Source organism: Bos taurus, chromosome 15, assembly GCF_002263795.3.
Source record: "Bos taurus isolate L1 Dominette 01449 registration number 42190680 breed Hereford chromosome 15, ARS-UCD2.0, whole genome shotgun sequence".
NCBI classification, from domain to species: Eukaryota; Metazoa; Chordata; class Mammalia; order Artiodactyla; family Bovidae; genus Bos; species Bos taurus.
Window position 1 is genome coordinate 18,013,856 of NC_037342.1, and position 129,068 is coordinate 18,142,923.

At 39.7% G+C, this 129,068-nt stretch overlaps 2 protein-coding genes across 4 annotated transcripts; one reads left to right on the forward strand and one right to left on the reverse strand.

Annotated features, from left to right (window-relative positions):
- Positions 1–280: 280 nt before the first annotated feature.
- On the reverse strand, positions 281–120,389 carry C15H11orf65 (chromosome 15 C11orf65 homolog). Of its 3 annotated transcripts, XM_059875076.1 has the most exons (10): positions 118,228–120,389; positions 89,060–89,139; positions 75,191–75,280; positions 51,453–51,545; positions 34,544–34,597; positions 34,211–34,411; positions 32,388–32,518; positions 13,988–14,158; positions 3,723–3,778; positions 281–730 (listed from the first exon to the last, which is right to left on the reverse strand). In XM_059875076.1, the coding sequence occupies exons 2-10, from the start codon at positions 89,063–89,065 to the stop codon at positions 579–581; spliced, it is 954 nt and encodes a 317-aa protein (XP_059731059.1). In that variant the 5' UTR covers positions 89,066–89,139; positions 118,228–120,389; the 3' UTR covers positions 281–578. The 3 variants fall into 3 exon arrangements, with proteins under 3 accessions (XP_059731059.1, XP_015330093.1, XP_059731060.1); XM_015474607.3 differs by lacking the exon at positions 89,060–89,139; XM_059875077.1 differs by lacking the exons at positions 89,060–89,139; positions 118,228–120,389 and adding an exon at positions 115,119–115,186.
- On the forward strand, positions 59,226–61,718 carry LOC101902366 (axin interactor, dorsalization-associated protein-like). The gene has a single exon (XM_059875075.1). It carries the CDS (start codon positions 59,402–59,404, stop codon positions 59,807–59,809), a length of 408 nt encoding a protein of 135 aa, XP_059731058.1. The 5' UTR covers positions 59,226–59,401; the 3' UTR covers positions 59,810–61,718.
- Positions 120,390–129,068: the final 8,679 nt, after the last annotated feature.

Below are 129,068 nucleotides of genomic sequence, written 5' to 3' on the forward strand. Positions count from 1 at the left end.
TGCAGTCCATGAGGCTGAAAAGAGTCGGACACACCGGGTGACTAATCATAGCCATTCCCTTCTCCAGGGGATCTTCCTGATCCAGGCATCGAACCTGGGTCTCCTGCATTGCAGGCTGATTCTTTACCATCTGAGCCACCAGGGAAGCTGGCTTTCAGATTCTAATAAAAGGAGAACTTGCTACACTGCCCTTTTTCCTTTTTTAATGAAAAAAGGGCTCTGCTCGATAGAAATGCACAAATAATGAATGCTTTACATGAAGAAGAAAAACAGTCTGACTGAGGGGTTTTTTTTTGCACCTAAATATATTTTTATTTAAGTGTAATTGTTAGACTACAGTTTCTCAGTTTCTCAGGATAACAGGATTAATTTCTACATTTTCCATGACTACTGTATTCAGTCTGGTGTTCTATTTCTGTTTAATCTTCCTTACTTAATTGGATTAGAGTCTGTGTCAAGAATATAGAAGTCATTCCAGCCAGAATAAACTATCTCTTGACTGTAACTGATGGAATCAGAGCTGAAGGGTTATAGCTCAGAAAGGAAATTATAGTTTATAATTACATACTTTTATATAATTATATTCTATAAGTGGAATCAGGCTTTAGTCTAGTAAAATGAGGCTCTTCATAAATAGTTTCAAATGAAGTATCTTTTTGTGTTTCCTTTGCCTCTTCCAATGTATCTTCATAGTCATGTATTTTTTCTTGTGCTTTCTCAAACCTGAAACCTAGAGAGGAATGACAAACATTTAGAAAGATGCCAGACGTGACAGGATATAGCTCATTCAATATGCTACTGTGTGCCAGGTAAGGTCTATTCCACATTCCTTCTCACCACTCTTAGAGCAGATATCTTTGTATCCTGTATTTCTGAGATCATTCTACATTTCATGACCATGTTTCATTGTCCATCTTTAAAAGTCTCTGTAGGATCTGTGTTTGAGGTTTGATCTACTACTAGATAGCCATATATATATATATATATATATATATATATTTTTTTTTTTTTGCTAGCTCTGTAATTTAAAGCAAGTTACTTAACCTCTGTCTCAATGTCCTCATCTATAAGATAGGAATAATAATAGCACATGCCTCGGCTTATCTTTGTGAGAACTAAGTGTGATGGTGAAGGTAAGGCATTTAGTTAGTGCTCCACAATCAACCATTAGCTAACAATTCTTTATTTACAAAGAAAAACCTTTTCTGTCCCTAGAGCTAAAGTTTTTTCAAATTCTGAATTTTGATTTCCTCTTGCTTCTTGCAGAAGTGGCACATGCTCTCTCCCCTTTTTACTGCCAGCATCTGCAATGTATTACCTGCCTTCTGTTCTGATGCAGATCTCCATTACTTAAAACTGCTTTCACATGCTCTTATGCTCCTTCCAATTAGTGTTATATCTTTTCTCTTTTTCCCACAATAATCTTTTAGCCCAGTAAATAATATTCTCTGCTTCCATTTTGTACTTGTCACTCTTTTATATTTTTTTATTTGCCTTTGAGACTCTACTGTGTTCTACACACTGGGAATTCAGTAGCAAACAAAACAGATAACTTGCCTTCAAGTAAAGATAGTTGCCTACACCTGTTCTCCAGAAGGCCATCAACTGCATGAAGCCCCTGAAGTGAAGCCACAAAGTGTGCTTGAGGACCAGGCAAGATTGCAGTGATGCTAAGTTGTTGTGAGTGAGGGGGAGAGAGTGGGACGTGTTAAGGATGAAAAGCTAAACCAGAGCCGGAGTGCCATGATAAAGTTAGGGTTTTATTCCAAGTGCAGTGGAAAACTAAATGGCAGCAGGGGTAGTCATCATTAAGACTATGGTGTCTAGAGAGTATGGTTTCTAGAGCTACCCAGTCTCAGTTCAAATCCTGGCCCTCACAGGGACTGTGTGACCTTGAGCAAGTAACTTGGCATCTCTTTAAAATGTGGATAATAGAACCTGTCTCATTGGGTTGTTCTGAAGATCAAATGAATCAATTTTATAAAGCACTTTACGTTATGACCAACCTAGATAGCATATTCAAAAGCAGAGGCATTACTCTGCCAACAAAGGTTCGTCTAGTCAAGGCTATGGTTTTTCCTGTGGTCATGTATGGATGTGAGAGTTGGACTGTGAAGAAAGCTGAGCGCTGAAGAATTGATGCTTTTGAACTGTGGTGTTGGAGAAGACTCTTGAGAGTCCCTTGGACTGCAAGGAGATCCAACCAGTCCATTCTGAAGGAGATCAGCCCTGAGTGTTCATTGGAAGGAATGATGCTGAAGCTGAAACTCCAGTACTTTGGCCACCTCATGCGAAGAGTTGACTCATTGGAAAAGACTCTGATGCTGGGAGGGATTGGGGGCAGGAGGAGAAGGGGACAACAGAGGATGAGATGGCTGGATGGCATCACTGACTCGATGGATGTGAGTCTGGGTGAACTCCAGGAGTTGGTGATGGACAGGGAGGCCTGGCGTGCTGCGATTCATGGGGTCGCAAAGAGTCGGACACGACTGAGTGAACTGAACTGAACTGAAGACAGTACTTAAACATGGTAGTTGCTAAAGAAAAGTTCGTTAAATAAGAGTTTTGTTTTAATTATGCTGGTTTAAATTTGTAGATCACTATCTGTTGCATGGGGAATGGATTGGAGGAGAATAAATTTGGAGATGTTGCAGAAGCCCACAGAAAACGATGGCAACTTGGACTGTGGTGGTGCCAGCGAGCTGGAAATAAGTAGATAGGTTAAGGGCCTCCCTAGTGGCTCAGTGGTAAAGAATCCACGTGCAATGCAGGAGACTTGGGATCGATTCCTGGGTCAGGAAGATCCCCTGGAGAAGGCAATGGCAACCCACTCCAGTATTCTTGCCTGGGAAATCCCAAGGACAGAGGAACCTGGCGGGCTACAGTCCATGGAGTCACAAGAGCTGGACACAACCTAGCGACTACTCCACCACCACCACCGAGTGCACACTATGCACCAGGCACTATAATAAGCTCTTTACACGTGTTATCTCATGACCTCACAGCAATCCATGAGTTAAGTGCTATTGGTATTTTCATTTTATAGATGAGGAAACTAAGCTAGTAACTTGCCCGAGATTATACAGCCAGGAAACAACAGAGCAAAAAATCAAAACCAGGAAGTCATGAATTCCACAATTAAAGCCTCTTTGTTTTACTGCCAGTCACAGCTGACAGAGGGACAGAACTCATGCACTCAAATTATATAAAAACTATAACTAGGCTTTGGCTATGTTAGAAGTACTCATACTTCTGGAATAGCATGTATTTTGCCAGGTCAAATTTGCTCATTAAAAATTATTACTGAAACATGAGATATGCAACATTTTTAAAAGAGGATTCATTTTTTTAGAAAATAAAAATTTTATCCAACTCTAAACAAAATGTAAAATTTCCTTCTATTTCCAAATAACAGTTATATATATAAAGGCAAAAATGACTTGGTAAATTTATTTATCTGTATAGTGTGCTGAGTACAGAAGTGTTTGTAAGGTACTTCGAAATATGTACATGTGTGGAATGTATTGTTTTGGTTTATAAGAATTTCCCATTGGAGAAGGAAATGGCAACCCACTCCAGTAGTCTTCCCTGAGAAATCCCATGGACAGAGGAGCCTGATGGGCCTGGGGTCACAAAGATTCATACTTGACAGAGCAACAAACCACGCACACACACACACACACACACACACAATTTCCCATTATTGCTAAAAAATCACCTACTTTTGAAGTTAGCTGAAGAGTTGCTTGTAGCAATTTCCTTCCAGTTGGCAATGTACCTAAGCACATTATATAGGCATTCATTAAATTAAGTCAACTTATTAGTAAATAATAAAGTGGTTCATTAGTACATACTTAGACTACTTCTAAAATTCTACTTTCTCTATGAAACCATAGATTAATGATTATAAATTCACTAGTCCAAATGCTTAATTTCTTGACTTCTCATCTCAAAGTAGCTCTCATGCACCTGAGGCAACCCCTAGGACAAGGAATTGTAAGAGGTATGAAAATGGTGCCCACCATCTACCATATTGGTGCCCTTTGGCCTCCCTCCAGCACACATCTCCTCATGTTATACTGTTCCATTCTGCTAGATCATGTCCTCAACTGAGTGACAGCTAAGATGTTGGTTAACTTCTAAATTCAAAGTATGAAGGGAAAATTTTTGAAAGTCATGGGAAAACTTCAACAACAAAACTTTATCCTTGGTTCTGGATTGCCAGACCTACTGTCTCTGACATGTAAATTTAAATCATTTGGTTTATGATCTTCTTAGAGCAATGATGCTGTCTTTGCTGTGTCCAGTAAACACGAGATCATATTCAAGCAGGGTATGTGCAGCTGCCACTTGAGTTCCTTAAACAGAGACTGACATATGGAGACCAGAGTAGCCTGAGAAGAGGTGGACAGGGAAGGACAAGTATGGTGAGCTGAGGGAAAGCTCCAAGGGCCAGGTTTCCTGTGACTTATTCCATCTCATTTTAGGCTCTGTATCCCCCTTTCCCAAACTTCCTTTCTTATGACTATGCCCAAGAAATCAGGTAAGAAGTTGATCACAGCAGGTGCTAAAAAGAAGTGTTTGAGAAAGGAGGAGGAGGACTGAAATTGTCATGTAATTCAGAAAAGGCTGATTTTTACTTGAATTACTTTTACTCTTGTTAACATTGTATTCCTGAATATTTTGTTATGTGAAGGTATAAATTATGCAACAGTGTTTAATTGTAATTAAGTACTGTGTCTAAGGGCTTCCGGGTGGTACTAGTGGTAAATAACCCACCTGCCAATGCAGGAGATGAAAGAGACTCGGGTTTGATCTCTGGGTTGGGAAGATCCCGTGGAGGGAGGGCATGGCAACCCACTCCAGCATTCTTGCCTGGAGTATCCCAGGGACAGAGGAGCCTGGTGGGCTACAGTCCACGGGGTCACAAGAGTCAGACATGACTAAAGTGACTCAGCACACATGCAGTGTGTCTAATGTCATCCTCTTCTTGTTACTACTGCCTCTTTTTGCTCCAAGAATTCTATGGTGGCAAGTGGAATACTCTGCTGCTGCTGTTGCTGCTGTTGCTGCTGCTGCTGCTAAGTCGCTTCAGTCGTGTCCGACTCTGTGCGACCCCATAGACGGCAGCCCACCAGGTTCCCCCGCCCCTGGGATTCTCCAGGCAAGAACACTGGAATGGGTTGCCATTTCCTTCTCCAATACTCTGGGTCACTGTTAAATGAAAAGATGCAAGATAATAGCAGGTGGTATAAACCCCTTCCAGGATCTTCAGCAGTATGTGAACTGAGAATTTCCAGATATATAAACTGGATTTAGAAAAGGCAGAGGAACCAGAGATCAAATTGCAAACATTCATTGGATTATGAATGTTTGCAAAAACATTCATGTTTTTTCAAAAAAAAAGTAAGGAAATTCCAAAAAACAGCTGCTTCATTGACTACGCTAAAGCCTTTGACTGTGTGGATCACAGCAAACTGTGGAAAATTCTTAAAGAGATGAGAATACTAGACCACTTTACTTGTCTCCTGAGAAACCTCTATGTAGGTCAAGAAGCAATAGTTAGAACTGACAGAACAACAGACTGGTTCAAAATTGGGAAAGGAGTACATATATCAAGGCTGTATATTGTCACTCTGCTTATGCAGTGCACATCATGCAACGTGCCAGGCTAGAATCATTTCCAGGAGAAATATAAGAAACTTCAGATATGTAGATGATACCACCTAACGGTAGAAAGTAGAGGAACTAAAGAGCGTCTTGATGAGGGTGAAAGAGGAGAGTGAAAAAGTTGCCTTAAAACTTAAGATTCAAAAACTAAAATCATGGAATCCTTCATAGCAAATAGATGGGGAAAAGTGGAAACAGTGACAGACTTTATTTTCTTGGGCTCCAAAATCACTGCAGATGGTGACTGCAGCCATGAAATTAAAAGATGCTTGCTCTTTGGAAGAAAAACCATGACAAACCTATAACAGCATATTAAAAAGCAGAGGCATCACTTTGCTAATAAAAGTCTGTATTGTCAAAGCTATGGTTTTTTTCCGGTAGTCATGTACCAATGTGAGAGTTGGACCGTAAAGAATGCTGAGCGCCAAAGAATTGATGCTTTCAAACGGTGGAGAAGACTCTTGAGAGTCATTTGGACTGCAAGGAGATCAAGTCAGTCAATCCTAAAGGAAATCATCTTAAATACTCATTGGAAGGACTGACCCTGAACCTGAAGCTCTAATACTCTGGCCACCTGAAGCAAACAGCCAACTCATTGGAAAAGACCCTCATGCTGGGAAAGACTGAGGGCAGAAGGAGAAGAGGGTGACAGAGGATGAGACGGTTGGATGGCATCACCAAATTAATAGAAATGAATCTGAGCAGACTCTGGGAGATGGTGAAGGACAGGAAAGCCTGGTATGCTGCAGTCCATGGGGTTGCAGAGTCAGACACGACTTAGCGACTGAACAGCAACAACAGGATCTCTTAGTTGATGGTTCAATCTGGCTTAACCTTAAATTTAGGCAGACTTTGTGCTTTCAGTGGCTGCTCAGGAGCACTAAGAGAAGGGGGTATCCATCACCATACTTTCTTAGATTTGTATACTGAAAGATCTTTATTTCATCTTCAAGGAGCCAAGATAAAGGACCTTTGATTAACTATATGCTAAACCCTGGCAGTGGAGAAGGCAATGGCACCCCACTCCAGTACTCTTGCCTGGAAAGTCCCATGGACGGAGGAGCCTGGTGGGCTGCCATCTACGGGGTTGCACAGAGTCAGACACGACTAAGCGACTTCACTTTCGCTTTTCACTTTCATGCATTGGAGAAGGAAATGGCAACCCACTCCAGTGTTCTTGCCTGGAGAATCCCAGGGACGGGGGAGCCTGGTGGGCTGCTGTCTATGGGGTTGTACAGAGTCGGACACGACTGAAGCGACTTAGCTTCAGCAGCAGCAGCAAACCCTGGCAGTGTGGGGCACGAACATATGCTATATTTAAGGGTGATTACTGACCCTACTTTACCTGAGATCAAGATATGAATTTATTCAATTCTTTAAAAAGAACTTCTCATAAGGAATATGATAGTAGTAACCAATAAGAAATCAAATCTTTACAAATAGAAGCAACAACTTGATTGTATCATTTTCATGCTGTTTATATCATAAAGTTGATCTCTCTTTCTAAGAAATTTTTGGATTTTTTTTTTAAGATATTAGCAAAGTATAGACTGGTTGGATCTCTTTGCTGTCCAAGGGACTCTCAAGAGTCTTCTCCAACACCACAGTTCAAAAGCTTCAATTCTTTGGCAATCAGCTTTCTTTATGGTCCAATTCTCACATCTATACATGACTACTGGAAAAACCATAACTTTGACTAGATGGACCTTTGTTGGTAAAGTAATGTCTCTGCTTTTTAATATGCTGTCTAGGTTGGTCATAACTTTTCTACCAAGGAGCAAGCATCTTTTATTTTTTTATTTTTTATTTAAATTTATTTATTTTAATTAGAGGCTAATTATTTTACAATATTGTATTGGTTTTGCCATACATTAACATGAATCCGCCACAGGTGTACATGTGTTCCCAATCCTGAACCCCCCTCCCTCCTCCCTCCCCGTACCCTCCCTCTGGGTCATCACAGTGCACCAGCCCCAAGCTTCCTGTATCCTGCATCGAACCTGGACTGGCAATTTGTTTCTTATATGATATTATACATGTTTCAATGCCATTCTCCCAAATCATCCCCACTCTCCCTCTCCCACAGAGTCCAAAAGATGTTCTATACATCTGTGTCTCTTTTGCTGTCTCGCATACAGGGTTATCGTTACCATCTTTCTAAATTCCATATATATGCGTTAGTATATTGTATTGGTATTTTTCTTTCTGGCTTACTTCACTCTGTATAATAGGCTCCAGTTTCATTCACCTCATTAGAACTGATTCAAATGTATTCTTTTTAATGGCTGAGTAATATTCCATTGTGTATATGTACCACAGCTTTCTTATCCATTCATCTGCTGATAGACATCTAGGTTGCTTCCATGTCCTGGCTATTATAAACAGTGCTGCGATGAACACTGGGGTACACATGTCTCTTTCAATTCTGGTTTCCTTGGTGTGTATGCCCAGCAGTGGGATTGCTGGGTCGTATGGCAGTTCTATTTCCAGTTTTTTAAGGAATCTCCACACTGTTCTCCATTGTGGCTGTACTAGTTTGCATTCCCACCAACAGTGTAAGAGGGTTCCCTTTTCTCCACACCCTCTCCAGAGTTTATCGCTTGTAGACTTTTGGATCACAGCCATTCTGACTGGCGTGAAATGGTACCTCATTGTGGTTTTGATTTGCATTTCTCTGATAATGAGTGATGTTGAGCATCTTTTCATGTGTTTGCTAGCCATCTGTATGTCTTCTTTGGAGAAATGTCTATCCTAAAGGAAATCAGTCCTGAATATTGGAAGAACTGATGCTGAAGCTGAAGCTTCAATACTTTGGCCACATGATGCAAAGAACTGACTCATTGGAAAAGACTCTGATGCTAGGAAAGATTGAAGGAGGGAGGAGAAGGCGATGACAGAGGATAAGATGGTTGGATGGCATCACCGACTCAGTGGACATAAGTTTGAGTAAGCTCTGGGAGTTGGTGATGGACAGGGAAGCCTGGCGTACTGCAGTCCATGGAGTTGCAAAGAGTCAGATATGACTGAGCAACTGAACTGAACTGAACAAGGGTTGGTGAGACTGTGGAGAAATTTGAACACTCCTATATTGCTGATTACTCAGCCACTTTGGAAAGCATTCTGGCACTTCCTCAAAAAGTGCCATGTGACCCAGCAATTCCACTCCTAGATATATACCCAAAAGAATTGAAAACAAGTGTTCAAATACTTGGACACAAACATTCATAACAGCCCCATTCACAAGAGCCAAAAGGTGGGGAAAAAACAAATCTCCATCATCTGATGAGTGGATAAACAAAATGTGGTCTTTCCATACAATGTTAACTCTAATAGATACAGTGCTAAATGTTATACAGCCATAAAAAGAATTGAAATCCTGATACATGCTGCAACCTTGAAAACTTTATGCTCAGTGAAAGAAGCCAGACACAAAAGACCACATATTGAATTAATCCATTTATATGAAATGCCCAGAATAGGCAGATCGAGAGAGACAGAAAATCTCTAAAGCAGGGAGGATTGAAGGGAAATAGGCAGTGACAGCTAATGGGTATAGGATGTCTTTCGGCGGTGATGAAAATGTTCTCAAATTGATTGTGGCAACAGTTACACAACTCTGTAGATATACTAAAACCATTGAACTGTTTGCTTTGAATGGGTGAACTGGATGCTAGGTGAGTTGTATCTCAATAAGAAAGCTGTTATTAAAAACACACCTAGCTAAATTGCACACTATGACCAGAGAAAAGTACATGCGTAGAGAAAAAAAAATTCAAATTTTAAAATGCTTTGTAATGTGATCATATAATTATAATGACAGAAGTTTTTAATGAACCCAATTAATGGAGAGCAATTAGCACAGGAATTTCCAAGTTAATTTTGTGAGCATTCCATATGGTCTTCAGTAAAGATTCATTTTATCAGTTTCAAGCCAGACTTAGAACATCTGGAGACGAGGACTGAAGAAGTAGGATACAACGTTCCCTAAAAGTCCAGTGTAGAAAACAGATTAGGAAGGTGACTGGCAAGCACACAGTAGGTCTGCATTCATATTAGCCAAGCAGAGATTTCTCGTGTTACATCTGAGCCCCTTCTCTCTTCTCCCTGGCAGTTTCATTCTCTCCTGTAACTTTGACTTCTTCTGAAGTCATGATCCCAAGGCTGTTTTCAGCATGAAGCTCTTTCCTGGCTTTCAGACTCCTGTAGCTATCTGCCTCTTGTAAATAATAAAGCTTATTAATAAACTGTGTTCGTTGCTATTAAAAAAAAAAAGATATTAGCAAAGTAAAGTGTATGTGGGATCTATCACAGAATTTAACATCTTAATGGCCTGGGGAAAGTCCCTAGCCGAGAGGTAATATAACCACTTGTCTTAGAAGTCAAAGGGGCAAGTTCAGACATAGACATTACCCATTGAGAGCTCTCGCCAAATAGAACATCAGAAAATTATTTAAGAAAGCCTAGCTGCTGATGACTTAATGTGTTATGTTAAACTTCACTTGCAGTTTGAAAACTATGAAGATTCTGGAAGAGAAACATCTATCTCATTAGAAAATATGCCCCTGAAAATCCAGCGGGATGAATGCCATGAGAAGCAGAGTGGCCACTGTGTGATATTGTAGGTGACTCAATATCGGCAGTGCAGGCATTGCTTTTTATTCTAAGTGCCTGCAGCAATGTGCCTCTGGATACTACAGAATTTATGAGGGTACTCGTCACTGTCCTTGATTCCAAGAGTGAAGTTGGCCTTTCCGTTCTTCAAAATTATAATAGTATTTCACTCGATCGCTCTTGTTGCCCCCGCTCGTCTGGAGATGTACACAGTCTCTTTCCAGGAGAGATCCATCTGCCGTAAAAAGGGTCTAGCACAAAAGCCTTTGGGAAGAAACTGGTTTGTATGGCTCAGTATCAGTGTTCAACACATTTATGTCATTCTAATGGTCCAACTATCAAAAACTGTCTAGAGATTTTGAAAGATTCTCTCCAAGGAATTAGTGGCTGCCAATTCAGAGAAAATTCAGTCTTTGAAATTCTCTTCAAATAAGGTTTTATCAAGCCAGTTACAAATATCTAGAGAACTACAAAGATCTAAGAGGAAAGTAGACTGTGGAGACCATAAATACACCGGGAAGAAGGTATTTATACCTAATGTCTGCTCTTGGCTAGGGGAAAGTCTTTGCAAATTTTGATCTTACTTGAGCTAATCAGTAAGTTGTGGTCTGTGAGAGTGTTAATCACCGTCATGTCCAACTCTTAACAACCCCATGGGCTATAGCTCAACAGGCTCCTTTGTCCAGGGAATTCTCCAGGCAAGAATACTGGAGTGGGTAGCCATTTCCTCCTCCAGGGGTCTTCCCGACCCAGGGATCGAACCCAGGTCTCCTGCACTGCAGACAGTTACCATCTGAGCCATCAGGGAAGCCCCTGTGGTCTGTAATACTACTGAAATATTCCCAAATAATCATGCTGGATTCCATTTGAAATTTCTGTTGTCCGGAGCTCATTAGAAAAACTTGCTTTCTAACAGTTCCAAGTTGGTCCCAAATTATGCTCAAGTCATAGACTGAACTGATAGACGTATATAATTTGGAAACATCAGTAATCTACATTTTTTACAATGGAAAATTAGAGTAGTGTCACCATATCAAAACTAGATGTGATTGTCCTACTCCATATACAGTACGTGATACCAGAAAACCACTTCAGGTCTTCCTGGTTTGGTCTGTTTTTATTCTTTTCTCCACAGTGGGAAGCCATTAGGAAACTTCTTCACCTACCAGTGAAGGGTGTTAAGGGATAACAGTGGGGAAAGTCTTGTGTAGCCTGAGATGTCTCTTTCTGTCTTTCCTTTGAACTCAATGGTTTTATTCTTTTTTTTTTTCAAACTTTAAACCTTTTATTTTATATTGGGATATAGCTGATTAACAATGTTGTGGTAGTTTCTGGTGAACGGTGTAGGGACTCAGCCACACATACACATGTATCCGTTCTTTTCAATATAGGATAGTAGATATGGATTATTTGTAATCTTTCACTGAAGCTTGCTGGCTCTTTGCTGAATTAGTCAACTGTATAAAGGAAAAGCAGAACAGGACTTCAAAAGTTTACCTGAGAGAATTCTCTATCCTGCCCTTATAAATTCAATCAAAATGGACCTCTCCTACCTCTCTCTCTACCTTCGTAGGAAAGCAAAAAGCACAGCATCACATCTCATTCTTGGATGTCATTTCTTGCCTCATTATTACCACTTGTATTTATTCAGTGCTCCAGAAACCACAAATGTGCTGTCTGTAAGGAATCTCAGTACTATGTCTGGATGAGATAATGGGGTTATTGAGTCATAAAACCTTTGTACTACTTATTAAAAAGTACTTTAGCACATCCGTTATGGATAATTAGCTCTTTATTCCTTCTCATGTTTTCTTTTTATTTTTCAAGGTATCTTTCCCATAATTATCATTTTTTCTGTGTTTGCATGTGTGTTAGTTGCTCAGTTGTGTCCGACTCTTTGAGACTCCATGGACTGTAGTCTACCAGAGATCCATGGGATTCTCTGCGAAAGAATATTGTAGTGGGTTGCCATTTCCTTCTCGTATATTCTTATTTTCTCATTTTCTTTTTTTGTTAGTCATTCTTCCCCTTTTTTCTTCTTTCCTCTTGGCTTTTCTCGTTGTTTTCTTTTCTGCTTCTTCTGGCCTCTTTTTCTCTGGTTTATGTTCAATAGTGTGAGTGCATGCTCAGTTGCTCAGTCATGTCTGACTCTTTGCAACCCCATGGACTGTAGTCTGCCAGGCTCCTTTGTCTACGGGATTGATTTTCCAGGCAAGAATACTGGGTTGGGAGCCATTTCCTCCTCCCTCCAGACCCAGGGATAGAACTGGTGTCTCCTGCATCTTCTGCATTGGCAGATGGATTCTTTACCACTGAGCCACCTGGGAATTCCCTGTTCAATGGCAGTCAACCTAGTTTTTCCTATTTCATGTTTTTATCTCCCTCTTCCGACTTTCTTCCTTTGTCTTACATTTCTTTACTTACACTATCTTTATTTTTTCTGATTCTTCATCCATACAGTATTCACATCATTATTGTAGCTGAGTAAATACTGAATATTTTTAAAGCTTTATTGAGATATAATTCACATACCATAAAATGTGCCCATTTAAAGTGTACAATTCAATGGCTTTTTAGTGTATTCAGAGAGTTGTGCATCCATCACCATGATTGATTTTAGAACATTTCATTACTCCAAAAAGAAACTTCACACCCCTTAGCCACCACTTCCCAATCCCCACAAATCTCTAAGCCCTAGGCAACCACTAATCTACTTTCTATCTCCATAAATTTGCCTGTTCTGAACATTTCAATACAAATGGAGCCATACAATCTGTGTTCCTTTGTGACTGACTTCTTTCACTCAGCAGGCTCATCAAAGTTGTAGCATTTCTTTTTATTGCCAAATAATATTTCATTATTTGGATATGTCACATTTTAATCATCAGTTCATGAACAGATTGTTTCTAATTCTTGGCTATTATGAATAACAATGTTATGAACATTCATGTAAAGTTTTTATGGACATGTGTTTTCATTTCTCTTGTGTATATATTGAGGAGTAGAAATGCTGGATTATATGGCAACTCAAGTTTGAACCATTTGAGGAACTTCCTGATTGTTTTCCAAAATGGCTACACCATTGTACATTCCTACAAAGATATAAGGACTTCAATTTCTCCAAATTCTTGCTAATACTGATTACCATGTCTTTTTAATTATAGTTATAATTTTGATTTGCTTTGCCCTAATGGCTACATGAAGTATTTTTTAATTTCCATCACACAAAAAAATCCTAAAAATGTTTTTCAAGGGCCAAAATATGTCACTAAAAAATAACTTTTTTTTTTTTTAAGGTTTTTTTTTTTTTTTTTTTTTTAAACTTTACAATATTTTAATGTCCCACACAGGAAGATTAGGGAATACAGATTAAGGAAATTCTTTATATTATTAATTTCATGTTCTTGGCTTGGTTTCTGTATCCCAAAGTAAGAGTAAGACAGAGTTAAACTAAGGCATAAGAATAAAGTCTGATAATAAAGAACACCTAAATCTATTTTTCTTTTTTCTATTTTCAGATCATACCTTTTTATATTTCTCTCTCATTTCCTCTTCTTTTCTTTCTATACAGATAATAAATATGCAAGGGGTTTTTAAGAGTATGTTAGTGGCCCCCAAGATCCAAGTGAGAAATATTAGAAAAATATTGACTGCCCCGACACCTGATGTATGCCCTTGCTCCCCAAGAATAGCAACATATATTTACTCATCAAAGTTGAGTGTGTTTGTCCAGTTCAGCACTTCATCCACTTCCCATTCCATCACAGAATCTATTCCACCATCTTCAATAGTTCTTAATAGGCCTTTTGTTGCTGTTTGAATTAAACCTACAGTTTCATAATTTGTTGACTTAGCCTCCAGGTTTCCTGCGTAGTACCTACATATAGGAAAGGAAGAGTGATGTAAATCCTTTGAATTAGGTGACTGCAAGTGGATGCAATTAATATACATTATTGCTGTCAAACTATTTATATTGTAAACAAAGTTTTCATCCTATTTAATTTAAATACATTTAAGCCAAGTTGTATGTGATGGGATCATCTGGGAAAAAACAAAGCAGCTTAATCAACCACACTAACTAGAGAAGCCTCATTTCAAAATCACCTCTCAGTAAGTATAGAATTACAGAGTCAAAGGATCTTGGAGACCAAATAACTATCCCATTTGTTTCACAGGCAATGCAATAAACCCCGGAAGAGTAACTTTTACAAAGTTACATGGCTAATCTAAAAACTAAAACAAATTAAATATATGTAGTAAAACAAAAACAGACCCACAGATGTAGAGAACAAACTAGCAGGTTACCACTGGTGAGAGAGAAGGAGGAGGGAGTTCATACTACCATGTACAAAATAGATAAGCAACAAGGATAGATATATTGTACAGCACAAGAAAATATAGCCAGTGTTTTATAATAATATTAAGTGGAGTATAATCTTTAAAAATATTGAATCATTATGTTGTACACTTGAAACTAATACAGTATTGTAAATCAACTATACTTCAAAAAAAACCCCACTACTTCCTCCTATCTTTCTTGAGAGGTTTAGAAGTGTAAATCCCTGTAAAACATTTAGGACAATGACTAGCACATAGTAAGCATTCAATAAAAGAAAGCTTACATAATCCTGTGCCAAGAGATAAGACAATGACAAGACACGCCCCTGCACTCAGGAAGCTTCCACTTTGTCAGCCTTTAAATGGATAATAATTAATGAGAAAGAAAGAAAGTGAAGTCGCTCAGTCATGTCCAACTCTTTGCGGACCCCGTGGACGTAGCCTAGCAGGCTCCTCCATCCATGGGATTTTCCAGGCAAGAGTACTGGAATGGGTTGCCATTTCCTTCTCCAGGGGATCTTCCTGAACCAGGGGTTGAACCCAGATCTCCTGCACTGCAGGTAGATGATTTACATTCTGAACCACCAGGGAAGCCCCAATAATCCACAAGAACTAATGTATTTTATTTTATTTTTAAAGAACTAATGTATTTTATAGAAGCAGGAACATACCTCTTGATTTATATTGTTTAGTAAGAGTACAAGTTATAATAAACTATGATTTCACAATTTTTCTATAGGTCTTTGTTCAGTTATTCATTTAATATTCATTTAATATTGAGTGCCAACTGTTTGCAAAGCATCATGTACAGAGGTGAAATTCCTTCATAAAACTTGCAATCTTCTACTCTATCCTCTATTCCCTGAACAAATAGGCACGTATTTTAAATGAATGAATGAATGATGGTATCCACTGGCCCAGATTTATTAACTAATTCTCATGTCATAACAAAAATACATTTAGAAATTTAAAAATGCTGGAAGACTGGGGGTGAATGTATTTTTTATCAATTACTCCATGTTTTACCTTTCCACATATACAAACACTTAAGATCAGATCTGGAAACTTGGATAATATTCCTTTTTTAAAATATAATAGACAATTCAGATATCTATTTTTGCTCTCATACTTTGTTTTACAGAGAATTAAGAAATTTATTCCAATAATAAAATTCTGTTTTGAACTCTTTAAATATTAGTCACTATTAGGTGGGCTCTAACAATCATAAAAACAAGCTAGCCAGTACAAACAGAATTGCAAATATAATAGTGATCAGAAATAAAGACTGCTTTATAATAATCATAACTTGTTTTATAGGGTGGTGTTTTAAAAGAAAACAAAAAATATAAAATTTGACTTTATAAGTGGTATTGCAATATATTCCCTTAAAATGTCCTCCTTTCTAAACTAAAAAATTTCATGTTTAAATTTTTTAATTAAACTTTGTCTAAATATCATGATGGGAGAAGGCGATGGCACCCCACTCCAGTGCTCTTGCCTGGAGAATCCCATGGATGGAGGAGCCTGATAGGCTGCGGTCCATGGGGTCTCTAGGAGTCAGACACGACTGAGCGACTTCACTTTCACTTTTCTCTTTCATGCACTGGAGAAGGAAATGGCAACCCACTCCAGTGATCTTGCCTGGAGAGTCCCAGGGGCGGGGATCCTGGTGGGCTGCCATCTATGGGGTTGCACAGAGTCGGACACGACTGAAGCGACTTAGCAGCAGCAGCAGCAGCAGCAGGGATAAGGAATAGCATGTGGGATGTAAGTGATGCGAAGCCCCAAATAGGTTTCAGGTAAGGAAGTGATTTAATCAGTTTTAGAAATATCACCTCAAGATTTATATAGAGAGGAGCCCAGCGGGCTACAGTCCATGAGGTCGCAAAGAGTTGGACACAACTGAAGTAACTAAACAAATAAACAGAGGAGCTATTAGCGACAAAGGGACCAACTAGAAGGACTTGCCAGGTAGAGTAGAGTTGAGGATGATGAAATGCTCCAGTTGGCAGTGGGAGAAGTGCCAGATTCGGGAGATATTTTGGAAGCACAATTAATAAGACCTAACGATGGGTTACCTACAGGAGTTTATGAAAGGTAAGAAATGTAGGGCAACATCCGCATTTCTGGCTTGGATGACTAAGTAAATGATAGTGTCATAAACTGAGGCCGGGGGTACTACTGAAAAGAATCCCCTTTTATGATGGGAAACATAAGAAACTGAGCTTTGGACTTGTTGAATTTGAGATGGAAACGACCTTATAATTAGAAATACAGAGCTCAGTTATGGATGAGGACTGTTTTGAGAATAAATAAACAAAAAAAAGAATAAATAAAATAGGAAATTATTATTCATGTGTATTAGCTTATTACTAGATGGCTCCTAGCTGGTGCTATAGCTGACTGTCAGCAAGTCTTACTGCCATTCTGTCAAAGTCAGCTGTTTCTAGGTAATGATGAGTGTATTTTGTTGTTCTGAGCCCATGACCACAGTTCCTTGGCTGTACATGGGTCGCCTGGTTGTAGATTGTGTTGTATGGAATAAAATGATGATGGATAGGCATAACATAATGAATGGTATGGCTGACAGAGTGATGGAGCAGAGAAATAAAATATAATACATGTTATGTTTATAAATACATGAATGTTATACATGAATGTTTATCATTCTGAAGACAGAAGGGTTCCTCCTGTATTATGGGAAGGGCCCAGTATAATTAGCCCGCCACTGGGTAGCCAGCATATCCCATTATGGAGGGCAAAGCTATAACTTTTGCTATACAGTCAGCTGTGACTATAGAGCCAGAATGGCCATAGTGAAGAAAAGATTACTCCTTGGAAGGAAAGTTATGACCAACCTAGGTAGCATATTCAAAAGCAGAGACATTACTTTGCCAACAAAGGTTCATCTAGTCAAGGCTATGGTTCTTCCTGTGGTCATGTATGGATGTGAGAGTTGGACTGTGAAGAAGGCTGAACACTGAAGAACTGATGCTTTTGAACTGTGGTGTTGGACAAGACTCTTGAGAGTCCCTTGGACTGCAAGGAGATCCAACCAGTCCATTCTGAAGGAGATCAGCCCTGGGATTTCTTTGGAAGGAATGATGCTAAAGCTGAAACTCCAGTACTTTGGCCACCTCATGCGAAGAGTTGACTCATTGGTAAAGACTGATGCTGGGAGGGATTGGGGACAGGAGGAGAAGGGGACGACAGAGGATGAGATGGCTGGATGGCATCACTGACTCGATGGACGTGAGTCTGAGTGAACTCCGGGAGTTGGTGATGGACAGGGAGGCCTGGTGTGCTGCGATTTGTGGAGTCGCAAAGAGTCGGACACAACTGAGCGACTGATCTGATATGATCTGATCTGATGAGTCTAAGTATAGCTTCCATCCCTGTAGCCTGAACAATTTGAGCAGTCATTGAGTTGTTTCTGTTGTTCAGTCGCTAAGTTATGTCTGACTCTTTGCAACCCCACAAACAGCAGTATGCCAGATTTCCCTGTCCTTCACTATCTCCCAGAGTTTGATTAGACTCATGTCCATTGAGCAAATGATGCCATCCAACCATCTCATCCTCTTCTGCCCCCTTCTCCTCTTGTCCTCAATCTTTCCCAGCAACAATGTCTTTTCCAACGAGCTGGCTCTTTGCATTATCTGGCCAAGGCATTGGAGCTTCAGCATCAGTTCTTCCAATGAATATTCAGGATTGATTTCCTTTAGGATTGACTGGCTTGATCTCCTTGTAGTCCAAAGGACTCTCAAGAGTCTTCTCCAGCACCACAATTCAGAAGCATCAATTCTTTAGTGCTCAGCCTTCTTTAAGGTCCAACTGTCACATTCATATATGACTACTGGAAAAACCATAGTTTTGGCTATACTGACTTTGTTGGCAAAGTAATGTCTCTGCTTTTTAATATGCTGTCTAGGTTGGTCATAGCTTTTCTTCCAAAGAGCAAGCATTTTTAAATTTCATGGCTGCAGTCACCATCTGCCATGATTTTGGAGCACAAGAAAATAAAATCTGCCACTGTTTCCACTTTTTCCCATTTATTTACCATGAAGTGATGGGACCAGATGCCGTGATCTTAGTTTTTGAATGTTGAGTTTTAAGCCACCTTTTCATTCTCTTTCACTCTCATCAAGAGGCTGTTTAGTCCCTCTTTGCTTTCTGCCATTAGAGTGATATCATCAGCATATCTGAGATTGCTGATATTTCTCCTGGCAATCTTAATACAACTTGTGATTCATCCAGCCTGGCATTTCACATCATGTACTCTGCACAGAAGTTAAATAAGCAGAGTAACAATATACAGCTTTGACGTACATACTGCTTTTTCCATTTTTAATCGGTACATTGTTCCATGTCAGGTTCTAACTGCTATTTCTTGTTTTGCATACAGGTTTCTCAGGAGACAGGTAAGGTGGTCTGGTATTCCTAGCTCTTTTAAGAATTTTCCACTTTGTTGTGATCCATACAGTAAAAGGCTTTAGTGTAGTCAATGAAGCAGATGTTTTTCTGGAATTCCCTTGTTTTTTCTATAATCCAATAGATGTTGGCAATTTGCTCTCATTTCTCTGCCTTTTGTAAATCCAGCTAGTACACCTGGAAGTTCTTGGTTCATGTACTTCTAAAGCCTAGCTTGAAGGATTTTGAGCACTAGCTTGCTAGCATGTGAAATGAGCACAATTATGTGGTACTTTGAACATTCTTTGGCATTGCCTTTCTTTTGGAATGGAATGAAAACTGAACTTTTTCAGTCCTGAGGCCATTGTTGAGTTTTCCAAATTTGCTGGCATATTGAGTGTAGCACTTTAACAGCATCATGTTTTAGGATTTGAAATAGCTCAGCTGGAATTCCATCACCTCCACTAGTTTTGTTTGTAGTTCAGTTCAGTCGCTCAGTCGTGTCCGACTCTTTGCGACTCCATGAACCGCAGCACACCAGGCCTCAATGTCCATCACCAGCTCCTGGAGTCCACCCAAACCCATGCCTCATCTAGGCCCTTTGGAGGACAGTCACAAGGACATGAATATATTCAGTGCCCATTCTTAGCATCTGTCTCTGCAGACCTAATTAGACCTAATCACTGTTTTCCAACTTAATTATTTTCAAGGCCCCAATCAACTGAGAAACTTTTAGTTACTGCTCATAGTCAATAAGATTCTACCCCCTACTCATATATGAAGAGTAGCTTCATTCAGTTGTGCTCATTGGGTGAATATCCTTTGACCACTTTCTGGGCTAACTGAGGGATTGTAATCTAGTGGCTGTCTATTTTTGGATGTTCCTAACATCCTGTGCAGATTCATGGTGAATTAGACCAAATATACTCTCCCTCTGGTAACACGTCACAACTGACTCCCGGTGAAGCCAAAAGTATGGCGATGAAGAGGAGCCAATGTAGCATAAGTAGGTGTTGAAGAAGTCTGAGCCACCTACTTATATATCTTCCTTTGGGCTTCTGGACCTTTCAGACCCATTCTCATATATACTGGATCTACTTTATACTGAAATGATGCTGTATACTCTGTTTCACAGTTCAGTGGATTAGATAAAATCCACGTCGGTTCTTAAACATAGCATTTGGTATCCTACTGACAAGCTTCCAGTCTCTACTAGGGCCCAGTAGCTAGCCCAGAACAATTTTTCAAGTAGTTTTTGACAGAGAAAGGCACTACCTTACTCCTAAACCCTAGAAGTCTGTGCTATGATCCTCCCATTAGGATGCTTTAGAGACCCCACACAGTCTTTCACAGTCAGAGATATTTCCAACACTGTTGGGACTGCTGGGCTATGAAGCCCAAGGGGTAGGGCAGTTTGCCCCACATTATGAACCCGCTACTGTGTTCTTTCTTACACCATGTCTCACTGGTGCCTGCTAGCCTTATTAGTTATCTAGTATATGCATTGGAGCCGCATGCCCAAATGTGACATATTTTATCTCCCAAATCTAGAGAGTGTTTGTCTTCAAGGTGGATGGTGCAAGGTATAGCATCTTGTCTCTTACTTTAGAAAGGATATCCCAAAATGTCTGTGAGCTTCAGCTATGTGGCAGACCCTTAACTTTTGGCCAAGTTTATCTCCCACCCTGTAGTGTGTATTTGTCCTATTAAGTCATCCAGGACAGCGGTCCCCAGACTTTTTGGCACCACCTCAGCTCTTCCTCAGATGATCAGGCATTAGAGTTTCATAAGTAGTGTGCAACCTAGATCCCTTGCGTGTGCAGTTCACAGGAGGGTTCGTGCTCCTCTGAGAATTTAATGCTGCCACTGCTCTGACAGGAGCTCGCCCTCCACTCACCTCCTGCTGTGGGACCTGGTTCCTAACAGGCTGGGGACCACTGGCAATCTATGGTCCGGGGGGGGATGGGGACCCCTAATCTAGGGAGTTGTTAGTTTCTCCTAACCGTGGTCAATTAGTATAAGGTCACCAGTGTAAAGGACAGGCATGATGTTCTTTGAGCACTGAGGTAGCATGCTCCTGGGGATAAGAGCAAGAAAGCGCACAGAGCTCTGAGAGTAAGAGGTAAAGACACACTGTTCTTTCCATTTAAATGCAAACTCCTCTCTTTGCTTACTGATCGGGATGGGAAAGAACACACTTGCTAAGTCAACAGCAGCCTAACATATGCCAGGGACAGTGTTGATTTGTTCCATTAAAGAAACCACATCTGGAGGAAGCTTAGCTGCAATTTATGTCACTTCCACCACTTCAAAGTTCCATTATTCCCAGTGAACTACAGGAACCAATTCCAGGGGAGCTTTCCCCACTGTCACCCACACTCTATAAAGAAATGGCCACCACAAGTTCATTAAGAATTCTGCTGCTCCCCTCATTTCCTAATGATTTGATGAAAAGCATTTCCTCTGGGACCCCCTGGGTTGCAGCTAGTGGGTGGTTGAGCAGATTGCATATAAAAGGAACAAACATATGCTTTACCCAAGCCTCTTTTCGAAGTCCTTTTCTACAGAGTACTCGAGAAGTTCGGGCATTTTCTAACTGTAGAGCTTTGACTGAGTTCAGGCTTTGTTATGCCAATGTAAACACTATTTCTGGTTATTTTTTTTATGTGTTTGTTTGTTTTGGCTGCACCCTATGGTTTGTGGGATCTTAGTTCCCCAACCAAGGATCCAACCTGTGCCCCCTGAGGTTAAAGTGTGGAATCCTAACCACTGGACAGCCAGGGAATTTCCTGAACACCATTTCTGGATACTCAAGCCAACACATTAAATCGCTAATCTCAAGTGAGTGTGGTCATATCAATAAGTTCAGCCCAATCAACTCTTGAACACCATAGAATCCGCTTTCACACATCCTTCTGAGCTCCTGTCAACACAGATTGGTAAATCCTCAGAACTCTTTTGGTTAATAAATAAGTTAGCTCCTCTTGGAGTCGACCTTATACCTCTCTGTACTGTCCTGAGATATAAGTCTCATTGTGGGCTGGAGGCAATGAGGAATTGGTTCTGGGGGAATCCTAAGGAGAATCAGCACAAGTGTGTGAGGCAACTGAGCCAGGTACAGTCATTGAAAGGCCTTTATGCAGAAAAGGGCTTGTTCCCTCAAAACACGGAGGAAGAGTTTCCTTCACCAACAGGAGAGTTTGAAGGCTCAAGCTTCTCAAGCCTTATCTATGTCTGCCCAAATAAGAGGAGAGTTAAAAAGTTGGCTTAAAGCTCAACATTCAGAAAACTAAGATCATGGCATCTTAGTTTATTCCCATCACTTCATGGGAAATAGACAGGGAAACAGTGGAAACAGTGTCAGACTTTATTTTTCTGGGCTCCAAAATCACTGCAGATGGTGATTGCAGCCATGAAATTAAAAGACGCTTACTCCTTGGAAGGAAAGTTATGACCAACCTAGATAGCATATTCAAAAGCAGAGATGTTACTTTGCCAACAAAGGTCCGTCTAGTCAAGGCTATGGTTTTTCCAGTGGTCATGTATGGATGTGAGAGTTGGACTGTGAAGAAGGCTGAGTGCCAAAGAATTGATGCTTTTGAACTATGGTGTTGGAGAAGACTCTTGAGAGTCCCTTGGACTGCAGGGAGATCCAACCAGTCCATTCTAAAGGAGATCAGTCCTGGGTGTTCTTTAAAGGAATGATGCTAAAGCTGAAACTCCAATACTTTGGCCACCTCACATGAAGAGTTGACTCTTTGGAAAAGACTCTAATGCTGGGAGGGATTGGGGGCAGGAGGAGAAGGGGACGACAGAGGATGAGATGACTGGATGGCATCACTGACTCGATGGACATGAGTTGAATGAACTCTGGGAGTTGGTGATGGACAGGAAGGCCTGGCGTGCTGCAATTCATGGGATCACAGAGTCAGACACGGCTGAGCAACTGAACTAAACTGAATTGAGGTCTCATGGTCCCGCTTCTCCAATAATGCCCTTAGCTTAGTGCACAAGACCTGTTTAGTTTTTTCATTACATTGCAAGCACTGTTTGTGACCCTTTCAATCACACCTGGATTGCCTCCAGCTCACCCTGCAACCACAGGAGATGAAGGAGTACTCCATGGAGATCTTCTGATTGCCTGAACATGTTCTTTTAACATTTTTTACAGCTTATTGAGCATAAGTGATAAATAATAAATTGTGTTTAAGCTCTACAATTTGAAGAGTTTTGAAAAGTATGTACTTGTGAATCCATCACTATAATAAAAGAAATGAATATATCCATCACCCCCAAAGTTCTTGAAGTACTTGGTATCCTTCCTGCCCCCTTTCCCCAACTCTCATCTCCAGATAACTACTGATCTGCTTTGTGCCATTCTAGATTTGTTTGTATTTTCTATGCTGCTGCTGCTGCTAAGTTGCTCCAGTCGTGTCCAACTCTGTGCAACCCCATAGACGGAAGCCCACCAGGCTCCCCCATCCCTGGGATTCTCCAGGCAAGAACACTGGAGTGGGTTGCCATTTCCTTCTATAATTTGATATAAATGAAATCATTTATGTACTCTCTCTCAACTGATTGCTTTCATTCAGCATCACCATTTTGAAATTCATCCATGTTTTTATGTATTAATAGTTCATTCCTTGTACTGCCAAGTAGTATTCCTTTGTGTAGATACATCATAATTTGTTTATCCATTGACATTTGGGTTGATGGGTTGTTTCTGGTTTGGGGCTATTACAAATAAAGCTGCTATGAACTTGTATTACCATCTTTCTGTAGACATATGTTTTATTTCTAGTGGGTAAATAACTGAGTAGAATGGTTGGATGAAATGGTAGATGTGTGTTTAACTTGTAAAATTAAAAAAAACAACAACTGTCAAACTGTTATCCAAAGTAGGTGTACTAATTTGCATTTGTTCTGTATCCATGCCAAAAATTGCTAGGACAGAATATTTTAGCCATTCTAGTGGTTGTATAATGTTTTCTCACTACAGCTTTGGTTTGCACTTTCCTAATGACTAATGATGATTGTCATTAGTCACTTGTACTTACTTTCTATCTGCATATTCATTGGTAGTGTTCAGATCATTTGCCCATTTTAAAATTAGGTTGTCTTCTTATCACTAAATTTTGAGTTTTTTTTTACATATTCTAGTTACAAGACTTTTATCATGTACATATTTTGCAAATGTTCTCTTCCTGTCTGTGACTTGCATTCGTATTTTTGCAAAAATGTCTTTAGCAGAGCAAAAGCTTTTAACATTGATGAAATGCAATTTAACACTCTTTTCTAATTCATGCCTTCTATGTCCTACTTATGAAATCTTTGCTAGAACCATAGACACTAAGGTTTCCTTGTTTGCTTACTTTTGGATAAGTACTTACTTGGTGTTAACACTCACTTTTTAAGGTCTCATAAAGTGCTTTTTTTTTTTTTTTTCCAGAAAAATACATACTTTTCAGATTATTTTGCATTATAGATTATTATAAGATATTGAATATGTTCCCCTATGTTATACAGTAAATTCTTGTTACTTATCTATTTAATATATAATATTGGATGCTGGGGCTGAAACTCCAACACTTTGACCACCTCATGCAGAGTCGACTCATTGGAAAAGACCTTGATGCTGGGAAGGACTGGGGGCAGGAGGAGAAGGGGATGACAGAGGATGAGATGGCTGGATGGCATCACCGAACTCGATGCACATGAGTTTGGGTGAACTCTGGGAGTTGGTGATGGACAGGGAGGCCTGGCATGCTGTGATTCATAGGGTCGCAAAGAGTTGGATACGACTGAGCGACTGAACTGAACTGAATGTATCTATATGAATAGTTTGTATCTGTTAATCCCATTATCCTAAGTTATCCCTCCCCACATTTTCTCCTTTGGTAATTGTAAGATTGTTTTCTATGTCTGTGAGTCTGATTCTGTTTTGTATGTAGTTTTATTTGTATTATTATTAGATTCCACATATAAGTGATATCATGTAATATTTGTCTTTTCTTTATCTGACTTACTTCACTCAGTATGGTATTCTTCAGGTCTATCCATGTTGCTGCAAATAGCATTATTTTGTTCTTTCTTATGGCTAATATTCCATTATATATATATATATATATATATATATATATGTATACACATGTATATATACATATACCATACAAATCAGTGGCACAGTGGTAAAGAATCTGTCAGTGCAGGAGACGCAAGAGACATGGGTTTAATCCTTGGGTTGGGAAGATCCACTGGAGTAGGAAATGGCAACCCACTCCAGTATTCTTGCCTGAAAAATTCCATGGACAGAAGAGCCTGGCAGTCTACTGTCCATGGGGTCACAAAGTGTAGGACACAACTGAGGGACTGAGCCCACACACACACATATAAATGTATACCACATCTTCTTAAACCAATTATTTACTGATGGGGACTTGGGTTGCTTCCATGTCTTGGCTATTGTAAATAGTGGTGCTATGATCATTGGGGTACACGTATTCTTTCAAATTAGCATCTCTGTCTTTGCTGCATACATGGCCAGGAATTATGGGATTGCTGGATCATATGGTAGCTCTATTTTTAGTTTTTTAGGGAACCTTCTTACTGTTTACCATAGTAGCAGCACCAATTTACATTCCCACTAACAGTGTTAGGAGGATTCCCTTTTCAACACACTCTCTCCAGTATTGACTATTTGTAGACTTTTTGATGATTGCCATCCTGATATGTGTGAAATGATACCTCACTGTGGTTTTGATTTGCATTTCTCTAATATTTAGCAATGTTGAGCATATTTTCATGTGCCCATAGGCCCTCTGCATGGCTTTGGAGAAATGCCTATATAGATCTTCTCATTTTGTGATTGGATTGTTTGTTCTTTAGATATTGAGTTGTATGCACTATAGAGTTCATTCTTATATTTAGATCTATGACATTTTTCAAATTAAGTTACATATGATGAAATGGCTCCAGGTGGTACAGTAGTAAATAATCCACCTGCCAGGCAGGAGATGCAAGTTCGATCTCTTGGTAGGGAAGATCCCCTGGAGAAGGAAATGGCAACCCATTCCAGCATCCCATGGACAGAGGAAGCACTCCAGGCTTCCCTGTCCACCACCAACTCCCCAAGCTTGCTCAGACTCATGTCCATTGAGTTGGTGATGCCATCCAACCATCTCATCCACTGGCATCCCCTTCTCCTGCTTTCAATCTTTCCAAGCATCAGGGTCGTTTCCAATAAGTCAGTTCATTGTATCATGTGGCCACATTATTTGGAGCTTCAGCCTCAGCATCAGTCCTTCCAGTGAATATTCAGGGCTGATTTCCTTTAGGATGGACTGGTTGGATCTCCTTATAGTCCAAGGGGCTCTCAAGAGTCTTCTCCAACACCACAGTTCAAAAAGCATCAATTCTTCTGTGCTCAGGTTTCTTTACCTTCCAACTCTCAAATCCATATACGACTACTGGAAAAACCATAGTGTTGACTAGATGACCTTTGCTGGCAAAGCAGTGCTTCTTCTTTTTAATATGCTGTCTAGGTTGGTCATAGATTTTCTTCCAAGGAGCAAGCATCTTTTAATTTCATGGCTGCAGTCACCACCTGCAGTGATTTTGGAGCCCAAGAAAAATAAAGTCTGTCACTGTTCCCATTGTTTCCCCATCTATTTGCCATGAAGTGAGGAGACCAGATACCATGATCTTCGTTTTCTGAATGTTGAGTTTTAAGCCAGCTTTTTCACTCTCCTCTTTCACTTTCCTCAAGAGGCTCTTCAGTTTTTCTTAACTTTAAGCCACAAGGGTGGTATCATCTGCATATCTGAGGTCATTGATATTTCTCCCAGCAATCTTGATTCCAGCTAGTGCTTCATCCAGCCCAGTATTTCAAATTGCCAACATCCATTGGATCATAGAAAAAGCAAGAAAATTCCAGAAAAACATCTACTTCTGCTTCATTGACTATGCTAAAGCATTTGACTGTGTGGATCACAGTCAAACTGTGGAAAATCCTTAAAGAGTTGAGAATACCAGATCACCTTACCTGCCTCCTGAGAAACCTGTATGCATGTTAGGAAGCAAAAGTTAGAACTGGACATGGAACAACAGACTGGTTCCAAATTGGGAAAGGAGTACGTCAAGTCCATATATTGTCACTCTGCTTGTTTAAGTTATATGCAGAGTACATCATACGAAATGCCAGGCTGGATGAAGCATAAGTTGGAATCAAGACTGCCATGAGAAATATCACTAACCTCGGATGATCATGTCAATTGTAAATAAAGATTATTTTAGTTCTTCTTTTCCAATCTCAGTGTCTCTCCCACCACTTCACCCTGCCACCCTTATTGCACTAACGAGGACATCCAGTGCAATGTTGTGAAGAAGTAGTGAGTGCAGACATCTTTGTTTCTGATCTTAGAGAGAAAGCATTCAGCCACTCACCATTAAGTATCATGTTGGCTGCAGGCTTTTCATAGATGATCTTCATCAAGTTGAGGAGGCTCTCATCTATTCTTAATTTGCCAAGAATTTTAATTACAAATGTTAGCTAGACTTTTGTAAATACTTTTTCTGCATCTTTTTGAGATCATCATATCCAGTTTTCTTTTTTAGTCTGCAAATTTGGTGAATTGCATTGATTGATTTCCAAATGTCAAACCAATCTTGTATTCCAAGGATAAACTCCATTTGTTTATAATATTACTTATTATCATGTTCATGAGAGAATATTGGTTGTTATTTTTTGTAGTTTATCCCCCTCATAAACCTTGAGTAGTTTTTTATCAGATAACACTAGTCTCATAGAAAATGATATAAATTTTCCTGTAAGTACTTCTTTAGCTGCATTCCCCCAGTTTTAGTATGTTGTCTTTTCATTTTTTGTTAAACCAAAAATATTTTCAAGTTTCTTTTGTGACTTCTTTGACTTATGGATTATTTGAAGATATGCTGTTTAATATCCAAGTATCTGGAGGTTTTCCAGATCAAGAAATGTTTCTGTTATTTTACTCTGTTTTAAATAATTTTTAATTTCATCATGATTAGAAAACTTCCTTTGTATGATTTTAATTCTTTTAAATTTGTAGGTATTTATTTCATGGCCCAGATATGGTGTATTTTGGTGAAGGCTTTTCATGTGCACTTGAAAAGAATTTGTTTTCTTTGGTTGAGTTCAGTGCTCTATAAATGCCAATTATGTCAAGTTGGTTGGTCGTGTTACTCCAACCTTCTATGCTGCTGCTGCTAAGTCGCTTCAGTAGTGTCCGACTCTGTGCAACCCCAGAGACGGCAGCCCACCAGGCTTCCCCGTCCCTGGGATTCTCCAGGCAAGAACACTGGAGTGGGTTGCAATTTCCTTCTCCAATGCATGAAAGTGAAAAGTGAAAATGAAGTCGCTCAGTCGTGTCCTACTCTTAGCGACCCCAGGGACTGCAGCCTACCAGGCTCCTCCGTCCATGGGATTTACTGTCCACTTTAGGCAGACTTTCTCTGGTTGTGGCCAGCAGGGGCTACTCTTTGTTGCAGTGTGTGGGCTTCTCATTGCTGTGGCTTTGCTTGTTGTGGAGCACAGGTTCTGGGTACACAGGCTTCAGTAGTTGCAGCTCACAGGCTCAACAGTTGTGACCTGCATGCTCTAGAACGCAGACTCAGTAGTTATGGCACATGGGCTTAGTTGCACCATGGCATGTGGAATCTTTCTGGACGAGGGATTGAACTTGTGTCTCTTGCATTGGTAGGCATTTCTTATCCACTACACCACCAGGGAAGTCCAGTAATTATGTAATGTTTGATGAAGTTTTTCAATATAAGAGAAAAGGAGTATAATTGTGGAATCAGATACTTAAGTATAACTTGATTGGCAACATCAATATTAGCTCATTACTTTGCAGTATAAAAATGTTCAGTTCAGTTCAGTTCAGTCGCTCAGTCGTGTCCGACTCTTTGAGACCCCATGAACCACAGCACGCCAGGCCTCCCTGTCCATCACCAACTCCCGGAGTTCACTCAAACTCACATCCATCAAGTCAGTGATGCCATCCAGCCATCTCATCCTCTGTCGTCCCCTTTTCCTCCTGCCCCCAATCCCTCCCAGCATCAGAGTCTTTTCCAATGAGTCAACTCTTTGCGTGAGGTGGCCAAAGTACTGGAGTTTCAGCTTTAGCATCATTCCTTCCAAAGAACACCCAGGGCTGATCTCCTTCAGAATGGACTGGTTGGATCTCCTTGCAGTCCAAGGGACTCTCAAGAGTCTTCTCCAACACCACAGTTCAAAAGCATCAATTCCTCGGTGCTCAGCTTTCTTCACAGTCCAACTCTCGCATCCATACATGACCACTGGAAAAACCATAGCCTTGACTAGATGGACCTTTGTTGGCAAAGTAATGTCTCTGCTTTTGAATATGCTATCTAGGTTGGTCATAACTTTCCTTCCAAGGAGTAAGCGTCTTTTAATTTCATGGCTGCAGTCACCATCTGCAGTGATTTTGGAGCCCAAAAAGATAAAATCTGACACTGTTTCCACTGGTTCCCCATCTATTTCCCATGAAGTGATGGGACCAGATGCCATGATCTTTGTTTTCTGAATGTTGAGCTTTAAGCCAACTTTTTCACTCTTCTCTTTCACTTTCATCAAGAGGCTTTTTAGTTCCTCTTCACTTTCTGCCATAAGGGTGGTGTCATCTGCATATCTGAGGTTATTGATATTTCTCCTGGCAATCTTGATTCCAGCTTGTGCTTCTTCCAGCCCAATGTTTCTCATGATGTACTCTGCATATAAGTTAAACAAGCAGGGTGACAATATACAGCCTTGACGTACTCCTGTTCCTATTTGGAACCAGTCTGTTGTTCCATGTCCAGTTCTAACTGTTGCTTCTTGACCTGCATTCTCAAGAGGCAGGTCAGGTGGTCTGGTATTTCCATCTCTTTCAGAATTTTCCACAGTTTATTGTGATCCACACAGTCAAAGGCTTTGGCATAGTCAATAAAGCAGAAATAGATGTCTTTCTGGAACTCTCTTGCTTTTTCCATGATCCAGCAGATGTTGGCAGTTTGATCTCTGGTTCCTCTGCCTTTTCTAAAACCAGCTTGAACATCAGGAAGTTCACAGTTCACATATTGCTGAAGCCTGGCTTGGAGAATTTTGAGCATTACTTTTACTAACATGTGAGATGAGTGCAATTGAACGGTAGTTTAAGCATTCTTTGGCATTGCCCTTTGGGGTTGGAATGAAAACTGACCTTTTCCAGTCCTGTGGCCACTGCTGAGTTTTCCAAATTTGCTGACATATTGAGTGCAGCACTTTCACAGCATCATCTTTCAGGATTTGAAATAGCTCAACTGGGATGCCATCACCTCCACTGCCTTTGTTTGTAGTGATGCTTTCTAAGGCCCACTTGACTTCACATTCCAGGATGTCTGGCTCTAGGTGAGTGATCACACCATCATGATCATCTTGGTCGTGAAGATTTTTTTTGTACAGTTCTTCTGTGTATTCTTGCCATCTCTTCTTAATATCTTCTGCTTCTGTTAGGTCCATACCATTTCTGTCCTTTATCGAGCCCATCTTTGCATGAAATGTTCCCTTGGTATCTCTAATTTTTTTGAAAAGATCTCTAGTCTTTCCCATTCTGTTGTTTTCCTCTATTTCTTTGCATTGATCGCTGAGGATGGCTTTCTTATCTCTCCTTGTTATTCTTTGGAACTCTGCATTCAGATGCTTATATCTTTCCCTTTCTCCTTTGCTTTTTGCTTCTCTTCTTTTCACAGCTATTCGTAAGGCCTCCCCAGACAGCCATTTTGCTTTTTTGCATTTCTTTTCCATGGAGATGGTCTTGATCCCTGTCTCCTGTACAATGTCATGAACCTCAGTCCATACATAGTTCATCAGGCACTCTATCTATCAGATCTAGTTGCTTAAATCTATTTCTCACCTTCACTGTATAATCATAAGGGATTTGATTTAGGTCATACCTGAATGGTCTAGTGGTTTTCCCTACTTTCTTCAATGTTAGTCTGAATAAAAATGTAATATCTATCATTTAAAAAATTGTGGTATGACCAACATAAAATTTATCATCTTAACTATTTATCTTGACTGTTTTCAAGTGTGTAGTTCAGTAGTTAGTTAATTACTTTTTAAAGAGGTTTAAGTAGTAAGAAGAAAATTCTGTACATTTACTTAACACAGTTACCATTTTAGTGTTCTTCATTCCTGTATGTATCTAGATTTTTACTTAGAATCACTTTTCTTCTTCAGCTTTTATCTATCTGAAAAGTTTTCCTACCTTTTAATTTTTTAAAATTAATTAATTTATTTTATTTGAAGGCTAGTTACTTTACAATATTGTAGTGGTTTTTGCCCTACATTTGACATGAATCAGCCATGGGTGTTTTGCTGAGTTGACTGATATTATTTTTTCTTCTCAGGGGTCTGTTTTCCTGCTTCTTTGAATGTGTGGCAATTGATTACTACATGGTAGACATTGTTAATTTATATGATTCTGAGTACCGAAATTTTTTTTTTATTCCTTTAAATATCTTGGGAGTTTGTTCTTGTATGTATGTGGTGTGTGCTCAGTTGCTCAGTCATGTTTGACTCTCTGCATCTCCCCGGACTGTAGCCCACCAAGCTCCTCTGTCTGTGGGATGTCCCAGGCAAGAATACTGGAGTGGGTTGCCATTCCCTTTTCCACTGTTCTTATATACTGTCAAGTAAACTTGGATATGATTTGATTCCTTTGAGACTTGCTTTTAATATTTGTTAGATAGGTCCAGAATGCCTTTTAGTGTAATCCTTACATGTCAGTTTCTTTAGGGGACAAAAAAAGGTTGAGAATGGTATAGAGTAAGTCTAGAAGATACGGAAGTCACTTCAGTCGTGTCCAACTATTTGTGACCCCAAGGACTCTAGTCTGCCAGGCTCTTCCGTCCAAGGATTTTCTGGAAGAATACTAGAGTGGGTTGCCATTTGCTTCTCCAGGGGATCTTCCTAACCCAGGGACTGAACCTGGTTCTCCCTCATTGCAGGCAGACTCTTTACCATCTGAGCCACCAGGGAATGCCTATGCCTGGCGAATAGGTCATATTAATCTCACATATGAAAGTAAATGCTGATTTTCATCTCATGTGGCAAAGACTGTGATTTCCTTGAGGTCAAAGAGAATTTGTCTTTTTCCACTTATATCTTAGATATTAACAGTCTCTAGCAAGCATTTATTAAATATTTGCTTTCATTGTATTTTTTAAAAATAACTGTAACCTTTCATCTTATTTTTAAAATAACATGTGATTATTTTTACTAGTGATAGCAATTTTTGAAAATATATACTTCTTTAATAATTCTAAGTATTTCATCAACCTACATTTGCTGCATCCATTGTATTTTTCTAATTTTTCTTTTCTTTTCCATATCTTGCCTTCTCTTCAGTTTGGAGAAATGGAATTCACTTTCCTTTTTGTCTCCCATCATCACATTTTCAGTAGGCCTCCAAAACTATTGAGAAATAAAAAATGAATACACAAAATATTAAATTACTGATTGTGAGGTTATCTGACTATAAACAAGAACTTCTGTGTGTTCAGTAGGAATATACCAAGGTAGAAATAGAGGAGAGGATAGACCCTTTTAAGATATTTCTAATTAAGTGAATAGCACATTGAGCCTTAAGAGACACATGCCATAGAAAAACTAAAGAGAATTAGTGTACTGAGGTAGTATTTAATAAGTATTTGTTGAATGAATAAGTGAATAGATATATTCTAGGAGTGTTTTAGTTTCTCATAAGAACAGAGCTGACCAGTAGGTGCTACTGACTTTTGAAGACTCTAATCCTCAGTACTTTGGCCACCTGATGGGAAGAGCCAACTCACTGGAAAAGAAAAGACCCTGATGCTGGGAAAGATTGAGGGCAAGAGGAGAAGAGAATGACAGAGGATGAGATGGTCAGGTGGCATCACTGACTCAATGGACATGAGTTTGAGCAAACTCAGGGAGACAGTGAAGGACAGGGAAGCCTAGTGTGCTGCAGTTCATGGGGTCACAAAGAGTCAGACACAACTTAGCAACTGAACAGTAACAACAAATCCTCAAGGAATATGGGCACCCTCCAAGAATACAGAAGTCTCACCATTGTATCTTAAGACTTCGTGATTTCCCCATATGATGCTTATACTAGCTGGTTGCTTGTTTTCTTATTTCCAGTTCATTCCTCCTCCCTCACCACATACACATTAAATAACAAAGAGGAGAGTTTATCCCCCACAACACTCTGAATTTGCCTATTAAAGCACTGTACTGAAATATCCTGTTTACTTGACTCTCTCCTTAATTAAAAGGCAAACTACTTCAGTGGAGGAATATTTTTATTTACCATTGCTTATTAAGCATCTAGTAAAATGCCATATATCTGACTGGTATGCAACAAACTTTGTTGACTGAATGAATTCACACTTTGATCATTTTTCATACTTAGTATATCCAATATACCACATTCTACAATTTGTATATCAGAGATTGAGGGATTTGAATGAAGATACTTGAGCCATATAAACAAACATCCAGAACTATACAACCAGATAATGTTAACTTTTAAAATATAAGTTAACAAATATCCTTGGATAAAAAATATTTCCACAAAAAGGAGATTAAACAAACATGTCTATAGAAAAATTCTCAAATCATATATATGCATTAGAAACCATGTATATTTTAAATCATTCTGTTTAGTTCATATAAATACATGTTATATTTTTCAACACCATGAAAACCCAAGTGATTTCCCACTAGGGTCTGCTGTTACAAGCTCTGTACAAAAAATGGGATATTACTCTCAAGAACACCCACTTCTTGTCCAGGGATTAATTACAGTCAGTAACATCTTCAGATTTGCTTTATTATAAAGATGGGTAATTGCTGAGTGCCAGAGAGTATCTAAAGATGGTCTAGACTCAAAGCTGATTATTAAAAGCAGAAGTAGATGTTAAAAAAAAAAAAGATATATTAAAAAAAAAGATATATTGCTGAATCTTGAAGTATACTAGTTGCCCCAGAGTAGTTAAGCAAATTTTATCAGTTAAATTAGTAGAATTTATTATTTTTTAAAAAATCTGAAAATTAACTTTCAGAAAGACAGATAGGTTTCTAAGCATATAACATAAAAAATTATTAATATTTATCTGTTCTTACTGTCTCACAAACAGGCCTCCAGCCATTGTTCTCTATACGACGATACCAGCCACTGTAATCCTCTTCCTGAAGATCATCACTTTTAATATGAGATCTATGTTTTGCTGGAAGTTTTGTGTAGTCTCTAGGGCTATTAGCACACAGATCTTCAATATGTCTGTGAGTGAAAATTTTATAGTATATTTCAGGTGGAAATTTAACCTGTAGATGGAAAAGTTAAAAGAACCATATCGATTTAATTAGGAAAATGGTCTATGTTTTTTAAAATTACATCTTTTAAATTTTATATAAATGTGCTTTAATACTACTAAATAAGAATGTATTCATACTTACACCACCTAATCTGAATCGTACATTAATACCAGCAGCAGCATCTAGAAGTTCTGCCTATAAAAAAAAATTAGTTTTCAACATTCTATATATATCAGTTCATAATTTCTCTATTATATTAAATAGCTACTGAATATTGATTACTTATGAAATAGATGAAGTGAATAAACCTCAAATAGTTAATTTTAAATTAGAAAGTATCCTGAAGTCAGGTAGGTTGATTCCTCCAGTTCCATTCTTCTTTCTCAAGATCGCTTGTCATTACTATTCAACATAGTTTTGGAAGTTTTGGCCACAGCAATCAGAGCAGAAAAAGAAATCAAAGGAATCCAAATTGGAAAAGAAGAAGTAAAACTCTCACTATTTGCAGATGACATGATCCTCTACATAGAAAACCCTAAAGAGTCCACCAGAAAATTACTAGAAATAATCAATGACTACAGTAAAGTTGCAGGATATAAAATCAACACACAGAAATCCCTTGCATTCCTATACACTAATAATGAGAAAACAGAAAGAGAAATTAAGGAAACAATTCCATTCACCATTGCAACGGAAAGAATAAAATACTTAGGAATATATCTACCTAAAGAAACTAAAGACCTATATATAGAAAACTATAAAACACTGGTGAAAGAAATCAAAGAGGACACTAATAGATGGAGAAATATACCATGTTCATGGATTGGAAGAATCAATATAGTGAAAATGAGTATACTACCCAAAGCAATTTATAGATTCAACGCAATCCCTATCAAGCTACCAACAGTATTCTTCACAGAGCTAGAACAAATAATTTCACAATTTGTATGGAAATACAAAAAACCTCGAAACTAGTACAGCCACTATGGAGAACAGTGTGGAGATTCCTTAAAAAACTGGAAATAGAACTGCCTTATGATCCAGCAACCCCACTGCTGGGCATACACACTGAGGAAACCAGAAGGGAAAGAGACACGTGTACCCCAATGTTCATCGCAGCACTGTTTATAATAGCCAAGACATGGAAGCAACCTAGATGTCCATCAGCAGATGAATGGATAAGCAAGCTGTGGTACATATACACAATGGAGTATTACTCAGCCATTAAAAAGAATACATTTGAATCAGTTCTAATGAGGTGGATGAAACTGGAGCCTATTATACAGAGTGAAGTAAGCCAGAAGGAAAAACATAAATACAGTATTCTAACGCATATATATGGAATTTAGAAAGATGGTAACAGTAACCCTGTGTATGTGACAGCAAAAGAGACACTGATGTATAGAACAGTCTTATGGACTCTGTGGGAGAGGGAGAGGGTGGGAAGATTTGGGAGAATGACATTGTAACATGTAAAATATCATGTAAGAAACGAGTTGCCAGTCCAGGTTCGATCCACGATACTGGATGCTTGGGGCTGGTGCACTGGGACGACCCAGAGGGATGGTATGGGGAGGGAGGAGGGAGGAGGGTTCAGGATGGGGAACACATGTATACCTGTGGTGGATTCATTTTGATATTTGTCAAAACTAATACAATTATGTAAAGTTTAAAAATAAAATAAAATTTAAAAAAAAAAAAAAAAAGAAAGAAAGTATCCGAATTTATTTTTTTATAGATACTCAATAAGTAAAACAATTTACATGATAACTGGGAAAATGATACCAAATTATGTTTCCTTTCTATGTAATGTAAAAGTTTAAGTGCCAGGTGATTTATAGTCATAAAATGGATGAGTTTTTTTTTACACGCCTCAAATATATTTTCATATTAAATATTATCTTCTAGGTTGGGAAGATCCGCTGGAGAAGGAAAAGGCTACCATTCCAGTATTCTGGCCTGGAGAATTCCATGGACGGTACAGGCCATGGGGTCACAAAGAGTCAGACTCAATTGAGCGACTTTCACTTTCACTCTAGGTAGATTCAGAGAAAAAAATGTGACTAGTGAATCTGAGTTTAATACCAGCTGACCTTTCCTAGCTAGCTTTTGATTTTAAATCAAAAATCCATGTTTAAATTTTGTAAGAATTGTATATAATTGGTCTTCTAAAATTTAGTGCCCCACATCAAATGGAAAATAGAGAAAAAAAATCTTGGTCCCCAACCTGTCTCCTGATTATATTAAGTTAGATGAGAAAACAGATGTTATCTTAAATTGTTCAACCTGAAATACAACATTAGTTTTGCATAATTTTCTAACTAAAAAATTAAATACATGCACACACACATGTTCCCTGATTTATGACTGGTTTGACTTACAATTTTTCATCTTTATGATGGGTGTAAAAGTGATACACATGCAGTAGAAACCATACTACTAATTTTGAATTTTGATCTTTTTCCAGGTTAGTGATACACTGTATGATACTCACTCTGTCCTGTGATGCTGGACAGCAGCAGTGAGAGAGATAGAGTATACGAAATACTAATATCAGAAATGAAAGACGGGCCATTACTACTGATTCCATGGACACTAAAAGGATAATGAACAAATATGAACAACTTTATGCCTCAAAATTTGATAACCTAAACTAAATGGATTGATTCCTTGAAAGACACAACCTATCAAAACTCACATAAGGAGAAATAGACAATCTGAATAGATCAATATCTATTAAAGATATTGAATCAATAATTAACCTTTCAAAGTAGAAAACACCATGCCTATATGAGTTCATGGGTGAATTCAACCAAAAATTTAAGGAAGACAGGGTAGTGGAAATCACCAAGCTGAACAGAGAAAACAGAAAAAAAATTTAAATAAGGATAGCTTAGGAGACCTCTGGGACAACATGAAGCATACTCACATTTGCATTATAGGGATCCCAGAAGGAGATGAAGGAGAGAAATTGGCAGAGAATTTATTTAAAGAAGTAATAGGTAAAAAATTTCCCTAACCTGGGGAAAGAAACAGACATCAAGTTTCAGGAAGCATGGACAGTCCAAAATAAGATAAACTCTAAGAGGTCCACTACAAGACACATTTTAATTAAAATAGCAAAAATTAAGGATAAAAGGGAACCTTAAAAGCAGAAAGGGAAAAATAACTAGTTACATGAAAGGAATTGCCCATAAAACTACCAGCTGACTGTTCAGCAGAAACTCTGTAGGCCAGAAGGGTGTGGCACAATGTATTCAAAGTGATAAAAGGAAAAAATCTATAACCAAGATTACTCCACCTGGCAATGCTATCATTCAAATTTGAAGTAGATACAGAGGTTTACAGGCAAGCAAAAGCTAAAGGGGTTTGGCATCACGAAACCAACTTTACAATAAACGTTAGAAAGACTCCTCTAAGGAAAAACTAGAAACATAAAAACTATGAAAGAAATATAAAAATTATGAAAGGAAAAATCTAATTCTTAAAGACAAACACATAGTAAAGGTAGTAGATCAACTACTACTAGGTAGTAGGGAGGATAAAAGACAAAAGTGGCAAAATATCTAAATTAACAATAAGGAGTTAAGGGATGTTAAAAAAAAAAAAAAAAGCTGTAAAATATATCAAAAACATTAAACATAAGGGAGTAACAAGTACAAATTCAGGGTTGTTAAAATGCTTTCAAACTTAAGAGATCTTTAAATTTATGTGTGTGTGTGTGTGTGTGCGTGTGTAGACACACATGCACATCTCATGGTAATCACAAGCCAAAAACTTATAATAGATACACAAACAAAAAAGGAGAAAGGAACCCAAAATAACATAAAGATAGCCATTAAATCACAAGGGATTAGAGCAAAAGAAGAAAGGAACAAAAAAGAACTATAAAAACAATCAGAAAATAATTAACGAATGGTAATAACAACATGCTGCTGCTGCTGCTAAGTCGCTTCAGTCGTGTCCGACTCTGTGCGACCCCAGAGACGGCAGCCCACCAGGCTCCCCCGTCCCTGGGATTCTCCAGGCAAGAACACTGGAGTGGGTTGCCATTCCCTTCTCCAATGCATGAAAGGGAAAAGTGAAAGTGAAGTCACTCAGTCGTGTCCAACTCTTCACGACCCCATGGTCTGCAGCCTACCAGGCTCCTCTGTCCATGGGATTTTCCAGGCAAGAGTACTGGAGTGGGGTGCCATTGCCTTCTCCAATTAACAACATACTTATGAGTAATTACTTTAAATGCAAATAGACTAAATGCTTCAATCAAAAGACATAGGATGGCAGATACAAAATGGATACAAAACAGGACTCTACAATAGATCTACTTAAGATCTAGAGACACATCCAGACTGAAAGAGAGGGGATGGAAAAAGGTATTCTGTGCAATGGAAATCAAAAGAAAGTCAGGTAGGAATACTTGTATCAGACTCAGTTCAGTTCAGTTCAGTCGCTCAGTCGTGTCCGACTCTTTACTAAATAGACCTTAAAACAAAGACTGCATCAAGAGACAAAGAAGGACAATGCATAAGGATAAAAAGGATCCATCCAAAAAGAATATAAAACAATTTTAAATATAAATGCACTCAAAACAGGAACACCTAAGTATATAAAGCAAACATTAATGGATATAAAGAGAGACATGGACTTTAACACTCCATTTTCAAGAATGGACAGATCATTCAGACAGAAGATCAGTTAAAAAACACTGACCTTAAAGAGCTCTCTTTTTCTCTCGATGTGTCTGGATAATGTGTCATCAGTTTAGTGTTTTTCAAAGTACCACCTCTTAGTTTCATTAATCTTTCCTGTTTTTATTTTTGGTTTCTATTTCACTAATTTCTGCTCTGATCTTCATGATTTCATTCCTTCTATTAATTTTGGGTTTTTTTCTTTTTCTAGCTCTTTTAGATGTAAAAGAAAAGGTGCTCAACATTGCTAATCATTAGAGAAATGCAAGTCAAATCCACAGTGAGATATCCCACACTATCAGAATGGTAGTTCTTCTTCAAAAAAAAAGGGACAAGGTAAAATCAACAAAATTAGAAATAAAAAAGGAGAAACTACAAGTGAATCCTTTGCAGAAATACAAAGGATCATAAGAGACTACTACAACTATATGCCAATAAAATTGACAGCCTGGAAGAAATGAACAAATTCTTGGAAAGGTACAATTTTCAAAGACTGAACCAGGAAGAATTAGAAAAGATTAACAGACCAATCACAAGTAATGAAATTAAAACTGTAATTAAAACTCTTCCAACAAACAAAAGTCTAGGACCAAATAGCTTCACAGGAAAATTCTATCAAACATTTAGAGAAAAGCTAACACCTATCCTTCTCAAAGTCTTCCAAAAAACTACAGAGGGAGAAAAATTCCCAAACTCACTCCATAAGGCTGTTATCACTATCACCCTCATAACAAAAGCAGACAAACATATCACAAAAAAGGAAAATTATAGGCCAATAATACTAACTAATATAGATGCAAAACCCCCCAACATAATACTAGTAAACAGAATCCCACAGCATATTAAAAACATAGTATACCAAGATCAAGTGGGATTTATCCAAGGGATGTAAAGATTCTTCAATATATGCAAATCAATCAATGTGATATACCATATTAAAAAGTAAAGATTAAAAACAATATGATCATCTCAAGAGATGCAGATGATACTTTTGACAAAATTTAACACCTAAGACTTCCCTGGTGGCTCAGACGGTAAAGCGTCTGTCTACAATGTGGAAGACCCGGGTTCAATCCCTGGGTTGGGAAGATCCCCTGGAGAAGGAAATGGCAATCCACTCCAGTACTATTGCCTGGCAAATCCCGTGGACAGAGAAGCCTGGTAGGATACAGTCCATGGGGTCGCAAAGAGTTGGACACGACTGAGCAACTTCACTTTCACTTTCACTTTCAACACCTATTTATCATAAAAATTCTCCAGAAAATGGGCATAGAGGGAAACTACCTCAATATAATAAAGGCCATATACAACAAACCCACAACTAACAACATTCTAACTGGTGAAAACTGAAAGCATTTCCTTTAGGATCAGGAACAAGAAAAGGATATAGACCTTTGAACTTTTTTTTGAAATAATTTTAGAAGTCCTAACCATGGCAATTGGAGAAGAAAAGAAATAAAAGTAATCCAAATTGGAGAAGAAGTAATTGTCGCTGTTGCAGATGACATGATGTGACACCTGGAAAATCCTAAAGATACCACCAGAAAACTACTCAGCTCAGTTCAGTTCAGTTGCTCAGTCACGTCCAAATCTTTACGACCCCAGAGACAGCAGCACATCAGGCTTCCCTGTCCATCACCAACTCCCGGAGTTTGCTCAGACTCATGTCCATCCAGTTGGTGATGCCATCCAACCATCTCATCCTCTGTCGTCCCCTTCTCCTTCTGCCTTCCATCTTTCCCAGCATCAGGGTCTTTTCCAATGAGTCAGTCTTCACATCAGGTGGCCAAAGTATTGTAGCTTCAGCTTCAGCATCAGTCCTTCCAATGAATATTCAGGACTGATTTCCTTTGGCATTGACTGGTTGGATCTCCTTGCAATCCAAGGAACTCTCAAGAGTTCTCTCCAACATCGCAGCTCAAAAGCATCAATTCTTGAGTGCTCAGCTTTCTTCATGGTCCAACTCTCACATCCATACAAGACTACTGGAAACAACAGCTTTGACTAGATGAACCTTTCTTGGCAAAATAATGTCTCTGCTTTTTAATATGCTGTCTAGGTTAGTCATAGCTTTTCTTCCAAGGAGCAAGTGTCTTTTAATTTCATGGTCTCACTAACTATCTGCAGTGATTTTGGAGCCAAGAAAAATAAAGTCTGTCACTGCTTCCATTGTTTCCCCCATCTATTTGCCATGAAGTGATGGGACCAGATGCCATGATCTTAGTTTTCTGAATATTGAGTTTAGAGCCAGCTTTTTCACTCTCCTCTTTCACTTGGCTCTTTAGTTCCTCTTCACTTTCTGCCATAAGGGTGGTGTCATCTGCATATCTGCAGTTATTGATATTTCTCCCGGCAATCTTGATTCCAGCATGTGCTTCATCCAGCCTGGCATTTTGCATGATGTAGTCTGCATATAAGTTAAATAAGCAGGGCGACAATATACAGCCTTGACATACTCCTTTCACAATTTGGATCAAGTCCTGGTTCTAACTGTTGTTTCTTGACCTGCATACAGATTTTTCAGGAGGCAGGTAAGGTGATCTGGTATTTCCATCTCTTGAAGTATTTTCCACAGATTGTTGTGATTCATACAGTCAAAGTCTTTGGCATAGTCAATAAAACAGAAATAGATGTTTTTCTGGAACTCTCTTGCTTTTTCTATGATTCAATGGATGTTGACAATTTGATCACTGGTTCCTCTGCCTCTTCTAAATCCAGCTTGAACATCTGGAAGTTCTCAGTTCACATACTGTTGAAGCCTAGCTTGGAGAATTTTGAGCATTATTTTGTTAGTGTGTGAGATGAGTGCAATTGTGCAGTAGTTTGAATACTCTTTGGCATTGCCTTTCTTTGGGATTGAAATGAAAACTGACTTTTCCAGTCCTGTGACCACGGATGAGTTTTCCAAATTTGCTGGCATATTGAGTGCAGCACTTTCACAGCATCATCTTCTAGGATTTGAATAGCCCAACTGGAATTCCATCACCTCCACTAGCTTTGTTTGTAGTGATGCTTCCTAAGGCCCACTTGACTTCACACTCCAGGACATCTGGCTCTAGGTGGGTATTCACACCATCGTGGTTATCTGGAAATATCATGAAGATATTTTTTGCATAGTTCTTCTATGTATTCTTGCCACCTCTTCTTAATATCTTCTGCTTCTGTTAGGTCTGTACCATTTCTGTCCTTTATGTGTCCCTTTGCATAAAATATTCCCTTGGTATCTTTAATTTTCATGAAAAGAACTCTAGTCTTTTCCATTCTATTGTTTTCCTCTATTTCTTTTTATTGATTACTGAAGAAGGCTTTCCCATCTCTCCTTGCTGTTCTTTGGAACTCTGCATTCAAATGGATTTATCTTTCCTTTTATCCTTTACCTTTAGCTTCTCTTCTTTTTTAGCTATTTGTAAGACCTCCTCAGAAAACCATTTTGCCTTTTTTCATTTCTTTTTCTTGGGGATGGTTTTGATCACTGCCTCCTATACAATGTCATGAACCTCTGCCCATAGATCTTCAGGCATCTGTCTATAATATCTAATCCCTTGAATCTATTTGTCACTTCCACTGTATAATCATATGGGATTTGATTTAGGTCATACCTGAATAGTCTATTGGTTTTCCCTACTTTCTGCAATTTAAGCCTGAATTTGGCAATAAGGAGTTCATGATCTGAGCCACAGTAAGCTCCTGGTCTTGTTTTTGCTGACTGTATAGAGTTTCTCCATCTCTGACTGCAAAGAATATAATCAATCTGACTTCAGTATTGACCATCTGGTGATGTCCATGTGTAGAGTGTTCTCTTGTGTTGTTGGAAGAGGGTGTTTGCTATGACCAGTGCATTCTCTTAGCAAAACTCTTGTTAGCCTTTGCCCTGCTTCATTTTTACTCCAAGGCCAAACTTGTCTGTTACTCCAGGTATCTCTTGACTTCCTACTTTTGCATTCCAGTCCCCTAAGATGAAAGGACATTTTTTTTTTTTTTTTGGTGTTAGTTCTAGAAGGTCTTGTAGGTCATTATAGAACCATTCAACTTCAGCTTCTTCAGCATTCGTGGTTGCTGAATCCAAGTGGCATAGACTTGGATTACTGTGATACTGAATGGTTTGCCGTGGAAATTAACAGAGATCATTCTGTCTTTTTTGAGATTGCAACAAAGTACTGCAATTCGGACTCTTTTGTTGACTATGAGGGTTATTCCATTTCTTCTAAGGCATTCTTGACCACAGTAGTAGAAGTAATGGTCATCTGAATTAAATTCATCCATTCCAGTCCATTTTAGTTCACTAATTCCTAAAATGTCAATGTTTACTCTTGCCATCTCCTATTTGACCACTTCCAATTTGCCTTGATTCATGGACCTAATATTCCAGCTTCCTATGCAATATTCTTCTTTACAGCATCGGACTTTACTTCCATCACCAGTCACATCCACAACTGGGTGTTGTTTTCTCTTTGGTCCTGTCTCTTCATTCTTTCCAGAGTTATTTCTCCACTTTTCTCCAGTAGCATATTGGGCACCTACCAACCTGGGTAGTTCATCTTTCAGTGTTCTATCTTTTTGCCTTTTCATACTATTAATGGGGTTCTCAAGGCAAGAATACTGAAGTGGTTTGCTATTCCCATTCTCCTTCCAGTGGACCACATTTTGTCAAAATTCTCCATCATGACCCATCCGTCTTGGGTGGCCCTACATGGCATGGCTCATGATTTCATTGAGTTAGACAAGGCTGTGGTCCATGTAACCAGTTTGGTTAATTTTATGTGACTGTGGTTTTCTTTCTGTCTGCCCTCTCCTGAATAATGGTAAGAGGCTTATGGAAGCTTCCTGATGGGAGAGACTGTGGGTAAAACTGGGATTTGTTCTGATGGGACCATGCTCAGTAAATCTTTAATCTAATTTTCTACTGATTTTTCTCTTGATGGGTGGGGCTGTTTTCCCTCCCTGTTGTTTGGCCTGAGGCCAAACTGTTGACCAAGCCTCCACTGGAAACTCCTGGACACTCACAGGCAAGTATGACTCAGTCTCTTGTGTGGACACTGCTCCTTTCTCCTGGTGCACACTAGGTTTTGTTTGTGCCCTCCAAGAGTAGGTTCCCCCAGTTCTGTGGAAGTTCTGTAATCAAATCCCACTGGCCTCTGAAGTCAAATTCCCTGGGGGTTCTCAGTCCCTTTGCCAGATCTCCAGGTTGGGAAATCTGTTGTGGGTCCTACAGCTTTCTTAAAAGTGTGAAATTTTCTTTGGTATAATAGTTCTGCAGATTGTGGATCATCTTCTCAGAGGCTCCATGGTGGGTAACACTGCATGACCCAGGTCTTCCACAGCCAGTGACTCTGTCCCTGAGGCAGGCCACTGCTCACCTGTTCCTCCACAGGAGACACTCAAAGACTCAAAGGTAGATCTGACTCAGTCTTTATGGGACCTCTGGGTCCTGGTGCACATAAAGTTTTGTTTGAGCCCTCCAAGCGTTTCTGGCGGGTATGGGGTTTGATTCTAAATGGGATTTCACCCCTCCTACCGTCTTGTTGGGGCTTCTCCTTTGCCCTTGCACGTGGAGTATCCTTTTATGGTGGTGTCCTACATTTTTCTGTCAATGGTTGTTCAGTAGCGAGTTGTAATTTTGGAGTTCTTGCAGGAGAAGATGAGTGCATGTCCTTCTATTCTGTCATCTTTCTGCTGGAAAACTACTCAGTTCAGGTCAGTTCAGTTCAGTCGCTCAGTCGTGTCCGACTCTTTGCAACCCCATGAATTGCAGCACACCAGGCCTCCCTGTCCATCACCAACTCCCGGAGTTCACTCAAACTCACATCCATCAAGTCGGTGAGGCCATCCAGCCATCTCATCCACTGTTGTCCCCTTCTCCTCCCGCACCCAATCCCTCCCAGCATCAGAGTCTTTTCCAGTGAGTCAACTCTTCACATGAGGTGGCCAAAGTACTGGAGTTTCAGCTTTAGCATCATTCCTTCCAAAGAACACTCAGGGCTGATCTCCTTCAGAATGGACTGGTCGGATCTCCTTGCAGTCCAAGGGACTCTCAAGAGTCTTCTCCAACATCACAGTTCAAAGGCATTAATTCTTCGGTCCTCAGCTTTCTTCACAGTCCAACTCTCACATCCATACATGACCACTGGAAAAACAATAGCCTTGACTAGACGGACTTTGTTGGCAAAGTAATATCTCTGCTTTTGAATATGCTATCTAGGTTGGTCATAACTTTTCTTCCAAGGAGTAAGCGTCTTTTAATTTCATGGCTGCGTCACCATCTGCAGTGATTTTGGAGCCCAAAAAGATAAAGTCTGACACTGTTTCCCCATCTATTTCCCATGAAGTGGTGGGACCAGATGCCATGATCTTAGTTTTCTGAATGTTGAGCTTTAAGCCAACTTTTTCACTCTTCTCTTTCACTTTCATCAAGAGGCTTTTTAGTTCCTCTTCACTTTCTGCCATAAGGGTAGTGTCATCTGCATATCTGGGGTTATTGATATTTCTCCCGGCAATCTTGATTCCAGCTTGTGCTTCTTCCAGCCTAGCATTTCTCATGATGTACTCTGCATATAAGTTAAATAAGCAGGGTGACAATATACAGCCTTGACGTACTCCTTTTCCCATTTGCAACCAGTATGTTGTTCCACGTCCAGGCTGCAACGGTGCATAAGCATGGCCAAGAGAAGCTACCCCACGTCCGAGGTCAGGGGCCGTGGTCTAGAGTGCCAGGCTGCGACAGTGCAGGAATGGCCGAGAGGAGCTACCCCACGTCCGAGTTCAGGGGTGGTGGCCGGGAGGAGCTATCCCACTTCCGAGGTCAGGGGCGGTGGCCAGGAGGAGCTATCCCACTTCTGAGGTCAGGGGCAGCGGCCGAGAGTAGCTACCCCGTGTCTGAGGTCAGGGTCAGTGGCCCAGAGTGCCAGGGTGCAACGGTGCAGGAACGGCCGAGAGGAGCTACCCCACGCCCGAGGAAAACTACTAGAGCTCATCAGTGAATTCAGTAAAGTTGCAAGCTACAAAATTAATACACAGAAATCTCCTGCATTCCTATATACTAACAACAAAAGATCATAAAGAGAAATTAACGAAACAATTCCATTTACCATTGCAACGAAAAGCATAAAATAGCTAGGTTTGCCGACAAAGGTCTAGTCAAAGCTATGGTTTTTCTGGTAGTCATATACAGATATCAGTTGGACCATAAAGAAAGCTGAGCTCCAAAGAATTGATGCTTTTAACTGTGGTGTTGGAGAAGACTCTTGAGAGTCCCCTGGACTGGAAGGAGATCCAACCAGTCCATTCTAAAGGAAATCAGTCCTGAATATTCATTGAAAGGAGTGATGCTGAAACTCCAATATTTTGGCCATCTGATGCGAAGAACTGACTCACTGGAAAAGACCCTGATGCTGGAAAAGATTAAAGGCAGGAGGAGAAGGGAGCAACAGAGGATGAGATGGTTGGATGGCATCACTGACTCGATAGACATGAATTTGAGCAAGCTTTGGGAGTTGATGATGGACAGGGAAGCGGGGCATGCTGCAGTCCACGGGGTCACAAAGAGTTGGACAAGACTGAGTGACTGAACTGAAATGAACTGATACCTACCGAAAGAGGCAAAAGGCCTGTGCTCAGAAAACTATAAAACACAAGTGAAAGAAATCAAAGATACACAAACAGATGAAGAGACATACTATGTTCTTGATTTGGTAAAATCAATATTGTGAAAATGACTATACTACCCAAAGCAAGCTACAGATTCAATGCATTCCCTATCAAATTACCAATGGCATTCTTCACAGAGTTGGAAGAAAAATTTTTACATTTTATATGGGAACACAAAAGATCCTGAAAGTCAAATCAATCTTGAGAAAGAAATATGGAACTTGAGGAATCAGGCTCCCTGACTTCAGACTATATTACAAAGCTACAGTAATCAAGACTGTATAGTATAGGCACAAAAACAGAAATATAGATCAGTCGCCCAAAATAGAAAGCCCAGAGATAAACCTGCACATATATGGTCACATAATCTACAACAAAGGAAGCAATGATATACAATGAAGAAAATACAGCCTCTTCAATACATGGTGTTGGAAAAACTGGACAGCAACATTTAAAAGGATGAAAGTAGAACACTACGTAACACCATACACAAAAATAAACTCAAAATGGATTAAAGACCTAAATGTAAGACTAGATACTATAAAACTCTTAAGAGGAAAATAGGAAACCTACTCTGTGACATAAACCACAGCAAGGTCTTTTTTTTTTGTTTAATATATATATATATTTAACCTTTTAATTTATTTATTTTTAATTGAAGGATAATGATTATTACTTTAAAATATTTTGTTGATTTCTGCCATTTATCAACATGAATCAGCCATAGGTATACCTATGTTCCCTCCCTCTTGAACTTCCCTCCCACCTCCCACCCCATCTGACCCACCCCTCTAGGTTTTCAGAGGCCTAGATTTGAGTCCCTCTGTTATACAGCAAATTCCCACTGGCTATCTATTTTATATATGGTAGTGCATGTTTCCATGTTACTCTCTCCATTTGTCCCACCCTCTCTTTCCCTCTCCTGTGTCTACAAGTCTGTTCTCAATGTCTGTGCTGCCATTAGTTCAGTTCAGTTCAGTTCAGTCACTCAGTCGTGTCCGACTCTTTGTGACCCCATGAATCACAGCACGCCAGGCCTCCCTGTCCATCACCATCTCCTGGAGTTCACTCAAACTCATGTCCATTGAGTCCGTGATGCCATCCAGCCATCTATCTCATCCTCTGTCATCCCCTTTTCCTCCTGCCCCCAATCCCTCCCAGCATCAGAGTCTTTTCCAATGAGTCAGCTCTTCGCATGAGGTGGCCAAAGTACTGGAGTTTCAGCTTTAGCATCATTCCTTCCAAAGAAATCCCAGGGCTGATCTCCTTTAGAATGGACTGGTTGGATCTCCTTGCAGTCCAAGGGACTCTCAAGAGTCTTCTCCAACACCACAGTTCAAAAGCATCAATTCTTTGGTGCTCAGCTTTCTTCATAGTCCAACTCTCATCCATACATGACCAGTGGAAAAACCATAGCCTTGACTAGACTGACCTTTGTTGGCAAAGTAATGTCTCTGCTTTTGAATATGCTATCTAGGTTGGCCATAACTTTTCTTCCAAGGAGTAAGCGTCTTTTAATTTCATGGCTGCGTCACCATCTGCAGTGATTTTGGAGCCCAAAAAGATAAAGTCTGACACTGTTTCCCCATCTATTTTCCATGAAGTGATGGGACCAGATGCCATGATCTTCATTTTCTGAATGTTGAGCTTTAAGCCAACTTTTTCACTCTTCTCTTTCACTTTCATCAAGAGGCTTTTTAGTTCCTCTTCACTTTCTGCCATAAGGGTGGTGTCATCTGCATATCTGAGGTTATTGATATTTCTCCCGGCCACTGCTGCCCTACAAATACATTCATCAGTACCATCTTTCTAAATTCCATATATATGTGTCCATATACTATATTTGTTTTTCTCTTTCTGACTTACTTCACTCTGTATAATAGGCTCTAGGTTCATCCACCTCATTAGAACTGACTCAAATGCATTCCTTTTTATGGCTGAGTAATATTCCATTGTTTGTATATACCACAGCTTCTTTATCTATTTATCTGTCCATGGACATCCAGGCTGCCTCCCTCTTCTAGCTATTGTAATAATGCTGCAATTAACATTGGGGTACATGCATCATTTTCAATTATGCTTTTCTCAGGGTATTTGCCCAGTAGTGGGATTGTTGGGTCATATGATACTATTAAGGGCTTCCCAGGTGGCACAAGTGGTAAACAAACTGCCTGACAATGCAGGAGACATAAGAGATGTGGGTTTGATTCCTGGGTCAGAAAGATCCCCTGGAAGGGGAAATGGCAAACCACTCCAGTATTCTTGCCTGGAAAATCCCCATGAACAGAGGAGGCCAGAGGGCTACAGTCCACAGGGTCACAAAGAGTTGGACAAGACTGAAGTGACTGAGCACTCAAACACCCATGGTAGTTTTATTCCTAGTTTTTTAAGGAATCTCCATACTATTCTTCTGAAACTCCAATATTTTGGTCACCTGATGCGAAGAGCTGACTCATTTGAAAATACCCTGATGCCAGGAAAGATTGAACGCAGGAGGAGAAGGGGACGACAGAGGATGAGATGGTTGGATGGCATCACCAACTCAATGGACATGAGTTTGGGTAAACTCTGGGAGTTGGTGATGGACAGGGAGGCCTGGCATGCTGAGGTTCATGGGGATGCAAAGTCAGACATGACTGCGCGACTGAACTGATACTGTTCTCCATAGTGGCTGTATCAATTTCAGTTCAGTTCAGTCGCTCAGTCGTGTCCAACTCTTTGCAACCCCATGGACTGCAGCACACCAACTTTCCTGTCTATCACCAACTCCCAGAGCATGTTCAAACTCATGTCCTTTGAGTCGGTGATGCCATCCAACCATCTCACACTTTGTTGTCCCATTCTCCTCCTGCCTTTAATCCTTCCCAGCAACAAGGTCTTTTCCAATGAGTCAGTTCTTCACATCAGGAGGCCAAAGTATTACATTCCCCCCAACAGTGCAAAGGCAGGATTTTTTTGACCCACCTCCTTGAGTTAGGAAAAAAAAATTTTTTTAATGGGACTTAAAAGCTTTTTAACACAAAGAAAACCATAAATGAGATGAAAAGACAATCCTCAGAATGTGAGAAAATATTTGCAAACAAAGCGATGAATGAAGGATAAATCTTCAAAATATACAAACAGCTGATGGAACCCAATAAAAAAAAAAAAAAACCCCAATCAAAAAAATGGGTGGAAAACTTAAACAGACATGTCTCCAAAGATGAGAAACCGATGACAAAAGGCACACAAAAAGATGCTCAACAACTGATAATTATTAGAGAAATGCAAATCAAAAGTAAAATGAAGTATCATTTTATACTGGTCAGAATGGCCATCATCAAAAAAATCTACAAACAATAAATGCCGGAGAGGATGTGGAGAAAAGGGAGCTGTTGATGGGAATGTAAATTGATATAGCCACTGTGGAGAACAGTGTGGAAACTTAAAAAGCTCCACTTTAAAGAGCTAAAAAAGAACAATCATATGACCCAACAATCCCACTACAGGGCATATACCCAGAGAAAACTATAATTCAAAATGACACATGTGCTCCAATGTTCACTGCAGCACTATTTACAATAGCCAGGATATGGAAACCTAAATGTCCAATGATAGATGAATAGATAAAGAAGATATGCTACATATAAACAGTGGAATATTACTCGGCCATAAAAAGAAACAGAATTGAGTCATTTGTAGAGATGTGAATGAACTAGAGTCTGTCGTACAGAGTGAAGTAAGACAGAAAGAGTAAAACAAATATATTAACGCATATACGTGAAATCTAGAAATGTACAGATTAACCCAGTTCCAGGGCAAAGGTAGAGATGCAAATGTAGAGAACAGATATGTGGACACAGGGGGAATGTGAGGGTGGGATGAATTAAGAGATTAGGATTGATGTATATACACTATCTTGTGTAAATTTGATAGTTAGTGGGAACCTGCTGTACTCCACAAGGAGCTCAGCTCAGTGCTCTGTGATGACCTAGATGGGTGGGGTTGGGGGGTGGGGCAGGAGGAAGGTCTAAGATGGAGTCGATATATGTATACTGCTGCTGCTGTTGCTAAGTCGCTTCAGTTGTGTCCGACTCTGTGCGACCCCATAGACAGAAGCCCACCAGGCTCCCCCGTCCCTGGGATTCTCCAGGCAAGAACACTGGAGTGGGTTGCCATTTCCTTCTCCAATGGATGAAAGTGAAAAGTGACAGTGAAGTCGCTCAGTCGTGTCCGACTCCTAGCGACCCCATGGACTGCAGCCTACGAGGCTCCTCCGTCCATGGGATTCTCCAGGCAAGAATACTGGAGTGGGGTGCCATCGCCTTCTCCGGGATATATGTATAGGCAATGGCACCCCACTCCAGTACTTTTGCCTAGAAAATCCCATGGACGGAGGAGCCTGGTAGGCTGCAGTCCATGGGGTCCCTAGAGTCGGACATGACTGAGCGACTTCACTGTCACTTTTCACTTTCATGCACTGGAGAAGGAAATGGCAACCCACTCCAGTGTTCTTGCCTGGAGAATCCCAGGGACGGGAGGCCTGGTGGGCTGCCATCTATGGGACGGTAAATCAGTGGACACGACTGAAGCGACACAGCAGCAGCAGCAGCAGCAAAGCTTATTCACTTCGTTGTACAACAGAAACTAATACAACATTGTAAAGCAATTATACTTCACTTGAAAAGAATAAAAAATAGACGTATTTATACATCATGAAAAAAATATAATGTCCTTACCTCTTTAGGATTAATATATCTCACTATCTGACGTGGCTCCCCTTGTCTTCTTATGTTAATCAGACGTTTAAAGTGTTGGAATACAGCGACATTCTAAAGGTTCAAACAATAGGATTTTACTGTTAAAACTGGGTTTCCTACCTCTAATTAGCTTTTTGCCTAATTAGGGAAAAATGAGTGAAAATCATGAGATAGATTTTACTGTTGTGAAATAGATTTTAGAAATATTATCCAATCACGGTTTGCTTTCACAAGCCAGGTAATATTGGTATTATTCTCATAGGGGTTTACCCTTAAATTGGTAATTCTATTGCAAGGAAGTGTAAATAAATGTCCAAAACTTTGGTTGTATCACTTTTGTATAGTCCAGAGTAATGTAGGAGAAAGACAAAACACAGCCTAGAGGTTAAGCACACTAAGTATGGCATGATATTGTCTGGGCTCAAGTGTTAGTACTTACTAGCTGTGTAAGTACTTGATCCTGAACAAGCTGCTTAACCTCCATGCTCAGTTTCTCATCTAAAATATGGGAACGACAGTACTGTTTCATACAGCTACATTTAGGAATAAATGAGTTAACATTTGTAAAGCATTTAGAATAGCTTCTGGCACAGAAGAGCATTCAACAAATATTATCTATTATTATCATTACAAAAGCCTCCTTATTCCTGTAGTAATTCCACTGATTTACCAACCTTATCTTCTTCTCATGTTAGTGCAAATTTAGTCAAACTACTCCAAGCAATTCTTGTATCCTGGAAAGCTATCTTTGGTAACTTTCCTCTCATACCTTATTCCTCCCCAAACCCTTAATAACTCTTAAAATGTTCCCCATCTGCTCCTTTGCTTATATTAAATCAAATCAAATAAAGCCAAGTTGAAGTAATCCTTAAAACCAGTATCACAATATGAAGTCCCACCACAATTGCTTGTGGGAGATGGTGCAGCCCATATCAACACAAATACTATTCTTTCTGAAAGGAAGATGTAATATTCTTAAGTAAAACCCCAAATTGAGTATCAAGAAAAATTTATGATGGTTTGAAATCTGAACAGTATTTTCTAAATTTGTATATTACTGTATCAAACCACTCTCAAATTTAATGACTTAAAGCAAAAACCATCTTTCTGTGGGTTGAAAGAGAACTTCTATTTTTGTGTGGAGTCATGTATTTGGGCCTAGTCATTTGCTAGATCAGATTGGAGTTAGGTGATTTAATATGGTCTCACACACTATCTGGGTCTTCAGCTTGGATTGTTGGAACATCTGTGGTGGCCTGGCTTCTCTCTCCACATACACTTTCAGTTAGAGTTTCTCTGCAGTGTGTGGGTTTCAAAGTATGAGAGATATAGACAGAGAGAGAGAAATTGCAAGGCCTTGTCATGGAAGTCACACAGCATCACTTAGTTAGAATTCTATTGGTAAATTCAGGACCTAGCAGGTCTCAGGAGGTCTAGTGCAAAGTGTGACCCATAGAAAGTTCCATATATGTATGGAACCTCGTCCAGGAGTGGCTCAGAAGAGAAATACTTATAGGGGACAGAACTTCGAGCATCATACCCATTGTATACTATGCCTGGAAGGAAAGATGGCCAGTGATACAGATCTAAAGATGGAGAATAACTGATGGTTTGGCTGGATCGTCAGGGATTTGGAAAGAAAATTGTTTTTTGGTTAGAAAAATTGTTGGGGAAGAGGGAAGACCCCTCACACTTGAGCACCAACTGTGAAGATATTCATATCCCATATCAATTCTCAACAAAAAGCAATCTCAGCAGAGAAGAATATTAATAATCAAGTGTGCAAGTTGACCCATTCAGTCAGCCTTTTTGCCCTAGCCGCTGTTCTTGTCCAATGGGCTTGTGAACAAAATGGCCATGCCAACAGGAATGGAGGTTATTCATGGGATAAACAACATGAATTTTTACTCACTATATCTGGCTACTACGACTGCCGAGTGTCCACTTTGTCAACACTGAGAGCAGCACTGATCCCCTGATACAGTCTCATTCCTTGAGGAAATTAACCAGGTTTCTTGTGGGATATCAGTTAGTTGGAACACTTGCATTACAGAAGGGCTAACACTTGATTCTCACTGGAATTGATACTTTATACTCCTGGATAGCTCTACATAGTCAGCAAAAACAAGACTAGGAGCTGACTGGGGCTCAGATCATGAACTCCTGATTGCAAAATTCAGATTGAAATTGAAGAAAGCAAGGAAATCCACTAGACTATTCAGGTATGACCTAAATCAAATCCTTTACGATTATGCAGTAGAAGTGACAAATATTTTCAAGGGATTAGATCTGACAGACTAAATGCCTGAGGAACTATGGGCAGAGGTTGGTGACACTGTACAGGAGGCAGTATTCTAAACCATCGCCAAGAAAAAGAAAGGCAAAAAGGTAAAATGGTTGTCTGAGGAGGCCTTACACATTGCTAAGAAAAGAAGAGAAGCAAAAGGCAAAGGAGAAAAGGAAGATATACCCATCTAAATGCAGAGTTTCAAAGAACAGCAAGGAGAGATAAGAAAGCCTTCCTAAATAATCAGTGCAAAGAAATAGAGGAAAACAATAGGATGGGAAGGTTAGAGATCTTCTCATGAAAACTAGAGATACCAACGGAACATTTCATACAAAGATGGGCACAATAAGGACAGAAATGGTATGGACCTAACAGAAGCAGAAGATATTAAGAACAGGTAGCAAGAATATACAGAAGAACTATACAAAAAAGATCTTAATGACCCAGATAACCATGATGGTGTTATCACTCACCTAGAGCAAGACATCCTGGAATGTGAAGTCAAGTGGGCCTTGGAAAGCATCACTATGAACAAAGCTAGCTAGTGGAGGTGATGGAATTCCAGTTGGGCTATTTCAAATCCTAAAAGATGATGCTGTGAAAGTGCTGCACTCAACACACCAGCAAATTTGGAAAACTCATCCGTGGTCACAGGACTGGAAAAGTCAGTTTTCATTTCAATCCCAAAGAAAGGCAATGTCAAAGACTGTTCAAACTACCACACAATTGTACTCATCTCTCACACTAACAAAATAATGCTCAAAATTCTCCAAGCTAGGATTCAACAGTACGTGAATTGAGAACTTCCAGATGTTCAAGCTGGATTTAGAAAAGGCAGAGGACCCAGCAATCAAATTGTCAACATCCACTGGATCATAGAAAAAGCAAAAGAGTTCCAGAAAAACATCTATTTCTGCTTTATTGACTACGCCAAAGACTTTGACTGTGTGGATCACAACAAACTGTGGAAAATTCTTCAAGAGATGGGAATACCAGACCACCTTACCTGCCTCCTGAAAAATCTGTATGCAGGTCAAGAAACAACAGTTAGAACTGGGCATGGAACAATGGACTTGTTCCAAATTGTGAAATGAGTATGTCAAGGCTACTCACCCTACTTATTTAACTTATATGCAGAGTAAATCATGTGAAATGCTGGGCTGGATAAAGAAGAAGCTGGAATCAAGATTGCTGGGAGAAATATCAATAACCTCAGATATGCAGATGACACCACCCTTATGGCAAAAAGCAAAGAAAAAACAAAGAGCCTCGTGATGAAAGTGAAAGTGGAGAGTAAAAAAAGTTAGCTCTAAACTCAACATTCAAAAAACTAACATCATGGCATCTGGTCCCATCACTTCATGGGAAATAGATGGGGAAACAACAGTGACAGATTTTATTTGGGGGGGCTCCAAAATCACTGCAGATGGTGACGGCAGCCATGAAATTAAAAGACGCTTGCTTCTTGGAAGAAAAGCCATGACCAACCTAGACAGCATATTAAAAAGCAGAGATGTTACTTTGCCAACAAAGGTCCATCTGGTCACAGCTATGTTTTTTACAGTAGTCTTATATGGATGTGAGAGTTGGACTGTGAAGAAGGCTGAGTGCTGACGAATTGATGCTTTTGAACAGTGGTGTTGGAGAAGACTCCTGAGAGTTCCTTGGACTGAAAGGAGACCAAACCAGTCAATCCTAAAGGAACTCAGTCCTAAATATTCATTGGAAGGACTGATGCTGAAGCTGAAGTTTCAATACTTTGACCACCTGATGTGAAGACTGACTCATTGGAAAAGACTCTGATGCTGGGAAAGATTGAAGGCAGGAGGAGAAGGGGATGACAGATGATGAGATGGTTGGATGGCATCACCAACTGGATGGACATGAGTTTGAGCAAATTCCAGGAGTTGGTGATGGACAGGTAAGCCATGGCATTGCAAAGAGTCAGACATGACTGAGTGACTGAACTGTCTGATTGACCTTGTTCCCCATTACTCTAAAACACCTAGCCTGATAGAATGTTGGTCTGGCATTTTGGATACTCAGTTGCAGTTATAGTTTCAGTGACAACACTTTTCAGACTCCAGTGATGTCCTTCATGTTATAGAATATGTTCTGAATTAATAGCCAACCAGAGTTTATGAGTTTGAAATTTAAAGGGTGTAAATGAAAGTAGCTCCCTTTCAACACTGTCTCTAATAATCCACTAGTGAAGATTTTACTTCTCATCCTTGTGCCTTTGTTTTCTGTGGATATAGAGGTCTTTGCACCCACAGGAGGCTTCCCAGGTGGCACGGTGGTAAAGAAGCTGCCCGACAATTCAGGAGGCACAAGAGATGTGAGTTCAATCCCTGAGTTGGGAAGATCCCCTAAAGGAGGAAATGGCAACCTGCTCTAGTATTCTTTCCTGAAAAGTTCCCTGGACAGCAGAGCCTGGCAGGCTACAGTCCATGGGGTTGCAGAGTCGGACATGACTGAGCAACTGAGTACACACACCCACCACAGAGGAATGCTTCCACCAAAGCACACAACAAAAAGTTCCGTTAAAATGGAAACTGATACTGTCACCTGGTCATTTTGAGTTCCTTATGTCAGTGAATCATCACACCAAAAAAGTAGAGGGGGGCTTAAGTGGAAAAAGTGGCTGTATAAATGAAAAAGGGAACAGCAGAGTAAGCATTAAAGTGATGTAATGTGAGACATATTTAGTAAGTTCTTGTTGACTTTGAAGATGGAAGGAGGCCATGAGTCAAGGAATGTGGGCAGTCTCTAAAGCCTGGAAAGGGAAAGAAAACAAATTCTTCCGTAGAGTCTACAGAAAGAACACAGTATTGCTAATATCTTTAAATTTTTGTTGTTTAAAGCTACTGAGATTTTGGCAATTGTTTTAGCAGCAGTAGGAAATAAATATAAGTGCTTAATCTTTTACCTAGTGTTTATATTAAAGATATCTTGGGCAGAGTATGACTCAGCAGGAAGAAGAATAAAAATCATTAAAAGATAAAACTCTTTGATGTACTCTGCATCATACGAAATGCCGGGCTGGATAAACCTCAAGCTGGAATCAAGACTGCCAGGAGAAATATCAATAACCTCAGATATGCAGATAGAAACTTGAAAACATTATACTAAATGAAATAGCCAGAGACAAAAGGACAAATATAGAAATTACCTAGAATAGACAAATTCATAGATACAGAAAGTAAAATAGAGGTTACCATGGCCTAGTGGGCAGGGAGGATGGAGAGTTATTGTTCAGTAGCTACAGGAGGTTCTGTTTGAGGTGATGTAAAAGTTCTAGAAACAAATAGTGGTAACGGCTACGTAACATTGTAAATGTAATTCATGTCACTAAATTGTACACCTAAAAATGGTTATGGTAAATTTTATGTTATGTATATTTACAATAAAAAGTGAATACTAATTGTTTAAAGCAATAAAAATAATGTCTTCTTATATTTAAAACAAAAACGTAAGTGAAAAATATTTGACAACAAAAAGCACAAAAGGGGAAGATGATAAAGGGAGCTAACCTGTTTTAATATTCTCGCATTGTTCTGGAAAGGGTAAAATTACTAACTTAATGTAGGTAGAAATTAGTCAAGGATACATATTGTAAACTCTAAGTCACCCCATTAAAATAATATGTAACTTTCATGATAATCTATTGCTACATAGCAAACTACCCCCAAACTTTCTGATGTTGAAGAACCACCATTTTATTATGCTCAAAATTAAGGGTGGCAAATTGTGGTAGGCCATAGTAAGGATGGAGACGGCAATGGCACCCCACTCCAGTACTCTTGCCTGGAAAATCCCATGGACGGAGGAGCCTGGTAGGCTGCAGTCCATGGGGTCGTGAAGAGTCAGACACTACTGAGTGACTTCACTTTCACTTTTCACTTTCATACATTGGAGAAGGAAATGGCAACCCACTCCAGTGTTCTTGCCTGGAGAACCCCAGGGACGGGGGAGCCTGGTGGGCTTCCGTCTATGGGGTCGCACAGAGTCGGACATGACTGAAGCGACTTAGCAGCAGCAGCAGCAGCAACATAGGAAGGATGTCTGGTTCTCACTTCCAGAATGATTGAGACTTCATCTGAGATGGATTGCAAAGCTGGGATTGGCTGATATGACTCAAGTTGGGTCTTATGTCAGAGGCCTCAACTCTAGCTATCAGTCATGTTTCTTGGTTCTTTTTATGTTACATCTGCTGGGGATGGAACATTGAAAATGGCTTTTTCATTTATGTATCTTGTAAGTGGAAAGAAGTAGGTGATAAATCTTGGATGGCCCATCACTATTCTCTATAGGTAGCCTTTCCATTAGGCTAGTCTGGCATGGCAGTTTCAGGACTGTGGTATCCTGAAACTGCCATGAGCAGTTTCAATCAGAATGAGCATTCTATGACACAGACATGGAAACCACAATGCTTCATCTTCTTCTTCTTCTTTTTTTTTTGACTGCCTCATGTAGCTTGCAAGATCTTAGTTCCCTGGGCAAGGATCAAATCTGGGCCCCCTGCAGTGGAAGCTAGGAGTCTTAACCACAGGACCACTGGAGAATTTCCTTTTTCTTTCTTTCTTTCTTTCTTTCTTTTTTTAACTGTAATGTTTCTTGTTACCTAGACTCAAAGGCCCCAGAATGTCACATTCTATTTCATTTGTTTTAGTGGTAAAGCCTAAAATAGCCTAAATTGAAGAAGAATAAAGAATGTCACTTACCTCTCAATAGAAAGAATAGGAAATAATTTATGATCATTTTTAATCAATCAAAATAACCAAAAAGTTAATAGAAAAGAAAAAAGGTATTAAAATACAAGGACATCCAACCAGTTCATCCTAAAGGAGAGCAGTCCTGGGTGTTCATTGGAAGGACTGATGTTGAAACTCCAATACTTTGGCCACCTGATGCGAAGAGCTGATTCATTTGAAAAGACCCTGATGCTGGGAAAGATTGAGGGCAGGAGGAGAAGGGGACGACAGAGGATGAGATGGTTGGATGGCATCACCGACTCAATGGACATGGGTTTGGGTGGACTCTGGGAGTTGGTGATGGACAGGGAGGCCTGGCATGCTGCGGTTGACGGGGTCACAAAGAGTTGGACACGACTGAGCGACTGAACTGAACTTTCTATATAAACATTTTTTAAATGGACACACAGCACTAATCACAAATAACAAGTGATAAACTGGATTTTGGCTTCTGATTTAACATGGCAAAGAAGAAGGATGTGTGCTTATCTTCTCCAGTGAGAAAACCAAAGCTGTTGAACAACCGTTGACAGAAGGATGCTGGAACACACCAAAAAAAAAAAAGATACCCCACACCCAAAGACAAAAAAAGTCACGGAGAGACAATAGGAGGGGTGCAATCATGATAAAATCAAATACCATACCTGCCAGGTGGGTGATCCACAGACAGGAGAATAATAATACTAAAGAAGTTATTGCAGCTTCAGAGCCGCAAAGTTTGGCTGTGGCGGCAAATGGGCTTGGGCGGCTCCTTGGCGGGTGGCGGCGGTGGCCGTAGCGGTTCCTCCTGGCCCTGTTAATGTCGGGGCCAGGCCCGGGGAGGATGGCGCCCTAGAGCCCAGCCTTTCCTGGGGGTAGGGGCGGGAGGGGACAGGTGGGGACCGGCCATGTCGGAGGTGACCCGAAGTCTGCTGCTGCGCTGGGGCGCCAGTTTTAGGAGAGGCGCCGACTTCGACTCTTGGGGCCAGCTGGTGGAGGCGATAGACGAGTATCAGATATTAGCAAGACACCTACAAAAAGAGGCCCAAGCTCAACACAATAATTCTGAATTCACAGAAGAACAAAAGAAAACCATAGGCAAAATTGCAACACGCTTGGAATTACGAAGTGCAGCTTTACAGTCCACACAGTCCCAGGAAGAATTTAAACTGGAAGATCTGAAGAAGCTAGAACCAATCCTAAAGAATATTCTTACATATAATAAAGAATTCCCATTTGATGTTCAGCCTGTCCCTTTAAGAAGAATTTTAGCACCTGGTGGAGAAGAGAATTTGGAATTTGAAGAAGATGAATAAGAGGGTGGTGCTGGAGCAGGATCTCCTGATTCCTTTCCTGCCAGAGTTCCCGATACTTTATTACCAAGGTTGCCATCAGAACCAGGAATGATGTTACTCACTATCAAGATTGAGAAAATTGGCCTGAAAGATGCCGGGCAATGCATTGATCCCTATATCACAGTTAGTGTAAAAGATCTGAATGGCATAGATTTAACTCCTGTGCAAGATACTCCTGTGGCTTCAAGGAAAGAAGATACGTATGTTCATTTTAATGTGGACATTGAGCTCCAGAAGCATGTTGAAAAGTTAACCAAAGGTGCAGCTATTTTTTTTGAATTCAAACACTACAAGCCTAAAAAAAGGTTTACCAGCACCAAGTGTTTTGCTTTCATGGAGATGGATGAAATTAAACCTGGGCCAATTGTAATAGAACTATACAAGAAACCCACTGACTTTAAAAGAAAGAAATTGCAGTTATTGACCAAGAAACCACTTTATCTTCATCTGCATCAAACTTTGCACAAGGAATGATCCTGACATGAGTATCCTGGAACTTCTGTGAATCTCACCACTCCATAGAATCCATCATTGCTCTGTGTAGCATATGCACCCATCAACAGGCAGGAAGCAACCCGGACCCAGGCCGGCAGGCCAGAGTGAGTCCATTACAAGCTGTAGCACAGAATTCAAAGTCCAGCGTCACTGACATAACAGACTCTTTGGATACAGGCTTATTGTAGATCTTGAAACGTTTTCACTTTCCTATTAATTGTGCAATTAATAGTCTCTTTTCTAATTTACCACTACTCCTGCCCAACTTCCTGGAACAACACTGTTGTGGGTGGGATGTGCTCATCTTCAAATGTAATACAGCAATAAGAATGTGCTAGAGTTTACACACCTGTCCACTTCTGCTCCAGTATGCTCTTTAGCTTTCCGAGTTAATGTCAGACTTTGGGTTGATGTGGGGAGACGAGCATGAGACTGCTAGAGGAAATGGGACCAATTGTGCTGCCCAAGGTCAGTCTGGAAGTTTATAGGCTGTTCCTTAAGAGACAGCCTCAGTTCACCCCGATCTCATGGTTTTCCTGCCTAGAAATCGTGTGCCTTGGCCAGTCTCCCACATGGGAGTGTTCGCAGGTTGTAGCTGGAATTTTTCCAGATGACCAGATTGTTCTTTTGAAAGTGAGCATATTTTTAGTCACGTTGATTAGCTTTTTTCCTACGTCACATTCTTATTCTTTCTGATAGTGATTCTAGGGTTAATGAAACCATCTCAGAATAATAACAAATTCTTGGTGGGTTTATAATGTCTTCTAAATCATGTAATCTAAAAATAATTTGAGTCAGATGCTAATGAGATACTGCAGGAATAACTGCTGTTTTTCTGACAACTGATTGTGAAACCTTAAAACCTGCATACCTCTTCTATAGTGATGAGTATGCAAATCTGGAGATATTCTATTTTTTTTTTATATAGGTAGATAGGATTGCCATTTATTTCCTATTTAGATACATTGACATTCATCCATATGGAAATATGCAGGTCATTAGCTTATTATAATTTGACTATTTACATTCTTTTGACTTAATAATGGGGCCTAAGTAAAACTTTCATAGTACATACACGGTGTATATTTGTTACACAGAACATGAAGATTTGGGGTGGGCGTTCTGTGGGTTAGATGTGGAGCCCACATATTTAATATTCACTATTTTAAATGACCAACACTAGAACGAGCAAAATGCAGTGCCAGCACTTGGCCTATTTTTAAACTAGTGTAACAAGCCTAGTCATACCATTCAGTATGTTTGCTTTTTAAAATAAGTAACCATAATTCAGTTCCAGCTGTTACACTTCAAGAGACCTCGTCTCCACTTTCAGCTGTCTGTCCAGTCAGTTCTCTTTACTATGATGATGTAAAAATTCTCAACAAAATTGTCTTGCCTCTCATCTTCATTAGATTAATTCCAAAATCATTCTAGCCACAATTATCTTGAAGGGATGAAGAATTTGCCTTAATAAATTACTTTGTTGTTCATGCAAAAAAAAAAAAAAGAAGTTATTGCACTATTGTGAAGGTTCTGAACCCCACATCAGGCTTCCCAGCCTGGAGAATCTGACAAAGGGGACTGGGAATCCCCAGGGAATCTGGCTTTGAGAGCTAGTGGCATTTGATTATAGGTCTTCCAGAAGACTGGGGGAAACAGAGACTACAATCCTGGAGGGCACAAACAAAATTTTGTGCACACCAAGACCTAGAGGAGAGGAGCAGTGACCCCACAGGAGACTGAACCAAACTATTTGCTTGTGTTGAAGGTCCTTCTGTGGAGGCATGGGTTGGTAGGGGCTCCCCACAGGGATGGGGGCATTGGAAGGTCTCCCGTGGTGTAAACCCTCTTGGAGTTCACCATTAGCCTTACAATAGAGCCTACAGACCCTAGGGCTGGTTTGCCTCAGTTCAAACAACTATCAGGAAGGTAGTGCAACCCCACCCAACAGCAGATAATTGGGTTAAAGCTTTACTGAGCAAGGCCCTGCCAACCAGAGCAGACTATTTTTCCCAACACCAATCCCTCCCATCAAGAAGCTGACACAAGCCTCAGCTTCACCCATCAGGGCTCAGACAGAATAAGCACAGTCTCACAGCAGCTAAAACAAAAACCATATTAAGGAAAGTTAATCACAATGAAAAAACAGAAAGGTATGTCCCAGACACACGGACAAGATAAAATCCCAGAGAAACAACTAAATGAAGTGGAGATATGCAACCTTCCAGAAAAAGAATTCTGAATAATGATAGTGAAGATGATCCAGGACCTCAGGAAAAGAATGGAGGCAAAAATTGAGAAGCTGCAAGAAATGTTGACCAAAGACCTAGAAGAAATAAAGAACAAACAAACAGAGATGAATAACACACTAGAAGGAAATCAATATCAAGACTAACAGATAGAAGAAGAATGGATAAATGACCTGGAGGACAGAATGGTGGAAATCACTGCCACAGAACAGAACATAGAAAAAAGAATAAAAAGAAATGAAGACAGCCTAAGAGACTCCCTGGACAACATTAAATGCAACAACATTTGCATTACAGTGGTCCTAGAAGAAGAAGAGAGAAAGAAAGGAGCTGAGAAAATATTTGAAGAGGTAATAGCTAAAAACTTCCCGAACATAGCAAAGGAAATAGTCAACCAAGTCCCGGAAGCACACAGAGTCCCAAAAAGGATAAACCCAAGGAGGAACACACCAAGACACATAATAATCAAACTAACAAGAATTAAAGACAAAGATAAAATATTAAAAGCAACAAGGGAAAAACAATGAATAACATAAAAGGGAACTCCCATCAGGCCATCAGCTGATTTCTCAACAGGAGCTCTACAAGCCAGAATGGAATGGCATGATATATTTAAAGTGATGAAAGGGAAGAACCAACAACCAGGAATGCTCTACCCAGCAAGACTGTCCTTCAGATTTGATGGAGAAATCAAAAGCTTTCCAGACAAGCAAAAGTTAAGAGAATTCAGCACCACCAAACCAGCTTTATCACAAATGCTAAAGGAGCTTCTCTAGGCCAGAAACACAAGAGAAGGAAAAAATCTACACAAAGTGAAATGAAAACAAATTTTAAAAAATGTTAATAGGATCATATGTATTGATAATTACCTCCAATATAAATGGTTTAATGCACCAACCAAAAGACACAGACTGGCTGAGCTGATGAAAACATATGCATATATGCACCACTTACCACATCACTCTGCTTGACCTCCTCAAATTGTATGTAATTATTTTATATTGTTAAGTTAATCATGTTTCCATTATGGCTTACAATTGTAATTATCTTTTTTGTCTGGCTATTGATTGTGAAAATTAATAAACATCTTTTACTCTTGTGATTATGTAATTATTAGTCATTTAATACCATTGTATCATGCTTGGTCAACAGAAAAGTAATATAACTCTGTATCACCAAAAGTGGGATCTAAATAGAAAAACCTGTAATCACTTTTTAAAATCCAGATGCATGTCAGAATTATCTTGATATTTTTTGAAAATCCAAATGTTCAGGTATTGCTTTTTTCTCCAGAGCTTCAGATATGTTTCTAATCAGCAGCCATGTTTAAAAACAACTGGACTATATCATGACCTTTTACTTTTATCTAGTTAGTTTCACTTTTTCTATTTCATATTCAGTACTCCCATTTCTTTTAGTTTACATTCTCCAATTTCTGCATCTCTTTTTTTTTTATGTTCTTTCTCAAGCCTTCATCAAGTGTAGTAGAAAAAATTTTCTATAGGTATGTATAAGTATGTACAATATATATATTTTAGAAAACTTATAAATTCTTGCCTAACTAAAAAAATTATGACATCTTGATTCCACTTATTTGACTTAATATGAATAGAAGGCTAGATTTCTAATTAAAAAAATAGATATGCAACAAGCAACAAAGACTTACTGTAGAGCTTAGGCAACTATAGTCAATATCTTGTAATAACCTATGATGGAAAATAATTTCAAAAATAATATGTGTATTTGTATAACTGAATCACCTTGCTGTGCACCTGAAACACTGTAAGTCAACTATACTTCATATATATACTTCAACTATATATATAAAATATATATAGAGAGAGAAAAAAATGGATTTTATTAAAATTAAAATCTTATCAAAAACACCTTTACAAGAGAAATGAGGTACCCTGGAAAATATTTTATATCAATAAAGGATTTGTATTCAGGAAATTTGAAAAACTCCTCCAAGTGAATAATGACAAATAGAGGTGATGTAACTTGAGGATTAGAATATTGGAAGAAATGTGAAGAAAAATTTAGGGATATTTATATCCTCATCATATATAATGAGGAGTCAAATGATCCTGTGTACTATGATGGAACAAGAAACAAAAGTCTTTAAAGAAACAAGGTAAGAAATAGAGGGTTTTAAGTAATGACTTATGATACTGAGAGGGGAGGTAAGCAGGGGTTTGGAGGATAAGTAAGATAAATTCTTGATTGTCTTTGCAGAAAGTCAACAGTTCACTTCTAAAGCTGATAAATAAAAGGTAATAGGCACATTATTTAGAAACATAAAACTAGTGACTAAAAGATCTAAAATAAAACATAGTTAAAACTGGTTGCTTTTAGGGTAATATGGTGGAAAGAAGTGAGATGGGGCAAAGACTTGCTTTTTAGTGTAAGTTCTACATTATTTTGCTTATTGTAAAGAATTACACATATTACTTTTGATAAAGATATTTAAAATTACAGAAAAATTCTGTACTCACATTACTATGATTGGGCAAATTATTCAATTATAGGGCCACATAATATGCTAAATTATGCAATCCTTATTAAGAAGTCACCTTCTGGAGCACAAGAAATATCTAGAATCAAGATCAAGTGTATTCTCCTTACATAGAGAATTCAGTTCAGTTCAGTTCAGTCGCTCAGTCGTGTCCGACTCTTTGCAACCCCATGAATTGCAGCACACCAGGCCTCCCTGTCCATCACCAACTCCAGGAGTCCACCCAAACCCACGTCCATCGAGTCGGTGATGCCATCCAGCCATCTCATCCTCTGTTGTCCCCTTCTCTTCCTGCACCCAATCCCTCCCAGCATCAGAGTCTTTTCCAATGAGTCAACTCTTCGCATGAGGTGGCCAAAGTATTGGAGTTTCAGCTTCAGCATCAGTCCTTACAATGAACACCCAGGGCTGATCTACTTTAGGATGGACTGGTTGGATCTCCTTGCAGTCCAAGGGACTCTCAAGAGTCTTCTCAAACACCATAGTTCAAAAGCATCAATTCTTCGGTGCTCAGCTTTCTTCACCATCCAACTCTCACATCCATACATGACCACTGGAAAAACCATAACCTTGACTAGACGGACCTTTGTTGACAAAGTAATGTTTCTGCTTTTTAATATGCTATCTAGGCTGGTTATAAAATTCCTTCCAAGAAGTAAGCATTTTTTAATTACATGGCTGCAATTAGCATCTGCAGTGATTTTGGAGCCCCAAAAAATAAAGTCTGACACTGTTTCCACTTTTTCCCCATCTATTTCACATGAAGTGATGGGACCAGATGCCATGATCTTAGTTTTCTGAATGTTGAGCTTTAAGTCAATTTTTTCACTCTCCTCTTTCACTTTCATCAAGAGGCTTTTTAGTTCCTCTTCACTTTCTGCCATAAGGGTGGTGTCATCTGCATATCTGAGGTTATTGATATTACTCCCGGCAATCTTGATTCCAGCTTGTGCTTCTTCCAGCCCAGTGTTTCTCATGATGTACTCTGCATAGAAGTTAAATAAGTAGGGTGACAATATACAGCCTTGATGTACTCCTTTTCCTGTTTGGAACCAGTCTGTTGTTCCATGTCCAGTTCTAACTGTTGCTCCCTGACCGGCATACAGGTTTCTCAAGAGGCAGGTCAGGGGGTCTGGTATTCCCATCTCTTTCAGAATTTCCCACAGTTTATTGTGATCCACACAGTCAAAGGCTTTGGCATAGTCAATAAAGCAGTAATAGATGTTTTTCTGGAACTCTCTTGCTTTTTCCATGATCCAGCAGATGTTGGCAATTTGATCTCAGGTTCCTCTCCCTTTTTTAAAACCAGCTTGAACATCTGGAAGTTCACGGTTCACATATTGCTGAAGCTTGGCTTGGAGAATATTGAGGGTTACTTTACTAGTATGTGCTGCTGCTGCTGCTAAGTCGCTTCAGTCGTGTCCAACTCTGTGCGACCCCAGAGACGGCAGCCCACCAGGCTCCCTCGTCCCTGGGATTCTCCAGGCAAGAACACTGGAGTGGGTTGCCATTTCCTTCTCCAATGCATGACAGTGAAAAGTGAAAGTGAATTCGCTCAGTCGTGTCCAAATCTTAGCGACCCCATGGACTGCAGCCTACCAGGCTCCTCTGTCCATGGGATTTTCCAGGCAAGAGTACTGGAGTGGATTGCCATTCATGAGTGCAATTATGTGGTAGTTTGAGCATTCTTTGGCATTGCCTTTCTTTGGCACTGGAATGAAAACTGACTTTTTCCAGTCCTGTGGCCACTGATGAGTTTTCCAAATTTGCTGGCATATTGAGTGCAGCACTTTCACAGCATCATCTTTCAGGATTTGAAATAGCTCAACTGGAATGCCATAACCTCCACTAGCTTTGTTCATAGTGATGCTTTCTAAGGCCCACTTGACTTCACATTCCAGGATGTCTAGCTCTAGGTGAGGATCACACTATCATGATCATCGGGGTCATGAAGATCCTTTTTGTACAGTTCTTCTGTGTATTCTTGCCACCTCTTCTTAATATCTTCTGCTTCTGTTAGGTCCCTACCATTTCTGTCCTTTATCGAGCCCATCTTTGCATGAAATATTCCCTTATTATCTCTAATTTTCTTGAAGAGGTCTCTATGCTATGCTATGCTAAGTCACTTCAGTTGTGCCTGACTCTGTGCGACAACATAGATGGCAGTCCACCAGGCTCCCCCGTCCCTGGGATTCTCCAAGCCAAGAACACTGGAGTGGGCTGCCATTTCCTTCTCCAATGCATGAAAGTGAAAAGTGAAAGTGAAGTCACTCTGTCGTGTCCGACTCTTAGCGACCCCATGCAGCCTAACAGGCTCCTCCGTCCATGGGATTTTCCAAGCAAGAGTACTGGAGTGGGGTGCCACTGCCTTCTCTCCCATTCTGTTGTTTTCCTCTATTTCTTTGCATTGATCGCTGAGGAAGGCTTTCTTATCTCTCCTTGCTATTCTTTGGAACTCTGCATTCAGATGCTTATATCTTTCCTTTTCTCCTTCGCTTTTCACTTCTCTTCATTTCACAGCTATTTGTAAGGCCTCCTCAGACAGCTATTTGTATTTCTTTTCTATGGGGATGGTCTTAATCCCTGCCTCCTGTACAATGTCACGAATCTGCACCCATAGTTCATCAGGCACTCTATCAAATCTAGTCGCTTAAATCTATTTCTCACTTCCACTGAATAATCATAAGGGATTTGATTTAGGTCATACCTGAATGGTCTAGTGGTTTTCCCTACTTTCTTCAATTTCAGTCTGAATTTGGCAATAAGGAGTTCATGATCTGAGCCACAGTCAGCTCCCGGTGTTGTTTTTGCTGACTGTATAGAGCTTCTCCATCTTTGGCTGCAAAGAATATAATCAATCTGATTTCGGTGTTGACCATCTGGTGATGTCCATGTGTAGAGTCTTCTCTTGTGTTGTTGGAAGACGGTGTTTTCTATGACCAGTGCATTCTCTTGACAAAACTCTATTAGGTTTTGCCCTGCTTCATTCTGTACTCCAAGGCCAAATTTGCCTGTTACTCCAGGTGTTTCCTGACTACCTATTTTTGCATTCCAGTCCCCTATAATGAAAAGGACATCTTTTTGGGGTATTAGTTCTAAAAGGTCTTGAGGTCTTCATAGAACTGTTCAACTTCAGCTTCTTAAGAGTTACTGGTTGGGGCATAGGCTTGGATTACCATGATATTGAATGGTTTGCCTTGGAAACGAACAGAGATCATTCTGTCATTTTTGAGATTGCATCCAAGTACTGCATTTTGGACTCTTTTGTTGACCATGATGGCTACTCCATTTCTTTGAAGGGATTCCTGCCCAGAGTAGTAGATATAATGGTCATTTGAGTTAAATTCACCCATTCCAGTCCATCTTAGTTCGCTGAATCCTAGAATGTCGATGTTCACTCTTGCCATCTCCTGTTTGACCACTTCCAATTTGCCTATGCCAAAGCCTTTGACTGTGTGGATCACAATAAACTGTGGAAAATTTTGAAAGAGATGGGAATACCAGACCACCTGACCTGCCTCTTGAGAAACCTGTATGCAGGTCAGGAAGCAACAGTTAGAACTGGACATGGAACAACAGACTGGTTCCAAACAGGAAAAGGAGTACGTCAAGGCTGTACATTGTCACCCTGCTTATTTAACTTCTATGCAGAGTACATCATGAGAAACGCTGGGCTGGAAGAAGCACGAGCTGGAATCAAGATTGCCAGGAGAAATATCAGTAATCTCAGATATTCACATGACACCACCCTTATGGCAGAAAGCGAAGATGAAATAAAGAGCCTCTTGATGAAAGTGAAAGAGGAGATTAAAAGAGTTAGCTCTAAACTCAACATTCAAAAAACTAAGATCATGGCATCTGGTCCCATCACTTCATGGGAAATAGATGGGAAAACACTGGAAACAGTGTCAGACTTTATTTTGGGGGGCTGAAAAATCACTGCAGATGGTGATTGCAGCCATGAAATTAAAAGACGCTTACTCCTTGGAAGGAAAGTTATGACCAACCTAGATAGCATATTCAAAAGCAGAAACATTACTTTGTCAACAAAAGTCCATCTAGTCCAGGCTATGGTTTTTCCAGTGGTCATGTATGGATGTGAGAGTTTGTAAAGAAAGCTGAACACTGAAGAATTGATGTTTTTGAACTGTGGTGTTGGAGAAGACTCTTGAGAGTCCCTTGGACTGCAAGGAGATCCAACCAGTCCATCCTAAAGGAGATCAGTCCTGGGTGTTCATTGGAAGGACTGATGCAGAAGCAGAAACTCCAATACTTTGGCTACCTCATACGAAGAATTGACTCATTGGAAAAGACCCTGATGCTGGGAGGGATTGGGTGCAGGAAGAGAAGGGGACGACAGAGGATGAGATGGCTGGGTGGCATCACCGACTTGATGACATGAGTTTGGGTAAACTCCTGGAGTTGGTAATGGACAGGGAGGCCTGGCGTGCTGCGATTCACGGAGTCGCAAAGAGAAGACACAACTGAGCAACCGAACTGAACTGAACTGAACTGAATTTGCCTTGATTCATGGACCTAAGATCCCAGGTTCCTATGCAATATTGCTCTTTACAGCATCGGACCTTGCTTCTATCACCAGTCACATCCACAACTGGGTATTGATTTTTTTTTTTTGCCTTTTTTATGTAGCCAAAGCAAAATCGTAGAGAATTAGAACTATATTAATTTGCTTTATATTTGCAGCATCACTTTCTTAGTTCTTTTTTCAGAGTTTCTAATCTCTTTTTAAATTCAGCTTCTCAAACTATCACATGGGATGCCATTTCATCTCCAGATACAGTCCTCTGAAAGCCATTCAACATGTTGATCTAAGCTAAATTGATTACCATTTTTATTTCCTTCAGATTCTGTTCTTTCTTTGTCTGTTTCTATATTACTGGTTTTCCTTAAACATCATTCTACATCACTGGTTTTCCTTGAATGCCAGGTGATTGCCCATTAGTAGTGAAGGATGAAGGTATGTGTCAATTTTTCTAGGGAGGTAGTATAAATAGTCTGTGCTTTTATGTAAGTCTACTGTTTTCCCACTGTTCATACTCATGAATGAGAAGAGTGCCTTGGAGATTTGTGAAGTGGGTGGAATAAGTTAATCACCAGACTTTCTCAAAGAAAGTACAGTCAGGTAGTCAGTTATTAAGCCAGGCATCTCTCAAATACTAGAATTCAGAGGGTTTTACTACAGAGTATCAAATTCATGCTAGAACTAGCTTTCCCAGATGGTTCATGCAAATTTTTTAAAGAGATAAGCTTTCAGCATTTGTTTCTTTTGACTATGCCTTGTGGCATGTGGCATCTTAGTTCCTCAACCAGGGATCACACACACAACCTCTGCATTGGAAGTGGGGAGTCTTAACCACTAGGCTGCCAGGGAAATCCCTTTTTTTGTTTTTTTTTGTTTTGTTTTTTTTAATTTTATTTTATATTGGGGTGTATTTGATTTACAATGTTGTGTTAGTTTCAGGTATAAAGCAAAGTGGTTCAGTTATACATATACATGTATCCATTCTTTTTCAGATTCTGATTTGGGTTTTAAGAAGAGGACTGATCACCAGGGAAACTGGAAAATTCCATCTCAAACCCCAGAAGAGATAAGTATTGGGCATTTCCCAGTCATACATGGCATAGTGAAAAGTGAAGTGAAAGTCGCTCAGTCATTTATGACTCTTTGCAATCCCATGGGCCACATAATCCATGGAATTCTCCAAGTCAGAATACTGGAGTGGGTAGTCTTTCCCTTCTCCAGGGGATCTTCCTAACCCAGGGATCAAACCCAGGTCTCCCATATTGCAGGCAGATTCTTTACCAGCTGAGCCATCAGGGAAGCCCAAGAATACTGGAATGGGTAGCCTATCCCTTTTCCAGCAGATCTTCCTGACCCAGGAATTGAACCATGGTCTCCTGCATTGCAGACAAATTCTTTATGGCTGAGCCACTGGGAAAGCATAGGACTACCACCATGTTCTTAACAGGAAACACCCCATTTGGCTTGAGGGGAAGACAGCCATTTTGGTAACCTTTGGTCTTCCACAGCGCATGGAGCCAGAGGAAACTGGCATGGTCAGAGTCTGGGTAAGTGGCAAGTAAGAGACTGGGAAGGTCAGAGTCTGAGAGTGCAAGGCTTCTTCACATAAGATGCCTGGGTCCCTGAGAAGGATCTACAAATACCCTAAACTTCCAAGAAAAAACTGGAGTATATGCATGTTTTCCTAGGGAAAAGGTCCATCCCTTCTCATAGAGCCAAGAGTAGGTTAAAATTCTGAGATCTAGAACAGCACTAAGCCAGTTGGAGACAAGAATGAGGAAGCCACCAGATACACCACCTAGAGCCAGCCATATCTGAGAGCTTGCCAAGCTGTCACTGAAGTTAGAACATGGACTCACAGCAGAGACAGTCAAGCATTGTTTTTCTGCACTTCTTTCTAACTGTACATCAAGTTCTTTCGAAAACAAGGCCCTGGGCTTGGTCCACTGCTATCTTGTATTCATTCTTGGGTATTAATTCACCAACATTAAACCCCAGGATAGAAGATGTGATAAGACAAGACTCCCTCCCCTACAGAGTCTTTTGCTGGTTTCAGTGCTGGACAGTGGTCATCACAGAAAACACACAGGAACTTTTCCCTGGAACTGAGGTGGGATGAAAAGTGCCTGCTGTGAATATTATCATCTTTTTCCTTGACCCGTGACCTCCAGTTTCTGAAGATATAGCAGAAAATAATCTTCCTTGAAGATAAAGGGTAACAAATTCATAAAACAAAAACACAGTCTTCCAAAGCCCTGTGCTTTCAGATATTCTGGGTTTAGTTCAGCTGCCAGATAAAGTGATTGATGCATTCATCGCGATAGCCAGGTAAGCCCACTTTGTACTGTGATAGGCCACTGAGAGCTGGTAAGGGCACTGGAACCCTGATATCACCTGAAAATCCTTTCCTGGGAAGACAGTTTCATGAATGAGATCTTCCAAGCAAATGACACCAAACTTCCCCAGGTGCTCCTCAATCTCTGTGTCAGAGAGATGACTTTATTCTTGACCTTGGCTTGTCTGTGTTTCAGGATGAGCTCCTGAACAGGCTTCAGATCTGGAAATCCCTAGGTCACCTGGGCTTCCCTGGTGGCTCAGATGGTAGAGTCCACCTACAATGTGGTAGACCTGGGTTTGATCGCTGGGTTGGGAAGATCCCCTGGAGGAGGGCATGGCAACTCACTCCACTATTCTTGCCTGGAGAATCCCCATGGACAAAGGAGCCAGGTGGGCTACAGTCCATGGGGTCACAAAGTTGGGCACAACTGAGTGACTAAGCACACAGCACAGGTCACGTAAGTTTCCACTACACAAAGTTTTTTCATGGTTTAAGGGGTTACTTTCATAAAGATACCACTGAAAATGTTCTTCAGATGAAGTCTTGCAATGGTCCTCTGCACCAGTAAATTCACCCCATTATTCCTTTAGGTGCATACAACAAAGACCATGGAATGTTTATCTGGCGCTTCCAAGCTGTGAGGTTTCACTTCTAGTCTTTAGAACCACACTCTGTCATGCAGTTGATGCCAGGAATTATGTAGGAACCATTCTAGTTGCTTATATTTGAGCTCTTTTTCTTTTCTTTGCTCTTTCCTTTGCAAAAGCTCCTCCTTTGCCTGGGTGACTCTGAGGGCCTGATAAGCCTTCCTCTTTTTCAGGACATTTTCTGGAACCAAAGAGATCTTTCTTTCTTGGCTCTTGCTACACCATCTTCCCAACACTTCAGGCTGCTCAGGGTTTGTTTCTTCTTATCCCCAACAGTTAATATCCATCTACCAGCAGATAGTTGACTAATAAGACATATCCACCAGCCTGCAGCTTTTAGTCTTGAAGTGACATTGGAGACAACTGGCATAACTGTTACATGTACAGACTTTCAATTAGCCTCATTGTCTATAGCCATTTTCCTTTTAGCCCTTTAGAATTACTAAATCCTAGGGTTCCAATGACAAACAGGCTATCTCATTAGTGCCTCTTTAAGTATGTCTAGGTAAATATTCTACATAGATATGTCCAATAAGATACTACCATTTATTTTTGGTTTTCCAGACTAAGATAAAATTTATTTACTCATGAACTCCCTTCTCTCTGTTATGGGTGAACTTTCAATATATTGTCACTTCATTTGGATTCTAGAGGGATAGAAAGTGAAAATGTGTGCTCAGTCTACCATTTTATTAAAACACACACACACACTTGTTTACATACAAGCCTCTTCTACTGAAGCTCTTTAAATTCAAGGATGTATTTTAAAGAGCCTAGCAGTGTGTCAGGAATGTAATAAGTGTTCAAAGGTATGTGGCTGATTGGATTTGAATGTGGAAGAGAACAATTACAAAATGACAGAAAAACTTAGGCCTAGACAACAAGCATGCTGTTAGATACCAACAAAGGAATAATAAATTTTAAAGAAAAAAAAATTTTTTAGTGTTGGAAATCTATTGTTATGCCCTAGCATAAGAAGCAACAGTTAGAACTGGACGTGGAACAACAGACTGGTTCCAAATAGGAAAAGGAGTACGTCAAGGCTATGTATTATCACCCTGCTTATTTAACTTATATGCAGAGTACATCATGAGAAACGCTAGGCTGGAAGAAACAGAAGCTGGAATCAAGATTGCCAGGAGAAATATCAATAACCTCAGATATGCAGATGACACCACCCTTATGGCAGAAAGTGAAGAGGAACTAAAATGCCTCTTGATGAAAGTGAAAGTGGAGAGTGAAAAAGTTGGCTTAAAGCTCAACATTCAGAAAACAAAGATCATGGCATCCGGTCCCATCACTTTATGGGAAATAGATGGGGAAACAATGGAAACAGTGTCAGACTTTATTTTTTTGGGTTCCAAAATCACTGCAGATGGTGACTGCAGCCATGAAATTAAAAGACGCTTTCCTTGGAAGGAAAGTTATGACCAACCTAGATAGCATATTCAAAAACAGAGACATTACTTTGCCAACAAAGGTCTGGCTAGTCAAGGCTATGGTTTTTCCTGTGGTCATGTATGGATGTGAGAACTGGACTGTGAAGAAGGTTGAGCGCCAAAGAATTGATGCTTTTGAACTGTGGTGTTGGAGAAGACTCTTGAGAGTCCCTTGGACTGCAAGGTGATCCAACCAGTCCATTCTGAAGGAGATCAGCCCTGGGTGTTCTTTGGAAGGAATGATGCTGAAGCTGAAACTCCAGTACTTTGGCCACCTCACGCGAAGAGTTGACTCATTGGAAAAGACTCTGACTCTGGGAGGGATTGGGGGCAGGAGGAGAAGGGGACGACAGAGGATGAGATGGCTGGATGGCATCACTGACTCGATGGACTCGAGTCTGAGTGAACTCCGGGAGTTGGTGATGGACAGGGAGGCCTGGCGTGCTGCGATTCATGGGGTCACAAAGAGTCGGACATGACTGAGCGACTGAACTGAACTGAAGCATAGGCAAATAATGGAAACTATTTTTCAAGACATCATTAACTGTTATGAAATTATTTTTGTGTGCTAGAAACAGACACACCACTTTTACAGAGTGTTGATACTACCCTAGAGAGAAAAGAATTCATTTTACCTCTTGGCTCTCACCTAATCCAGTAAATCAACTTGGAATATTCCTTATTGGATAAAAAAACCACAGAGCATACTGTAACACAGCAAGAAACTACTACATTAATCCAGATATGCATTATGTCCTCAAGAATAAGTACTCAATAAATATTTAATGAGTGAATGTATCCCTAACACTTGCTTGCAAACCTGATTCCAGAGTCAAGAAATAAAGTTTTCAGAGGTGAAAACCAAATAAGTGATGATTTCATTATAGTGGCCATTATCAAAGTACCTGACCTAGATCAGAAACTCAGTAAATATTTGTGAGGCTAATAAGATAATTACTGTTAACTTTTTCAAACTTTAAAAAAGTCTACTTATCAAGCAAATGCTGGTGTATAACTCTTTAATATAGTAATACTGAAAGCCATTGAATTTTATAAACAGTTGAACTATGTATCAATTATATCTCAATAAAGCCGCAAAAAAAGAAAGAAACTCACAAGAAAACATTTCCAGGCCTTCTGAATGACTCTGGCAGCTCTGTCTTTCCTTTCAAATTCTGATTCTTGTTTCAAAGCCATGTGAAAGTCCTAAAATAAAATAAACAAAGGAGTATAATTTTAAATTATATACTCCATCATGAAACTGTCACTAGAACTACATGAAATTCAAATAGAAAGTACAAAGGAAATACTGAAAATGATATTTGGCATCAAAATAACTAAAATAAACATTAAAATTGACACCTTTAACTGATAGCCTCTGTTCCATTTTGCTTTTTATTGAAGTATAGTTGATTTACAATATTATATTTTTTTCATTATTTTTAAAGATTATACTCTATTTAATGTTACAAAATAATGGCTATATTTCCCTGTGTGTAAATTATATCCTTGTTACTTTTCTATTTTATGCATAGTAATTTGTATGTCTTAACCCCCTACCCCTATTTTGTTCCTTCCCTTTTCCCACTCTTCACTGGTAACCATTAGCTTGTTCTCTGTACCTGTAAGTGTGTTTCTGTTTTGTTATATACATCATTTGTTTTAGTTTTTAGATTCAGCACATAAGTGATAATATAGAGTATTTGTCTTTGTCTGACTTTTTCACTAAGCATAATAATCTCTAGGTCCATTCACATTGCAAATGGCAGAATTTGTCCTTTTTGATAGCCAAGTAATATTCCATATATATATATACATACCACATTTTCTTTATCCATTTATCTGTTGATGGACATGTAGGTTGATTAACTATCATGGCAATTATAAATAATGCTTCTAAAAATAGCGAGGTGCATACATCTTTTTGAATTATTGTTTTCATTTTCTTTGAAAATGAAACTCAACAGTGGAATTGTTGGATCATATAATAGTTCTATTTTTAGTTTTTTGAGGAACCTCCATACTGTTTTTCACATTAGCTGCACCAATTTACATTCCCACCAACAGTGTATGAGGGTTCCCTTTTCTTCACATCCTCACAAACATTTGTTACTTGTAGACTTTTTGATGATATCTGGCATCTGGTCTCATCATTTCATGGGAAATAGATGGGGAAACAAAGGAAACAGTATCAGACTTTAATTTTTGGGCTCCAAAATCACTGCAGATGGTGATTGCAGCCATGAAATTAAAAGACGCTTACTCCTTGGAAGGAAAGTTATGACCAACCTAGATGGAATATTGAAAAGCAGAGACATTACTTTGCCAACAAAGGTCCGTCTAGTCAAGGCTATGGTTTTTTCCAGTGGTCATGTATGCATGTGAATTGAACTGTGAAGAAAGCTGAGCACCAAAGAATTGATGCTTTTGAACTGTGATGTTGGAGAAGACTCTTGAGAGTCCCTTAGACTGCAAGGAGATCCAACCATCCTAAAGACCAGTCCTGGGTGTTCATTGGAAGGACTGATCCTGAAGCTGAAACTCCAATACTTTGGCCACCTCATGCAAAGAGTCGACTCATTGGAAAAGACCCTGATGCTGGGAGGGATTGGGGGCAGGAGGAGAAGGGGACGACAGAGGATGAGATGGCTGGATGGCATCACCAACTCGATGCACATGAGTTTTGGTGAACTCCGGGAGTTGGTGATGGACAGGGGGACCTGATGTGCTGTGATTCATGGGGTTGCAAAGAATTGGACACGACTGAGTGACTGAACTGAACTGATCCTGACAGATGTGAGATAATATTTCATAATTTTGATTTGCATCTCTCTGATGATTACCAATGTTGATCATCTTTTCATGTGCCTGTTAGCCACCTATCTGTCTTCTAAATGTCTATTCAGGTCTTCTGCCCATATTTTAAATTGGATTATTTGTTTTTTGATATTGAGTTGTATGAGTTATTTACCTATTTTGAATATTACTGCTATTGTTTATACCATTTGCAAATATTTTCTCACATTCTGCAGGTTGTCTTTTAGTTTTGTTGATGGATTTTTTTTGCTGTGCAAAAGCTTTTAACTTTAATTATGGCCTATTTGGGGTTTTGGGGTTTTTTTGCTTTTATTTCTTTTGCCTTAGAAGAATGATCCAAGAAAATATTGTTATAATTTTTATCTAAGCATGTTCTGCCTATCTTATCTTCTAGGAAATTTATGATTTTAAGTTTTACATCTAGTTTTTAAACCATTTTGAGTTTTTGTATACGGTGTGAGGAAATGTCCTAATGTCATTGTTTTACATGTGACTGTTCAGTTTTCCCAAAATAACTTGTTGAAGAGACTGTCTTTTCTTCATGGTGTATTCTTGCCTCCTTTGTTGTAAATTAATTGATGGTAGATGTTTGGGTTTAATTCTGGGCTCTCTATTCTTTTCCATTGATCCATATGTCTGTTTTTGTTCCATTATCAAACTGTTACAATGACTGTATGGTGTATCTAAGGTCTGGAGGTTATGCCTTCAGCTTTATTCTTTTTTTTCAGGATTGTTTTCAGAATTCAGGATCTTTTGTGGCTCCATTTAAAATTTATTTTAACTTTTTATCTTGAAATATAGTTGATTAATGATGTTGTGTTAGTTCTAGGTGTACAACAATGTGATTGAATAATCAGATCAGATCAGTCGCTCAGTCGTGTCCGACCCTTTGTGACCCCATGAATCGCAGCATGCCAGGCCTCCCTATCCATCACCAACTCCCGGAGTTCACTCAGACTCATGTCCATCGAGTCAGTGATGCCATCCAGCCATCTCATCCTCTGTCATCCCCTTCTGCTCCTGCCCCCAATCCCTCCCAGCATCAGAGTCTTTTCCAATGAGTCAACTCTTCGCGTGAGGTGGCCAAAGTACTGGAGTTTCAGCTTTAGCATCATTCCTTCCAAAGAAATCCCAGGGCTGATCTCCTTCAGATTGGACTGGTTGGATCTCCTTGCAGTCCAAGGGACTCTCAAGAGTCTTCTCCAACACCACAGTTCAAAAGCATCAATTCTTAGGCGCTCAGCTTTCTTTATATTCCAACTCTCACATCCATATATGACCACAGGAAAAACCATAGCCTTGACTAGATGGATCTTTGTTGGCAAAGTAATGTCTCTGCTTTTGAATATGCTGTCTAGGTTGGTCATAACTTTCCTTCCAAGGAGTAAGCGTCTTTTAATTTCATGGCTGCAGTCACCATCTGTACTGATTTTGGAGCCCAGAAAAATAAAGTCTGACACTGTTTCCACTGTTTCCCCATCTATTTCCCATGAAGTGGTGGGACCGGATGCCATGATCTTAGTTTTCTGAATGTTGAGCTTAAACCAACTTTTTCACTCTCCACTTTCACTTTCATCAAGAGGCTTTTGAGTTCCTCTTCACTTTCTGCCATAAGGGTGGTGTCATCTGCATATCTGAGGTTATTGATATTTCTCCCGGCAATCTTGATTCCAGCTTGTGTTTCTTCCAGTCCAGCATTTCTCATGGTGTACTCTGCATATAAGTTAAATAAGCAGGGTGACAATATACAGCCTTGACGAACTCCTTTTCCTATTTGGAACCAGTCTATTGTTCCATGTCCAGTTCGAACTGTTGCTTCCTCACCTGCATACAAATTTCTCAAGAGGCAGATCAGGTGGTCTGGTATTCCCATCTCTTTCAGAATTTTCCACAGTTTATTGTGATCCACACAGTCAAAGGCTTTGGCATAGTCAATAAAGCAGAAATAGATGTTTTTCTGGAACTCTCTTGCTTTTTCCATGATCCAGCGGATGTTGGCAATTTGATCTCTGGTTCCTCTGCCTTTTCTAAAACCAGCTTGAACATCAGGAAGTTCACGGTTCACATATTGCTGAAGCCTGGCTTGGAGAATTTTGAGCATTACTTTACATATACATATATCTATTCTTTTTCAAATATTTTTCCCATTTAGATTGTTATAAAATATTTAGCACAGTTCTTGATGCTATACAATAGGTCCTTGTTGGTTATCCATTTAAAATATAGTAATGTGTACATGTCAATAAACTCCCTAACCCTCCTCCACCATCCTTCCCCTCTGGTAACCATAAGTTCATTCTCTAAGTTTATGGATCTGTTTCTGTTTTGTGAATAAGTTCATTTGTATCATTTTTTTTTTTTTGGATTCCACATATAAGCAAAATCATCCAATATTTGTCTTTCTCTGTCTGACCTATTTCACTCAGTACGACCTACTTCACTCTAGGTCCATCCATATTGCTTGCAAATGGCATTATTTCATTCTTTTTAGTTCAGTTCAGTCGCTCAGTCGTGTCCGACTCTTTGTGACCCCATGAATGACTGAGTAATAGTCCATTGTATATATGTACCACATCTTCTTTATCCATTCACCTGTTGAGGGAACATTTCTATTGCTTTCATGTCTTTGATATTGTAAAGAGTGCTGCTATAAACACTGGGGTGCATTAATCCTTTTGGATATATGTTTTTATCTGGATGTATGCCCAGGAGTGGGATTGCAGGATCATGTTAGCTCTATTTTTAGGTTTTGAAGAAACTTCCATACATTCCCACCAACAGTATAAGAGGGTTCCCTTCTATCCACACCTTCTCCCACATTTATTGTTTTTGTTTTTTAACGATAGCAGTTCTGACTGGTGTGAGGTGACATATCATTGTAGTTTTGATGTACATTTCTCTAAGTTAGTAATGTTGAACATCTTTTTATGTGCTTCATGGTTATAGGTATGTGTTCTTTGGAGAAATGTCTACTTAGGTCTTCTGCCCATTTTTTGCTTGGATTGTTTGTTTTTTGATATTAAGCTCCATGAACTATTTGTAAATTTTGAGACTAATCCCTTGTTGGTCACATCATTAGCAAATGTTTTTTTCCCATTCTATAGGTTGCCTTTTTGTTTTGTTTATCATTTCCTTTGATGTACAACAGCTTCTGAGTTTAATTAGTCCTATTTATTTTTGGTTTTATTTCCATTACACTGGGAGACAGAAAAAAATTCTGCTGCAATTTATCTCAGAGTATTCTGTTTAGGTTTTCCTCTAAGACTTTTATAATGTCTGGTCTTACATTTAGATTTTTAATCCATTTTGACTTTAGTGTATGGTGTTAGAGCATGTTCTAATTTCATTTTTTTGTTTGTTTGTTTTTACATGTAACTGTCTGATTTTCCCAGGGCCATTTATTGCAGAGACTATCTTTCCTTCATTGCATAGTCTTGCCTCCTTTGTTGAAGATTAAATGATCATAGGTGTGTGGGCTTATTTCTAGACTTTCTATCCTGTTCCATTAATCTCTATTTCTATTTTTGGCCAGTATCATAATGATTGGATGACTACAGCATTGTAGAGTCTGGAGTCTCTTATTCCTCCAGCTCTGTTTTTCTTTCTCAATATTGCTTTCACTATTCAGAGTCTTTTGTGTCTTCATACAAATTTAAAGATTTTTTTTTTGTTCTAGTTCTGTGAAAAACGCCCTTGATAATTTTATATGGATTCCCTGAATCATTAAATTTCCTTGAGCAGTATAGTCATTTGGACAATATTGACTCTTCCAATCCTAGAGGATGGTTTATCTTTCCATCTATTTTGTCATCTTTGATTTCTTTCTTCAGTGTCACAGTTTTTGGAGTAAGGGGCTGTTGTCTACTTAGGTAGGTTTATTCTTAGGCATTTTATTCTCTTTGTTGCAATGGTAAATGGGATTGTTTGCTTCATTTCTCTAGTATATAGCAATGCAACATATTTTTTGTATTAATTTTGTAACCTGTAACTTTACCAAATTCACTGATGAGCTCTCATAGTTTTTGATAGTGTCTTTAGGATTTTCTATATATCGTATCATGTCATATGCAAAGTGTGACAGTTTAACTTTTTCTTTTCCAATCTGCATTTCCTTTATTTCTTTTTCTTCTATGATTGCCATAGCTAGGACTTCCAAAACTATGCTGAATAAAGGGGCAAGAGTGGACTGTTCCTGATCTTAGAGGAAACTCTTTCAGCTTTTCATCATTAACTATGATGCTAGCTGTAGGTTTATTGTATATGACCTTCACTGTACTGAAGTAGGTTTCCTCATGCCAACTTTCTCAGTTCAGTTCAGTCGCTCAGTCCTGTCCAACTCTTTGTGATGCCATAGACTGCAGCACACCAGTCTTCCCTGTCCATCACCAACTCCCAGAGCTTGCTCAAATTCATGTCCATCGAGTCGGTGATGCCATCCAATCATCTCATCATCTGTCGACCCTTTTCCTCTTGCCTTCAATCTTTTTCAGCATCAGGATCTTTTCCAGTGAGTCAGTTCTTCCCCTCAGGTGGCCAAAATATTGGAGTTTCAGCTTCAGCATCAGTCCTTCCAATGAATATTCAGTACTGGTTTCCTTTAGGATTGACTGGTTGGATCTCCTTGCAGTCCAAGGGACTTTCAAGAGTCTTCTCCAACACCAAGTTCAAAAGCATCAATTATTCAATGCTAAGCCTTTTTTATGGTCCATACATGAAACTGGAAAAACCATAGCTTTGACTATATGGACCTTCATCAGCAAAGTAATGTCTCTGCTTTTTAATATGCTGCCTAGGTTGGTTATGGCTTTTCTTCCAAGGATCAAGAGTCTTTTAATTTCATGGCTTTCTGCTATAAGGGTGGCATCATCTGCATATCTCATGAATTCTGAAAAAGTCCATGACTCTCAACAGTCTACTCCAACACCAAAGTTCAAAAGCATCAGTTCTTCGGCGCTCAGCCTTCTTCAGAGTCCAACTCTCACATCCATACATGACTACTGGAAAAACCATAGCTTTGACTAGACGGACCTTTGTTGGCAAAGTAATGTCTCTGCTTTTTAATATACTGCCTAGGTTGATCATTGCTTTTCTTCCAAGGAGCAAGCATTTTTAATTTCATGGCTGCAGTCACCATCTGCAGCGATTTGGAACCCAAGAAAATAAAGTCTGTCATTGTTTCCATTGTTTCCCCATCTATTTGCCTTGGAGTGATGAGACCAGATGCCATGATCTTGGTTTTCTGAATGTTGAATTTTAAGTCAGCTTTTTCACTCTCCTTTTTCTCTTTCTTCAAGAGGCTCTTTAGTTCTTCTTTGCTTTCTTCCATAGGTGGTGTCATCTGCATATAGAGTTTACTGATATTTCTCCTGACAATCTTGATTCCAGCTTGTGCTTCATCCAGCCTGGCATTTCATATAATGTACTCTGCATATAAGTTAAATAAGCAGGATGACAATATACAAGCCTTGATGTACTCCTTTCCCAATTTGGAAACAGTCTGTTGTTCCACGTCTGGTTCTAACTATTGCTTCTTACCGATTTCTTATGAGGCAAATAATGTGGTCTGGTGTTCCTGTCTCTTGAAGAATTTTCCACAATTTGTTGTGATCCACACAGTCAAAGGCTTTGGTGTAGTCAATAAGGCAGAAGTAGATGTTTTTCTGGAACTTTCTTGATTTTTTGATGATCCAATGGATGTTGGCAATACGATCTCTGGTTCCTCTGCCTTTTCTAAATCCAGTTTGAACATCTGGAAGTTCATGGTTCATGTACTGTTGAAGCCTGGCTTGGAGAATTTTGAGCATTATTTTGCTAGTGTGTGAGATGAGTACAACTGTGTGGTAGTTTGAGCATTCTTTGGCATTGCCTTTCTTTGGGATTGGAAGGAAAACTGACCTTGTCCAGTCCTGTGGCCACTGCTGAATTTTCCAAATTTGCTGGCATATTGAGTGCAGCACTTTCACAGCATCAAGTTTCAGGATTTGAAATAGCTCAACTGGAATTCCATCACCTCCACTAGCTTTGTTCATAGTGATGCTTCCTAAGGCCCACTTGACTTCACATTCCAGGATGTCTGGCTCTAGATGGGTGATCACACCATCATGGTTATCTGGGTCATTAAGATCTTTTTTGTACAGTTCTTCTGTGTATTCTTGCCACCTCTTCTTAATATCTGCTTCTGTTAGGTCCATACTGTTTCTGTCCTTTATTGTGCCCATCTTTACATGAAATGTTCCCTTGGTATCTCTAATTTTCTTGAAGAGATCTCTAGTTTTTCCCATTCCATTGTTTTCCTCCATTTCTTCACATTGATCACTGAGGAAGGCTTTCTTATCTCTCCTTGTTATTCTTTGGAACTTTGCATTCAACTGGGTATATCTTTCCTTTTATCCTTTGCCTGTACCTTCTCTTTTCAGCTATTTGTAAGGCTTCCTGAGACAACCATTTTGCACTTTCACATTTCTTTTTCATGGAGATGATCTTGATCACTGCCTCCTGTACAATGTCATGGACCTCTGCCCATAGTTCTTCATGCATTCTATCAGATCTAATCCCTTGAATCTATTTGTCACTTCCACTGTATAACTGTCAGGTATTTGATTTAGGTCATACCTGAATGGTCTAGTGGTTTTCCCTACTTTCTTCCATGTAAGTCTGAATTTGGCAATAAGTAGTTCATGATCTTAGCCATGGTCAGCTCCTGGTCTTGTCTTTGCTGATGGTACAGAGCTTCTCCATCTTTAGCTTCAAAGAATATAATCAATCTGATTTCAGTATTGATCATCTGGTGAAGTCCATGTGTAAAGTCATCTCTTGTGTTGTTGGAAGAGGGTGTTTGCTATGACCCATGCATTCTCTTGGCCAAACTCTGTTAGCCTTTTGTACACTGAGGCCAAACTTGCCTGTTATTCCAGGTATCTTCTGACTTTCTGCTTTTGCATTCCAATCCCCCATGATGAAAAGGACATCTTTTTTTTTGGTGTTAGTTCTAGAAGGTCTTGTATGTCTTCATAGAATTGTTCAACTTCAGCTTCTTCAGCATTAGTGGTTGGGGCATAGACTTGGATTACTGTGTTATTGAATGGTTTGCCTTGGAAACGAACAGAGATCATTCTGTCATTTTTGAGTTTGCACCCAAATACTGCATTTTGGACTCTTGTTGACTATGAGGGCTACTCCATTTCTTCTAAGGGATTCTTGCTCACAGTAGTAGATGTAAAGGTCATCTGAGTTAAATTCACCCATTCTAGTCAATTTCAGTTCACTAATTCCTAAAATGTCGATGTTCACTCTTGCCATCTCCTGTTTGCTACTTCCAATTTACCTTGATTCATGGACCTAACATTCCAGGTTCCTATGCAATATTCTTTTTTACAGCATCGGACTTTACTTCCATCACCAGTCCCATCCACAACTGGGCGTTGTTTTTGCTTTGGCTCTGTCTCTTCATTCTTTCTGGAGTTATTTCTCCACTCTTCTCCAGTAGCATATTGGGCACCTACCGACCAGGGAATTTCATCTTTCAGTGTCATATCTTTTTGTCTTTTTATACTGTTAATGGGGTCTTAAGGCAAGAATACTGAAGTGGTTTGCCATTCCTTTCTCCGGTGGACCAGTTTTGTCAGAACTCTCCACCATGACCTATCCATCTTGGGTGGCCCTACATGGTATGGCTCATATTTTCATTGAGTTAGACAAAGCTGTGGTCCATGTGATCAGTTTTCTGTGATTGTGGTTTTCATTCTGTCTGCCCTCTGATGGATAAGGATAAGAGGCTATGGAAGCTCCCTGAAGGAAGAGACTGACTGTGGGGGAAACTGGGTCTGGTTCTGTTGGGCAGGGCCATGCTCAGTAAATATTTAATCCAATTTTCTGTTCATGGGCTAGGCTGTGTTCTCTCCCTGTTGTTTGACCTGAGACCAAACTATGGTGGAGGTAATGAAGATAATGGCGACCTCCTTCAAAAGGTCCCAAGCACGCACTGCCACACTCAGTGCCCCCGACCCTACAGCAGGCCCCCTGCAACCCACACCTCCTCCGGAGACTCCTGGATACTCACAGGCAAGTGTGGGTCAGTCTTTTGTGGGGTCACTGCTCCTTTCTTTTAGTTCTTCTAGGCCTTTGTTAAACATTTCTTGCATCTTCTTGATCCTTGCTTCTATTCTTTCCCTAATATCTTGGATCATTCTCACTATTATTATTCTGAATTCTTTTCCTGATAGATTGGCTATCTCCACTTGACTTCGTTGTTCTTCTGGAGTTTCATCTTATTTATTCATCTGGGACATATTCCTCTGCTGTCTTACTTTGACTAACTTTCTGTGATTGTTATTTCTGTTCCAGAGCCTGTAGGTTTGTAGTTCTTGCTTCTACTGTCTGCCTCTGTTGAATAAGGTTGTCTAAGAGGTTTGTGCAGGTTTCCTGATTGGATGGGCTGATTCCTGCTCAGTGCTGGGTGCAGTTGGGTCTTGCCTCTTTTGTTGGCAGGGCCATGCTCAGGAAGAGTTTAAGCCACTTGTCTGCTGATAGGCGGGACTGTGTTCCTGCTCTATTGGTTGTTTGGCTTTAGGTGACCCAGCATTGCAGCCTACAGGCTGTTTGGTGGGGCTAATGGCACATTCCAGGAGGGCTCATGGCAATGGGTACTTCTGAAAACTGCTACTGCCAGTGTCTTTGTCCCTGCAGTGAGCCGCAGCTACCCTCCACCTCTGCAGAAGGTAGGTCAATATTCTTATGGGTCACTTTCCCCCCTGTATTTCAGTGCACATGAGACTTTGTGTGTATCCTCTAAGTGTGGAATTTCTTTTCCCAGAAGTTCTGTGGAAGTCCTATTATCTAACCCCACCAGCCTTCAAAGCCAGATTCTCTGAGGATTCCTCCCATTGCTGGATCCCCAGGCTGGGAAGCCAGACGTGGGGCTCAGCACTTTCACTCCTGTGGGATAACTTCTCTGGTACAATTGCTTTCCAACTTGTGGGTAGTCCACCAATGGGTATGGGATTTGATTTTATTGTGATTGTGCCTGTCCTACCATCATGTTGTGGCTTATTTATTTTTTTAAAATGTAGAGTATTTTTTTTAGTAGGTTCCAGTAGTTTTTTCCCACCTGATGGTTATTTAGCAGTTAGTTGTGATTTTAGTGTTTTCATAAGAAGGGAGTGGCTCATGTCCTACTCTATCATCTTGAGCTTTCAACATCTGTATATAAATTTTAGGATTATTATAGTTCTATGAAAAATGTCATGGGTATATTGATAGGGATTGAATTAAATCTGTATATTGCTTTGGGTAGTATGGCCACTTTAACAATATTAATTCTTCCAATCCAATACCATGGTATATCTTTCCATTTCTTTGAATCATCTTCAGTTTCCTTCATCAGTGTTGTATAGTTTTCAGAGTATAGGTCTTTCTGTGGAGACTGTCAGAGTATAGGTCTGCTTGGTTTAAGTTTATTCTTACATATATATATATATTTTTTTTTTTTTTTCCTTTGGATGTGATTTTAAATGGATTTTTTCCTTTCAGTTTCTGATATTTCAGAAATAACAGATTTCTGTATACTTCTCTTATATCCTGCAACCTTGCTAAATTTGTTTATTATTCTAGTAGTTTTTGGGTGGAGATTTTAGGATTCTCTATGTCATTTGCAAATAGCGACAGTTTTACCTCTTCTCTACATTTTATTTCATTTTCTTATCTGATTTCTGTGAATAAGACCCACCAGGGAAGCCCCAAGGACTTTCAACACTATGTTAAATATAAGTGGTAAGAGTGGGCATCATTTTCTGGTTCCTGGATTTAGTGGGAAGTCTTTCAGATTTTAACCGTTGAGTTTGATGCCAGCTGTGGGTTTGCTGCAAATATTATGTTCTTTATGTTGAGACAGTTTCCCTCTATCCCCACTTTGGAGAGAGTTTTTATCCTGAATGGATGGTGAATTCTGTCAAATGCTTTTTTTGCATCTAGTAATCTTTTTACTAGGTAATTAAAAATTTCCTGACAAGTAATAGCCCTGGACCTGATGGCTTCACTAGTGAATTCTATGAAACATTTAAAGAAGAACCAATTCTTCTCAAGGTTTTCCAAAATATTGAAAAGGAGGCCTAACTCATTCTGGGAGGCCAGCTTTATCTTGACACCAAAGCCAGATAAAGACACTACAGGAAAAGAAAACTATAGACCAGTATCCCTATGAATATTGATGCAAAAATACTAGCAAAGAGAGTATAGCAGCACATTAAAAGTATGACTATTGTCACAATGAACAAACTGGATCTATTCCTGGAATGCAAAGATAGTTCACAATAGAAATATCAATCAATGTTCTCAACAAAGCCAGTATCAGTTCAGTTCAGTCACTCAGTCATGTCTGACTCTTTGCAACCCCATGGACTGCAGCATGCCAGGCCTCCACGTCCATCACCAACTCCTGGAGTTTACCCAAACTCATGTCCATTGAGTTGGCGATGCCATCTAACCATCTCATCCTCTGTCATCTCCTTCTTCTCCCGTTTTCAATCTTTCCCAGCATCAGGGTCTTTTAAAATGAGTCAGTTCTTCGCATCAGGTGGCCAAAGTACTGGAGTTTAGGTTCAGCATCAATCCTTCCAATGAATATTCAGGACTGATTGCCTTTAGGGTGGACTGGTTGGATCTCCTTGCAGTCCAAGGAACTCTCAAGAGTGTTCTCCAACACCACAGTTCAAAAGCATCAATTCTTCGGCACTCAGCTTTCTTTGTATTCCAACTCTCACATCCATATGTGACTACTGGAAAAACCATAGCTTTGACTAGACAGACCTTTGTTGGCAAAGTAATGTCTCTGATTTTAAAAGCCAGTATAGAGAGGAACATATTTCAATATTATAAAGGTCACACATGACAATATCACAGCTAACATCATACACAATAGTTAAATGCTGCAAGCATTTTATTAAAGATCAGGAATAAAACAAGGGTGCCCATAATCCTTAAGGATGCCCATAAAGGATGAATAATCAGTGCTGATTATTCAACATAGTATTAGAAGCCCTAGCCAGAGCATTTAACTAAGAAAAGAAATAAAAGTTATCCAAATTGGAGGGGAAGAAGTAAAACTGTCAGTTCACACAGATGACATGATACTATATGGTATTATACAAAGAAAACCCTAAGATTTCACAAAAAGATTGTTCAGATCAGTTCAGTTCAGTCGCTTAGTCATTTCTGACTCTTTGCGACCCCATGGAGCACAGCACGCCAGGCCTCCCTGTCTATCACCAACTCCTGGAGTTTACCCAAACTCATATCCATTGAGTCGGTGATGCCATCCAACCATCTCATCCTCTGTCATCCCCTTCTCCTCCTGCCCGCAATCTTTCCCAGCATCACGGTCTTTTCAAATGAGCCAGCTCTTCACATCAGGTGGCAATAAGATTGGAGTTTCAGCTTCAACATCAGTCTTTCCAATAAACAGTCAGGACTGATCGTTAGGATGAACTGGTGGGATATCCTTGCAGTCCAAGGGACTCTCAAGAGTCTTCTCCAACACCACAGTTCAAAAGCATCAATTCTTCAGTGCTCAGCTTTCTTTATAGTCCAACTCTCACATCCATACATGACTACTGGAAAAACTATAGCCTTGACTAGATGGACCTTTGTTGGCAAAGTAATGTTTCTGCTTTTAGAAACAGCATATTAGCTGTCTAGGTTGGTCATAACTTTCCTTCCAAGGAGTAAGCGTCTTTTAATTTCATGGCTGCAGTCACCATCTTCTGTGATTTTAGAGCCCAAAAAGTAGAGTCAGCCACTGTTTCCACTATTTCTCCATCTATTTGCCATGAGTGATGGGACAGGATGCCATGATCTTAGTTTTCTGAATGTTGAGCTTTAAGCCAACTTTTTCACTCTCCTCTTTCACTTTCATCAAGAGGCTCTTTAGTTCTTCTTCACTTTCTGCCATAAGGGTGGTGTCATCTGCATATCTGAGGTTATTGATATTTCTCCCAGCAATCTGGATTCCAGCTTGTGCTTCTTCCAGCCCAGCATTTCTCATGATGTACTCTGCATATAAGCTAAATAGGCAGGGCGACAATATACAGCCTTGACATACTCCTTTTCCTATTTGGAACCAGTCTGTTGTTTCACGTCCAGTTCTAACTGACCTATATACAGATTTCTGCATACCTGCATACAGATTTCTCAAGAGGAGATTAGGTGGTCTGGTATTCCCATTTCTTTTGGAATTTTCCACAGTTTATTGTGATCTGTATATAAACATATATATATAAATAAATATATATATATAATATATATATGTTAGAAAACTGATGAATATTTGTTAAACATTCATGACTTTGATTCCACTTGTTTGACTTAGTATGGATAGAATGCTAGATTTCTAATTAAAAATAGATATGCAACAAGCAACAAAAGTTTATTATATAGTATAGAGACCTATAGTCAATGTAATAACCTATAATGGAAAGTAATTAAAAATAATATATGTGTATATGTAAAACTGCATCACCTTGCTGTGCACCTAAAACATTACAAGTCAATGATACTTCAATGAAAGATATATATTAAAAAGAAAACCAAACAAAATGGATTAAAAGTTTGAACATAAGATCTGAAACCATAAAACTCTGGAAGGAAACACAGGTGGTAAGATCCTTGACATAGGTTTTGGGAACGATTTTTGAATATGACACCAAAAGCAACAAAAAAGCAAAAATAAACAAGTGGGACTATATTAAACTAAAAGCTTCTGAGCAAAGGAACCATCAACAAAATAAAAAGGTAAACTATTGAATGGGAGAAAATATTTGTAAGTCATATATCTGATAAGGGGCTAATATCCAAAATATGTTTAAAAACTCATATAACTCAATAACAAAAAAACGATCCAATTTACCAGTGGGCAGAAGATCTGAAAAGACATTCTCCCAGAAGAATACAGATGGCCAACAGGTACATAAAAAGATGCTCTACATACTTCATCATCAGGGAAATGTAAATCAAAATAGCAATGAGATATCACCTTACACCTGTTAGAATGGCTATTATAAAAAAGACTAGAGATAGTAAGTGTTGGTGAGGATGTAGAGAAAAGGGAACCTTTGTGCACTATTGGCAGAATGTAAATTTGTACAGGCACTATATAAAATAGTATGAAGTTTCCTCAAAAAAATAAAAATATAACTATGATCCAGCATTTCTACTTCTAAGCATTTGCCTGAAGAAAATGAAAACACTAACTCAAAAAGATATATACACCTCATGTTCATTGCAGCATTATTTACAATAGCCAGGATGTGGAAACAACCTAAGTATTCCATGGTTGGATAAAAGGATAAAGAAGATGTGGATATATACACAATGGAATATAACTCAGCCATAAGACAATAAGAACATTTTGCTATTTGTGACAATATGAACAGACCTCAAGAGCATTATGGTAAGTGAAATAAGTCAAACAGAGAAGGACAAATACTATATGATCTCTCTTATATATGAAATCTAAAATAATAATAAGTAAATAATAAAACCAAGCTTATAGATACAGAGAACAGACTGTAACTTCCAGAGGTGGAGAGACAGTGGAGTGTGGGAGAAATAGGTTAAATCACTTTTTGGCATTTTTTTCTTTAGTTTACATAAAGTGAATTGTAAAAAAATGTATGCATTTTCACTTAGAACAATGGATTATCCCATCTGATAGTTGTCATATGACAAGATGTAATCTCTGAGTCCTCAATTAATAGAGTGTGTGTGTGTGTGTGTGTGTGAAAGTCGCTTAGTTGTGTCTGACATTTTGCGAACCCATGGACTATAAAGTCCATGAAATTCTCCAGGCCAGAATACTGGAGTGGGTAGACTTTCCCTTCTCCAGGGGATCTTTCCAACCCAGGGGGCCAATTAGTAGAAAAATATACAAATCAGAAAGCCCAGAAGGTCACGTAATGGAAGTTTTAAGATGAAGTCCTATAACATCTACCTCAGTCTGGATTGGAATTAACATTAGGGATGTAGGGACGGTGTCTACCTCTAAGCATAATCTTAGGATCTCAACTAGTATTGATCTAACCACACCTCAGATGGTAAGTATTGTATTTCCTGTAGGCTACCATTGAAATTTTATTGATTTCATTTATTTATCTATTTTTCCTATTAGACTGTGTTAAAAATCAATCAATATAGAACATTAACAGAATGAAGGAAAAAACCTACATAATTATCTCAATTGGTATAAGAAAAGCATTTGATAAAATTCAACATCCTTTCACGATAATAATACTCAATAAATTTGGAATAGAAGAAAACCAGCTCAACATATTAAAATCATAAATTAAAATTCCACAGTGGACATTATACAGAGTGTACATTAGACTCAGTGGTGAAAGGCTGCAACTACTGTGAAACCAGGAATAAAGCAAGGATATCCAATTTTGCCACTTTTTTTCAACATAATACTCATAGTTCTAGCCAGAGTAATTTGGCAAGATAGAGAAATATAGGCATCAAATTGGAAAGGAAGAAGTAAAATTATATCTGTTCACAGAAAACATCTTATATGTATAAAACCTTAAAGATTCCACAAAAAAAATGCTTCTGGTTCTACTAAATAAATTCATCAAAGTAGTAGGATACAAATTCAGCACACAAAAGTCAGTTGCATTTCTATTAATATACACTAACAATGAACAGGCTGAAAAGGAAATTATAAAAATAGTTATTTACAATTGCATCAAAGAGAATAAAATATTATACTGAGGAATTAACTCTACCAAGGAAGTTAAAGACTTGTTCATTGAAAACTACAAAACATTGCTGAATGAAATAAAAGAAGACATAAATAAATGGAAACACTGACAAATTTTATTTTCTTGGGCTCCAAAATCACTGTGGACAGTGACTACAGCTACGAAATTAAAGACACTTAAACCGACTCGATGGACATGAGTTTGGGTAAACTCCAGGAGTTGGTGATGGACAGGGAGGCCTGGCGTGCTGCGATTCATGGGGTTGCAAAGAGTTGGACACAACTGAGTGACTGAACTGAACTGAACTGAAACCTTGGAATAAAAGCTATGACAAACCTAGATAGCATATTAAAGAGCAGAGACATCACTTTGCCAACAAAAGTCCATATGGTCAAAGCTATAGTTTTTCCAGTAGTCATGTGAGAGTTTGACCATAAAGGATGCTGAACACTGAAAAACCGATGCTTTCAAACTGTGGTGCTGGAGAAGACTTTTGAAAAGCCCTTGGACAGCAAGATCAAACCAGTCAATCCTAAAGGAAATAAACCCTGAATGTTCATTGGAAAGACTGATGCTGAAGCTGAAGCTCCAATACTTTGGCCATCTGATGCTAAGAGTTGACTCATTGGAAAAGACCCTGACACTGGGAAAGACTGAAGGCAGGAGAAGAGGATGAATTGAGGATGAATTGGTTGGATGGCATCACTGATTCAGTGGACATGAGTTTCAACAAACTCCAGGAGACAGTGAAAGACAGGGAAGTCTGGCTTCCTGTGTTAATTCATGCAAAATGGATAATTTCCCTCAAAACATTCTCAACTGTAGCCAAAGAATAGCTGATCAATAAATAATATTCTGGTTAACAGAATAGGAAGTTGGTTAAACAAATTATGATGCTGTCATAACAATAGAATTCTATGAGAATATTCAAAATGATGCTGTAAATGCACACATTGACATGGAAAATGTTTCATATTATGGTGTCAATTTTCAAAAAGCAGTTTATTAAACAGCTGTAAAAGTTATGCATGCCATCTTCTCCCTGCCCTATTTAAATAGATAACTGTAGGTGGTACAGTGGTAAAGAATCCACCTGCCAATTCAGGAGATTCAAGTGTCATGGGTTCAATTCCTGGGTTGGGAAGATTCTCTGGAATAGGAGATGGCAACCCACTCCAGTTTTATTGCCTGGCAAACTTTGGGGACAAAGGAGCCTGGAGGGCTATAGTCCATGGGGTTGCAAAGAGTTGGACAGGAATGTGCAACTGAGCATAAACACATGTATATGTACAGCTATGTACATGTGAATATGAATGTTGACAGTGGTGATAGAATTAAGGAGGAATTTAAAATATGTTTATTTTCATTTACTTCTGTAATGAACATGTACTACTTGAATAATAAAAATTTTAAAAAATTAGTTCATCACCAGCAGGAGAGCAATTCACTGAAGGCTTAACTTGAACAGTTAGCAGAAATAGGATGGGGGAGGGAGAGGGCATGAGGGATTTGAGTGAATCTCCTGTAGGTAGATCCCTAAAAGCTATGATATTTTGAATGTGGTCCATAAACCTATGCCAGTCTCTGAGCTATATGTTACCAGAAGAAACAAAGACAGAAATCAAGTACTTTGAAGATTTTATAGCAATTTGACATTATTGTGGTGTGTGTGCACATGCGTGGGCGCGCACACACACACACATACACAATCAATACGTTTGTAGATCCTTGTTATGTTTTTCTTTTTTGAGTAATCATTTTTATTTTATTTTCAAAACCAATAGTCTGCAACACATTGGAAATAAAATTTTCAAAAGTTTCTTTACCACTGAAAATTGATCTTGGAGTCAAGGTCAGGAGTTTGGTCTTGGAATCAGGTTCAGGTGCTAGTTTAGTTACATATATTTCGTGTAATGTCAATAGCATTTGCTTAACATTCTAGAAACTGGAGTATATAAACTGGAATCTACCAATCTAGAGGCATCTACAGATGCCTCTGTACATATATCAGACACCACTCATAAGGATCTTAACCTTTTGAATAATCTTGTTCTTAGTGCTGCTTTACTATTCTTGTCTAGACTGAGCTTAGTAGGATGGATGTTGGGGGTTAGAGGCAGATTTTAACTTTTCATTAATATCATGTACCAGTTAAAAACAGTTTTAAGTAAATACCTATTGGTGGGAATAATATAATAAATGACAAAGGAGGCTAAAAACTCTACATGTGTGTGTGCATGCTAAGTTACTTAAGTTGTCTCCGACTTTATGCAGCCCTATGGACCATAGCCTGCCAGGCTCCTCTGTCTATGGAATTCTCCAGGCAAGAATACTGGAGTGGGTTGCCATGCCTTCCTCCAGGGGATCTTCCTGACCCAGGGATTGAACCCACATCTCTTACATCTCCTGCTTTGGCAGGCAGGTTCTTTACCACTAGCACCAACTGAGAAACCCCCCAAATTCTGTATTAATTCATTGTTGTTTAAAGCAGAAACTTGAATGAAGTGGAGTGAGCTATTTATATACACAGAGTGTTTTAGGAAGATAGAACAGCAAGTGTGAAGGCAATGAAATAGGGCGTTGGAACAGGAAGAATGACAGTGTGACTGTAGCCAACTGTAGAGAAAAAAGAGTAGTAGGTAATAAAGCAGAGAGGTAATGGGATTACATAGTACATGCTAAATGTTATAATTTTATTGCAACTGTGAAGGGAAGATACTGAAGGGTTAGACTAGAGGAGTAACATGATCTGACTTAAATTTTTTGAATGTCACCCTGAAAGGGAGTAAAAGAAAACAAAAAAACTAAGCTATCTCTATGACTCAACATGAATAATTATGAATAAATCTATTACTATGTGAATATTAATCCTCCAAAAATATATGATACAACAGTAATACTCCATAATTATATACCCTATGATAATGCCAACCACCCACAATAATATGAATTTGGAGGTAACATGATTGGTTATTGGCTTCTGACTCCAAAGAAGGCTTATTCTGGACATTTAATTATAGTTGACCCTTGAACAACATGGTTTGTACTGTGTGGGTCCATATATATGCAGACTTTTTTTCAACAAATATATTGGGAAAAGTTTTGGAGATTTACAACAATTTGAAAAAACTTACAGGTATGTTTACATGGCCTAGAAATATAAGAAAACAAAGAAAAGGGTATTGTCATGACAGCATTAAATATATGTAGATACCAGTTTATCTTATCAATTTGCTACCATAAAATACACATGAATCTATTATAAAAAGTTAAAATTTATGAAAAGTTATGCACGCATAGACTGAACATGGTATCATTTGCAGTTGAGAGAATTGTAAACAATTGTAAAGATGCAATATTACACATACCTGCATATCATTTGCAGTTGAGAGAATTGTAAACAATTGTAAAGATGCAATATTACACATACCTGCATATTGTAGAACATACTTTACCATGGTAATCGATTTATCATCACCTACTATTGCTACTGCAGAGAGCTCAAGTGTTGTGAGTATCTGCTTAATATGCTGTGGTGCTAATTATCGCCATGTGAGTAATTCATCTCTTCAGCAAATTGCATATCACAATGAAAAGTGATCTCTCATGGGTCTCATGTATTTTTCATCATGCTTAGTGTAAACCCTGAATAACACCCATACAAAATGCTGCTATTGATAATGAAAGTGTGTGTTCCCAAGAAGCAGCATTCATGACATTACAAGAAAAGTTGAATAGCTTAATATATACTGTACAGTGAGGTCTGCAGCTGCAGTTGCCAGCCATTTTAAGATAAATCAATCCAGTGTAAGGACAACTGTCTATGCCCCAACCACTAATGCCAAAGAAGCTGAAGTCAAATGGTTCTATGAAGACCTACAAGACCTTCTAGAACTAGCACACACAAAAAAGATGTCCTTTTCATCATAGGCGATTAAAATGCAAAAGTAGGAAGTCAGAAGATAACTGGAGTAACAGGCAAGTTTGGCCTTGGAGCAAAAAATGAAGCAGGGCAAAGGCTAACAGAGTTTTGCAAAGAGAACACACTAGTCATAACAAACACCCTCTTCCAACAACACAAGAGATGACTTTACACATAGACATCACCAAGTGCTCAATACCAAAATCAGATTGATTACATTATTTGCAGCTGAAGATGAAGAAGCTCTATACAGTCGGCAAAAACAAGACCAGGAGGTGACTGTGGCTCAGATCATGAGCTCCTTATTGCAAAATTCAGACTTAAATTGAAGAAAGTGGGGAAAACCACTATGTCATTCAGGTATGCATGCATGCCAAGTTGCTTCAATTGGTCTGACTCTGTGTGATACTATGGACTGTAGCCACCAGGCTCCTCTGTCCATGGGATTTTCCAGGCAAGAATATTGAAGTTGGTTGCCATGCCCTTCTCCAGGGGATCTTCCTGACTCAAAGATTGAATCCAAATCTCTTACATCTCCTACGTTGGGAGGTGGGTCCTTTACCTCTGCTGCTGCTGCTGCTAAGTTGCTTCAGTCGTGTCCGACTCTGTGTCACCCCATAGATGGCAGCCCACCAGGCTCCCCCATCCCTGGGATTCTCCAGGCAAGAACACTGGAGTGGGTTGCCATTTCCTTCTCCAATGCATGAAAGTGAAAAGTGAAAGTGAAGTCACTCAGTCGTGTCCGACTCTTAGCGACTCCATGGACTGCAGCCTACCAGGCTCCTTCGCCCATGGGATTCTCCAGGCAAGAGTACTGGAGTGGGTTGCCATTGCCTTCTCCGCTAGCACCACTCAAATCCCTTATGATTATACAGTGGAAGTGACAAATAGGTTCAAGGGATTAGATATGATAGAGTACTTGAAGAACTATTGATGGAGTTTCATAACACTGGAAATACAGGAGGCGGTGATCAAAACCATCCCAACGAAAAAGGAATGCAAGAAGGCAAAATGGTTATCTGAGGAGGCCTTACAAAAAGCTGAGAACAGAAGTGAATGGCAAAGGAGAAAGGGAAACATATACCCATCTGATTACAGAGTTCCAAAGAATAGCAAGGAGAGATAAGAACCCCTTCTTACGGGTACAATGCAAAGAAATAGAGGAAAGCAATAGAATGAGAAAGACTAGAGATTGCTCCAAGAAAATCAGAAATATTAAGGGAACATTTCATCCAAAGATTGGCACAATGAAAGACAGAAATGGCAAGGACCTAACAGAAGCATAAGACATTAAGAACAGGTGGCAAGAATACACAGAAGAACTGTACAAAAAAAGGTCTTAATGACCCAGAAAACCACAGTAGTGTGGTCACTCACCTAGAGCCAGACATCCTGGAGTATGAAGTCAAGTGGGCCTTTGGATTCATTACTACAAACAAAGCTAGCAGAGGTGATGGAATTCCAGCTGTCCTATTTGAAATCCTAAAAGATGATGGTGTTAAAATGCTGCACTCTCCAAACATGCCAGCAAATTTGGAAAACTCAGCAGTGGCCACAGGATGAAAACAGGTCAGTTTTCATTCCAATACCAAAGAAAGGCAACAGTAAAGAATGTTCAAACTACTGCACAATTGTGCTCATTTCTCATGCTAGCAAGGTAATGCTAAAAATCCTTCAAGCTAGGCACAACAGTACACGAACCAAAATATTCCAGATGTACAAGCTGGATTTAGAAAAGGCAAAGGAACCAGAGATCAAATTGCTAACATCCATTGTGTCATAAATAAAGCAAGAGAATTACAGCAAAACTTCTACTTCTGCTTTATTGAGTATGCTAAAAGCCTTTGCCTGTGTGGATCACAAATTGTGGAGAATTCTTAAAGAGATGAGAATACCAGACCACCTTACCTGCCTCCTGAGAAACCTGTATGCAGGTCTAGAAGCAAAGTCAGAACAGGAAATAGAAAACCGGACAGGTTCTAAATTGAGATGTCAAGGCTGTATATTGTCATCCTGCTTATTTAACTTATATGCAGAGTACGCCATGTGAAATGCCAAGCTGTATGAACCACAAACTGGAATCAAGATTGCCAGGAAAAATATTATCAACTTCAGATATGCAGCTGATACCACCTTAATGTCTGAAAGTGAAGAGGAACTAAAGAGCTTCTTGATGAAGGTAAAAGAGGAGAGTGAAAAAGCTGGCTTGAAAGGCAACATTCAAAAAATTAAGATCATGGCATCTATGTCATCACTTCAAGGCAAATAGAATGGAAAAAATGGAAATAGTGGCAGATTTTACTTTCTTGGGCTCCAAAATCACCGTGGACAGTGACTGAAGCCATGACATTAAAATACACTTGCTCCTTGGGAGGAAAGCCATACAAACGTAGACAGTGTATTAAAAAGCAGAGACATTACTTTGCTGACAAAAGTCCATATGGTCAAATCTATGGTTTTTCCAGTACTCATGTATGGATGTGAGAATTGGGCCATAAAGAAGGCTGAGCACCAAAAATTGATGCTTTCAAACTGTAGTGCTGGAAAAGACTCTTGAGAATCCCTTGAACAGCAAGGAGATCAAACCAGTCAATCCTAAAGGAAATTAACCCTGAATATTCATTAGAAGGACTGAGGCTGAAGCTCTAATACTTTGGCCACCTGATGCAAAGAGCCGACTTATTGAAAAAGACCTTGATGCTGGGAAAGATGGAGGGCAACAGAGGATGAGATGGTTGGATGGCATCACCGATTCAATGGACATTAGTTTGAGCAAATTCTGGGAGATAGTGAAGGACAGGGAAACCTGGTATGCTGCAGTCCATGGGGTCACAGAGTTGGAAGTGAGTTAGCTACTGAACTACAACAAGGACCATTGTAAAAACAAAAGGTGGAGGGGGGAAGAAATTTGTGAAGTTCCCACTCCAGCTTTAACATCAGGTGTGAAAACCTTGCACTTTGTGCAAAATACCTTCTTGTCATAAATTGAAAATGCAGCTTTTCTGTGGGGGCAGGATTGCTATAAGAAGTCATACCTAAAGACTCTAATGTGATTCAAGGAAAAGTGAAGTCATTACATGAAAACATAAAGCAAAAGAATCTAAAGCTGAAAAACTTTAATTCCAGCAAAGGATGGTTTGATAAGTTTAGAAAAAGGTTTGGCTTTAAAAAATGTAAAGATAATAGAAGCAGCAGCTTCTGCCAACTAAGAGGTGATAGACAGGTTCAGAAGCCCACTGAAGAAAACAGAAAGGCTATCTGCCTCAACTGGTTCTCAGGGCAGAGAAGAGTGCCCTATTCTGGGGGGGAAATGCCACAAAGGATACTTATTAGTAATGAAGAAGAGAAGTAAGCACCAGGACACAGGGTAAGAAGGGATAGGCTAACTCTACTGTTTGTACAAATGCAGCTGAATTTATGATCAGGACTGCCCTTAACTATAAAGCTGTTAACCCCTAAGTCTTAGAGGAAAAAGATAAATACTAGCTGTCAGTCTTTTAGTTGTACAAGAAGAAGACCTGGACAACCAGGACACTTTTACTGAATTGATTCCATTGATGCTTTGCCACTGAAGTCAGGAAGTACCTTGCCAGTAAAGGACTGTCTTTTAAAATTATTTTTATATTGGACAATGTCCCTGGTTACTCAGAACTCTATGAGTTCATCACTGAATGCATCAAAGTGGTCTACCTGATGTGAAAACACAACATCTCTAATTCAGTCTCCAGATCAGGGTGTCAATAAGGACATTTAAATCTCATTGCACATGGTACTCTATGAAAAGGACTGTCAATATTCTAGCAGAGAACCAAATAGAACATCATGGAAGTCTGGAAAAATTACACCATAAGAGTTGTCATCATGGTTATAGAAAAAGCAATGAAAAAGCCATCAGGCCTGAAACAATAAATTCCTGCTGGAGAAAACAGTTTCCAGATACTGTCCATGACTTCATAGAACTCATTACAGAGACAATCAAGGAGATCATGAATGGGATTGTGGATGTGGCAAAAAGGTAGGAGGTGAAAGGTTTCAAGATATGGAACCTGGAGACATTCAAGGGCTAACAGACACCACATCAGAGGAATTAGAAGGCAACTTGATGGAGGTGAGTGCTTCTGAACTAGTTCCAGATGATAAGAAAGAAAATATAGAAGAAGCAGTGTCAGAAAATAAATTGACATTAGACAATCTATTGCAGCAGAAGAGTTCTTACTATTCAAGACTGCTTTCAACTTCTTTTACAACATGGAATCTTCCATGCTACAGGAACTGAAACTAAACAGTGGAAGGACTGGAGCCACGTAGAAACACTTTTAGAGAAATGAAAAAGTAAAAAGTCAAGCAGAAACTATGACATCTTTCATAAAATTGCACTGGGCATGCCTGCCTCTCCTGCCTCCCCCTTTACCTCCTATACCTCTTTCACCCCTGCCAATCTGGGAAAGGAAATAACAATCCCTCCCCTTCCTCAGTCTATTCAATGTGAAGATGATGAGGATAAAGATTTTTATGATCAATTTCCACTTAATGAATAGCAAACAATCATGCTGTATACTTAATAAACTTATCTGCTGTGTGTGTGGTTGTCTTTGTGTGAAAATCTAGTAACCACAATGGTGTGCCTCACTCTCCTGTAATTGGAGAAACTGAATATGAGTGTATCACCATCAGTTCAGTTCAGTTCAGTCGTTCAGTCATGTCCAACTCTTTGTGAACCCATGGACTGCAGAACGCCAGACCTCCCTGTCCATCACCAACTCCTGGAGCTTGCTCAAACTCATTTCCATCCAGTTGGTAATGCCATCCAACCATCTCATCCTCTATCATACCCTCTCCTCCTGCCTTCCATCTTTCCCAGCATCAGGGTCTTTGCCAATGAGTTAGTTCTTCCCATTAGGTGGCCAAAGTATTGGAGCTTCAGCTTTAGCATCAGTCCTTCCAGTGAATATTCAGGACTGATCTGCTTTAGGAGGGACTGGTTGGATTTCCTTGCAGTCCAAGGGACTCTCAAGAGTCTTCTCCAACACCACAGTTTAAAAGCATCAATCCTTCAGTGCTCAGCTTTCTTGATAGTCCAACTTACATCCATATATGACTACTAGAAAAACCATAGTGGATTTAATTCAGAAAACCAGTATATCTACTACTGTGGGCAAGAATCCCTTAGAAGAAATGGAGTAGCCCTCATAGTTAACAAAGAGTCCAAAATGCAGTACTTGGGTGCAATCTCAAAAATAACAGAATGATCTCTGTTCGTTTCCAAGGCAAAAAATAAAGCACAGTACTGTAAATGTATTTTCTCTTCCTTGTGATTTTAACAACATTCTTTTCTCTAGCTTACTTTATTATAATAATATAGTATATAAGACATATAATATACAAAATATGTGTTAATCATCTGTTTATGTTACAGTAAGGCTGCTGTAGTTAAGTTTTGAGAGTCAAAAGTTATATTTGGATGTTCAAGTGCATGAGGAGTCAGCACCCTTAATCTCACATTGTTCAAGGTTAAGTGTACTTTGTAATAACTCCTCCTTATATTGAATGGATTAAAATCTTGAAATCTACTTAGTGTTATGACATGGTTTTTTTTTTAATTAGGAAGATGAGCATAGAAGACCAGTGTGTATATGTACATATGGTTGGTGTAAGAGAGCTAATTTCTCATTTTATATTGTAAGAGGCTATCAGAAAACAGCCACATCTAAAAGAAATCAAGATTGACATATACACACTACTATATATAAAATACGTAACTAATAAGAACTATTAAAATATAGCACAGGGAACTCTAGTCATTACTTTGTGACCTATAAGATAAAAGAATCTAAAAGAGTGGATATATGTATAACTGACTCACTTTGCTGTACAGCAGAAACTAAGGTAACGTTGTAAATCAACCATATTCTAATAAAAATTAATTTTAAAATGGAAAAAAGAAAATAAAGATTTATTTTAATAAATATACATTAAAGTAATATACAAAAAGTAGAATAACATGCTATTTAAAATATGGATGTAAAAACCAAAACAAGTGCATGTGCAACAACAATAAAACAGAGTAGGGATAAAGAATGACCAAGGGATATTTTTATACAAACAGCCAAGGACAGCCTCTCTAATTAGGAAACCCTACTTTTTTATTATGCAAAGAGGGAACCATGGGAAAATGGTAGAAGAGGGTTCCAGACACAGGGAACAAAAGATAAAAATGTCTTTAGATAAGGAGCTTGGTGTGTTCAAGTGGTAGAAAAAGAGAAAACAGTGCCCTTGGAGTTCAGAGAAGAGGCAGAAGAGTGGGAGGTAAAAGAAATAGGCAGGAGCCACACTATCATTATATGGAAAATTGGCTGGCATGGTTTGGCAATGTACTAGAGCTGACTTGTTTCATTAGAGTCAAATTTTAAATTTTGAGAATTTTGTGAGCTAGTTTTTATACACAGTCATTATTTTAAAATTAAATTACTTAAACTTACAATCAAATAAAATAAAGGTAATATACACTCAAAACTCATCATTTAACTATTTACCTTCCTATTGAAGGGGATCAGAATATATCACCCCCAAATATGCTACTGTCAACTACAAATTGGCATTTGCCATTGGCACTTGCCATCGACCTCTACAAGGATTAAATCATGTGCTGCTACAGCTGCTGACCTTCAACACCCCTTGAAGGGAGTTCAGGGTAGAGAGCAGAAATGAGGCACTCTCTGCTCTGGAAAAACTGGCAGAATAGGTCTTCAGATAGTTAGATATTTTCAGGAGCTGACTTTATGAGCCCAATTCTTGCATCTTCTCATATCTAGAAAAGCATTAAATTCCTTCATGGTGACTTCTGCTCCTCCTGATTAGCAGAAATCTGCAAAAATATGCACTTGATTGCATGCACTCCCTCTTCACAAAAATGATATATATATACTGACTACTCCCCTACCTATTTGGAGCAGTTTCTCAGAGCTATCTGAAATGCTGTCTTCTGGGTTATAGTCTTCATTTTGCCCCAAATAAAACTTAACTCGCACCTTTCATACTGTGCACTTTTTCGGTCAGCAGTTATGGTGACTATGAAGGGACCCAGAGTGGATTTCTCTGTTTCACCTGAACTCTACAAAAAAACAGAGCCTTGCTTCCAGGAAAGGGCCCTTTCACCTATCTGCCACCTCAGAGAGTCCAGGTAAATTTAACTAAGTGTCTCCTGGTTCTTGGATCTCCCATATTGGATCTCCTGAGCTTTATTTGGCTGTGAATAGCATGTACCTGCCCCCTGTCACCCCACTCAGGTGAAAGATACTGGGAGGGGTGGTTAAAAGATACCAGGGTTTGCAATTATAGGAGACAGTGGTCTGTGTTGAGTGGTTAGGTAAAAGGCTGATCTGACACAATTCCTCAATTCAGTTGCTTTAATAGAATTGGCAGGATAAAAGTGAAGATACTACATAAGAGTTTTGCTCTGAAGAAAAGGGACAAGTCTCCTCCTGGTCAGTTATGGATTTCTCAGGCTACTGAGAAATTTACAGGAGTGGTGGGTGTCACACCACGGAGTGGTCCCACAGGGAAACCCACTCACTAATTAAAACACTTGTTCATTCAGGGGTCATGAATAAAAATTGGCCCTTCAGTGATCTGAGCACCTGTCGTGGTCTTAGACCACCAAAGGGAGAAACTGGAACTTGTAAGAGGGCTGAGACAACTCTAGGCTGACATCAAGAGGGTTAAGCTCACAAGCAGCACACTGGCCCACTACATGACTTCACTAGTAAATTGTATCCCTGACATATTTAAGATGGGAAATAGAGCCTCTCAAACACTGAAACAAGGGGCATCAGAAAGCCAGTCTCTGACTAACATACCAGCCAGGTTTATGCACAAAACAAAGCTCACACTTGCCAAGTGTCTACTTAATTGGGGAAATTAAAGGAGATCTCAATCTAAAATGACCACATTGGAGTTTTTCTGATATTCCAGAATTTATATTTTGCATACACAATTAGAAAAAAGGCCAGCTCTAAGATCAAAAAACTGAATGGAATGATTACTTTGACTGGTATCTAGAAGCTTCTAAAAGAGATCTAGAAGCTTCTACAAGAGGAAATGATAGCATAACTTCTTTGCAGGAAACCAACAATTAATTGTTTGAAACTGTATCAGAACTAAAAGAAAATCTGCTATAGTACTCTGACTCTGTCTCTCCCTCTCCCTCTCCCTCTGCTTTTCCCATGTGTCCTCTTCTATCTGGATTGCCTGGCACAGATGCTATCTCTTTCTCTTCCAACTCCTCTGCCTCCTACTTCTCCCTCTTCCCCAATAAGGGGAAAAGAAATCAGGAGTGGTTATAGCTCCCTTTAAGGAGAAATGTATTACAGGGAGAGGTGAACCATCCTTGGTGGTTATGTACACATCCCGGACTCAAACAGAACTTAGATTCTTAGCTAAGGAATTTCCAAATCTAAGTCATGATCCATTGTTGTTTTTTTTTCCCCCATTGGGTTTTGCTAAGGAATCTGAGTTAACCATCTGAACCAAAAGCCCAGGTTTTCAAATCTATATTAATAATACAGCTGTTAGTTTCTGAAAGCAAAGCAAGGGAATGAATAAAGCAGAATGAAAACATCATTTCTTGGATTCTGAACAATAGGCTCACAAAGAATGCAAGGCATTAGCTCAGAAATTGTTTGAACTTATGCCAGAGCATTTTCCAAAAATCATACACTGGACAGAGATTCAACAGTTGCAAGCAAAGATAGAATGAATCAATTATGGACTATTATGAAAAGTTTGAAAGAAACTTTCAAGCAACATTCTGACTTGACACCTGAATTATTCCTAACCTCCAAAATAATCCTTTGCTTAACTTTGCCTTTTTAGAATGTTTAGATGAGGATTTGCCTACTCTAGTCAAAAGCCATAAGCCAGGTTGGTCCAAGTTACACACAAATGCACTTGCTATACTGGCTGACCAACTTTTCAAAACCATTGTTGTTCAGTCGCTCAGTCATGTCTGACTCTTTGCAACCCCACAGACTGCAGCCTGCCAGGCTTCCCTGTCCTTCACTATCTCCCAGAGTTTGCTCAAACTCTGTCCATTGAATCGGCTGATATCATCCATCATCCTCAATTCATCCCCTTCTCCTCCTGCCTTCAATCTTTCCCAGCACAGGGTCTTTTCCAATGAGTTAGTTCTTCACATCAGGTGGCCTAAGTACTGGAGCTTCAGCTTCAGCATCAGTCATTCCAAAGAATATTTCAGGGTTGATTTCCTATAGGATTGACTGGTTTGATCTCCTTGCTGTCCAAGGGGCTCTCAAGGATCTTCTCCAGCACCATAGCTCGAAAGCATCAATTCTTTGGCTCTCAGCCTTCTTTATGGTCCAACTCTCACATCCATACATGACTAATGGAAAAACCATAGCTTTGACTATACGGACCTTTGCTTTTTAATACACTGTCTAGGTTTGTCATAGCTTTTCTTCCAAGGAACAAGAGTTTTTTAACTTCATGGCTGCAGTCACTGTCTCCAGTGATTTTGGAGCCCAAGAAAATAGCCTGTCACTGTTTCCATTTTTCCCCCATCTATTTGCCATGAAGTGATGGAACAAGATGCCATGATCTTAGTTTTTTAAATGTTGAGTTTTAAGCAGGTTTTTCACTCTCCTCTTTCACTTTCATCAAGAGGCTCTTTAGTTCCTCTTTGCCTTCTGTCGCTAGAGTAGTATCATCTGCATATCTGAAGTTGTGGATTTTTCTCCCAGCAATCTTGATTCCAGCTTGAGATTCATCCAGCCCAGCATTTTGCATGATGTACTCTGAATATATGTTAAATAAGCTGGGTGACCATATACAGCCTTGATGCACTCCCTTCCCAATTTTGAGCCAGTCTGTTGTCCCATGTCTGGTTCTAACTGTTGCTTCTTAACCTGCATACAGGTTTCTCAGAAGGCAAGTAAGGTCATATTCCCATCTCTTTTAAAGTTTTCTACAGTTTGTTGTGATCCATGCAGTCAAAGACTTTAGCATAGTCAATGAAGTAGATTTTTTCTGTAATTCTCTTGCTTTTTCTATGATCCAGTGGATGTTGGCAATTTGATCTCTGGTTCCCCTGCCTTTTCTAAATTTGGCTTATACATCTGGAAGTTCTCAGTTCATGTACTGTTGAAGCCTAGCTTGAAGGATTTTGAGCATTACCTTGCTAGATGTGAAGGAGATATCTATGAAAATTATGAACCTTCAATTGTGCCAATTAAGTATACAGCACCAGTCAAAGGTTAACCAATCTCTGTTTAATCCCCAACAAGCAGAGAAAGCTAGCTTGAAGGAAACAATACATCTCTTCAGAATTCTGATCCTGAGGAATAAATACTATGAGGAGAACCTGATTTTCTCTACCTGTGCCTTGAGACCAGAGCTCTCAGGATCACTCATTTAGCTCATCTCTAATTCTAAGACTAAAAAAAGGAGTGGAAAAAACTCTTTTTAAAATTTAACTTATTCCAACTGTTTTTACAACTAGTAAGTTTTATATTGTGATATCTGATTCATGACTAAGTTTAGAAAATGAAGCTATGAGATCTTCCATTCTCTCTGATAGTACGTTTGCTGCTGCTAAGTCGCTTCAGTTGTGTCCAACTCTGTGTGACCCCATAGACAGCAGCCCACCAGGGTCCTCTGTCCATGGGATTTTCCAGGCAAGAGTACTGGAGTGGGGTGCCATTGCCTTCTCCGGATAGTACGTTTATGCATGCACTATTTTTGTTCTTACTTTGCATGGTTATAATCAAATTTAACTTGTAAGTAAGCTCTACTTAATTGGATTAAAAGAAATTAAACACTTATGTGAAAGTGTTAGTTGCTCAGTCATGTCCAACTTTTTGTGATCCCATGGACTCTAGCCTACCAGGCTCCTGTGTCCATGGAATTCTCCAGGCAAGAATACTGGAAAGGGTTGCCATTTCCTTCTCCAAGGAGTCTTCCTGATCCAGGGATTGAACCTGAATCTCTGACATTTCAGGCAGATTCTTTACCATCTGCGCCACCAGGGAAGCTGTACTTATAAAAAATTTTTAAAAAATAAAAATACAGAAGGTAACTGGCTAGAATTAACTTCAAGTTCGTGTGAACTGTAAGGTATTCAAAATTCGATTAATACCTGGTATTAATGTTTAAGTTTGTTGATCTAATTAATATAGACCTGTGTTTAGAATCATCAACATTAAGTACAATACTTCCATTGTGTCTATATTTAATATAAGCTAAATAAAATCTTGTATCTTTTAGAAATCTGTTAGCAAGGAAAGTGACTTGATGTGAAGAAATGTTTAAGGAAAGAAAATGTAAAGGGGATAAGAGCTTTTAGATAAACTGTATTAAGAATAATTATGCTTCAGGAATGTCTATCTAAAATATTCTCTCTAGATTCTGATAACATGAAATTCTAGAGTTGTGCTAAATTAAGTGATTTATTGAGGTTTATTGAATAGCTAGGTCATTCACAAACAAGATACTGAAACATTAATTGTCAAATGGTTTCCTTTTACAGAGAAACAAAAGGTTTAGAACTATTAATAAATGTTTGGTGCCACATTGAGACATTTTATATAAGAAAGCACATTTTTCAAGAAATTATTTGGATTTATGTTTCATGGATGCTTAAGAAAAGTAGCGTGTATGATTTTAGTAAAGGAGGTATGAGGAAAGGAATTGCATTTTATTAAGGGAAAAGGACGTAGGGCTGACTTATAGGCGGCTATTTCTGGATGGAATATAATAAAGTGATGGTACAGAAAGCGGTGAAAGATTTATGGAAAGTTGACCCCAAGAAAAGAGTTTTATGCATGGTCAGGATTGACTAAGTTTATTTATTTATTTTTTTTATTTTTTTATTAAGTTAAAAATAAATTTGAGTAAATGAATTTAAAAGTAGGCTGGTGCAAAATTTGAATTGGGCTTTTCTCTCTGACAAGTTTTCTTAAGATGTTGAACTTCCTTTGATAATAAATTTTAAGTTCTTTACCTTTTAAGTGATCTGTTCTGTATTTGCCTTTGAAATATTTTATTATTACTTTGGCTAAGTGAATAACTATTATATCACAGTGACTATTGTATCCTATGAGTGTTCTAAGCCCTTTTGGTATTTTCTGGCAAAATTTTCTAAATCAAATTCTAATGAGGTACTTTTGACCTTTAGCTAACCTTGGGATATTTAAAGGGCCCCTGAAGCATCCCAAAGAGAGATATTAAACTGCTGCTGCTGCTGCTAAGTCTCTTCAGTCGTGTCTGACTCTGTGTGACCCCATAGATGGCAGCCCACCAGGCTACCCCGTCCCTGGGATTCTCCAGGCAAGAACACCGGAGTGGGTTGCCATTTCCTTCTCCAGTGCATGAAAGTGAAAAGGGAAAGTGAAGTTGCTCAGTCGTGTCCGACTCTAAGCGACCCCATGGACTGCAGCCCACCAGGCTCCTCTGTCCATGGGATTTTCCAGGCAATTGGTGTGTAAATTGAATGAGAAATTTTGTCAAGTGAATGATAAATCTTCTCAGGTTATAAATGCTTACTAGAAGGCAATGGCACCCCACTCCAGTACTCTTGCCTGGAAAATCCCATGGACGGAGGAGCCTGGTGGGCTGCAGTCCATGGGGTTGCTAAGAGTTGCTAAGACTGAGCGACTTCACTTTCATTTTTCACTTTCATGCATTGGAGAAGGAAATGGCAACCCACTCCAGTGTTCTTGCCTGGAGAATCCCAGGGACGGGGGAGCCTGGTGGGCTGCCATCTATGGGGTCGCACAGAGTTGGACACGACTGAAGTGACTTAGCAGCAGCAGCAGCATTAGTAATACAGATATACCAGAAATTATATAGAATTCCTAAAGATATGACATGTTCTTATAAAATGTTATCAGTAATAATTCTAGTTATTATCCCAAACTGTTGTGCGTCACAGCAGTAACAAAGTTTCTTTGTCAACTGCATTGTAATCAGATTTTAAACATACCTACTTAACTTTTGTCATTATAGACAGTTATGGTTTTATTCTTATGCCTTTGGGAAATGCTTCCTCTTCAAGATTTATAGGAAGAAATTTTGGATAAATGTAAGTTTCTGACCTTCAGACTATAATGTTGAACTGGGTAAGAAATTAAAGAATTCTAATGGGAAACCCAATAGCTTCATAAAACTCTTAACAAAAAGGATTAGTTACATGAGACTGAATGAACTGGTGAATATTGTTATAAAATTTATGGCTTTTTATCTGAAAAATTACTAGTTTAAATCCGTGTTTTCCATGTATAAGGAAACCTTCCCCTCCAACTAATTATGACTTACAGTAATTTTGGTAAATTGTAACTTTATAAGCAGAATTAAGAGATGGGAATACCAGACTACCTGACTTGCCTCTGGAGAAATCTGTATGCAGGTCAGGAAGCAACAGTTAGAACTGGACATGGAACAACAGGCTGGTTCCAAACAGGAAAAAGGAGTACATCAAGGCTGCATATTGTCACCCTGCTTATTTAACTTATATGCAGAGTACATCATGAGAAATGCTGGGCTGGATGAAGCACAAGCTGGAATCAAGACTGTCAGGAGAAATATCAATAACGTCAGATATGCAGATGACACCACCCTTATGGCAGAAAGAGGAGAGTGAAAAAGCTGGCTTAAAGCTCAACATTCAGAAAACTAAGATCATGGCATCTGGTCCCATCACTTCACAGCAAATATATGGGGAAACAGTGGAAACAGTGGCAGACTTTATTTTTGGGGGGGGGGGGGGGGCTCCAAAATCACTGCAGATGGTGACTACAGCCATGAAATTAAAAGATGCTTACTCCTGGAAGGAAAGTTATGACCAACCTAGACAGCATATTAAAAAGCAAAGACATTAATTTGCCAACAAAAGTCCATCTAGTCAAGACTATGGTTTTTCCAGTAGTCATGTATGAACGTGAGAGTTGGACTATAAAGAAAGCTGAGTGCCGAAGAATTGATGCTTGTGAACTGTGGTGTTGGAGAGACCCTTGGACTGCAAGGAGATCCAACCAGTCCATCCTAAAGTAGATCAGTCCTGAAAATTAATTGGAAGGACTGATGTTGAAGGTGAAACTCCAATCTTTGGCCACCCGATGCAAAGAGCTGACTCATTTGAAAAGACCCTGGTGCTGGGAAAGATAGAAGGTGGGAGGAGAAGAGGACGAAAGAAGATGAGATGGTTGGATGGCATCACCAACTCAATGGATATGAGTTTGGGTAAACTCCAGGAGTTCGTAATGGACAGGGAGGCCTGGCATGCTGTGGTCCATGGGGTTGCAAAGAGTCGGACACGACTGAGCTGAACTGAAATTTGTTTTGAAGCTATCTCATTAATCTATCTTTGGATGAAAATCAGATGCCCCAAGCCTGCAACCAGGGAATTATTTATATTGGAAAAAACATCATTTAAAGGACTCTCTACAACCCAGATGGAAAGGCCCTCACCAAGTATACTTAACTAGCTCATGTGCAGCAAAACTAAAGGGAATTGGATTCATATTTCCCACTTAAAAAGGACCCTTGCACTGGACTGTATGGAGAGGTATGCTGACCTCAAACTCACCTAAAATTATGCTCAAAGAGAGGAGAAACTACACTCACATCAGGAAGAGAAGAAGGCAACATCAGAGATAGGTTATCTAAGATGCTGGGCATGATTTATATGATCATTTATAATGTTTTCATGACTTCTTGGACCTTTGTATATAAATCAAATGTTTTTCTATCATTGACACCATCCTATAGCAGTTTTAAAAATCAATCCAATTATTGGTTATGTGGCTAATTACCTGTGTCTAAGTACTTCTGGATTACCTTGGTGAAGATTTCTCCACTCCAAGGCCCTGACTGGATGGCTTTCAGGAAATTTATTTTAGAAGAAAGAAAGTTCAGTTGTATTCAGGCTACTCTGGGATCCTCTCATCTGGCCAATTAATAATACCTGCTCTGACCCTGGCCATACATACAAATTTTCTTTTAGGGTCACTCAAGCTCAATCAGAACAATAAGCTAAGTCTCAATCAAAAATTGTAACCTCCTGTTGAGGCTTCTGGTTCAGATGACAGAATAGAAGGACGTGCACTTATCTCCTCCTGTGAGACCACCAAAACTGCAGCTAGCTGAAGAAAAACCACTAATAGGAGGATGCTGGATGCCACCAAAAAAAGATACCCACATCTGAAGATGAAGAAGAAGCCACAGTGAGACAGTAGGATGGGCACAATCACAATAAAATCAAATCCCATAGCCACCAGGTGGGTGAATAATAACCCACGAACTGGAGAATAATAATATCAAATAAGTTCTTGCACTATTGTGAAGGTTCTGAAGCCCACATCAGGTTTCCCTGCCTGGAGATCTGACAAAGGGACTGGGAATCCCCAAGGAATCTAGCCATGAGGGCCAGTGTGATTTGATTATAAGACTGCCAGAGATCTGGGGGAAATAGAGACTCAAGCCTTGGAGATCACAAACAAAATTCGGCATGCACCAAGACCCAGAAGAGAGCAGTGACCCCACGGGAGACCGAACCAAAACTACCTTCTAGTGTTGGAGAGCCTCCTGTGAAGGCATGGTCTGCAGGGGCTCAGTGCAGGGACAGGGGCACTGGAAGGGCCCCCTTGGTGTAAACCCTCTTGGAGTTCACCATTAATCCCATCATAGAGCCCACAGACCCCAGGGCTGGGTCACCTCTGGCCAAACAACTATAAGGGAGGGAGTGCAACCCCACCCCTCAGCAGATAATTGGATTAAAGCTTTACTGAGCAAGGCCCTGCCCACCAGAACAAGACCCAGTTTTTCCCATCACCAGTCCCTCCCATCAAGAAGCTTGCTGCTAGGTCGCTTCAGTAGTGTCTGACTGTGCAACCCCATAGACGGCAGCCCACCAGGCTCCCCCGTCCCTGGGATTCTCCAGGCAAGAACACTGGAGTGGGTTGCCATTTCCTTCTCCAATGCATGAAAGTGGAAAGTGAAAAGTGAAAGTGAAGTCGCTCAGTCGTATCCGACTCTTCCCGACCCCATGGATTGCAGCCTGCCAGGCTCCTCCATCCATGGGATTTTCCAGGCAAGAGTACTGGAGTGGGTTGCCATTGCCTAAGGCTTTTAGCTTTATCCATCAGAGGGCAGACAGAACAAATAAGAAGCAGAGTCTTATAGCAGCTAAAACAAAAATCGTATTACAGAAAGTTAATCATGATGAAAAAGCAGACAGTTATGTCCCAGATGAAGGAACAAGATAAAATCCCAGAAAAACAACTAAACGGAGATAGGTAACCTTCCAGAAAAAGAATTCGGAATAATGATAGTGAACATGATCCACAATCTCGGGAAAAGAATGGAGGCAAAGATTGAGAAGATGCAAGAAATGTTTACCAAAGACCTAGAAGAAATAAAGAACAAACAGAGATGAATAATACACTAGAAGGAAGCAACAGCAGAATAACTGAGACAGAAGAATGGATAAAATGACCTGGAGGACAGAATGGTGGAAATCAATGCCACAGAACAGAATATACAAAAAAGAGTGAAAAGAAATGAAGATAGCCTAAGAGACCTCTGGGACAACATCAACATTCACATTATAAGGGTCCAAGAAGAAGAAGAGAGAAAGGACCTGAGAAAACATTTGAAGAGATAATAGCTGAAAACTTCCTGAACATGGCAAAGGAAATAGTCAACCAAGTTCAGGAAGCACAGAGTCCCAGGAAGGATAAACCGAAAGAGGAACACACCAAGACAGATAGTAATCAAACCGACAAAAACTAAAGACAAGAGATAAAATATTAAAAGCAACAAGGGAAAAATGACAACATACAAGGGAACTCCCATCAGGCTATCAGCTGATTTCTCAAAAGGAACTCTACAAGCCAGAAGGGCATGGCATGATCTATTTAAAGTGATGAAAGGGAAGAATCTACAACCACGTCTTGCTACCCAGCAAGACTCTCCTTCAGATTTGATGAAGAAATCAAAAGCTTTCCAGACAAGCAAAAGTTGAAAAGAATTCAGCACTACCACACCAGCTTAACAACAAATGCTACAGGAACTTCTCTAGGCATGAAACAGAAGAGAAGGAAAAGACCTACACAAAATAAACCCAAAATAATTAAGAAAATATTGACAATTATCATAATATAAATTAATTCAATGTACCAACCAAAAGACATAGACTGGCTGGGCAGATGAAAACGTGCATATATGCACTTCCACTTACCACATCACTCTGCTTGCTCCCCTCAAATTGTATGCAATTATTTTATATTGTTAGGTTAATCATGTTCCCAATATGGCTTGCAATTGTAATTATCTGTCTGGCTATTGATTGTGAAAACCGATAAACATCTCATACTCGTGATTATGTAACTATTACTTACTTAATACCATTGTATCATAATTGGTCAATGGAAAAATAATGGAACTCTATACACCAAATTAAGATCGAATAGAAAAAAGTGTAATCACTTCTTGAAATCCAGATGCATATCAGAATTATCTTGAAACTTTTTGAAAAATACAAATGCTCAGGTATTGCCTTTTTTCTCCAGAGGTTCAGATGTTTTTAATGAGTAGTCATATTTAGAAACAACTGGACTATAGGATCTTTTACTTTTATCTAGTTAGTTTCACTCTTTCTATTTCATATTCAGTACTCCCATTTCATTTAGTTTATGTTCTCCAACTTCTCTATCTCTTCTTTTTTAATGTTCTTTCTCAAGAATTTATCAAGCACAGTAGAAAAGCTTTTGTATACATATGTATGCTGCTGCTGCTAAGTCGCTGCAGTCGTGTCTGACTCTGTGCGACCCCATAGACGGCAGCCTACCAGGCTGCCCCGTCCCTGGGATTCTCCAGGCAAGAACACTGGAGTGGGTTGCCATTTCCTTCTCCAGTGCATGAAAGTGAAAAGTGAAAGTGAAGTCGTTCAGTCATGTCTGACTCTTAGCGATCCCATGTACCGCAGCCTACCAGGCTCCTCTGTCCTTGGGATTTTCCAGGCAAGAGTACTGGAGTGGGGTGCCATTGCCTTCTCCGATACATATGTATAATACATATATTTTAGAAAACTTATGAATTTTTGCCTAACTAAAAAAAAATATGACAGTTTGATTCCATTTGTTTGACTTAATATGAATAGAATGCTAGATTTCTTATTAAAATATATATATGCAATAAGCAACAAGGGTTTACTGTATAGCATAGTGAACTATAGTCAATATCTTATAATAACCTACGATGGAAAATAATTTCAAAAATAATGTATGTGTATTTGTATATCTGAATCACCATGCTGTGCACCTGCAACATTGTAAGTCAACTATACTTCAATAATATATATATATATATATATATATATGTATATTTTTTTAAAGATGATAAACCTGTGACATCAGGAAATTAGACAATACCTATATATTATTACCCTTAGAGACAGTGATTGGTATGGACCTAACTGGGTCAGATGACCAGAGGTTCACTGGGCTGCACTTAATGGAACTCAGTGAATTTGTGGTACTAATTTATGATCTTGGCTTCCACCAGGATGGATAGGAAGATGCATCCTGGGATTCCCATGGACTCAAGGTCATATGTAACAGATATCTATCATTTGTATGAGTCTGATGGGCCAAGAGATCTGTCTTCCACTAGAATGACCATTTAGCAGCTATTTTTGTGCCTTCAAAAGGACTGGGGAATGTAATGGGCCATATCAAAACCTTAAGATTCACTCCACAGGCTTTAAATGATAGTAACCAGGCTATTAGCCTATTGAATTCTGAGGTGTCTATGATGAGAAAAGTGGTGCTACAAAACCACATTGACCTTTAGATCCTTACTGCATCTCAGGGAGGGGACCTGTGCCATAATTGAGACTGAATGCTGTGTTTTCATGCCTGACGATTATAATGCTTCAGTATATAATTAGTGAACCATATGAAAAACCTGATTTCTGCCTTAAGTGACCAACTCCCTAATCTTGATAACCTCTTCAAAAACTGGTTTGGTGTGGGAAGTTCTTGGCTTAAATATTTACTATAACTCTATTAATGCTATTAGCTATAGTTTGTAATTTGCTTATTTTACAAGATTATCATTTCTTGTATTACCAAATGTGACTGAGCCTCTGACAAAAATAATGACGACTAGGTGACTTGAAGCAGTTGGTCAAATACATAATTTTGTATCCAATCAATGATTTTAATAGTGTACTCTAGATATGGGAAGATGCAGTAAGAGGGAATTTTTTCCTGGACCATAATGGTTTAGAAGATAGGTGGTCCAAAGATCTTTAATTATTGTTAATAAGACCTAATCCAATAAAAGCACATGAGTGGCCTATTAGTAAAGTCTTCACCAGACCTAGGAATGAGCACCTTGCGAAGAAATGGTTATGAAATGCCTCCCAAAGCATGGTCAAATTTATGACCATGATGGGCCCCTGTCAACTTCATAAATTGAAGTGGCAAACTGGCACTTGCCATCTACCTCTACAAGGATTAAATCATGTGCTGCTGCAGCTACTGACCTTCAATACCCGCCTGTAGGGAGTTCAGGGTCAGGAAAGGAGACACTCTGCTCTGGAAATAACGGGCAGAATAGGTGTTCAGATAGTTAGATATTTTCAGGAGTTGATTTTATGAGCCCAATTCTTACATCTCATATCTAGAAAAACACTAAATTCCTTCCTGGTGACTTCTATTCCTCCTGACTAGCAGAAATCTTCAGCAAAAATAAGTGCTTAACTGCATGAATTCCTCCTTCATCAAAATCATATATATACTGACCTCCTACCTCTTTGGAGCAGTTTCTCAGAGATATCTGAAATGCTGTCTCCTGGGCTATAGCCTAGTCCTCATTTTGTCCCAAATAAAACTTAACTTGCAACTCTCAAGTTGTGCTTTTTAGTCAGCACTACTTTGGCATAAAGCATTATTTTAAATTTATGGCAGCTGAGAAATAGCCGATGTAGGACAAGCTCTCTATTCTCCCCATGTGTACCTAAAAGGAGGATATGTATTTCCCCGTGTGAAGGTGCTCCCCATCTTCTTTCCCATATCATTATCACTGGAGGAAAATAACCATTATCCCTGGATCCAAAATAATCATTATCACTGGCACTGAGATGCATCTGTACAAACAAATCTTACTTAAGTAACCCTTAACCTCCATGAGCTTTCCCATGTACTAACCTTACAATATATAAGGTAATTTATCACCTATAGAAGCCCAAATTTCTTTGGCTTTATTTTGTCACTTCACAAGTTTATTACCTTTTGTTAAAATAGTATACAAGCTCCCAAGGCTAAGCACCTCTTTGGGTTTCACTTCCTTTCCATGTATGTAAAATTAAAATATTAACATCAAGTAAATTTGTATCACTTTCTCCTGTTAATCTGCCTTTTGTCAGTTTAATTTGCAGGCTCCAAGCACCAAAACCTAAGAGAGTACAGAAAAAAATTTTTCCTCTCTTACACTATATTTTACTAGTATTTGTTTCCTTGTGGTTATTATTTTTATTTCACAGTTCCTCAACAGTGACCCAGAGATGCTCTGGGCTGGGCTTTTTGTTTTAAGGATTGTTCTGTGCCTGTAGGCTGTTTAGCAGAATCCCTGCCTTCTACTCATCAGATGCAGTAGCACAGGTGTGACAAGCGAAAATATCTCCAGACATTGCCAAATTTCCCCTGGGAAGCACAATCATCCAAGGTTGAGACCTACAGGTCTCTGCAGATTATCTACTAGCACCTCCATGGTGGAAACTATATTATGGTGCACTGCAGGACATATCTTTCCAATTCCTGAGGCATGTTGGTAGCTTGAAACTGACCAGTGTGGGAGTATTTACATTATAGGCGATGACAAACACTACAAATTAGGGGTTGATTTTTGTTGTTGTTGTTGGTTGTCTAGAGTAAAGCTGAAAATGTTAATGTAGACTAATTCCGTATGTCACCATTACACTATGAATACCACAGAACAATGATGAAATATCTTACAGTATTTACAATTATTATCTGATTCAGAAATCAGTTGCATTATCGAGGAATAATAAAGTTACATTTCAAGAACAAAAAGTGCTCAACTGGGGAGGGTCAAATAAATTGAGAATAAAGAATTAGATTTGGTCAAATAAAATTGCTTATTGGAATAGCAAGTAAGAAAGCTTGAGATGTGTTAAGGAAGTGGGAAAGTTGAGAAATGACTATTCAAATAATTCTTTGAGTGCTGAAAGGGAACAGAGATAGGAGTATTTAGCTGGAAGGCAGGAAAGGCTGAATTCATGAGTTTTTTTTTTAATATATGGGAGATAATAAGGCACATTAAGATATTGTTTTGTATGAAAGGTAAAGTCTTTTGTATGTTTAAAAGGACAAGGTCCAGAGAAGAAAAGGAGTAGGGACAATTGCTGGCCTCAGATAAAAAACAATATATATGTTTATTATGAAGTGCCAAATAAATTAATCAATGTGAAAATACCTCAGAAATATATAGTACTAACAAGTTGTTATATACTAACAAGTACTATCAAGCCACTGTTCAGGTCATGATGGTTTTGCTATATCCAGGTTCCACTTGCAAATTCAGAGTGAAGATCAGCCCTGGGTGTTCTTTGGAAGGAATGATGCTAAAGCTGAAACTCCAGTACTTTGGCCACCTCATGCTTAGAGCTGACTGATTGGAAAAGACTCTGATGCTGGAGGGATTGGGGGCAGGAGGAGAAGGGGACGACAGAGGATGAGATGGCTGGATGGCATCACTGACTGGATGGACACGAGTCTGAGTGAACTCCGGGAGTTGGTGATGGACAGGAAGGCCTGGCGTGCTGCGATTCATAGGGTCGCAAAGTCGGACACGACTGAGCGACTGAACTGAACTGAACTGAACTGAATCACAAATTTCTATTATAGTAGATCATGGTTCCGCTGATCTATTTAGGCTCAAGACAAAAACCTTACAAAGTAAATCTTTGAAGTCTCAGTTCCATTTACTCATTTAAAAGTTTGAAAACAGTATTCAAATTAACTTGCTGAGATCAGAACCTATACTTCCCGTTTTGTTTTCCTACTGTTTCATTGAATAAACAAATGTGCTTTGTGATCCTTATCAGTTTTGTAATTTCGCTTTTCCTTTTTTCCTGTGGCCCTTTATACAAAGAGCAGAAGAGTTAAGACAACCGATAGCCTCGTCGTTAAAAACGATTTAAAGACGGAAAAGCATTTTACGGATCGAACAGGAAAAAATTCTAGGAAACAACGTGAGGTAGGTTAACAAGTACTTCCCGCCAGGCCTGAAGGTGGATGAGACAGTATCTCTGCGCAAGGAGCGGGGCCCAGAGAGCACGAGAAATAGGCAGTGAGCTCTTGTCAACCACAGCGACGCCAGTTCACCACGGGCGGGTAGAGGGAACGCAGGGCAAGGGGTTAATCCTGGGCAAGATAGTACGTGAAAGGCTGCACGCCCAATGGGTCTCGGGGAAAGGAACCGTCATTAAGGGGGCTGGATGGGGCGCGGACCGCAAGAACATGGGGCGTTCAGCACACTGAACGAGAGGAGCCTCAGATCCAGTCGTCACACACGCAAGCCGAAGGGAAGCAGTATCGGCTGTGGCGGACGGAATACCCTTCTCCCTTCACCTGCCTACCGCCGCCCGGTGGGGCTCCGCAGGTGCCTTCCCTAACGCCGCAGACGGAAATGACGTGACCCAGTTCCGCTTTGTTCGTCTTGGCCTGGCCCTGTTAGTCCCGCCTCCCGGCCCCGCCTCTCCGCTCCCGGCTATTGTGCCTAAGTTTTGGCTACGTGAGTGTGAAAGAGCTTGGACTGTCAGAGCTCTCCGGCGATTGTCAAATGCGCAGAAGCAGAGGGTTTGGGACAGCAGGCAAGCCGAAGGGACATTCTGAGAGTTGGGCTCAACATTTTATAACACCCGGTTACTTCAACCGAGGACTTGAAATATTGGAGAAATGTGGTGAAAGCCTTTCTACTGACTGAATTACAGTTCAGTCGCTCATAAGCGACTCTATGCGACCCCATAGACTGCAGAACGCCAGGCCTCCTTTCCATCACCAAAGCCCAGAGTTTACTCAAACTCATATTCATTGAGTCGATGATGCCATCCAACCATCTCATCCTCTGTCGTTCCTTTCTCCTCCTGCCTTCAATCTTTTCCAGCATCAGGATCTTTTCCATTGGGTCAGTTCTTCGCATCAGGTGGTCAAAGTATTGGGAGTTTCTGCTTTAGCATCAGTCCTTCCAATGAATATTCAGGACTGATTTACTTTAGGATGGACTGTTTGGATCTTCTTGCTTTCAAAGGGACTCTCAAGATTCTTCTCCAACACCACAGTTCAAAAGCATCATTTTTTCTGTGCTCAGCTTTCTTCAGAGTCCAACTCTCACATCCATACATGACTACTGGAAAAACCACAGCTTTGGCTAGACAGACCTTTGTTGGCAAAGTAATGTCTCTACTTTTTTGGAGGGAGGGGGGCTCTTTTTTAAAAAAAATTATTTTTTTACTTTACAATATTGTATTGGTTTTGCCATATATTGACATGAATCCGCCACAGGTGTACATGTAATCCCCATCTTGAACCACCCCTCCCACCTCCCTCCCCATCCCATCCCTCTGGGTCATCCCAGTTGCACCAGCCCCAAGCACCCTGTATCATGCATTGAAACTGGATTGGCGATCAGTTTCACATATGATAATATACATGTTTCAATGCCATTCTCCCAAACATTCCACCCTCGCCCTCTCCCACAGAGTCCAAAGTTCAGCTCAGTTCAGTTGCTCAGTCGTGTCTGACTCTGCGACCCCATGAATCACAGCACGCCAGGACTCCCTGTCCATCACCAACTCCCGGAGTTCACTCAGACTCACGTCCATCAAGTCAGTGATGCCATCCAGCCATCTCATCCTCTGTCGTCCCCTTCTCCTCCTGCTCCCAATCCCTCCCAGCATCAGTCTTTTCCAATGAGTCAACTCTTCGCATGAGGTGGCCAAAGTACTGGAGTTTCGGCTTCAGCGTCATTCCCTACAAAGAAATCCCAGGGCTGATCTCCTTCAGAACGGACTGGTTGGATCTCTTTGCAGTCCAAGGGATTCTCAAGAGTCTTCTCCAACACCACAGTTCAAAAGCATCAATTCTTCAGCGCTCAGCTTTCTTCACAGTCCAACTCTCACATCCATACATGACCACTGGAAAAACCATAGCCTTGACTAGACGGACTTTGTTGGCAAAGTAATGTCTCTGCTTTTCAATATGCTATCTAGGTTGGTCATAACTTTCCTTCCAAGGAGTAAGCGTCTTTTAATTTCATGGCTGCGATCACCATCTGCAGTGATTTTGGAGCCCCAAAAATAAAGTCTGACACTGTTTCCACTGTTTGGCCATCTATTTGCCATGAAGTGATGAGACCAGATGCCATGATCTTAGTTTTCTGAATGTTGAGCTTTAAGCCAACTTTTTCACTCTCCTCTTTCACTTTCATCAAGAGGCTTTTTAGTTCTTTTCTTCACTTTCTGCCATAAGGGTGGTGTCATCTGCATATCTGAGGTTATTAATATTTTCCCCAGAAATCTTGATTCCAGCTTGTGCTTCGTCAGCAGCGTTTCTCATAATGTACTCTGCATATAAGTTAAATAAGCAGGGTGACAATATATAGCCTTGACGTACTCCTTTTCCTATTTGGAACCAGTCTGTTGTTCCATGTCCAGTTCTAACTGTTGCTTCCTGACCTGCAAATAGGTTTCTCAAGAGGCAGGTCAGGTGGTCTGGTATTCCCATCTGTTTCAGAATTTTCCACAGTTTATTGTGATCCACACAATAAACTTTTATTAAAGTCAAATAAAATATGACTTTATTTGGCATAGTCAATAAAGCAGAAATAGATGTTTTTCTGGAACTTTCTTGCTTTTTCCGTGATCCAGCAGATGTTGGCAGTTTGATCTCTGGTTCCTCTGCCTTTTCTAAAACCAACTTGAACATCTGGAAGTTCACAGTTCACGTATTGCTGAAGCCTGGCTTGGAGAATTTTGAGCATTACTTTACTAGCGTGTGAGATGAGTGCAATTGTGCGGTAGTTTGAGCCTTCTTTGGCATTGCCTTTCTTTGGGATTGGAAAGAAAACTGACCTTTGCCAGTCCTGTGGCCACTGCTGAGTTTTCCAAATTTGCTGGCATATTGAGTACAGCACTTTCACAGCATCATCTTTCAGGATTTGAAATAGCTCCACTGGAATTCCATCACCTCCACTAGCTTTGTTCGTAGTGATGCTTTCTAAGGCCCACTTGACTTCACATTCCAGGATGTCTGGCTCTAGGTCAGTGATCACACCATCGTGATTATCTGGGTCATGAAGATCTTTTTTGTACAATTCTTCTGTGTATTCTTGTCACCTCTTCTTAATATCTTCTGCTTCTGTTAGGTTCATACCATTTCTGTCCTTTATCGAGCCCATCTTTGCATGAAATGTTCCCTTGGTATCTCTAATTTTCTTGAATAGATCTCTAGTCTTTCCCATTCTGTTGTTTTCCTCTATTTCTTTGCATTGATGGCTGAAGGCTTTCTTATCTCTTCTTGCTATTCTTTGGAACTCTGCATTCAGAAGCTTATATCTTTCCTTTTCTCCTTTGCTTTTTGCTTCTCTTCACAGCTATTTGTAAGGCCTCCCCAGACAGCCATTTTGCTTTTTTTGCATTTCTTTTCCATGGGGATGGTCTTGATCCCTGTCTCCTGTACAATGTCACGAACCTCTGTCCATAGTTCATCAGGCACTCTATCTATCAGTTCTAGGCCCTTAAATCTATTTCTCATGTCCAATGTATAATCATAAGGGATTTGATTTAGGTCATACCTGAATGATCTACTGGTTTTCCCTACTTTCTTCAATTTAAGTCTGAATTTGGCAATAAGGAGTTCATGATCTGAGCCACAGTCAGCTCCTGGTCTTGTTTTTGTTGACTGTATAGAGCTTCTCCATCTTTGGCTGCAAAGAATACAATCAATCTGATTTCGGTGTTGACCACCTGGTGATGTCCATGTGTAGAGTCTTCTCTTGTGTTGTTGGAAGAGGGTGTTTGCTATCACCCTCTTGCGTGCGTTCTCTTGGCAGAACTCTATTAGCCTTTGCCCTGCTTCATTCCGTATTCCAAGGCCAAATTTGCTTGTTACTCCAGGTGTTTCTTGACTTCCTACTTTTGCATCCAGTCCTCTATAATGAAAAGGACATCTTTTTTGGGTATTAGTTCTAAAAGGTCTTGTAGGTCTTCATAGAACTGTTCAACTTCAGCTTCTTCAGCATTACTGGTCGGGGCCTAAACTTGGATTACTGTGATATTGAATGGTTTGCCTTGGAAACGAACAGAGATCATTCTGTCGTTTTTGAGATTGCATCTAAATACTGCATTTCGGACTCTTTTGTTGACCACGATGGCTACTCCATTTCTTCTAAGGGATTCCTGCCCACAGTAGTAGATATAATGGTCATCTCAGTTAAATTCACCCATTCCAGCCCATTTTAGTTCACTGATTCCTAGAATGTCGATGTTCACTCTTGCCATCTCCTGTTTGACCACTTCCAATTTGCCTTGATTCATGGACCTGACATTCCAGGTTCCAATGCCATATTGCTCTTTACAGCATTGGACCTTGCTTCTATCACCAGTCACATCCACAACTGGGTATTGTTTTTGCTTTGGCTCCATCCCTTCATTCTTTCTGGAGTTATTTCTCCACTGATCTCCAGTAGCACATTGGGCACCTACTGACCTGGGGAGTTCCTCTTTCAGTTTCCTATCATTTTGCCTTTCCATACTGCTCATGGGGTTCTCAAGGCAAGAATACTGAAGTGGTTTGCCATTCCCTTCTCTAGTGGACCACATTCTGTCAGACCTCTCCACCATGCCCGCCCATCTTGTGTGGCCCCACAGGGCATGACTTAGTTTCATTGAGTTAGACAAGACTGTGGTCTATGTGATTAGATTGACTAGTTTTCTGTGACTATGGTTTCAGTGTGTCTGCCCTCTGATGCCCTCTTGCAACACCTACCGTCTTACTTGGGTTTTTCTTACCTTGGACACGGGATATCTCTTCATGGCTGCTTCAGCAAACGCAGCCACTGCTCCTTACCTTGGACGAGGGGTATCTCCTCACCGCCGTCCCTCCTGACCTTGAATGTGGAGTAGCTCCTCTCAGCCCTCCTGTGCCCACGCAGCCACCGCTCCTTGGATATGGGGTTGCACGTGGCGGTGTCTTAGGGTAGGGCTTTTCATGGGATAGCTATCCCACAGTCTAGGTTGTTATCTCAAGCTAGTTCCCTCAGATTGCCCTCGGGGCATTCAGGCCCAGTCCTTACCCTAGGCAAAGCAGCCCCACCTCCCTGTCCAGCCCTGGCTTTCTAGTGGTAGATTCGAGTGTCTGAGCTGCTACTCCGATGGGAGTTGCTGTTAGGCACGTAATCTGTGGGTTTTAATTATTTATTTATTTTTCCTCCCAGTTATTTTGCCCTCTGAGATTCCAAGGCTTGCCACAGATCAGCCAGAGAGAGTGTTTCCTGTTGTTTGGAAACTTCTGTCTTTAACACTTCCCTCCAGGGATGGATCTCCATCCCTACCTCTTTTGTCTCTCTTTTTATCTTTTATATTTTGTCCTACCTCCTTTTGAAGACAGTGGGCTGCCTTCCTGGGTACCCGATGTCCTCTACCAGCATTCAGAAGTTGTTTTGTGGAACTTGCTCGGTGTTCAAATGTTCTTTCGATGAATTTGTGGGGGAGAAAGTGGTCTCCCTGTCCTGTTCTTCTGCCATCTTAGCCACTGGCTGTCTCTGCTTTTTAGTATGCTGTCTAGGTTGGTCATAACTTTTCTTCCAAGGAGCAAGCATCTTTTAATTTCATGACTGCAGTCACCATCTGCAGTGATTTTGGAGCCCCCAAAAATAAATGACTGAATTTATTCTTTTGTAAATAAAAGAACTGACTCTTCTAGCATCTTGACAGATCAATCCTCCACAGGATCAAAGAGTAAGTGACACGTGACTGCAGTCCAATGCTATTTCTAAGTTTAAGCTCTTTAGCTAAACCGATTTTTAAGTGAAAAGAGATGATCTCCTAAATGAATTCCTAGGTAAATTTAAACTATACAAATGCTGCAGATCTAAGCCATGTTTGCTTTGCTTGAGTTTCAAATGTTTCACTCTTGGCAATGTTTTAGTTTGTCATTTATTGCAATGTCAGGTATCTTGTTTGGAAACTGCCCAGTTTTGCCATTTTCCTCTTGTGCTCATGCACATAATACCATTAATTTGTAATTAATTGTTGGAAAGTTAACGTCCAGGGGAATAAACAGCTGAAGAAAATCTTCCCTATATAATATGGAATTATACAGAAGAAATTCCCTATAGGCTAATTCATTGACTCATTGACTTTCCAGAGTTCTTTAAAATCATTATTGCAAATCAGAATAAACAGATGTGAGCTTTAGTTCCCTTTTATGTAGTTACCTGATGCATTAATACACAGTAGCTATGAATAATAAACTGTAAAGATACAGTCATGGAAACATTAGGTATAATTGTGCTTTTTATTTTACTTTAAAAATAAGTCCCACATATTTTTAGTAAAGTGCCAGTCAATTATGATGACTATTTGAGCATGTATTATTTTACCATTAACCTGATCTAGAAAAATTCAGTAATTCCTTAGTAGTAGGCTCAGACCTTTTTCTATTGCTCTAATATACGTAAAGGGCTTCCTACCAGGGTCCATCCCCAGTGGATCCAGGGAATTCGAAGCGGGGACAGTGTCGGTGAAGATCAGGAAACAATTGCTTAATTAAACATTAATTAAGGATATAAAGAGTGGTTAAATAAGGATAGCTCAGTGAGGAAATTCAGTGGAGAAAAGAGGCTGAATAATTCAGCCAGAAGGTGAAAGAAAGAACGACATGGGGAGACCAAGTTTCGGTGAACAAGGCCTGCACTTTATTTTCCAAAGTAGTTTTTATACCTTAAGTTATGCATAGAAGATAATGGGGGAAGGGGTAGAGTCATGCAGTAAGCCTGGCTTTCTTCCTGCAAACTTATCATATGCAAAACTTTAGGTGATTTGCATCATCTTCTGGCCTGGAGGCCTGTTAACATTTTAAGACTCTTTCTTCAGAAAACTTATTTTTCTCTAAAGGTGATTAGTCAGGCGCCACCTGGCAACCCACTCCAGTATTCTTGCCTGGAAAATCCCATGGACGGAGGGTCCTGGGGGGCTGCAGTCCGTGGGGTCGCTAGGAGGCAGACACTACTGAGAGACTTCACTTTCACTTTTCAGTTTCATGCATTGGAGACGGAAATGGCAACCCACTCCAGTGTTCTTGCCTGGAGAATCCCAGGGACGGGGGAGCCTGGTGGGCTGCCATCTATGGGGTCGCACAGAGTCGGACACGATTGAAGCGACTTAGCAGCAGCAGCAGCAACCCTTCAAAAGCATTAGATAAAGTTGCATTCCTATAGGGCAAAGGTGTGGTGGACTATAACAAGAAAAAGAATTAACTCAAGGGTCCAAGGTTACAAACAATAAAGCTACTACTTACACCAATTATATTAATTAATACACTGCCAGGGACACAGCAGGTAAGGGATATGGAGACTTAGCAGCAAACATTGGCCCAACAAGTGAAAAACCCTTCACCAATACAATTTCTAATCAATCTTTTAACTGCTCAAAGGAATCTGTATTTAGACAGTTTAGAACATCTCATGCCTCTCACAGTTGGGAGGCTCTGAGCAATCACATGTGGCCAGAAAAACCTATTCAGGCAGGCTAGAGGACTTCCAAAGGAATTTGTAGGTTGAAACACTATCACACCCAGGAACTTTATTAACTGGAGCTGTAAGTTAACTCCTTTTTTCAGAGAGAGGTAGTGGGGGACAGCCCCCTGTAAAGTCAGAGGTGTAGGTGAGAGTGGTAGACTCTGGTTTTGGGGGTAGATGCTCGAGAATTTTCAGGGGGACTCCTGAGGCTTGATCCCGCCTTTGCGTATGCTGAGCCTCCTTCCTCATGACCTTTGCCATGGGCAGAGCTCCTCATGCCGGCTCCCAGCAGCGTCCCAAATGGCACTAGTGGAAAGGAACCCATGTGCCAATGCAGAACATGTAAGAGACCAGAGTTCAGTCCCTGGTTGTGCAAGATCCCCTGGGAGATGGCATGACAATCCACTCCAGTATTCTTGCCTGGAGCATCACACGGACAGAGGAGCTTGGCAGGGCTACAGTCCATGGGGTCACAAAGATTCAGAAACGACTGAAGTGATTTAGCACACATGCAATATATGTAAAAACATTTGAAATTTTTTTAAAGAAAGAGTTTCTTTAGTCACAAAGGATTACTAAGACTTAAAACCATCAGTTTTTCTGTTGATTTATTTATAGGCACCTGCTTAAATCTAGGAACAATTAATTAGGAAACAGAACTCAGAGGAACTTCTGGGTGGTTTTACAAACTTTCCTTCCTTCACTCTGTTCCCCATATCCCTCCTTATTCTCCTCTTTCTCCCCACCTCTTCTTTTTATTATTATACAGCAGTTATTATTATACTAATAAAATTAATATTTTTGCTTTCTAGTTAGAAGGCAAAGATTTATAAGCCAAGTAAAGACAAGAGATAAGGAAAAAAACTGAATTAATCTGAGAAGAATATTTTGTGCAGAGGTAGAGGAGTCGCAATTACATGCTATTTCTTTCCTCTACAACTTAGACACTGGAACAAACCTCAACAGTGGACAAGCCTGCCCCCCATGTTAGCATGGGGTCTTTCAAAAATACCTAATATAGTAGAAAAACCACAATGTCACACATGAGGAGTGCATGTGGATCAAAGGCACAGTCTTGCAGTGGCCTAAAAGAAGCCAGAGGGGGTTAGCCGGTGAAAAATGATATCAAGATATCTAAATTAAATAGAATTAGGAGACCAGTAGTGGGAGCCCTCACACCCATCCCAGTAGTAGAGCCCAACTGGAAGAAGGGGCTTCTTTTCTGGCAAGGACTCAGCCAATGAAAGGCCATGGACTCTTGGTTTACTGCACCCCTCCCAACTACATTTTCCTCTTTATAAAAGCATTCTCCTTTCCTTGCCCTTTGGGACTTGCATGTATCTCACCTAGGTTGCACGTCTGGTTTGCAGATCTCTCCTCAGTTCAGTTCAGTTCAGTTCAGTCGCTCAGTCATGTCTGACTCTTTGCAATACCATGAACCACAACATGCCAGGCCTCCCTGTCCATCACCAACTCCCGGAGTCCACTCAAACCCATGTCCATTGAGTTGGTGATGCCATCCAACCATCTCATCCTCTGTAGTCCCCTTCTCCTCCTGCTCTCAATCTTTTCCAGCATCCGAGTCTTTTCCAATGAGTCAGCTCTTTGCATCATGTGGCCAAAGTACTGGAGTTTCAGCTGCAACATCAGTCGTTCCAGTGAACACCCAGGACTGATCTCCTTTAGAATGGACTGGCTGGATCTTCTTGCAGCCCAAGGGACTCTCAAGAGTCTTCTCCAACACCACAGTTCAAAAGCATCACTTCTTCAGCACTCAGCTTTCTTTATGGCACTCCACTCCAGCACTCTTGCCTGGAAAATCCCATGGATGGAGGAGCCTGGTAGGATGCAGTTCACGGGGTCCCTAAGAGTCAGATACGACTAAGCGACTTCACTTTCACTTTTCACTTTCATGCACTGGAGACGGAAATGGCAACCCACTCCAGTGTTCTTGCCTGGAGAATTCCAGGGACGGGGGAGCCTGGTGGGCTGCCGTCTATGGGGTTTCACAGAGTCGGACACAACTGAAGCGACTAGCAGCAGCAGCAGCAGCAGCTCATATCCATAAATGACCACTGGAAAAATCATAGCTTTGACTAGACAGACTTTTGTTGGCAAAGTAATGTCTCTGCTTTTTAATATGCTATCTAGGTTGGTCATAACTTTCCTTACAAGGAGTAAGCATTTTTTACTTCATGGCTGCAATCAACATCTGCAGTGATTGTGGAGCCCAGAAAAATAAAGTCAGCCACTGTTTCCACTGTTTCCCCATCTATTTGCCATGAAGTGGTGGGACCAGATGCCATGATCTTAGTTTTCTGAATGTTGAGTTTTAAGCCAACTTTTGACTCTCCTCTTTCACTTTCATCAAGAGGCTCTTTAGTTCTTCTTCACTTTCTGCCATAAGGGTGGTGTTGTCTGAATATCTGAGGTTATTGATATTTCTCCCGGAAATCTTGATTCCAGCTTGTGCTTCCTTCAGCCCAGCATTTCTCATGATGTACTCTGCATATAAGTTAAATAAGCAGGGCGACAATATACAGCCTTGATGTACTCCTTTTCCTATTTGGAACCAGTCTGTTGTTCCATGTACAGTTCTAACTTGCTTCCTGACCTGAAAACAGATTTCTCAAGAGGCAGGTCAGGTGGTCTGGTATTCCCATCTCTTGAAGAATTTTCCACAGTTTATTGTGATCCACACAGTCAAAGGCTTTGGCATAGTCAATAAAGCAAAAATAGATGTTTTTCTGGAACTCTCTTGCTTTTTCCATGATCCAGCAGATGTTGGCAATTTGATCTCTGGTTCCTCTGCTTTTTCTAAAACCAGCTTGAACATCTGGAAGTTCACAGTTCACGTATTGCTGAAGCCTGGCTTGAAGAATTTTGAGCATTACTTTACTAGCATGTGAGATGAGTGCAATTGTGTGGTAGTCTGAGAATTCTCTAGCATTGCCTTTCTTTGGGATTGGAATGAAAACTGACCTTTTCCAGTCCTGTGGCCACTGCTGAGTTTTCCAAATTTGCTGGCATATTGAGTGCATCACTTTCACAGCATCATCTTTCAGGATTTGAAATAGCTCCACTGGAATTCCATCACCTCCACTAGCTTTGTTCATAGTGATATTTCATAAGGCCCACTTGACTTCACATTCCAGGATGTCTGGCTCTATGTGAGTGATCACACCATTGTGATTATCCGGGTCATGAAGATCTTTTTTGTACAGTTCTTCTGTGTATTCTTGTCACCTCTTCTTAATATCTTCTGCTTCTGTTAGGTCCATACCATTTCTGTCCTTTATCAAGCCCATCTTTGCATGAAATGTTCTCATGGTATGTCTAATTTTCTTGAAGAGATCTCTAGTCTTTCCCATCCTGTTGTTTTCCTCTATTTCTTTTCGTTGATCACTGAGGAAGGCTTTCTTATCTCTCCTTGCTATTCTTTGGAACTCTGCATTCAGATAGGTATATCCTTCCTTTTCTCCTTTGCTTTTCGCTTCCCTTCTTTCACAGCTATTTGTAAGGCCTCCCCAGACAGACATTTTGCTTTTTTTTGCATTTCTTTTTCTTGGGGATGGTCTTGATCCCGGTCTCCTGTACAATGTCATGAACCTCTGTCCATAGTTCATCAGGCACTCTGTCTTACCGATCTAGTCCCTTAGTCTATTTCTCACTT

Coding starts and splice junctions, on each gene's coding strand:
- LOC101902366 (XM_059875075.1), top strand. CDS start 59,402: ATGTCGGAGGTGACCCGAAGTCTGCTGCTGCGCTGGGGCGCCAGTTTT.
- C15H11orf65 (XM_059875076.1), bottom strand. Junction 51,546..75,190: donor AGGCCTGGAAATGTTTTCTT/GTGAGTTTCTTT, acceptor TTGAACCTTTAG/AATGTCGCTGTATTCCAACA. Junction 3,779..13,987: donor AACACACTCAACTTTGATGA/GTAAATATATGT, acceptor TAATGTGCTTAG/GTACATTGCCAACTGGAAGG.